The 132,689-nt window shown below is 44.2% G+C and overlaps 1 protein-coding gene and 1 pseudogene across 1 annotated transcript; one reads left to right on the forward strand and one right to left on the reverse strand.

Moving 5' to 3' along the window:
* Positions 1 to 24,061: 24,061 nt before the first annotated feature.
* B4GALT1 (beta-1,4-galactosyltransferase 1) lies at positions 24,062 to 92,939 on the reverse strand. Its single transcript, XM_037797075.1, has 6 exons — positions 92,359 to 92,939; positions 46,800 to 47,035; positions 30,682 to 30,869; positions 28,298 to 28,420; positions 27,299 to 27,403; positions 24,062 to 27,069 (listed from the first exon to the last, which is right to left on the reverse strand). The coding sequence occupies exons 1-6, from the start codon at positions 92,783 to 92,785 to the stop codon at positions 26,937 to 26,939; spliced, it is 1,212 nt and encodes a 403-aa protein (XP_037653003.1). The 5' UTR covers positions 92,786 to 92,939; the 3' UTR covers positions 24,062 to 26,936.
* Positions 70,820 to 71,907, forward strand: LOC119504677 (annotated as a pseudogene).
* Positions 92,940 to 132,689: the final 39,750 nt, after the last annotated feature.

Genomic DNA, 132,689 nt, shown 5'->3' on the forward strand with positions numbered 1-132,689 from the left:
ATATCAACATTTGTGAGAATAGTTAATGGAGTTAAATAAAAAATATAATTAAAAAAAGACTGACGCCAAAGCACAATTTAATCAGTCTAATTATGAAAGGTTTGGGACCCAGTTAAGATTTGCATACCCACTTCTTGGGAAGATCTGAATTACTTATAGCATTTCCAACTAAGTATTTAGTTGAAAAGGGTTTCACTGCCGTTGGTGCCCTTACTGGAAGGGCAATGAAACCAAATGCAAATGTGTAAAGGAAGATTTGAGTCTCCTTTTAACAGATTTAAAATCATACATTATTAAATTAGTAGAGGCAAATGAAATGTAGGGATATCAATGAACCTTCAAGAATTAAATTTTTATTACCATCCTATATAATTTTTGAAAATATTTGCAGCACAAAAAGAAATCTGTTGCAAAAATTACATTTTGTAATTTTTTATTTGGGGATTTCCTGTTGGCTTTCAGTATTATCTGATACTGTCCCCAAAGGTCCGCCACACAATTTCCCTGTAGCCGCTTGTCATGGCCCAAGAGGGCTTTTGTAGCCAAAGGACTAGAGAAAGCACCAGATGCGTTCTGAGACATAAGCTTTTATTATGGGGCTTACCTACAGGGTGAGGAAGTAGAGTCATGTTGCCCTGAAATTAGGAGCCTCTCAATGGATTCAGGAGCTGCTCTGAATGGTGGTGCGTTCAGAGCACAACGTGGAAATAGTCTGCATTTTGGGGGGCTGAATAAGCTGGTTATAAGGGCTCGACATTCCAATGGGTATCAGAGAATAAGGCAGGGATGGGGGGTGGTCGTGCAACACGGGGGCCATGCAACGTAGGGAGGGATTGATTGTAAGCAACCGGAAGAAGGGGAGGATTATAGAGATAAGTATCTCAGGGAGTCTCAGAAAGGAGTAGTTTTGGGTATAGATTACAGTTAGCATCTGATGTTACAAGGAGAATAGGTCAAACCTCAGGTGCCCTAGGTCAAGTAAACTGCTGTGTGCAATTTTCAAGACACTTGGGGGCCAGGGGCTCCCACACCTCTTAAAAACTGCTTTTTTCAAATCATCCTGTTTCCTATCACATCTTGAAGGACATGGTCTCCAAAGTCTCAAAGGTCTTAAAGACTGTTTGCCTTAACATGCGGTGAGATATTGAGATAGGTTATATGATTTCTAAGATTATCCCATCCCATGACATAACATAGGAAATTATTATAATACCTGTCTTAGAAAGAGTGCCCAGCTCATTTTGTGGTAATGGCATGCGCACTCATTTTCTCCACTTGGTGTTTCTCATGTCGTTCTGACTTCAGTTGAGATTACTTCCTTATTGCCCTTTTAACAAGTAAGTCTGCTCTATAATTACTTAACATTAGGTTTTATTCTAGGGTCCACAATACCTCTGCTTTTTCCTTTTTAATGAAATGGCTTCTCTTCTTATAACTCCTTTTAAATCCAAACTTGTTCATTGTACACAGATGTAAAAATCTCATTGTTTTATTATGTCTTTAGTTGTAATGCTCAAGGATTTAAATATTGAAATATATATTACTGTATAACATTAATTTCTTATTTTACCTATATATTAAAAATTATGTGGTTTTTCCCCCCATCATCTGTGTAAGTAGATTATATTACCTATGAATTTCCTTTCAGGATAAAGGGACTGTGTGCTGATTTGAAGCTGTTATATACCCCAGAAAAACATGTTCTTAAAGGCTATTTCCAGTGATGTTCGCCTAACATCATCTGGGTAATAGGATTTAGACTAATTTTATTCTTGTCATTCTTCTTCATCAATCATTTAAATTCTTTATCATGTAAAAATAAAATCTTTTTGTAGACATATATATATATACAGTGGAATATTTTATTCAGTTGTGATGGTTTGAAGCTGTTATGTACCCCAGAAAAGGCCATGTTCTCTTCATCCATTCCCATGGGCACAGACCTTAGATGGGACTATTTGATTAGGTTATTTAAATTGAGGAGTTTCCCTAAATTGGGTCTTAATTCCCTTACTGGAGTCCTCTAAAAGTGATGAAACCCAGAGAATCCTCAGAGAAGCTGAGAGATAAGGACACACCCACAGAAGCAGAGAGAGGAAGCCACTGAAGCCAGAAGCTGAAAGCAACAAAACCTGGGAAAGAAGGACTAGCAGACACCAGCCATGTGCTTTCTCATGTGACAGAGGTGTCCCAGATGCTGGCAGCCTATCTTCAGAGTCCAGATTATCATCCTGTTGATTCCTTGAATTGGACATTTTCATGGCCTGAGAACTGAATTGTAAGTTCTTAAGTCCCCATTGTAAAAGCCAACCCATTTCTGGTATATTGCATTTCAGCAGCTTTACCAATTAAAATTAATGAAGTTCTGATACATGCTACAACAACATGGATGATAAACCTTGAAGACATCATATTGAATGAAATAAGCCAGACACAGAAGGACAAATAGTGTGATTCACTTAAATGAAATACCTCGAATAAGCAAATACATAGAAACAGAAAGTAAATGACAAGTTACCACAGTTTCGAGGGGAGAGGAAATGGGTAGTCATTTCTTAATGGGTACACCACACAAGTTTCTATTTGGGGATGGTGAAAATGTTTTGGTAATGGATGATGGTAAAGGTAGCACAATATTGTACATGTAATTGAAGCTACTGAATTGCACGCAAAATGGCATATTTTATGTTACATATATAAATATATATGTTACCACAATTCGATTCAATACAGTACAATCTTATTTTCAAAATTCAAGATGTTACAATACTTAAAGGTCCAAATGTCAATTATATGAAAACTCAATTTATGTGGAAAAGTTCAATCCCTGATGATACTAATTTCAGAGGGAAAAAAAAAACTGTCTTTGAACTAGAAAACCTTGGTGGTGATGGTGGGGGTGTTATAAAACTCTGTGTTGTTTTGCTACTTGAGAAAATCCCTGGTGGCCAGTGGCCTATTTCAAGTCTGAACTTGTTATTTGCTGCTCTGTCAATCAGAGCATCAGACACCACTCTTGAGAAATGAAACCCTGTTATTACAGTTAGCAGCCGCAGATGTATCCTCATCCTTTGCTTCTTAGATGTACGGGATTTTTAAATCTCTGATTGACAGTCACTGCATGGCAGACCTTTCTCATCCATGTTTTTCTGTAATATGATGATTTTGTGATCATTTGTAATGAAACTGTAGCTTTACGTAAATAACATAATTAGGGATTTACTTTTTCCCCCTTAAACTAACTGCTTATATGAGTCTTCTATAACCCAGTTATATAACCTGTCAATTTCTCTACCCTCTCTGAACTGGCATTCACTCTTGTCACCTTGCTGATAGCAAGTAGATAAATGTTGCCAAGGGCTAAAGATCAGTTTTTCTAGGAAATTTTGTTTTTAGCACTAGACAAATGAGGTCTCTCTTTTACCATCTCTCCGTCTATTTATACGGATAAAGAAATTCAAACAGGCACACACATGGACAATTTCTAACCTTTTCTAAACCAGTCAGTTGTATTCACTTGGAAGCTTCCCACCCCATACTCAGAGAGTGGGTCCCAGTCCAGAGAGACCCCAAGGGAAAACTGGACTTCTGATCATGCCCTCTTTCCAGAAAGCTGGGCCTTCCCAGTCCACGCCTCTACAGTCCTTCTCCTAAGCCAGCAGAGGGCAGAATGGCCACAGAAAAGCCACCTGGTTTTTAAGGAGGCTGGTTATTAAGGAGGAAAGATGTAGGGGAGGGAGATGGGAGAGCCTGAGTTCAGTGGGCAAAGGAAGTGGAAGGCAGAGGCTAGTTTTAAGTGCCAAAATGGAGTGAAAATTTGGCTTTACTTCTTGTTGAACTAAGCCAGTTTCTTCCAGCATGATAATAAGACAGCGTCTAGAGAAAAGTTAGTACACAATTCTGCCTGCTTACAAAAGGAAATGACTTAGAAGTCTTCTAACTCAACCCTCCACTTTTTATTTTTATTTTTATATTTTATTGTGGTAAAATAAAATAAAACTGTCCATTTTAACCATTTTTGTGTGTGATTCAGGTCAGGGGCCTTAGTTACAGTCACAATGTTGTCCAACTGTCACCACTATTTCCCAACTTTTTATCACTCCAACTAGAAACTCTGAACCCATTAAGCAATAATTCTCCATTTTTCCCTCCCCCCAGCCCCTGGTAATTTGCCTATTCTTGATATTTCATAAAAGTGGATTCATATAATATTTATCCTTTTGTATCTGGCTTATTTCATGCAGCATAATGTTTTCAGAGTTCATCCATAATGTTGTAGAATGTATCAGAAATTTTCTTTTTATGGCTGAATAATATTCCATTGTTTGGATATTCTACATATAGTTTATCCATTCATCTGTTGATGGACATTTGGGTTATTTCCACCTTTTGGCTATTTTGAATAATGCTGCTATGAACATTGATTGTGAATATCTGCTTGAGTCTCCGTTTACAATTCTTTTGGGTATATACCCAGGAGTGGATTGGCTGGATCATATAGCAATTCTATGTTTACATTTTTGAGGAACTACCTGGCAGTTTTCCTCAACCTCCTCCTTTTTAATCCACCCCCATTCCCCACCTCTGGGCAGGAATCCCTGAATCATTCCTGACAAAGTGTCTCCATACTTTTTGATACCTACATGAATGAAAGCCACCTGTTCCAACTAGGGACAAAATCTGCTGTTTCCTTCAGAGACTGCCATGTGGTCCTGACTCCAGTGTAAGAAAGGGGATTTTCTCCTTTTGGATTAATTTTTATCAGGAATCAAAATCCTTTCCCAGAAGTCTCTCCCACTTCAGCTGACGCATCGGCCAAAGCAGCGTCATATGTCCATTCTCACGCTGAAACCATCCCAGCAAAGGGAATGAACTTGACATGGTTGGCCTGAGCTAATCAACAGGCACCCCTGGAGGCTGTGAAGGGACTACTATCCTGAGCATGCAAATACAATCACAGGTCATCCAGTAAGGAAGATGAGATGGAGCTGATGGATGGTTGTTGGGGAGACAGCCAACCTTGTCTGCTGTGGTCTGTGAGGTTGGGAGGAGGCACTGAAAAGTTCCGTCACACAGACAAGGCAGTGGAAAGGAGGATCTGAAGGTCCCAGTCCAGACTTCACAGTGAGTCCCAAGCTTATAAAAATCCAGTTCTGCTGACCTCCGTCCCTTCTCTGACCAATGTCCTAATCAATACCTGCAGATGATTTTCTCCTTGGACTGGGCAATTAGGTGGAAGATACCAGGCTTGCAGGGCAGGAGCAAGCAGAGAGGAAAGATGCCTTTCCTGGGGTGGGGTGTGTTGGGGCATGTGGTTAAGGAGTTAAGGAGTTAGGCAAGTGGGGCTGACATGGAGTTACGGAAACTGCCTCACCGACAGCACAGTGTAAAAGGGCTTCCGTAGGTGGCCATATTTCATACCATGTGACTGCAGTCCCCACCCAAAAACCAGCCAATTCATAGACTCACCAGCATCCTAAGACAGGAACTGGCTCAAACAGATGAGTTGAGCCACAGTTTTTCTCTCTGTCTCAGACTTGTGACCTTAAAAACGTGGAGAGATCAAAGCAAGTAGGAGCAGAAGCTGAAGCTGAAAGGTCCTGAGAAGGAGGGAACCCAGAGGCCATAAGACAAGTAAGACAGAAGTGTGAGACAGCTTTAGCTATGAGAGAGGAAAAAAAGGATATTGAGCCAAGGGAAGAAAGCCAGTGAGTCTATAAGACGAGCATGGAGCAAACACTGGAAATATGCACAGTGGTGTTAATGGAGCCACAGTGGAGTGGGGAGCCTCGAATTCCTTGCTGCTGAGAGCACTGGAGCAACCTTTGAGCCCTCGAGACCCTCTGTTTCCTGTCTTATGAAGGCCTGGTTGCACCATGGTGCCTATTTTTAGATTTCTGAGCTTCCACCTCTTTCTTTTAGCCCCGCTTTTATCTCGCAATAATTCCTTCTTTTCTTGAAATGCTTTGTGGGAGGCTTTTCTTGCTTCCAAAAGATCCTAAGCAAGACATACCATTGGGTGGAGAGCAGCAATGCCGAGAGTGGTTAAGAACACAGATTGCCTACGTCGGAATCCCAGCTCTTTCAGTTACTAGCTGTGTGACTGTAGGCTCTGTGCTTTGGTCTCCTCATCTATAAAATAAGGATAATAATAGCCCCTACTTCAAAAGTTCTGAGGATTCAATGAGTTAATATGTATAAAACACTTAGAACAGTGACTTGCATATAGTAACCACTAAATAAGAATTTGCTGCTATTGCTATTATTAATAGGAATTAAAAGTCCTTTTATTTGTGGTTCTTCACACATTAAGAAAATACTGAAAAGTCAAAATAAAGTCTAAAACTGGTCACTTTTGGGGTGAAGGACTCCTCTCCGATTTAGGGTGATGTTGCTCTCACACTTGGGTTTGTACCCTGCTCATGTGCCACCACATGGTGGTTGGCTGGTCATCCTGTAATCCTCGACTTTGTCTTAAGCCCTAGAATCTCTGTCTGTGTCCCGCTGGCCAATTCCACTCCTGTGATACAAAGCCACGGTAGTCTGTGTGACCATCATCTCCTTTATTTACACAGAAAAGGTTCTACCCACAAGGCTGGAGCTTGGATGGGAGCCCCAAGCTGCAGACCCCAGTTCCCCACAGTTTGACTTGTTAGCACTTGTGCTTCCCAGAGGCTCCCCTCAGCACAGCTTTGATGTGGGATCTGTTCAGACAGAATCCTCAGGGCTGGGTCAGGACAGGCCCCAGCAGCTTCCTGTATTTTCCCCACAGGGATTTCCCATTGTTGTCCTTTTTTTTTAAATGGTATCTCTGCTCTCCTTACCCAGACTACTTTCCTACAAACTCCAGGGAACTTAAGGGCATAGAATAAGGTCTGAATGTGCCTGACCTAGAATGTGAAGGTCCCAGCCTCTTTCCCCTTGTTATTCCTACCCATAGAACAGACTGGGATTTCCCATTATCCAGTTGCAACGGACAGTTTTTGGGGTGTCTGGTCAGCTCACAATTCCCCTTTCTCCCAGTGGTACTCTGAACATCCCAAGGGGTGGGCCCATAATAGCTGCATTATACTAAGTATTCCTCTTCCCATCATACTTGAATGACCCAGGGATGAGCACTGACCCAAGCTAGGCAGATTGGATTCTCTCTCCTGGGAATTAAGAATTGGGACCAAAATATTCTAGTTCTGTCTGGGCTAATATGCTGAGGAGTTGGGATGCTCACTTTCTTTTACAGGACTGGGAAACAAAGAAATCCATGCTGCAGGGAAAAGAATGAAACCAGCTATATAGAGAAAAAGAGAGAGGAGAGTCACCAAGAGTGCTATGTGGGTTTCTGATAGCTTTTCTTCCTCACAGAAACTCTATGTGGTAAGTAAGCACTATTAACGTCCCACTTTGCAGATAAGGAAACTGAGAAGCAGGATGGAGACATTGTCTGGGTTGCATCACATCAGTTCCTGGATCTGGTTGTTCCTAAAATGAATACAACTTTGGACATCCTAGTTGTATGAGCCAGTAAAGGAGTCTATTTAGTCTCCATAAGCTTTTTGGTCAAGAATGCTGACACAGGAGAAAGGATCCAGCACCAAGATGGATTCTCTCTGGGTGGATCCAGCCTTAGACTTGAGGAAGGACACCTAGATACAGGAAAGGAGGTGAGACTGGGTGCAGCTGCAGATGTGACTGGAGGTAAAAGGGGGCAGGAAATGGAGGAAGTTACACCCATTCACCTCGGGGGTTTTCTGTGAGGTCGTAAGAGGGTACAGTCTTTGCGTAGAGATCTACTGCAACACTTGAGGTAGGGGAAGAGGGTTCAGCTGGAAAACGAAATAGCTGTTTATGTAAATAGGAAAGGAAAGGCAATTTACATCAGACAGAGGAATACTCAGCTGTGGTTAGAGGGATGGATTTTAGGTGGCCCTATTCACCTGGCTATGTGTGATTCTCCTCCAGCAGGGTTCAACTGCACTGTTGGGGATAAGCTGGGTGGAGCAAAAGTAAGGGGAGGTGGAGTGAAGCACCTGGAGGTCAAGGCTGAAGGGGACAGGAAGTTGGGAAAGGCTGGAGGTCTCAGTGAGGCAGATGGTGGGTGTGGTGAGAATCAGGTGTAAAAGAACTGGAGAGAGAGGAGGAAATCATCAGAGCCTGAATTGTTGGATTTTTGAGACTTGTGAGGTGGCGCTCTTCTCACTGATGGCAAGATTCAGGTCATGACCACGAGAAAGAGTGGCTGAAGTGGAATGGAACTTTGGGGCTAAATTCATGTGAACATATAACAGATAAACCCTGACACTGGACGCAGACATACATACAGACGTTCACAGGCACATGGCATGGGCAAGTACACACTCATTCACAGATATAGGATGCAATGTAGACTCTCCCCTTTTCTCTCAGTATACTCACACTCACAAACATGATATGAATACATATATGAATACATCTAGTCATGTGACAGACACGGAAACTTTGACACATACACCAACCCTGTGACTTAAGGGAGTCGGTTTTTCCCCAGTTTTTGTTTTTGTTTTTGTTTTTTTTCTTGTTGACTCTGGCCACTGTGGTGCCCCTGTGGCAAATCCCCAGTTCTTAGAAAAAGAAACAAGTTAGAAAGAAAGGCCCTGGCACAGCCCAGCCCTGGCTCACCAGTCCAGGATGTCTGCTCTGACTTTTGTCTCCCTGGAACTGGAGTTCTGGTCAGATGCTATCCCAGGGGCTCCCAGCCAAGGGGAAAAGAGCCTCTCCAGGCACAGGGTTACAATAGACAACAGACCCAGGCTGCACTGACAGGCCCTGACATCCAGAGCTCCCACCTTCCCCAACCCAAGCCTCTCTATCTTAGACAGGCCAGCCTCAGCCCACACAGCAGCCTACTGGGAAGAAGATTTGAGGGTGGGAGGGATAAGGCTGAAGGAGCAGGCTTCTTCCAGAGGAAAATGTGGAGCCAGGCTGGACGACTAAGTGGGAGAGGGACATGTGTAGATTTGAACTTTAGAGCTCCTAATGCCTAGAATAGTGCTTTGCACATGATAGGTGCTCAGTAAACATGAATGGCTCCGGTGGCTTACATAGAAGGGGCTGAAAACTGGGACCCTGGTGGCAGACAGCCCAGTCAGGAGCAGCAGATCAAGTAAGAGGGGATGGGGGTTTGGTCTAGAGCCACGGATGATATAGGAGTTGGTAGTGAAAGAAACTGAAGTGATTGTGGATGTGGTAAAAAAGACTGACTGGAGCTGGACCTTAGGCATGGCAGGGCCCATAGGCTCTGAGACAGAGAAAGTCAACTTGTTAATTTATTGTGAGGAACATATGGAATATTATTCAGTCATAAAGAGAAATGAAGTTCTGCTACATGCAACAACCTGGCTGAAACATGTAGACATCATATTGAGTGAAATAAGCCAGACACAAAAGGACAAATATTGTATGATCTCACCAATGTGAAATAATCAGAATGTACAAATTAATAGAGTCAGAATGTAGATTATAGGTTATCAGGGTGTGGGGATGCGGGTGGGGAGTGAGGAGTTAATGCTCAATGGGTGCAGAGTTTCTGTTCAGGGTGATAAAATGTTTTGGTAATGGATGGAGGTGATGGTCACACAACATTTTGAGTGTAATTAACACCACTGAATTGTATATTTGAAAGTGGTTAAAATGGGAAATTTTAGGTCATACATTTGTTACGAGAAAAAATTTTTTTTAAACATAGAACTGTACAACACAAAGTATGAATCCTAATGTAAACTATGGACTATAGTTAATTGTATATAATAATACTGTTTCATCATTTGTAACAAAAGTACCACACTATACAAAATGTTGATATTAGGGAAAACTGCGTATGCAGAGGCAGAATGGGAATTATAACTTTCTGCCTGATTTTTCTGTAAACTTACAACAGCTCTAATTTTAAATAGTGGGAAAAAAAAAAGCTTTGGTAATGGATGGTGGTGACGGTAGCGCAATATTGTGTATTTAATTAAAACTGCTGAATTGAATACTTGAAAGTAGTTAAAATGGGAAAATTTATTCTGTATATATGTTACCACAACAGTTACAAAAACAAAACAAAAACAAATACCTACCCCCCCCCCAAAAAAAAAGGCAAGAAAGGAGAGAAAAAAGAATAAAGGGGATATGTAAAAAATAGAAAGTACTTAACAAAATGATAGTTTTAGACTGACATATATCAATAATTACATTAAACATAACCAGACAAGTCTTCAGTTAAAACACAAAAATTGTTAGACTGATTTTTTAAAAATCTATATGTTGTCTATAAGAGACAAGCTAAAAGATACTGTGCCAGTTTGAATTTATTATTTCCCTCAGAAAAACACCATTATCTTTGATGCAATCTTATGTGGGCAGACATATTAGTGTTGATTAGATTGTAATTCTTTGAGTGAGTGTTTCCATGGAGATGTGACCCACCCAACTGTAGGTGATAACTCTGATTAGATAATTTCCATGGAGATGTGGCCCCCCCATTCAGTGTGGGACTTGATTAGTTCACTGGACCCCTATAAAAGCTCAGACAGAAGGAGCGAGCTTTCTACAGCCAAGAGGGACAATTTGAAGAATGCACAGGAGCTGAGAGAGGAGCTGCAGCTGAGAGACACATTTTGAAGACGGCTGTTGGAAGCTGACACTGACATTTTGGAGAACGCCATTTTGAAATGCAACATGGGAGCAAGGAGATGCCAGCCACGTGCCTTCCCAGCCAACAGAGGTTTTCTGGATGCCAATGGCCTTTCTTCAGTGAAGGTACCCTTTGTTGATGCCTTACCTAGGACATTTTTTGACCTTACAACTGTAATTTTGTAACCAAATAAACCCCCTTTATAAAAGCCAATTCATTTCTGGTATTTTGCATTCCGGCAGCATTAGCAAACTGGAACAGACATAGATAGAGAAAAATTGAAAAAGGATGGAAAAATATAGAATGTGAAGATTCTAACCTAAAGAAAAATGGAATAATTATATTAATATCAGATAAAGTTGACTTTTTTGAGATTTAATTTACATGCCTTTTGAAGCATACCAATTCAGGGTATTTTAATATATTCATAAGACGATGCAAACATTACAACTATCTAATTTCTGGACAAAGTTTATTTTGAGGCAAAAAGCCTTAACCCAGGAAGATTTAACAATTCTAACTGTATATGCCCCTAACAGCATATTCTTAATACATAAAGCTAAGAATTGACAGAACCACAAGAAGAGACATAAGACCTACAATTATAGTGGAAGACTAAAAAAAAATTTTGCCACATTTGCCATATCATTCTATCTTCTAAACATTTGAGAGTATATTGTATTCACAATGCTCCTTGAGCACATGATATTCCTGTATCCAGTTACTAAGATTAAGGATATTCACTTACAACTACCCTAACTACAGTTATCAAGTTCAAAAAAATTAACATTGATATAAAGCTTAAAGTCTATATATAACCCAATTTTTTGTATGTGCCAATAATGTCCTTTTGAGTCTTCTTTCCTTTATTAGTACATCCAATCCAGGATCATGTATTGCATTTAATTGGCATTGTCTCTTTAGTTGCTCTCTTTTTAAAAAATGGTGGATATGTATACACAACATGAACTTTCCCATCTCAACTACTCCCAGCATACCATTAATCACATTCACAATGTTCTCTACCCTTATCACCATACATTAAATGGGCCCTAATTTTAATGTGATACTCAGAAGAAAGTGACCAAGATACTGAATTTGTGTGAAACCATGCAGTGTAGTTGAAGTACAGAGCAAGAGGGGCAGATAAGAGATGGTATGGGAAACAGAGAGGATTGTGACTATCTTCTAATATGAATGTCTATGAAAAGTAAGGTATTAGTTGAAGATAGCTAATAATTTTAACTTTGCAGCAATAAAAAGTTGGAAGTAGCTTGCAAAATCTTCCTGCCTGTATTCAAAATGAAATATTTTTAACAAGCAGAGTATATAAGATTCGATTTAAAAATTTGTGAAAGTTATAGAAGATTTGAACAATGCAATTAGCAAATTTGACCTAATGGACATACACAGAACACTGTTGCTGCATTAGATTCCTAGGGCTACCATAACAAATTACATCAAACTTGGGAGCTTAAAACAATAGAAATTTATCTTCTCAGACTTCTGAAGGCTAGAAGTCCAAAGTCTAGGTAGCAGCAGGGTTGCACTCCCTCAGAAAGCACTAGGGGAGATCCTTCCTTGCCTTTTCCAGCATCTCATGTCTCCAGGCATTCCTTAGCTTGTGGGCACACAACTCCAATCTCTGTCACCATCTTCTCCTGGCCTTCTCCTCTTCTCCATGTGTCTCTCCTCTGTGTGTCTCTGATACATACACTTGTCATTGGTTTTAGGGCCCACTTGGATAACCCAGGATAAACTCATCTCATGATGCTTAACTTTGTTACATCTGCAAAGATCCTTTTTCCAAACAAATTTACATTTGCAGATTTTGGGAGTTAGGATGTGGACATACCTTCTTGGAGGTTGCCATTTAACCCCTACAGTATCCAATAATTCTGACTATACATTCTTTTCATGCATATAAGAACACTTTCAAAAACTAACCAATAGCTAGTGTCAACAAATTGCAAAGGATTGAAATCATACAGAGGATATTTTCTGATTACAATACAATTAAGCTAGAAAGCAAATAACAAGAAGATGATGTAAAAACCCTCATATGATAGGAATTTTTTAAAAAAATACTTCTATATTACCATTTGATCAAAGAAAAAATCATAATTTAAATTAGAAAATATTTCAAACTAAATAATAACAAACATGACACAGGTCCACAGCTAGAGGGGAATTTTGCCCTAGGACAGAACACACCTGTCAAATATTTTGATAAGGTTTTGTACTTACCTATTGTTACTGAAATGATTTAAGTTTTTGTGATATTGTGATGGGATGAATGTATTTTGTATATGGAAAGAATATATCTCTTCGGGGTCTAGGGGGTAGAATATGCCAGTTTATATATATTATATCCCCCAGAAAAAGCCATATTCTTTAATGCAATCTTGTGGGGGCAGATTTATTATTCTTTCTGATTAGGGAGTGACCTCTTGATTCTTTCCATGGGTTGTGACTCACCCAATTATGGGTAATAACTTTGATTAGATTATTTACACAGAGTTGTTATCTGCCCATTCAGTGTGGGTCTTAATTAAATCACTGGAGTCCTATAAGAGCCCACAGACAGAAGGAACTCAGTGTTGCAGCTGAGAGAGACATTTTGGAGATGGTGGTGAAAGCAGACTTTTGCTAGCCCAGAGTTTGCCTAGGAGAAACTAAGAGAACACCCCCAGACACTTAAAGAGAAACGTCCTGGGAGAAAGCCATTTTGAAACCAGAACCCTGAAACAGACACCAGCCACATGACTTCCCAGCTGACAGAGGTTTTCCAGTTGCCATTAGGCCTTTCTTCAGTGAAGGTACTAGTACCTATTGTTGCTGCCTTTGTTTGGACACTTTTATGGCCTTAGGACTGTAACTTTGTAACCAAGTAAACCCCTTTTATAAAAACCAATCCATTTCTGGTATTTTGCATAATGGCAGCAGTAGTAAACTAGAACAAACATATTAGCAAACCAAATCTTGCAATACATAAATAGGTTAATACATAATGACTAAATTGGTTCTATCCTAGGAATGCAGTGTCAGTTTAATATTAGAAAACTGTATTAGTCAGGAGTTCTCCAAGGAAACAGAACCAATATACGTTTGTACATATAAAGAGACTTATTGTAAAAAATTGGATTATGTGACCATAGGGTCTGGCAAGTCCAAATTCCAGAGGGCAGGCCACAAGCTGGAAACTCTGATAAAGATGATTCTGAAGTCTGGCAAGTCCTAAACTCTGTAGGGCAGACTGCAAACTGGAAACTCCAATAAAGGTGATGATGAAGGTGAATGTGAATTCCCCAGGGGAAGCTGGATGACTGGAGTTGAGGCAGAAATTCTTTCTGATTTCTAAAATTCTCCAACTGATTGGATGAGGAAATACCCCACATTGCTAAGAGCAATCTCCTTTGTTGGTTGCAGATGCAGTCAACCATGTAGCAATCAACTGATTATAGGTGCAAATCCATCTACAAAATACCCTCCCAGTAGCAATCAGGCCAGCCCTTCCTTGGCCAAACAACTGGACACCTTAACCTAGCCAACTTGACACATGAAATTAACCACTGCAAAAAAAGGATCCAAATAATTCACCCCATTAAAAGAATAAGGGAGAAAAATCATAATCATTACAATAGGTGTCAAAAAAGCATTTAAAATTTAACATCCATTCATGATTTTAAAAAAAAATCTTAGTAAACAAAGACTAGAAGGACATTTTCTTAATAGGATAAATACATAAAATAACATCAAACATCATTCTTAATGGTGAAATTTTAAAAGTTTTCCTTTAAAGACCTAGATCTAGAATAAGTAAGATCACCCACCTCCACTACTTCTATTCAACATTGTAATAGAGGTCCTGGCAGAACAGTTAAAGCAAGAAATAAAAGCTGTAATGACTGAAAGAGAAAAACAAACTCATTATTTGCTGATGATAGGATGGTATACATAGAAAATCCAAAGGAAACTAGAGAAAATTATTAGTCTTAATTAGCAAGGTTACTGAATATAAGGTCAATTGTATTTCTATTTACCATCAACAAAAAGAAAAATAAATTTTAAAAGGTTATTTGTAATAGCATAAATATATCAAATACCTAGAACAAATGATAAAAATGTGCACGACATATATATAGAAATTAATGAAGATCTAAACCAAAAAAGTATCATATCATGTTTATAGATTGAAAGCTCAATGTTTTTAATGTTTTTAAGATAATTGACTTTCCTCATACCAATTCACAGATTCATCAGCATTTTAATCAAAATCTCAACAAGTGGTGGTGATAGTGGTGGCTGTTTTTTGGTGGAACTAGACAAACTGATTATGAAGCTCATAGAGAAATGTAAGAGCCAGGAATAGCCAAAGCACTCTTGCATAATAAGAACAGGACTAATTAAAAAGGTACACTGATTAAGACAGGGCAGTACTGGCATAAGGATAAATAAATAGAGCAGTGAACCAATTTTGGTTCATCCAGAGACAGAACCCTCACAGGTATGGACACTTGCTTTATGGCAAAAGTGGTACTTCAGAGCAGTGGGGAAAAGAGGACAGCCTTTCCGATAAATGGTGCTGGGATAACTGGATATCTATACGAAAAGAAGTAATGAGTCCATGCCCTTTACAATCTGCCAGTGGCCCTGCCCTCCTCCCAAAGCTGTGGTAACAGGGCCCACAAGTTATAGAAGTGGTGTGTGAACCAGTGCGTCCTGTGAGCACCTGTGGAGAGAGGCTGTGAAGCGATTACTGTCTTCCAAGTAAGCAGAGAGTCCTTGTCCCGTAGCCCAAAAGCCCCCACTGGGTCCCTCTCCTCTCTTGTAAAGTGCAGCTGAGTCCTGAGAGCCAAGTCCCTTTGGAAAGGAGTGGCCTTCTGATGGCTGCAGACTGCAGGGGACCAAGCCGGGCAACGGGGCTTGAGCAGGAGGCTGGGGTTGCATCGGGGCTGGAGCACTCACGGAACACCAGGAGGTCCAGGCTCCACTGGGGTCTGCCCCAGGCAGTGTTTACTGGTAGAGGGCAGCCGCTAGGTCATCAGACACCCAGGGGACAAGTTTTGTCCTTCAGTTTGTAAGCTGAACTTTGTGGTTTTGCACCTTCAGTCCAGGAGGTGGGGCAGACTCAAGGAGGAAAAGGAAGAGGACCTTCCAGGAAGGCTTGCAGAAAAGGGCTAGTTCCCCTTGGAGTCCAGGCTGTGCCCTTGAAGTTCTCTCAGGGCTGCCAGGGCCTGCCCTTACTTCCTCCTTTCCCCTCCCTGGTTTCCTGGATTGACAAAGACCTTTGTTCCTGGCCTTGAGGCTCAGGGGAGGATGGGAGTCCTGTCTAAGGTACCCCCACAGCAATCTCAAACAGGTAGGGGACTGGAGAAATAAAACTCAACAACACCCCAAGGAGTTTTCTTAGAACCCAAGCTGGCAACCCTGAAGGCTCTCACTCCCTCCCCACCCCTCCTTTCTAGATGGGGACCAGAGAGAGATGATCTGGCCTGGGTGACCCAGTGAGTCAACCCCAGTCTCCCTGTCCACAGCTTCCTCTACTGCCTGTTTCCCCCAAAACAAGTTGTCCCCAGCAGTACATCCTCCTCAGGGTTGATTAGGGGCTGGGGAAAGGCCTGGCACACCTTGTTTTCCATGAAGAAAAGCCCTGAAATGGTCTCCTGAGGTTGTGGACAGTGAGTGTGCAAGACAGGGCAGGCCCAAGACAGGGAAAGTATCCATAGGCCCCGGGAACCCAGTAGGAACGAGCTCCGTCAGCCAAACAACCCACAGTTGCTGAACTCAGGGCCTGCGAGAGACAAAGTCGAGCCACAGCATTGGAACCAGACTTGGAGATTCAGGGCTGGTAGGAAAAGCCCAGGCTGGTATCTGAGATACTTTGCCTAACACACAAATAAAATTGGTCATGGTGGGTAGTTCTTATGTCCTCAGTATGCAGTTTTTCTCTCCCCATTCCATGGCTTCATTGTGGCATGCCAGAGTCTATGCAGAGCAATCCACACAAAACACAAATCACTGAGGTCTGGAGTCTGATGAAATTAAACCCAATGGCCTGCTTTTTTAGAGCTCTTGTTCAGCTGGCCTAAAAGTCATGAATCATCAGACCAAACCACAGTCTCTGGCTTTAGTTAGGGAAATGCCTTTGTCTGGGAACACTTGGGAGGGTTAGGAGTTGGTGGGAAGAGGGTCTTCCATGTGGGGAGGAGAGATGCCAAGAAGAGAAAGGGGAAGGGGCAGGGGCTGAGCCGGAGCCCAGGCCTCCACAGAGCTGTCTGCCTCTGCCTGCCCCTCTGGGTCCCCTCAGCCTTGGGGCAGATCTGTCCCAAGCTCTCCCGGACCCCAGGCAGGGGCAGGGTCGAAGAAGTGGGCTGAGGGAGCTGCGCTGTCTGTGAACCAGGGACTGGGTGGTAGCTGCTGAGGGTGATGCTTCCAGAGACAGAAAACAGCCCCACTTCTCCTTCAGGCCCACACGGTCCTCAGCAGCCATGGGACTCCTTGCATCCTCGTGGATGATTACAGCATTAACCTCTCCTGCATATTTCCCAGGAGGAGGCAGCACTGATGTTTCTGGCATTGGGAGCTGCTGCCTCCAAATATTGCAGTGTTCCCCAGCCCTCTAAAACTGCAAAGAGAAAAGAAAATACCCCCTCCTCTCTCCACAAAACCCCAAGCGAGCTCACTGAGAGATGCTCTTGGGTCCAGCCCTGGTCTAGACTGTACTTCTCTTGGCAATGCTGCTGAGACCATGCTGTCAGCGAAGGCCATGCCCTCCTTCGACTGGGAATAGGGTAGCTCTCAGCTCCTTGGCCTCCAGCTCCCATGCTGATTTGGGGAGGGAGGGTTGGTGAGCAGGGATGAGAAGCTGGGTTCTTCTGGTCCAGTGGCCACAGCCTTGGACTAGGACTGGGGAGGCCACTGTCAGACACTAACTTCCATACAGCCTTGGGTAAGTCACGTGACTTCCCTGAGCCATAATGGGGATTATCATCATAATGCTCAACACAGAGAGCAGGAGGAAAAGTGCTGAGCCCACATGAGGGATTACAATTGTGCAGCAGAGTCCAGCCTGCAGCCTCCTGCCCTCACCCCAGGCATGCTGTTGGTGAAGCTGGGGCTAGAGAGCCGAGGCCTTGGAGCTGGTCTGGCTCCAGTGCTGCTGTCATCAGAAGAGACCAAAGTCACGGTGGCCATAGCAGTAGGACAACTTCATAGCTGGGGAGCACTCTGACCACCCCGCAATGGCTCACCCTGTCCAAGCCTTCCAGTGTAGGAAGCTCCAGCTAGCTGAGCCCTGATGGACTTGAATAGAATGGGGCAGGGCTGGGTACACAGCCCTTGGCGTCCCAGCAGAGAGATGCAGGGATCGAGGCTTGCACTTTTGCTGGCTCCCACCCTGCCCCTGGCACAGGCCTCCCAGGCGGGGACCAGGTCCAGGAGCACCTGCTGATGGCCCAGCACTCACATCTGGCCCGGAAATGAGTCTACCACAACCCCAGGCTCTGGTCTGTGTTGCAATCCAGATGTCAGGACCTCCCTCAACAATAGGCTCCTGGATTCTAGGGCCAAAGCTCTGTGGGACAGGAGGCCCTCTCGTTTCCTCCTGAACCCTCACCCTTTACAAGTCCAACTCGGTTAAGGGACAGTTGTGTCCGTGTCCTAACATTGCCATGGTCTAACCTCCTCAGGAAAAGACAACATTTGTTTTAGAAAAAGATAGCGACTGAAAAGCCAAGCTGAATTAACAAACTGAATCCGACAGCACATTAAAAGAATTGTACATCTGTAGCTTTAAAACCTAAATAAGATATTTTATTTGTCTTGATATTAACTCTGTTAACCTTATGCCATCTTTTCTTAGTCTTTGATACACAAATAAAAATGTTTTCTTTGTTGGAAAAAAAAAAAGAATTATATAATATGATCAAGTGGGATTTATCCCAGATATGCAAGGGTGGTTCAACAAAAGAAAATCAATTAAATACACCACATTAATAGAACAAAGAGGAAAAAACACATGATCATTTCAATTAACTCAGAAAAGGCATTTGACAAAATCCAGCACCCCTTCTTGACCAAAACACTCAGAAAACTAGGAATAGAGAGAAACTTCCTCAATATGATGAAGGGCACATATGAAAAGCCCACTGCTAACATGATACTCAAAGCTTTTCCCCTAAAATCTGGAATAAAAAAAGAATGTCCACTGTCACCACTGTTATTCAACATTGTACTGGAAGTTCTAGCCAGAGCAATTAGGAAAGAAAAAGAAATAAAGGCATCCAGATTGGAAGGGAAGAACTAAAACTTTCACCGTTTGCAGATGACATGATCCTACATATAGAAAGTCCCCCCCAAAATCTACAACAAAGCTACTAGAGCTAATAAACAAATTCAGCCAAGTGACAGGGTACAAGGTCAACACACAAAAATCAGTAGTGTTTATACACTAGCAATGAGGAAGCTAAGGAGGAAATCAAGAAAAAAAATTCCATTTCAATAGGAACTAAAAGAATTAAATATCTAGGAATAAATTGAACCAAGGATATAAAGGACTTATCCATGGAAAACTATAAAACATTGCTGAAGGAAATTTAAGAAAACAAATAAATGTAGACATTCTGTGCTCACAGACTGGAAGACTAAATATCATTAAGATGTCAATTCTACTCAAAGCAATTTACAGATTCAACGCAATCTCAATCAAAATTCCAGTAGCCTACTTTGTAGAAATGGAAAAGCCAATCATCAAATTTATTTGGAAATGTAAGGGAACCCAAATAGCCAAAATCATCTTGAAAAAGAAGAAAAACACTGGAGGACTTCCTGATTTTAAAACTCATTACGAAGCTGCAGTCATCAAAGCAGCATGGTATTAGCACAAGGACAGATACGTAAACCAACGGAATCTTCTTGAGAGTTCAGAAATAAACCCTCACATCTATGGCCAATTAATTTTTGACCAAGGGTGTCAAGTCCACTCTGAGGGGAAAAAAGTGTCTTTAATAAATGATGCTGGGAAAACTGGATATCCATATACAAAAGAATGAAGGTGGACCCCAACTTCACACCATATACAAAAATTAAGTCAAAATGTATCAAAGACCTAAATATAAGAACCAAAACTATAAAACACTCACAAGAAAACATAGGGAAGCATCTTCAGGACCTTGTATTAGGCAATGGTTTCCTAGACTTTATGTCAAAAGCATGAGTGACAAAAGAAAAATTAGAAAATCAAACTTCATCAAAATTTAAGACTTGTGCATCAAAGGACTTCATCATGAAAGTAAAAAAAAAAAAAAAAAATTACAGAATGGGAGAAAATATTTGGAAACCACATAGCCAATAAGGGTTTAATGTCCAGAATATATAAACAAATCCTATAACTCAACAACCCAAAAGACAAACAACCCAATTGAAAAAATGGGCAAGACTTGAATAGACATTTCTATGAAGAAAATATACAAATGGCCAAAAAGCACATGAAAAGATACTCAATGTCAATACCCATCAGGGAAATGCAAATCAAAACCACAATGAGAACCCATTTCACCTGCCCTAGAATGGCTACTATTTAAAAAATGGAAAATAACAAGTGTTGAAAACGATGTGGAGAAATAGGAACTTTGATTCATTGTTGGAAGGAATGTAAAATGGTGCAGCCTCTGTGGAAAACATTTTGTCAGCTCCTCAGAAAGTTAAATATAGAATTACCATATGACCCAGCAATTCCATTTCTAGTTATCTACCCCAAAGAATTGAAAGCAGGGATGTAAGCAGATATTTGCTCACTAAGGCCCATAGTGGTGTTATTCACAATTGCCAAAAGATGGAAACAACCCAAGTGTCCATCAACAAATGAATAGATAAGCAAAATGTGGTATACCCATATAAAGAAATATTACTGAGACTTAAAAAGGAATGAAGTTTTGATACATGCTATAACATGGATGAATCTTGAAGACATCACATTGAATGAAAATAAGTCAAACACAAAAGGACAAATACTGTATGACCTCACCAATATGAAATAATTAGAATATGCAAATTCATAGAGTCAGAAACTAGAATATGTTATGAGGGGCCAGTGTGGGGGTAGGGGATGGGGAATTAATTATAGTACAGAGTTTCTGTTTGGGGTGATGTGGAAGTTTTGGTAATGGATGGTGGTGATGGTAGAACAACATTGTGAATGTAATTTACATTACTGAATTGTAATTTGAAAGTGGTTAAAATGGGTAACTTTAGGTTGTATATATGTTACTAGGATAAAAATTTTTAAAAACACAGTGAACCCTGATGTAAACTGTGGATTAAAGTTAATAGTATAACATTGTTTCATCAATTGTAATGAAAGTATCACACTGATACAAACTGTCAATAAGAAAAACTGTGTGCATGGGGGGATATATAGGAACTCTATTTTCTGCATGTTTTTCTGTAAACCTACAAGTCTCTAAGGAAAAAAAAAAAGCAAACCAAGCTGGACTCAGCAACTACACTTAGCACCCATAAGCCGTTGATCCCCAGGTGGCACTTTCGGCCCATCTCGCGCTCAGCATCTCCAGGTGGGTGCTGGGACTGTTCACCCCAGTCTGCCACCTCCAGAGCATGAGGAGGTGGAGACTTGGCCGCAAGGGAACATTCCCCTGGTCAGGAAATCCCGGGCTCCTTTGTCTCAGAGCAGATGTTCTGTTTGAAAGGAACCCGGTTCCCTTCTCCTTAATCCTAACTCCTTCCCGTTCCCAGTCCCAGAGCTGAGCAGAGGCCCAGCCCCTCCCCTCCTGGGCTCCTCCCTCAGGGCTCCTGGGTACTCTGGGGCCTGCCTAGTTTGGTAGGGGGTGATCAGGAGCCCTATGGGGAAGCAGGTGAGAGAGAGAGGAATGGGGACAATGAATGCTTCAGAGGGTCAGCAACCATGACAGGCAGGAAAAGTCTTCCCTGAGCACAGAGGGGAATCAGGCAGAAGAGAGAGAGGGCATCGGCACTGAAATCCTGCCCTCCCTTACCAGACGGAGCTTTAACAGTTTACCTTCATGCAAGGGAGGAACACAGGCAGGAGTGATCCTGCTGTTTGTACAACTGAAGACCCAGATAAAGTGACTTACTTCAAGATCACATGAAGAAAACTCAAGACCAGGGCACTGGGAGACGGGCAGGACTATGGGGAGACCAAGGTGGATTCTGAGACCCAGTCATGAATCAGAAGAGCAAACTGAGGCTCAGAGAGGGGAACCAACTTGCTCAGGGCCACACAGCAAGTGGGAAGGCAGAGCCAGAAGTAATGATCATTGTACGCTTTTTCCAGGCTGTCTTCCCCGGACTCCCTGCCTGGTGACCCGGCACCCACTCTGCCCAACACACCAGACACCCTCGCACACTATCTACTTGATGACCCTCGCACACATCTTGCTGAAGTATGGCTGCCCTTTGAATGCCATGTTCCTCTGGTCTTCAGTCTGTTGACCCTGTCACACCCCATGACAACTGTACCCAGGTCCTGAAGCCCAGACAAAGGCAGCAGCCACGGTCCCTGCCCAGGGACTCTGCCAGAGAAAGAAATAAGGTTTATCTGGCCCGACAGGCTCAGCCAGACAAACCTCATTTCCTTTTTGACAGGGTAAGAAGTTCCAGTTCTAAGAAGAAACTTGTTCCAAGGAATGTCCAAACTTGTCTCTCCTGGAAGAGGTTAAGAGGAGGGGAGCCCAGGAGTGTGATATGGACTTGGCAACATCTACAATATGCTTATCTTCTCACTTCCTCACTCTCTCCCAGACCTCCCCCCTCACAGCTTCCCTCTGTCACGGGCAGCGAACACCCCTTGCCTGGAGAGGCTCCTTCCTGCACTTCCATTGGCACCGACCTACCTGGGCACCACAGCCCACCTCCAGAGGGCACGTGTGAGTCAGTGATTTGGCCACAATCTCCCATGTAAAAGAGGCACCATATGGGGGTCTAGTGTCTACTAAATCCATATGTGATTACTGGGCTCTGCCTGGCTCAGGCTTGGTTCTGGGACATGTGTGAAGGGGGAGATGAGAGAGAGAGAGCACAGTGCCTCGCAGGGGCAGAGCCAAGCCCCCTTCCTCCTGCCCCCTCCCTTCCCAAGGCTGCCGTTCCAAACTCCTTTGCTCAGTGGGGAGAGGGGTGAGGAAACAGCAAGGTCCCAGGTGTCTCTGGAAGAGGGGAGGTCACTTAATCCAAGGCTCACCCCGCAACTGCCATGTAGTAAAGTCCCAGGCTTTAGAAGGGGAAAAAGGAAGGTCCCCAGCTCCTAGGCAGATGGCTAAGTATATCTGTGTAACGCATATATGGCAGCCTGTGAGTACACATCAACACATGTGCCTGTGTATTTATTTACAATTCAACAAACATTTATAACACCTGTATGCTTATTATGAGCAAGGTGTGTTCTACGTACTTTGAAAGTATTAACTCACTTAATCTGCATGACAACCCCATGATGTAAGTTCTGTTATTATCCTCATTGCACTGATGAAGAAACTGAGGCACCAAGAGGTTCAGTCATTTGCCCAACTTCATAGAACTAGGAAAAGGCAGGGACAGGTGTGTGATGCACATTAGTGTGCACACATCTAGGCGGGTAAGTGTGTCTTCGGGGAGGGAAAGGTGAACTTACCTTTCTTTTGCTTCAATTCCATGTAACCCAGACTCTAGAGCCTGCAGAGAAAGCCCTGTAAGGCAGCACCTTTCCCTGAGGACCAGAATCCTCCCGTTTGAATGTCAGAGCCGAGCTCCAGGCCACATCTGCTTGGGCCTGAGGCCACCAGGATCCCACATCAGTCGCATGGACAGACCTTCAGCCCCGTTTCCCAGTCGGCCCCCACGTTCGCAGCTTTACCCTGGCCAGGTGTGCGGCTCCCTCAGCCTCGACGGCAGGGACACTGACCTGTGCTTCTTTGGGCGTGGACACCTCAATCCAACCAGGGTGCGGGAGGCTGCTGGGGGCCCAGGGGCACCAAGAAAGGGTCCGGGGCACTAACTGTCAGAACCATCCCGGCATTCGTTGAAAACTGCAGGATGTGGCCAGTGAACTGCTAGGGAAAGACATGAGGTGTTGAGCACCTGTGAGGTGCCAGGCACTGTTTTAGACACCTCATCTTCGTATGCCTCAAAGCCTCTATCATCCCAATTTTACAGGTAAGAAAAGAAGGCCCAGAAGGGGAAGTGGGTGATTCCAGGGAAGTGTGTGTACTGGTGAGGAGCACAGCCAGGTGAGATACTGCCTCAACCCCTCAACACCTACCCACCCCGCACCCCCATCCTCTCCCCTCCTCACCCCAGCCGCCTCGGCTTTCCTCAGAGGTTCTGCAGCAGCCCTGATCATTGACCCCAGCCCTGAGAAAGCCCAAACCCCTTAAATCAGAAGAGAAACCACTGGCATTTACAAAGATAGGGTCATTTATTCACGTTATATTACTGGATTTTAAAGGCAAAAATACAGTTCTTGTCTGTTTTGAACACCAAGGACAGACACTCACCCCGCCCCCCCATTTACAATGGTAAATACACACATTTGCATACATGGGAAGTCAAAATACACAGCAAAACAGGTCTCTGGGACAAGAATACTGTAGTCCTGGCTGCATGGGGCCCCCCACCCCCGGCCCGGACGCCAGCAGAGACCCTGCCCACACTGAGACCCAGCACCAGCATTTACTTTAGCCTTCCGGGCCACCTATGCCCTCTGATGTTTCCCGAAGGCCATTTCAACAGGGTTGCCAGCAACGGAGGGACAGAAACAGAGAAAGGCACAGCTCATGACAACTTCTTGGTCACAGCTCCCAGGTGATGGGCATGCTTCCCGAACCCCCAGCCCTGAACTCCCTGGTGGAAACAGGACCTGCACCCCTGGGCGAGGCACACATCCAGGCCTAACAGGCATGTGCTTCAGCCCACGCAGGCCCTGCGAGGGCACCGGGAGGTCAGCCAATGGGGGGGCCAGGTGAAGCAGTATTTCCCCTGGTTCTGAGAATGATACCACATGCTTGACTTATTCCAAGGAACATGAAGGAAAATGTAACAGGAAAAAAAGGAAAGAAAAAAGAAAACTCAGAATTTTGTTCAAGAATAAAGTAAATTACAAAGAAGTATCCACCCAGGGCATTTATCTCCTTTCTTTTAAGGCACTTTGGATAAGTCAGGACCTAGGGACAAAAAGGAGGCCTTCGTTCTTTGCATTTCCCAAAACTTCACGGTGTAGTCATTCCTACTTTTAAGACCCTTCTTATTAAAGAGTGGGGAACCGGCAGAAGGAATACTCTGCATAGTCCAGCTGATTCTGCAGTGGGGAAGAATTTTTAACCAACACAAAGGCTTCTCGAAAAAAGAATCAAGTTAGCTTCTGAGATGCTCAAAGCATTAAAGGCACAGGTAAGATCGGCGCCAGGCATCAGCTCAGGCTCCACATGGAGGGCTGGTACCCAGGAGGACAGTGGTGTGGGTCCAGGATGCCCCAAGCCACCAGGGCTCACCCCTGGGGTAGAGCAGCTGAATCTTTTGACTTTTGCCCAGGCGGGGCCCAGCAAGGGCGCTGAGTGGTAAGAACTGCCTCGTGCCATCTCCCCCAGGCAGGAGAAACATCTCCCAGAAGAGGCGGGTTTGGAGAAGGCACTTGCTGGGAGGGAGCACCAGCTAAAAATGGGGAGCGGGAGGCTTTAGGCACCAGAGTCCTTGTGTGGGAGAAGGGGTGTGGGTTCAACTGAACTTCTTTCTAGATCTCTAATTAAAAGGCACATTCACGCTGGAGAACAAATAGTCTGTTTGACCCTGAGTGCCACAGGCAAGTTTTAGGGAACAGGCAAGAGTGAAGGAACAGAAAGGGAGAAGAAGGAAGGAAAAAGGCAGAAGAACGGAAGGGGAGGGGAGGAGAACAGGTAATGCAGGGTGAGCCAAGGGACTAGGGCCAGGGAGCCTGGCCAGGGAGCCTCCGAGGAAGGTGACCCCCAGCCTCTACCTGCTGGGAAGGTTTCCCCAACTCCCCCTGCCTGGGGAGGCACTGGGGGGTAGTAAGCAACCTGATTGCTGTTATTTACAACCACACAGGCTTGGGGCCTGATAGGAGGTCAGAGGAGGTTGTTGGTCCCCCTACCCCTGCCCGCCTGGGGAGGGTTGGGGAGTGGGGAGCTCTGCCCAGCAAGCACAGGCAGTGGTGTGGGCAGAGTCCCTGCCCAAGAGGGTTCAGCAAGATAACGCCGACTCAGAGGCCTTGACGTCATCAACGGATCACAAGGTGAGTTTGCTTTTCACATAGCCTGGCCTGCCAGCAAAATCAGAGGCCAGTCATGGCCACTACAGCATACAGTATTTTTTTTCCCCCTAAAAAAATGCTCAATCCCCTCCCCACATGTAAAACACCACAATAAAAATACATAGGAAATTCAAGTTTACATAGCATGCCCAGAAAAATAAATTGTCATGACTCAGAATACTAAATACCTATATGCAAACTTGGATCAACACAAAAATGAAGAGAGATCATAATTCGAACCCGATTTGTTCTTTCTTTAAAATACCACAAACTGCTATTAAGAAAAAAACAACAACAAACTTTACATTCAGAAATCAGACAATTTGGAGACTGGCCACCGAATGTGAGAACACCCGAGGCTTTTGCTCTGATGGCTAAATTTGCCTTGGAATTCACACTTTAGCAGGGCAAAGGGTCCAAGGCTCAAGTTTTTAAATTATTTTGCTAAAAAAAAGACACACACATAGTGATTGTAATATTTGCATACCACTGAAAGAAGTTGGGGGGAGGAAAATATGAGAATGGTTGAAATTACACTTTTTTTTGTTAAAATATGACAACCAAAAAATATCACAGCAGTCTAATTTCAGCAGCACTATCCAATCGTTCACGAAATAATAATACCACAATTTAAAGCAAAATGCTTACCTATTTCACAACAATTTTAGCAGTGTTACTGCTGGGAATGAGTCCCACAGTCACCAAATTTTTGGCCATGTACAGCTCTGACTCTTTGGGGCGACACCAGGAACATGCCAAGAACCCCCAAATGCTGACAGTTTCTACACTTACAAATACCACGAAGAGCTAAGAAGTCACATGCGAGCCAAGCTGGGGCCCAAATATCCCACTCGTCCTGGTCATCTGGAAAGGCATCTGAATGACAAGTGAGGGAGACCTATCACTCTGACTGGTAAAAATGAGAGAGGGACCGGCCCAGCAGATTGGCAAAGAGACGCAGCAGAGGTCTCTGGCCATTTTCAGGTCTCTTATGAGTGTACCAAAGTGCTAGCTTGGTGTCCCAACGTCCACTGTGATTTTGGTATACAACGGATATCTCTCGATGTCCAGCACCTGGTAGGTGAGTGTGTTCAAACCGTCAGAGAGCATTGTCTCCTTCGTGTGTGCAATTCGGTCAAACCTGCCAACAAGGAAAAAAAGGGCAAGGGATGATGTCAGAACAGGAGTCTTTGAAAGAAACCATTAAACATCTGCACTTCTCCACCCCTCTCCTCGCTCTTCCTTTACCCCACCCCAAGGACTGACCCCCTCCATCTCCCTCCAGGCACGGAGCCCTCTCCTGAGCCTCAAGCCTGCAGTCAGCCCCCTCCTCTAAGGGGAAGAAGGAATACAACCGACACCGAACGCACCTCTGAGGATTCGGTTCATTTTTTTTGTCTCTTGAGTGGCGAATCATCCGGCACTTCCCAACTATCGCACTTGGGCGAGATATAGACATGCCTCTAAAAACTAACCTGCAGAGAGTGAAGGGACAAGTCATCACCACAGAGCTGCCATAAGGCTTGGATCTGACAGCCCCAGCTGTAAGACCACACCGAAGCTGGTGGGCCCAGGCTGTGGCCCCACCTGCCATCCTGCCCACTGTTCTCACCCGGCCCACCCCCCAGCCATCATGCCAGCCCTGGCCCAGTGTGGCAGAGTTGGAACTCACACTCCTTCCCCATGTCCATTTACCTCTGGTTCTGCAGTGTGAGAGAAGGGGAAGGTGGGGTCAGGGGCACAGAGGAGGTGCTAAGTCTTGAGGATAAAGAGGTGCCTGCAGAGCATTCTGGGTTGTCAGAAAAGCACATGCAGGGGCACGGAGGTGAGAGCAAGCATGGTGACACCAGGGAGTAGCAAGGCCCTAGGAGCTGATGAAAGGGTCTTATGTAGGGAGTGGCAGGAAATGGGTCTGGAAAGAAAGGCAAAGGCTAATCACAGAGAACTCTGAATGCTACGCTAAGGACTTTGAACTACACCCTGTAGGGGAAGGTCAGTATTTCCTACATGTATCTGGAAAAAAAAAAAAAAAAAAGAGTCCTAGAGTAAGACAAATTCAAGAAACATTGGATTTTTTAAAATGTTTCTTTGATGCAGGCCTTCTCAGAGCCTTTAGCATCCCAATGAATGAGCCAGTTTCTGGTATAGTGAAAGTAAACTCACCCCTTCACTTGGTTCATATTTTACACCTTCCCAGGCTAATCCAAAAATCTCAGAAGGTAATTTTCCTAAAAACTCTCTCAGCATCTATAGGAAGAAGACATCTGCATCCTTCCTGAGGGTCAGTCCTCACAGAATAACCAAGCGTTGTTTCAAAACTTAGAAGTGAAGGGAGACGGGGGGAAAGAGAGCTGAGCTGTAACCATTACCTGTTAAAAATGTCATCATCTTCACCTCCCCAGCCCCAATAATTATTAGGAAATCCATTGATGGTGAGAAACTGTTGTTTACTTAGAGCAGAGACACCTCCAAAATACTGAACATAAGGTAGCCTGGGGAAAAAACACATACATACACATAAGATTGGTGGTTAATAAGTTTTAACATTCCCAACATAAAGTTTGCTGAAAATCTAAACACTTTTTAAAGTTATTCTTTATTCTCTGGAACTTTTTGATAGGAGATTTATGGGGGTTTTATTTTGTTTTGGTATCAGGACTCAGATTATCTTAGAGAAGACATAGACATCAGCGTGGAATCATCATCTTTCCAAGAATACAGTGCCATTTCTGGTTTTATAGAAAATCAGTCACTGACAAGCACAGGAGTAAGTGCCTTTCTTCCTCGCTGACTCAGGAATCTGCTTCCCATGCATCCTGCTCCTATAAAGGAAGTCCTCATCCAGAAGGTCCTGGCATCTGAGGCTGTTTTAGAGTCTCTGAAAATCCCTTGTGCCCCTCTCTCTGCCCCCATCCCATCCACTCACAGAGCTTTAATTCTTTTAAAGATGCTCTGGCTCCAAGACCAATCCTGAGTCTAGGTAACATTTCTGAAAGTTTGCTAAAAATAAATTTTGCTCGGAAACTTCTATTTTTCCTAACTTAGCAAAATGCATATTGGTGAACCAATTTTTACATATTTCCAAACATTTTCTATTTCAGTATGTCATGGGTATGGATTGTGGCCTCCCGAGTGATGCAGAGTAAGCCCTGATGAGAAATGTTAAGATTCAGGATGTGCCCCAGAGGTCACGCATGGGTCTTTCTTTGGGTCCTCGAAGGCCTGAGGTTTGATGACTACCCTGGTTGCAGCTCCAAACCACATTCAGGCTCTTCCTGGAATCCAAGGAAACCAAACCCCATCAACAAATGAAGAAAAACTCTAACTCAGACTCTGAGGGGGAAGTTAACCAAACTATATACAACAGATGGAAAAAAGATGCAATTATTATTTTCAAATACATTCAGGAATTTTGACTGCAAGTATTCACAAGCAAAGATCCTTGGGGGCCCCTTTAATGAATCTAAGGTAATCTGTTTGTAATTAGGTGTCCTCTCTTAGATGTTAAGCCAATCACCTTCTGGCGTATCTCAGACTAACGTTTGCATTTTTAATGCAAGGGTTTGAACCAAGGTAGCCAAGTTAATGGGGTTGGGTTTTTTTTTTTGTTGTTTTTTTTTTTTTGGTAACCAGTGTTTTACAGAAATGGATTCTTGACTTAGCTGCTTCAAGGGAGAGTACATGGTAAATTTGACAAGATTTGCATTTGCTGGCTCTGCTGCTTTCTCTTCTCCACCTGCCCCTTCCCCCCCAAGCCTGATTGGTTCTCTGTAAAACAAAGATGGTGCCATGGTGTAGAATGAGGGCATCACCTGGGCCCCAGCCTTTTTCACCGCTACACTACAAGGAAGGGATTAAAAGGAGTCAGGGTATGAACCTGTACATGTCAAAGAGAAGATGCTATACCAACAGAGAGGGAGGAAAGAGAGGAGGGCACGGTGTGATGTCTAAGGAGTCTAGAAGTGAAATTTACATTCAAGTATTTTTTCCCCTTAAAGACAGCATGTTTGGGGCCTGAATACATTGGATCTGGGGGAAGGACTTCATAGCATCCTTAGATTCATCTCACAGCCTCCATGTCCCCCAGCAAGGGGAAGTAGGAAGAACTGGCGAGAATAAGGAGTCTGAAAGATAGCAGTTGTTGATGCGCTGTATCTAAACAAAAAGAGCATGGTGTGAGGACCACACTGTGGTACTCAGCCTAAGCCAGGGGTGCCCAAGCACACAGGGTACACCTGCGGCTCAGCTTCCTGACGCTTCAAGTTTATTTAGAACAGGGAGGGAAAGGTCAGGTTTTTCAACTGATAGCTGATTTAAATCAACTTTATGTTAACACAAACACATATAAATTATGGAACAGAATGTAAACTTTATATTTTTACAAGATAAAACAGTATCCAAGCCGAGGAATTCACTAGGGGAAAAATGACTCTGAATTTGCTTCCCAAGCTGTGTGGAGACAGGGAGAGAACAAAGTGAGGAAATACCACATCTGTTTAGAAACCAAACACAAGAGCCACTCCAAACATTATAAATTCTTCTCATCTGGAGGCGCAGAGATGACAACCATTCCTGGGCTTCTCTTACCTCTTCTAATAGTAATGGACTTTGAGCTTAAAAAGGCATCCATTTCTCAGAGGAAACATTCTTCCCCAGAGCCTAAAGATGCACCCCTGGGCTAGAGGAATTGCATGTCTCACTCGCCATATAAGAAAAAAATCTTTTCTGCCGATTCTGGTTGAATATCTCTTACCTAAAGCCAAACTTATCCATTGCTACAGAGATGTGCCGTGGCTGTGAAAAACACCTGTAGGCGTTATGGTCATCCATTGGAATGAGGTCCACGTCACTGAACACAAAGCAGTTGTAGTCATAGTCCTTCAAGGCCTCTTGAAACCCAATGTTGAGGAGCTTAGCACGGTTGAACATGGAATCTCCAGCCTGGTGCAGAAACAAAAGGAAAGTGCGTCAGGCACCTTAAGGCAAAGTGTGTTTGAGCAGAGCACCCACAGGGACTGGTGACTTGTCCATTAGATGTGATCATTCATCCACTCTTGGGCCTCATTTTACAAATCAATACTGAGTGTCATACCTTGATGCTGCAGGAAAGCATCCTGCAGAAGGCTTGCATGTGTATGAATGACATATGAATGTTATTCACTATGGGGTGTTCATCATAGCAAGATTACAAACAATGATATAAGCCTCACTAGAAAACTGTTTAAAATAACCATGGTACAGCCATACAATGAAATAGAGCTGTTTTGAAAAAAAGAATAAGGAAGCTCTAAAAAGGAAATGATCATGAAGAGCTATTAAGTGAAAGAGGCATTTAAATACACGTGTCATTTATTTACATACATAGATTAACTCCCGGGAAGAAGCCCAGGGAACTGATGAGACTAGCTGGGTATATCTGGGGTTCTTTCCACTTCTACTCCCCTTATACGGTTGACTAGGGTCTGATGATAATGTTGTGTGCCTTCCATGTGACTGTCAGGCACAAAACCAGGCACTAGAGAAATACAATGAACACACAATCCCGATCCTCACAGGGCTCAGTGCAGGGGGAGGTAGTGTGATACAAGCGATGGCACAAACAGGTGTTTGAGAGAGAAGAGGGACACCTGCTGCAGGTGCCAACCACCTGCCAGTACAGATATTTCACTTCTCTTGTTTATTTTCAGTCTCCCTCACTAGAATGTAAGCTTAATGAAGGCTGAGATTTTTAATTTTTATTCACTGATATATATACCCAGTGCCTTGAACACTGCCTGACACGTACTAAAAAAAAAAAAAAAACCTCAATTAGTAATTGCTGGATCAATGAATGAATGAATCAATGAGTACACTGATGGATGGGTTTCAACAAACAATGGCAGATGGCAACTCCAACCAGAGGGGTCCCTCAGGGGTCACCCCTGTGCGTCTCTGCACTTACCACCTCTTATGGCCCCAGATCAGTAGGGAGAGTAACAGCACGGACACTGCCACCCCTTACACGTAGCAGTTCACAAGGCCCCTCCACACACCCTGACCAGAATCCTCTCAACAACACCACAAAGAGCCCAAGGCCTCCTAGGGACACAGCTGGGACTGCAGCCCAACACTTTGGAATCCTGACCAAGTGCTCCTGACTCACTTTTCTGGGGATCACCAGCCTCAGGGACCTCTCCTTTGGGTGAAAAAGTGCCCATGAGGACCTGCAATGGACACATAATCTCAAAAGTGGGGTGCCCCAATCCTCCCTCCCTGCCCCTGAGAGAGGACGTGGGGACTGGCGCTCCCCAACGCTGCCCATGAGTGTGGACGGCGTGGACCAGAGCCACGGCCGCCCATCTCAGGTGAGCCACCCAGGGCAGCCAAGCACGTGGAGAAGCACAGGTACCAGGAAGTCAGGAAAAGCAGCCAAGAGAAGGGCAAATGAATCAAGGAAACATCTTAAATAAGAGCCTCTTTCTTCAGCCCATGACAAAGCTTTCCAACTGGGCACAGTGAAAGGAGAAGTGTGCACTATGGGCACACCATGTTCTTTGGTTGCCCCATCAGTTAACAAATCAATTTTAAATTCTGCCTTCAGCTAATTCTGTGAAAGTCATAAGGAAAAAAAAAATCAAAATTGAGAAATTGCATATGGAACCTATGAAAACTATGAAGTGGTTGTAATTACTATGACAATGACACATGTTGCTAATATCCATAAACCAGGCCCAGGTTAAGTGTCTGATGTGCACGGCATACCATTCGACCCTCTCAGCAACCCTGAAACCATCTTCCCTCTATCCCAGGCTTACTTCATTCCCCTCAAACCCTTCTACATTCTGGGGATGGAAAGAGGCCTGTACTGGGTGCTATCCATCCTGCTCCCCCAGACCCATTAAGACCCTAAAAGAGTGGCTTTCCCTAAACATTTTCAAACATAACTCAGCCTCACTGAGTACTCTCCCAACAGGTCAGGGGAAGGTATCCCAACAAAGCCTTTTTATATCTGTGCAGTAGACACACTGAGGGTGGCTGCCCAGTTCATGGCAATTCTCCCTTCTCTTGGTGCCCTCCCCCAAAATAGGGGCAGGGGGTGTTTGTTGGCATGTCTGTATCAGAGGACCCACCTCCTGGCCATGGCTATTTGCCGTAATGACACCTGACTCAGCTGAAGTATGTTCCCTCTCCCAAGAAATGGAAATTTGGAACTACGAATGGACACATCTGGAGCCAAGCCCCACACGAATGGCAGCAGCCAGGAGGAAAAGCCCACAGAGCAGACCTGTTCCACCCCTTTCCCCATGAGTGATGCAACAGTCCCTTTGACTTACTAAGGCGCCCCAGTGCCCAGCCCTAACTTAAAACTGGACAGTTTCTGCTGCCATAACCAAAATAACCTGAGTTATACATCATTCCTCTCTTCCCTCCTCCCAGCCCTCCCTCACTTATGAAATCCGGGGAAAGTGGAAGGGCAGACGATACTTCAGCAGGAGTTATTATCTGCTGGGCCCCTAGGAACATCAGCCGAGAGACATGACAGAGGAGCAGTCTTCTTCTTCCTCCCCTGGGATTAAAGAGAAGTCAAGTCTCTTTAGTGAGTTTTCTAAGCTTTTTCTGGTGAAACCCTGTGACACCTCAGGTACTCACCTGTCTTGGATAAGAGGGACAGGGGCTGGCATGCCCTGAAGTCCCCCCAATGCCAGGTGGTGTTCATTCCTCTCCAGGGAGTGGGAAGACACAGAGCCCTCTTTCCTGCCCCTCTTCATTGAGCACGTTCATCCAGGGCTCCTGCCACTTCATTCACTCAAACGTTTATCAAGCACCTACTGTCAGACCAAGCCAAATGCACCACCGTCAAAGACACGTGCATTTTTATCCCAGGAGTGCCAGCTTCCCCACTTAGCAATGTGACTTTGACACATGACACCGCTAGGCCTTGGTTTCCTCATCTGTGTCAAGGTGATGACAGGAGGTGAATTGTGAGGATTAAACAAGACAGTGCACAAAGAGGCCTCAACATAGAGGCTGGCACATGATAATGGGGCAAAAGTGTTGGCTACTATCATTTTGGCAGGAATATGTTTTCCCATCCACCTCGAACAATCAGACCTTTCAGAAAGTCTCTTGGAATTCCGACTGTAGAAACTTCTTATGGAGGATCTGGCTGCCAACAAAGGTCACCCCACAGGATGGAAAACAGGCCCTAAGAGACGAGGCAAAAGGATATGCAGTGCTCTGAGGCAGACGGTCTCATCAGGGAAAGCATCCCGGTTGAGATCCACAATGCAGGTGCCCACTGTTGGAAGCCCAGCCCCACAGGCGGCTTCCCAAGCCAGCTGCAGCCCTCCTTCAGCAGCTACTCATGAGAGTAGAATCAGTTGCTATGAGGGGAGGAAAAAAGCCTCCACTTTCCAGCAAGAGTAGGCCCAGGCTTGGACAGCCACCACAAGAGTGACCCAGTGGAGGAGGAGGGGGACCTGAACCAACCCTGACGTCTTCACTCAGGGATCCAACCAGGAGACTTTGCATTCTCTGGTGTTTGTGTGTGTCCCCCCAGTGAGCTTCGAGATTCCTCCCAAATCCTGCTTCTCCGATGGAGGGGGATTTTCTAAAGAGGATTAAGGCTCAAGAGAGTTGGCCTGTGGCTCACATGCTCAGAGTCTCTACAGCAGCAGAACAAAGTCAGAGAGACCTTCGGAGACCTGTGAGATAAGTGCATATGGAAGGCCCAGCTCAGAGAAGAGGGGCCGGCTTACTGGCAGCAGGTACCCCTCTGAAAACCTAGCTTTTTAAGCGTAGGCTTCATCTTATGTTGGCAGGTATGCTGGATCGAATCTATTATGTACCCCCAGAAAAGCCATGTTTTTTTAACCCACTCTTGTGGGTGCAGACTTAGTGTGGGCAGGACCTTTTGATTAGGTTATTTCCATGGAGATGTGACTTGACTATTCAAGGTGGGTCTTAATTAGTTTACTGGTGTCCTCTATGAGAGGATAAAAGGCAGAGACATTTTGAAGAGAGCCAACTCAGACCAAGACGCTTAGAGACGCTTGGAGATGCAGATAGAAAGATATTTGGAGACTCTAAGCTAGGTGATGAAGCCTAGAGTCTGCCCCGGAGAAGCTAAGTGAGAACCCACAGATGCTTAAAGAGAAGGCCACTGGAATCAGAAGCTGAAAGCAACACAACCCGGGAGCAAAGGACCAGCAGGCGCCAGCCATGTGCCTTCCCAGCTAACAGATGTGTTTCAGATGCCATTGGCCTTTCTTCAGTGACAGTATCTTCTTGTTGATGCCTTAATTTGGACATTTTTATGGCCTTAGAACTGTAAATTTGTAACCTAATAAATCGCCTTTAAAAAAGCCAATCCATTTCTGGTATTTTGCATAACAGCAGCATTAGCAAACTAGAAGAGTAGATAAGAGTTAGATCTATCCGTTCCTTCTAGGGCAACTGTCTCCTCATCACAGAGGGAGAGGACAAGGAACAAAAAAGGCCCCAAAATATATAAAATCTCCAAATAACTGAGCAGAGGCAGTTGCAGGAGGGGTTCCAAGAAAGCAGGCAGAAGGCAAGCATCAGACTCAACACAGACCCTGGGGGTGGTGGTGGGAGAGAAAAGGGTGCCTGGGAACGGAGAAGGCAGTACACGCTGTGAGGAGGTCTCCTCCAGGAGCCTGGAATCTAGAAGAGGCCTCATGCAGCCCTCAGCACTGGCCGAGCTGGCACGTGACTGCTTGGCCCAACCAGAGGCCTGGCATTCCCACAGCCAGACAGCGCAGCCATCCCATGGACCAGATCTCATAGCAAAGGCTGTAAACCTTATATGACTGGGCATTCGCTCCTCACAGTGGGTGCAAAAGTCAGTCAAGCAGAGCCAGCAACGGCCAGTGCAGCAAGGACAGGAGTTCAGGCCAGCTCAGGCATGCCGGCTGGGGCAGAGTGAGGAAGATGAGGGAGGAGGCCTGGCACGGATGGGCCTGCAGGCCCAGCTCCTTTGAGGAGAGAAAAGAAGAAAGAAGCACCCCTGAGACACTTTGTGTTGCATATCTAGTGCCCATCTAGCAGACCTAGGCAGCAGGGAGGGACACCTTAAGAGTCATCAGATGGCACGTTGGGGTTGTTAAAACCTTTTTGTAGAGCCCTCATTTACAATAAAGATAAGGGAGAGCAAACAGTATGTCTGCAGAAAACAGATGACACTTCTGCAAACAAGGAAAAGGAAACATACTTCAAAAGCCAGCTCCATGGCCATCAGGGAACTGCAAATCAAAACCACAGTGAAACGTAATTCACACCACCCAAAGGATGGCTATAATGAAAAAGACATATAATAACAAGTGCTGGTGAGGATGTGGAGAAACTGGAAGCCTCCTATACTGCTAGTGGGAATGTAAAATGGTGCAGCCACTTATGAAAACAGCCTGGCAGTTCCTCAAATGGCAAAACAAGGAGTTTCCACATGATCCAGAAATTCCACTCCTAGGTATATACCCAAGAGAAACGAAAAGCTATGTTTGCATGAAAACTTGTACACAGATGTTCATGGCAACATTATTCAAAATAGCCAAAAAGTGGAAACAATCCAAATGCCCATCAACTGGTGAACAAATAAACAAAATTGGTATATACATACAAGAGATTATTCAGCACTAAAAAGAAATTAAATACTGATACATGCTACAGCATGGATGAACTTTGAAATCATTAGGCTCAGTGAAAGAAGGACCACTTATTATATAATGCCAATTACATGAAGTGTCCAGAACAGGCAAATCCACAGAAACAGAAAGTAGATTAGTGGTTGCCTAGGACTGGGGAGATTGCGGGGGAGGGGGGGCAGCTAAGGGGTACAGAGTTTCTTTTTGGGGTGATGAAAATGTTCTAAAACAGTAGTGGATACACAACTTCGAATATATTAAAAGCCACCGAAGTGTACACTTCAAATGCTCAGAGGGCAACGTTTCTCCCCCCCTCACATATTTACTCTTGCCAACATTTATTTCTACTTCACACTTAGCAGCAGGGATACAGAGAAGAAAAACAAAACAAAACAAAAACACAGGCCCTGCTTTTGAGAAGTTCCTAGTTAAATGGGCAATTACAATGGGGAAATGAGCACCTTATGGTGGACAGTTGTGGGGTGAGGGCACCTGCAGAGAGAAGTGGGTATGGAAAGGGGGGGGGGGGGCCGAGGGTTGGGACACTACCCTAGTCCTAGGGGATTTGAGAAGGCTTCTGAGAAGTTAGCCAAGTGAAGCAGGGAGCATGAGAAGAGAATTCCTAGGAGAGAGGCAGCATTTGTAAAGGCTGTGAGGAAAAGGAAACATTAGAGGAACTACAAGAAATTCAGAATGGGTGAAAACAGAATGAGACAATGTGCTGGTTTGAAACTGTTAAGGACCCCAGAAGAGCCATGATATTTTAATTCAATCTTTTTGGGTGGAACCTTCTGATTAAGTGTTTCCATGGAGATGTGACCCACCCAACCTTAGGTGAGACCTTTTGATTAGATCATTTTCATGGAGGTGTGACTCCACCCATCCAGTGATTAGTTCACTGGAGTCCTTTAAGAAAGCTCACAGAAAAGACAAGCTGAGACAGACATTTTGGCGAGAAGCTAAAATATGTAATCCAGAGTTTGCCCCCAGGAGAAGCTAAGAGCCAACAAAGACCCAGATGCTTGGAGATGCTGGGAGATGCAGACAAAAAGACGTTTGGAGATGCTGAGCTAAGAGATGAAGCCCAGAGTTTGCCCTGGAGAAGCTAAGAGAGGACTCCCAGATGCTTAGAGAGAAATGCCCCAGGAGATTCAAGCAGATTGCTGAGAGAAGCTAAGAGAGACAGAAGCCCAGAGACATTTTGGAGAAAGTCATTTTGAAATGCAACCTGGGAGCAAAGGACCAGCAGATGCCAGCCACGTATCTCCCCAGCTGACAGAGGCATTCTGGATGCCACTGGCCTTCCTTCAGTGAAGTATCCTCTTGTTGATGCCTTAGTTTGCACACTTTTATGGCCTTAGAACTGTAAATCTGTAACTCATTAATACTCCCTTTATAAAAGCCAATCCATTTCTGGTATTTTGCATAACAGCAGCTCTGCAAACCAGAACAGACATGAAGGTAGAGGTCGGCTGGAGCAGGGGAGCCGGGTGCCCTGCCAATGCACAGGCTTTGTCTTTCATTTAGGCCATGGGGAGCCCCTGGAGGTCTTAAATAAGTACTGGGTTTTGCACGTCAAGGAGGAATTTGCCCACCCCACCCCCACCCTCACCCAAAGGCAGGGAGACCAGTTAGGAGGCTCTAGCATGATTCATTTGAGAGCTGGAAATCAGAAAACAATGGCAGGCAAGTAGAGAATGCCTCTCCAAGGATTAAGATGAGCATCGCCCTTCAAGAGTCTTCATGGGGGTTTTCAGGACAGGTGCCGGGGTCTGGTTTGATTTCCAGCTAAATGCTCACTGTGGTTAAGGCAACAATAACCTTCCCCTCATCGCAACAGGGAACCAACTACAGAAGCCACACCCCCCTTGCCCAACTCCTAAGAGTCTCTAGAAGATCTGCTCCATCAAACCACTCTGCTTTCCCTGGATGCCAGGCTATGTGGGTACACCAGCAGACACAGACCCAGAACACAGCGGCTTGGGGACTGACCACAACTGGCCTCTCCACCACCAAAAGACACAGTAGCAACAAAGTTGAGAACATCAACCCAAAGCCAAGAATTAGAAAGAATCAGAATTTCCATGTGACCAGAGAGACACTGTCGCTCTCACATATGTGCCCTGGACCATTTCAAAGCCACCTCTCCCAATGCCTGCAGTTACCCCCAGGCTCCCAGCTCCACAGATCCAGAGGCTGGACTGCAGAGAGGGGGAATGTTTGCTGAAATGCCCACTGAGTCTTTTCTGTGCCTGCTCAGACACAAGAGGAAGGGCCTATGTCAAATGGGCTGTAGGTGGGTGGTAAGAGGTCAGGGCAGAGGAATCTCTGGTGGGGAAGGACTGGCCCCCCGTCCTAAACGTGGGCTGTGGGGTGGGAGACGGAGTGGGAGGTGATCCCCAGAGAATTACTGGCACAGGCCTGGGTTTATTAAAATGCTGAGTCTGTGGAGGCTATTATCCACTCACTCATGAGGTAACAGCCATTGGGCCTGTGGTTTTTAACCGTAATAATAGGGTGGCTCTGAGCTTGGCCAGGGCCGTGAACAAAACATGGATCTGAGACTATAGTTCTTTACCCAGTAAGCAAAAGAAATGAGCCCTTCAGGGTCAGGGACCAAGCCAAGGGGGTGGTTCTCTGTCTGCCAAAGTAATCACCAGAAGAATGAGTGTACATCCTTGACTGCTGCTGGACGAAAACAGAGGTCAGAACAGAAGTCAGAGGCCATGAACTTGCCTTCAGTGAGAACTGAACTAACAGACTATCCCAGCAGGGATTCCGGGTGAGGAAAGCACAGAGGAGAGTCTTCAAACTCCAGCTCCACAGAAGCCTTAGCAGGACGCCAGCCTCTCTCCAGGGCTCAGTAACCTTCCTGAGCACTGAGATGTGGCTGTCTGCAGTTTGTTAAGAGTGTGGCACTAAGCATTTACAGGATGTTTAAGACCCAAGTTGGAGAAAAACACCTTAGAAAACAAAGGTTTCTCTTTCAGAAAGCTATGTGGCCACTTGTATTAAGAACCATAAAAATATTTACACCACTTCTGGACCCATAATCCCGAATCTGTAAATCCAACCTGGGGAAATGATCCTACGGGTGAAACAAGCAAACACAAAGAAGTTCATTGCAGCATTATTTACACCAGTGAAAAAGTGGCAGTGATCCAAATGTCTTCTATTGGAGGAACGGTTCATTAATGATGGTAGAACTATATGGTCAACCACTACGAAGGCATGAAAAGTAATGATTATGAAGACTATGAAATAACATGGGAAGATGCTAATGATATAGAATTTAGGAAAAAAGCAAGATACAAAAGTACACACACACACACACACACATACATATATATATACAGTATGAGGTCAACTGTGGTTTAATTTTAAGAAGGCAAAGTCTCCCAGACCTCTTCACAACTTCACGCCACTGGTGTTTTGGCGTGAGCACACGGAGGCCCTGCCCTTGCCTGGGAGACCCCAGGGCCCGAGGATGGCACGCCGTGAGATTACTTGCACAGCGGCCCCTGACCAGCGGGGCCTCGGCTCTGGGTCTGGTGTGGGGCGGGTGGACATTACCAGGGCAGCAGCGGTGGCGGTGGCGGCGGTGGCGGCAGCAGTTAGGTCAGCACTCCTCTCTCTCTTTCTTTATAGGAGGCGGAGGGTGCAGAAGAGAAGGTAGGTGGAGAGTAAGAAGCAGATCACAGAGAGCAACTCCTCCTTCAGCTTGCTTTGCTACTAACAGGATTAACAAGTAAAGGCAAAAGGCCCCCACTAGAAGGAAAAAAACAAAAAAAAAAAAAAAAGAGAGAAGGATGGATGCAAGGGAGAAGGGTCAGGAAAAAAGAGGCAAACGTCAAGACTGCAAAGGAGAAGGGGCCCCTTCCGACCACCCTTGTTCCAGGGCAGAGGCACACTCCTAATAAGCTGTCACTCCCTGCTACTGAGTCAAGGGTGGGCTGAGAAAATGGCCTTTCCCAGAATAATTTCCAGGAAGGCAGTTCATGGGCTCTGTGAGTACCAGTAACAGTTTCAACACATCCCCCAGGAGAAGGGAGAGAAACTGACAGAGAGGGGGGAAACACAGCAAAGGAAACACCCAATTGCTAGGGCAGCTCTCCAACAGTCTTGGGACACAGGCATTGCCCCAGCCTCCCCCACATCCACCCCCAGGAGGGACCCATCCCTCCCCTCCAGAGCTCAAGCCTCCCTCCCCACACACTGACAGCTCAGGGGAGAAATGGAAAGCAGAGAAGGGGGCCAGAAAACAGAGATGATCAAGATCAGAGCCAACCCAGAGGGCCACAGGCCCAGGCAGCTGCCCTCCGTGACGAGTGACCCACGAGGGGGCGTCACGCCAACTGGTCTTGGCCTCGTGCAGGAACCACCTGCCTGGCCGGAGGACACAGAAAAGCTGCAGGGTTGTGGTGACAGGCCCCCTCCCTCATGGAGGGCCCAAGGGCCTGTTCCCAAGCCTGCCAATGCCCAGGTCTCAGGGCAAACAGCCTGGCACCACCTTGCAACGGTCCCCCTAAAACAGTGCACAGATGAAAAGGAAGAGGGCGGAAAATTTAAAGCCAGACGGTCCTCCCTCTGCTTTCCCCTCAGCCTCTCCCACCAGGGTTTACCTGTTAGCATGTTAATCAGGGGAGTTCCCCAGAGGGTTCTGAGGCTGTCACTCAAAAGCTACTATTTCCTCACGTGGGACTTGCAGCATTAGCATGTGCATGTACAGCCCAAGTATTCAGGGAGTGAACACGGCAAAGCCAGGCATCCATCAGGCCTCGGCTGACCCATCTGAAACCCAGGCCTGCCGCACCTGAACAAGGAGAAGGCCCATTTGCCTCCCTGGGAAGGTGGTGAGGGTCTGAGTGGTGAGTCCATTCAAGCTGTTGAGTCCACAGGACCATCAGGGAGCTTTATGCCATTAACAGCCACAGGGCTAAGGCAGGCTTTCTGCATATTTCCTGAAAGGGAGGTCACCCGGAGGACTGTGTCATCGGCAGCCCGTGACCCGGTCAGCAACCTGCAGGAAGCTCTGTGGGGGGGCCCAGGGCCAGGTCCTGACCTATCCTGACTGGGAAAGGAGGTTTCACTTCCAAGATGCAGGGACTTGGACAGAGAACCAGGAGTAAGGGGTCCCGAGGGTGGGTATAAAACGCAGCTGTCACAGGGACGCGCTTCACACCCTGACAGAGAACATACTGACTGTGGCTGGAGCTGCCTGGTCAGGGAGGCAGATCCGAGGGACTAGGGGCTGGGGGGCAGGGGCCTAGCCAGAGGGAGGCACCTGATCATCATCCCTTATCCTAGAAAGGGCTAGGTGGCCTGGAGGCAAGGGAAGGGTCCTATTCACCCCAGGAGGCTGCACAGAGCTAAAGAAGGGTGGGGGGAGGGCAGTGCATAAATGATGGCCAAAAAGAGAGCACAAGTAGAGGAGAGAAAGGAAGGCACGCCAGGTAGAGGGGACAGAAAAGCAAAGGCACAGGGAAGGGAGGACAGACGCGAGTCTGGGTGATGGTGGACAGTGCGGCTATGGCTGAGGAGGACGTGGCTGGAGGCAGGTCAGGCACGGACTGCAGAGGCTCAGATGCCAAGCTCAGAGCTTCGGACCACTCAGACCCTCGGCTGTGGGCAGTGGGGATACACTGGAGGGTTTAAAGAGTGGGGGTGCTAAGGTCAGACACAGAACTGAGGAGACAGTCGAAGCCAGAGGATACACAAGTGGAACTGAGCAAACCAGCCCTGGGTGCCTGTTGGGGCAAAGGTCTCTGTAGTTATTGCAAACCCACCCGACCAGCTGGGCCTGCATTCCTCACCCTTCTAGTGCTTTTTATGATGGTTAATCCCACAAACATCCTACATCTCTTTATTTAAGGCCAGTGCTGCCAGGTGGCAGGCAACCTGCCTTCCTCCTCACCTTGGGTGGGTTTACAGTTTCCTTTCCCAGTATAAGGAAGTGCAGGGTGTATCCTTCTATTTGCTATGACATATCGCAGGGCACCCTGGGCTCCCAGAGGCTGAATGTGCAGGAATGCCAGGATCCTGGGGAGCTGGGGCAGGAAGAAGGATGGAGGAGACCACCCCCCCCGCCCACACACAGGTTTCCACCTTCTTGGTGAGATGCCGTCAGGGTGATTGGAGGGACCTAAACCAATAGGGGATGGTTAATAGCATAATGTGAACCACAGAAACTTGTGAAAGCTCAGCCCTGCGTGTGGAGCAGGAGACACAGCCCCCTGTGAAGAAGCTGCCAGCATGACAGGGTCTAAGTCCTCTGAGATTCTGTCACCTGACAGGTCCCAGGCTTTACGCCATTGTCCTCTGACCACAACAAATGGGGATGAGGGCCCTGATGTTGGGACTGAGTGGGGGGAAAGCAGGAAGTGGGGAGAGCAGTAAGGAGTTTATCGTCCAGCACAGGGCAGAGAAAACAGGCAGGAAGAGTGAGGTGTAGAGAGGAAGGAATTAAATCACAACCGGCAGAGCTAACATTTGCTGAGGGCTCTCTATGTGCAAGGCACTTCATAGCCCTTGAGGTCGGTTCTAAAACCATCCCCATCCCAGCCATGAGCGAACGACGGCCTGAAGAGACTGAGGAGCCTACCTAGGGTCACTGAGCTGAGAAGGGGCTGAGGTGGGAGGGAACCCAGGCGGTATGAGCCTGGAGCTCATGCCCAGTCCTGGGCACACGGCTTTGAGGTGCACTTTGAGAAAGGGCTAATGGCCTTGAGGAGAGTCACTGTGCTGCAGGGAGAGGGCACTAAATGTGGGAGTCAGGGGCTGGGGTTTGGGTCACGGCCCTGCAGTTACTTGTCTGACTTTCCACCCATCACTTTCCCTCACTAAGCCTCAGTTTCCTCATCTGTGAAAGGAAGTAGAGGTTTTCAAAATTCCAGCAAATACTGAAGGGGAAGCTAAGGAGGTGGTGCAGAGGACAGGGCCCCCATTTCAAGTAGAACTGCGATGCTGTTATCCACTGCAGACGGATGGAGAGGGGGGTCATGTAGCTCTTCATGGGGCAGGAGGAGGGTCTGCTCTTAAAATCCTGTTTGGGAACCACTGAACTAGATTGTCTCAGGAGCTCCTTTCATTCATTCTCTCTAATCTTAAATGGGGGGTGGGTGGAAGGACAGAATAAAGAGTCAAATGGCAGCAGAGTTTCTGCCCTTGGGACAGGGAAAGTAAGGGGTGGGGGTAGATGCCTAACAGCTCATAATGTTTATTTGCCCAACAAACAAGGCACAAAAGTCAAAGCCAGATGCTATGAAATCCCTTTCTTCCTCTTCTAGAATATAACCATGAAACAGAGAATACAGGAAGTTTCTAATTTGCAGAATGGGAGTTATCTAAATGTTTCTCCTTCCTCCTCTTTCTTTTCAAGGTTTGGGTCTCCTATTACCACTTCATTAAGTGCTCTTTAGCAATATCATGAAGATAATATTCTTTACCAGAAAGAGGTGGGGCAGACTTCCAGTTTCCTGTTGACTTGGTTATCTGGAAACTCAGACCATATTTTATATTTTCCCAAAGAAATAATCAGGGTGGAGTTGGAACAGAAGAGTTAAAACGGATTGGGAGAGAAGGAGATAGAAGGAAAATAAAGTAAATAGCTAACCTTTGGAAGAGACAAAAAAAAAAAAAAAAGACACTGACAAGACTTTTAAAAAAAAATCTATGTTCGAAAGACTAAAAATTAAATATTTCTGGTGCTGTGTTAGCTAAGCTGCAAAGGAGAAAGGGGAGCAAGGGGAGTTCCTGGTATCCCAGGGAATGGAAAATAAGGAAGGGGTGGGGAGGAGGTGCTAATTTAGGCCTGCTCTCCCCAAAGTGCGATTTACATAACATTCATCACTTGACATGATTCTTGGAAAGCACCTCTCCGGTCAGACACTCTCAGGACTGTGAGCTGAATACCTCTCCTGAAGGTCACCACGTGCAGCAGGGTACTGAAGGTTCTGCAAGTATTAGTCCTGCTTCACGCTGTTTAACCAGCACCCTCCATGTGGCCTCAGGGTTCTGTTTTGCAGCGTGCACTCTGGGAGGCCGACACACACAGTGTCCAGTGTTGCCCACCACAGTGGTGCCCCTGGTCCAGGCCACCTCGCTGGGCTGTTCTTCCAGCTCGGAGCGTGGAGCTGGTATGGGACATTTGGAAATTTGTACTTGTTTGAAGCCTGGGGACTACCTATGTAAATTGTGTCATAGGAATCAAATTTTACTGGTCTGGTACTTGTTTTGACTTTATAATTAAAGAGGGAAATCTCACATGTACCTAAAATACAATATATATCTACAAATTAGTATTCTCCCCTCCAGTTTTCCTCAATCATAGTCACCAGAATTCATAAACTCAGCATCATCAGACTCTCTTTTACACTCTTTGCCCAAACATATGTGTTAATCTAACCATATGCCACCCAGACACATTGTTGTCCATCTTCTGCTCAGGCAGATTTGTGGGAGACCATTAAATGGCTTGTCGAGTAAGATCTGACGACATTATGCCTACGGTGTCTCACTCACCTACTGTTACACTGACTGTTAAAGAAGAGGTGCAGCTGGCCTGGCTTGTTCTTGGTTATCACTGCTGGCTCCTGCTGACAGTGGCTTCCTCCTGCAGGTGCTCACTGCCATTGCTTTACTAACAGCCTCCTGAATCTTGCAATGATCAACATATGTTCACAGGCATTGGACAAGTGTTTCTTGATGACAGGGTCTGTCTTAAACAAGTACTTGTTGGCTTGAAGTGGCCTGCATTTTGTAGGCTCAAAATCAGTCCTGAGGGGTTCTGCCTTCCATCTGCTCTACTGCCTTGAGCTTCAGACCCCTTGTAACAGGGCTCGTTCTACTCTTCCCCACCTGACAGGCTCAACTCCAGCCCCTGCTCCCATAGCCTCTGCTGCTTTCCTACTCCAGTGGTCACTTTGTTCCCTAGGAATACGCAAGGTTCCTTTCTGCCTTCAAGTCCCTGTCCACGGACCCCAGTTTTTAGAATCTAGTTTAGATCCTGGCTCTTCGAGGTCAATTGCTCTCTCCCTCTGAGCCTCCAAAACATTTGGAAGCCACCATCCAATTGCATGCTACCCTGGATTTTATCGATTTCTTCCCAGGGAAAGTCCTACTTGCCATATGTGGCACTGGAAGCTCAGGACAGGCAGGAATGGGCCTTTACACCAGTTCTTTAGAATCTCCCTGCAACAACTTGTGCAGCACAGTCCTCAGAAATGCTGAAGGACAGAACTGCTATTCCAGCTTCCCTCTGGTCCAAGGGAAGGCACACAAAGTCCCTCATCTTTGATGGGAGTTTTAAACTGCCAACAACGCTCGCTACCTCAAGCAGATCCAGAGTTTATCTTGAAATGAAATGGACAGCAGACCTTTTAGAAATGGGTATACTCTGTCTCTTCAAATGGATTTCAATGGCATTTGGGACATAGAGAAATGTGTGATTGTACCTAGGAGGTTACAGTTTACACAAATTAGCAGCAAAAATGTGAATTTAGACATTTGGGATAAACATAAAATACCAAAGTTAAACTCAGAGAAATAAAATGTTCCTCAAACAAACTAGAAATAAGCAAAGTTATTTCAATAAAAATGCCTCTTAGGTCATGGTGATAAAGGCTGACACAGCTTCAGCTTTAGCTTCCTAAACAGGGTTAAAGCCCGAGACACACAGAGACCAGGGAGAAGCTCTTGTTTCTCAGACCTGGCCCAGCCCACGAATCAGACTTCCCCGGACATCTCGCTGGGGGCTGGCATGCGGGCATGTGGCCTGAACCAAGGACGCCATCTCTTCCGCATGCCCCAGAGAATGTGGAGTTAGACTGGATAAACTTTCAACTTATCCATCAAAATGGCTGTTTAAAAAAGACAGAAAGAAAGAAGATACACAGCTATCCAAGACAGGAAACACAATCAGTGCTTTACTTTAGAAGAATTAGGGTTGACTTTTTTCTCTTAACTTTTCTGAAAGCCTTTATCCCCTCCTTCCCCCCTCAAAAATACCCAGCAATTTCCCTTGGCTAACAGAGTTAAGAGCAACAAGCACATTGTATGACGTTTAGCTCATAGACACTGTTAAAATAAAGATGGGGGTGGGGAGGGCTCCTCGCCGTAAAATGCCGGTGCTCATGAAACTGCTCCCTGTGTCCCGCTCCCGTGACTCACCCACCTGCACGCATGCACACGTACGCTCAAGCCCTCCTCTCCCCATCTTCCCAGACCTCACCTGGTTAATGACATAGATGCCGTAGTCCAGCTGCTGGCGCTGCAGGATCGGGTGTAAGTAATACAGCCAGTACTTGAGGTGCTCCTGCCGGTTGCGGAACGGGATGATGATGGCCACCTTGTGAGGAGAGACACAGTCCTTGGGGGAGTAGCGGCCACCGACCTTCACCTCCTGGTTATGCTTCGCCACAAGCTCCAGGTCCACGGGCACGTTGAACTCAATCTGCATGGGGCCCACTAGAGAGGTGGAGGGAAGGAGAAGTTAGCAGGTTACAGGACGCACTGCTCCACATGCCGTGTCAGCTGGATAGGCTGCAGCTGCAGGGGAGACAGCTTCTCCCCCTGGGAGGCAGTGTGACCGTGGGCATAACCTCTTCCATCACCAGAGAGACCAACTGTCCCAGGAAAACCTCAGCACCGAAGGTCCTGCTTCCCAAGAAACCCCTGAGTCCTGGGCAAACCAGAGGGCAGTGGTGACCCTATCCATCACACATCTGCCCAGGACCCACCACCTCTCATGCTCTGTGTTTCTCACCTGTAAAATGGACACAAGGATAATAATTCCTGCTCAGATTCCCTGACAGAGTTGTTGTAAGGATCAGAGGTCATGGATGAGAAAGCACTTCCTCCCAAGTCCTAAGGCTGAGACCTGCCTCTGCCACCTTCAACCCTGTGGCCTTGGACACAACCTGTGGCCTTGTCTGAATCTAGCCTAAGTTGGGAATGATGTGTGTGTGTGCACACGTGCGTGTATTTGGGGGAAATGGGGGTCAGGAATGCCAAGGTGAGGAACTCAGCCTCAAATCGGAAACTTGCAGGGAGAGAGGTGTGTGTAAACCATGTTTCAGGAAGGGATTTGATGCACGGGTAAAGCAAACTCGACAAGGAGGGGCTGGAGGCAACAAGACCCCAGAGGAGACTGAGGAGAAAGAGAGAGAAGACACAGCCAGAAAGAACATCAAAGATTGCTTAGTCACAGTACAGACAAAGGGGGTGAAGAAGGGAGGGTCCCCACAGTTTCTGGGCCTGGTAGAGTGGAGATCCAAATAAGAGAAATATGTTAGTAACAGGGTACTTGGCTTAGATGAAAACTGATGAGATCTGGACAGTGGGTTTTGAGATAGTAGCAGGTTAGAAGTCTGGGGACAGGAAAGGTCAAGATCCAGATCACCCAAGGCTCTTGGTAAAAATGCAGAATTTCATGCCTCTCCCCTGGACAGTCAATAGATCTTGGGAAGGATCTAGGTGGATAAGTTAACAAGGAGCCCAGGTGATACTTACTAGGCTCAGTAAGGGCACAGGGAGCTGGACATTCCATCTTCACAAGCCTTGGGGCTTTCAGGCAAGGAGTGCCCTCAGGGACTCCCACAACTTATACTTTCATGATTATAGCTCTTCTCCATAAGGTCCACAAGGGAACACCCCAACTCTGGGCAAAGTCCTCTTGGAGGCCCTGCTGCAGTGAACTTGTGAAAAATGTGAAAGAAAGATGCATCACTGGGCACTTCTCACTTCAACAACATCTGCAACACACCCCTACCTTTGGTTCTGAAGATGCTAAATATAACTCCATTTTCAGGAACCCAAGAAGCACCTGGACTGTCTCTACTACCTGCTCACAACTTCTGAAACCAACTTAGAATACAGGAATTCACATTTGGCCTGCCCAGCCTCCCCAGAGCAGACACCCATGGGTTGGAAATTGTCCTGGTTTTGCCCCTTCGTGGGTTCCACTAATGTGATCTTCGGGAAAGAGTCCTGGACTGGAGACAGGATGGCAGGCCCCGGTCCAGCTCCACCAGGGACTTGCTGGGTAAACCTCTGGGCACGTACCATCCACTCTCAGGACACTGTTTTTCCCATTTGACAATTACAAGGATTAGACTGTCTGATATCTCTAAGGTCCCAGAAAGCCCTGACATGCCCAGAGGTATTTGTTAAACCGGAAGGGGAGCTGGGACCCAAACCAAGATCTTTTTAGAAATCCTTGCTCCCACCCTTCCTGCCCCCAGAGTGCAGAGATGACCAAGCAGGCAGGAAGAAATGAGTCACCTAGACGGGAGAGGTAGAAGCCTTGACCACCAAAGACACTGCTCACCTAGGTGTCCTCTTACCTCTCCACCACGCTCTCTCAGCCTTTTTCCTTGATGTTCACCTCTGCTCTCCTATCTTCTCACTCTCCCTGGACAATCTCACCCAGGCCTTGGTTTCAGCACATGGCAGCACCCAAACCTCCGTCTCCATCCCACATCTCTCTCCTGACCCCACTCCCTGGGACATATCCACAGGCAACTCAACCTGCCCCAGCCGAACCCTCTCTAACACCCCCTGCCCCCTGCCCATGGCCAAACCCGCTTCTTCTTCAGCAACTGACACCAATGTCTACCCAACTGTGGGCACCAACACCTGGGTGATCCATCTTCTATTCCCTGCTCTCCTTCTTTTACCCCTCCATGATCCATGAAATCCTTAGATTCACTCTCCATAATCTCTTTCAACCCTTCTCTTCTAGCTATTCCCACAGCTTGTATGGGTCATTTACAACTACCTCCTGCCCCATGATGTACCCTATGCCAAGCTATCCTCTACAGCCCTAAGTGATCATCCTCAAATTAAAATCTAACCACACTTAACTGTACAAATATAAGAAAGTTCTTACATGAACTAGAACAAATGTATATCACTATTACATGCTGTTAATAATAGGATAGTATATGGGAAAAATACAATTAATGCAAACTAAGGACTATAGTTAACAGTAACATTGCAATATTTTTTCATTAATTATAACAATGTTACTATACCAAAGCTAAGTGTCAACAGGGGGATATAAAGGGTATGGGTTTTGTTTTGTTTCGTTTTGTTTCAGAGCAATGAAAATGTTCTCAAATTGATTGTGGTGGTGAATGCATAACTCTGTGATTATACCAAGAGCTACTCATTGTACCTTTGGATACATGAGTATCCATGTACAATGAGTACATGGTGTATGAATAAAACTATTAAAAAACCCACAAAACTATACAAGTCATACCTTAAATCTAGTAATCACAACTGTGGGAATCTATCTTAAAGAAATTTCTACTAGATGTAGAAAAGATAAATGCATAAAGGTAGTGCATATTAGAGCTTTAAAAAAGAGGGAGAATTGGAAAATAAACATCCATGCCCTTCACTGGAAAATAGGTAAATAATGATAGTACATTTAGAAGAGGGACTATTATGCAGCTATTAGTTTTGAATATTATGTGACAACTTGGAAACGTTTGTTGATATAATGCTAACTGAAAAAGGAGCAGATGTGTGAGTTTGATTACAACTTTACTGTTAAAATCATACACATAACAAAAGGCTTCAAGAATTGGTCCCAAAATGGTAACAAAAGTTGGGTTAGAATGAAGGAAGTTTGGGGAAACATTTTCCCTTCTTTTCTCTAATTTCAAATTTTCCATTATATAGTTGTTTTATTCATTTATAACTTGTAAGTGGTTTCAATCTATGCATTTTACTCTCTACAATGTGAGTGTGAATTGTTTCCAGAAGAAAGCAAGTCTTCTATCTTCTAGTTTTGTTTTTTTCTCCCTTCTCATTACTTCACAGGTGCCCAAGTTTGAGCACATAGTGGGTGTCTTACTCAGTATACACAGCAGCTGACAAAATGGAGCAAACTTCCATAAACTCTGCCTTCCTAGGGCCTTGAGACCATTAGGAGAAACAACAACACTTGACAGTTAATACAGCTTTAATATTTTCTAGATGCTGTTCTAAGCACTTCACAGATATTAATTCATTAAATACAGCAATCCCATGAGGTAGATATTATTATTAATTTTTTTTACAGCTAAGCAAATTGAAACACATAAGGCTAGGCAGTAACCCAAGGTTGTGCAGCTAGTCAGTGACGAGCTAAGATTTGAACCCAGAGAGTACTGCTCAAGGGTCTCAACTCAATCACTCAAAATAGGAAACTCTGAAACAGCCAACCAGCTAGAGTCAGGCAGGCAGGCATGAAAACCCTACACAAATAACCAGGTGGTGGGGGGAGGCGCTGGAGTCACAGGGTGGGAGGATAGAGCCAGAGTTCAAGGATTTCTAATGTAAACCCCTTCCCAAATGGAAGCCTCAATCTCTGGCAGCGATTTCTTTCTTTCTGAGCAAAAGGATGGCAGACACAGAATGGCTTGTAAAATATGAGTAATTGCCTCTGAAGTAGTTGTTAGGCTCAGAGTTGAAGAGGGATTAGAGGTAGCATGCAGCCAAAGATGCAAGGCTTGAGGGAGTTATGAGTTTCCCTAAATAGGGTCTTGATATTTTCTTTACCTATTATTTCTACAGCAGACATAATGATTATTTCTCCTCTGGTGAGTTTATGTAGATTTCAAAGTTCAGTCTTTACCTAGAATTTTAGACAACCCAGTGCTAGAAAGGGCCTTTCATGGCCATTAAATCTAGACCCTGCCCATCTCTTCACCCCTAACACACACATGCACACCTTCTTATAAACAGACCAGGAGAGAAATGAATTAGAAATAATGGCTGGGGCACCTGGTGTACAGAGGCATTGGTGCCCAAATCACCCTGCCCCCACCCACTGGCATTAAAAGGGCATAACCGAAACAGCCAGGAGTCATTACACAAACAAAACACAAAGATAGGTCCAAGGATATTAAATATTGAATTAAATATTCAGTGATTCTCTTGCTGGATCTGATTGATGTTTCTTCATGATCTCTAAATTAAGTAAAGCTTTGGCTTCTTGGTCTATGATACAATATGCTTTTAATTCATTAGTTCCAAGTCATGGAAAGAGGCTTCTCAAACATTCACCCCAACTGAAGATCAGGCTTATTCACAAGAGTTTGAAGGCAGCTGACCTAAGTTGGGGCAGAGCCTGTAATGGAAAACTCACCATTTCCAAACCACATCTGAAATGATCATGTTCTATCAGTCTATACTGACATGCACTTCTGCCTTCAGCCTTATCCAGGAACAACCAAGGGCTCTGTACCGGGAAACCTTCTCACTCCCTACACAAAGCAGCCCCAATTGTTTCTGGAGAACTGACATCTTATCCAGCCCCACCTGATCAGTGTAGGAGATTCTCCTCTTTCTCCATGTCAAAGATGTATATACGTGTGGTAGACTGAATCATGTACCCCAACAAAAGGCATGTTCTTAATCTTAATCCGTGTTACTGTGAGTTTGAATCCATTCAGAAACACAGTCTTTAGGAGATGTTATTATTAGTAAGGGTGTGGCAACTCAATAGGGTGGGTCTTAACCTGTTTCTCTGGAGGCCTTATAAAGAGGGGCAGAAGCCAGAAGTTGGTGGAAACCAGAAGAATAGACACAAGGAGAGAGAGATCACCATGTGACGGCAGGCAGAGATGCAAGCCAAGAACCCCAAGGATTGCAATAAGCCAGCACCAGAAAATGACACACTTTGGGGTGAAAGCATGGTCTTACTGACACCTTGATTTTGGACTTCTAGCCTCTGAAACCATGAGACAATAATCCCTTCTCGTTTAAGCAAAAACAAACAAACAAACAAATAAAAACTAACCACCCAAGATCCTGTGATGACCTCCACTTGAATGAAATCTCAACGCCTTTGAGGTGGGCCATGATCTGGCCCCGCTGACCTCATTTCCCTCTGTTCCCCTGCACATACCCCCTATTCCAGTCCTACTGAACCACCCATAACTCTCCCTAAGGGCCTTGCCCGGATACCTGGAAGCCTGGGAGAGCATGCTGCTCCCTCTGCCTAGAATCGCCTCCTCCCGCCACAACGATCCTTCTGTCAAATTCCTAGTCATCCCTCAAGACCAAATAAAAGCATCTGCTCCTCTGTGAAGACTTCCCCAATCCATCCAGGGAGAACCAGCCCATCTGACAGCACAGCTCACACCGTGCTCCCATCACCTGCCCCTCCTCCTACCTGGGACTGCCAGCTGTGTCTTATTTGTCTCGTGGCCCCAGTGCCTAAGACGGGGCAAGGCACCTAGGTGGGTGCTCAACAAATGGTTGTTGAACGCATAAGCAGCCAAAGTAGGAGACAGGGGAGTGGACTGGAAAGAGTCCCAGGTCTGTGTTCCGGTTCTGCCATTCACAAGCGACTTGACTTTACCAAGTCATTTCACTTCTGAGACTTGACACAAAAAATGGGGATTCTGAATCTCCTTGATGGTCAGTGTGATGATTAAAACAGCTACCACCTCCTCTACAGCGGCACAAACACTCACGCACTCATGCACATTCACAAACAGAAGGTATTAAAAGCTGACAATCCATAGGCACCTCATGCAAGGACCAAACTGGAGTCTCTACTGAGGTGTTTGTTTAAGGCAGACTCTCCCTGTGATTTGTGCCAAAGCCACTTTTTGATTTGTGTCAATCAATACTTTCTGGACACCTACTGTGTGCCAACTTGTGTGCCAGCCTTGGCTGGGAAAGAGGTGGACAAGACCGTTCCCTGCTGAGTAAGAGGCAGAACTAAAGTGAAAACTGCCCTCATCTGAGGCTGGCCAAGTACCTGGCTCCTTGGATGGCTCCATGGAAAGCTTTAGCACTGAGCAGCCTCTCCTGCTCCCACTTTGCCCCTCTCACAACCCCCACCAGGCTTCCAGGATGCTGAGAACAGGCTAACTCCCCAATCCTGCCCTCCTTGCCCTATCTGGCATTCTTTCTCCACTGCTCTGAGAACCCTGTGGCTCACACTTCTGAGACTGGACAGCCCTGGAGCCAAATGCCTTCCTGGGCCCGGTGCGAGCAGGGCGAGGGGCCTCCTAGAGTGCCCTGCCCACCTCCACTGCATGCCTGGCTCAGACTCCAGGAGAGTAGTGACCAGCTCTGCCCATGACCCCAAAAACCTGCTGTCAGGGCTCAAAGCCACATCCCAAGGTCAGAGAGGCCGCAGGAAGAGGCAGAGAGAAGACTGAGGACTCCATGACAGTCTGCAGGCCAGGCTGGGGCTCCCTTGCTGAGCAGCACATGGCTTGTGCTACCACCGGCCCTCAGCCCCGCTGGGCTGGCTTTGTGTGTTTTCTTGGCTCTGGGAGCTGGGGAGCAGGGTTACATAAGCAGATGAGCAGATGTGAGCCTGTCCTCGGCTCCCCTGGCTCAAGCCTGCCACGTGGCATCTCAGCTGGGAGTCCAGGTCACGGCCTTGCGTGTAAGTCGCTCAATAATTTCAATGTGTGAGCTCGGCTCAGACAAATTCCACTGCTCCCTTGCCTGGCACGCAAACCCAAACACACACATGCCCCTCCATCAAAAGCCCTGCTAATCCAGAGCCAACCCCAGCACAGAATCCCTGCCTCGCTTTCATGCCGGCTAAACCATCTGTTCAGTCCTCCAGCCTCAGCTTCAGAGGGTAGTTCTGCAGAACAGGCTGGAACATCTACCCACTGCTTCCCAATGGATTGGCCAGTGGTTCATGACACAATTCTTAGCTGCCTGATGCTGGCTTGTGATGATGGTTTTGCCAGCCTGGGACAAAATGATAAAGTTAACAACAAGCAAGTGGTTTTTCATCAAGCTAAATGTAATCCATATATAGGAATGCCCTAATCCTTCTATGATTAAGTACTTCCTTTTCTTTCAATGTTAAAATGTCTTTTCTCTTATAAAATGATTTTGGCACTGGATTGATTTTTTTTAATTAATTTATTTTTTAATCTTTATTTGGCAACCTTGGGCAGGCCCCTAAGTTTCTTTAGAAATTTTCCTGAGCAATGAACTGTGGGATAATGCAGTGCCCAGACAGCTTTGTAGTACTAAAACTTGGAATGTTGGAATGTCTTCCTCACAGGGTCTCACACTTGACATTCCATGGCAAAGCCCCTTTTCAGACCATCTCCCCCACTAAAGTCTTTTTCATGGGCTGAATGTGGGTGGGAGCTTTTTCTCTGAATACATGTTCCTAAGGCCAAATATGCAATGGAAGCTAAGGCAGGTGCTACCACACTTCCAGTCTTGGGAAAGACTGTCATTTGCTGTGGTCCCTGTGAACGCACGATGCCCCCTGTTGACCCTTAAGGCTGAAAATAAGAAAAGCACCATCTACTGCACAGGGCTCACCCCAAACCTTCTCTCCAGTCCTTTGGGGAGGATGACAAGTTCTCTAGAAGTCTCCAAGGACTTCTGTATCACCAAATCCAACAGCTACTTGTACTCGGCTTAAACATCACGCCCCCTAAGTTCTCTCAGGTGACTCCAGGTAGGTTCTTACTATTCCTCCATGTCCCTGAAGTACTCACAGCAGTACATCCATTCAAACACGCACCCAGTGAATACATACCACATGCCAAGCAGTGCCAGGCATGCAGAGGGGAGCTGGGGTTGAAAGAGACCTTTGCCCTCAGGGGATTTTACACTTGGGGAGTGGGAGAAGGGGGCCAGCAAAGGGAACGCTGGTGGTGAGTGTGACAATGGTGAGGAAAAGGAGAACCAGCACAAAGGAAGGGGGCTGCAGAAGAGGGTGAAGGGAGGTTTTGCAGAGAAGCAGTGCCTCAACTGGGTCTTCGATGCCTCTCAGGGAGGGCACGCAGAGTGGTTAGTATGCACCCGACGCACTTCCTTGGCTGCCATGGACAAATCTTAGCTGCGTGGACGGCACACAGCTATTCTCTCTTATTCTCTGCCACTGACACAAGCAACACAGAGTTTTGATAAACCTCTGAGAAAACCCATTGGAAAAGTATGGGACAGAGGACCACTTCTCATTGAGTTTTAAACTAACCTCCAAAGGCTTCAAAGGTACTGGAAATGAGTAATGTCTTAAATCAGATGTTTATGATACTTTAAAAACTGCACAATAAATATTTTAAAATAAAACCCATGGACGGAAAGGGTGATCCTTCCTTATGTCCCTTTCCCAATAAGAAAATGTCTTCCGAAATAAAGATTTTAAAATACAACTCAGTGACCAGAAAATAGGAATAGTTTGTTCCTAATGCTTGACTTGATACATCTTGGGCACATACAGAACACAACTTCAACACCCCAACACCCACCTTTCTTTCTGTCAACTCACAATTCAAGCCACTATTGGACCCCAGGGAAAGAAACACCTTTCAACAAGAAGCAGAACAATTCTGTAGTCTTAGAACCCTGCATTTGGGAGCATAGAGAAAAACAAACTCCTTGCTCAAAAGATAAAGGACAACGAAAGCATGAGCAACAAAAGAAAAAATAAATTGGACTTCATCAAAATTAAAAATTTTCATGCATCTAATGATGTTTTCAAGAAAGTGAAAAGACAACCAACAGAACAAGAGAAAATATTTGGAAATCATGTATCTGGTAGTTTAATGTCCAGAATATATAAAGAACTACTACAACTCAACAACAACAACAAACACCAATTAAAAAATGGGCAAAGGACTTGAATAGACATTTCTCCAAAGAAGATACACAAATCGCCAACAAATAGATGCAACATGCTCAAAAACATTAGCCATTAGGGAAATGGAAATCAAAACCACAATGAGATACCACTTCACACCCACTAGAATGGCTATTATTTAAAAAAAAAGGAAAATAACCAGCGCAGGTGAAGATGTGGAGAAATAGGAACCCTCCTACATTTTGGTGGGAATATAAAATGGTGCAGACACTGTGGAAAATAGTTTGGGAGTTCCTCAAAAAGTTTAATATAGAACTACCATAAGACCCAGCAAACTCACTACTAGGTATATACCCCAAAGAACTGAAACCAAGGACTTGGACGGATACTTGTACACCAATGTTCACAGCATTAATCACAACAGCCCAAAGGAAGAAGCGATCCAAGTATCCATCAGCTGATGAACAGATAAACAAAAAAGTGTTACATACCTACAATGGAACATTATTCAGCCATTAAAAGAATGAAATCCTGATTCATGCCATTACATGGATGAACTCGAGGGCATCATATTGAGTGAAATAAGTCAATATTTCAAATACAAATATTGTATGACTCTACTTATATGAAATAGCTAGACTGTGCAAACTCGTAGAGACAACGAAGTAGAGTACAGGCTACCTGGGGTGGTAAGGAGGGGGAATGGGGAGTTACTGCATAATGAGTACAGGGTTTCTGTTGGGGGAAAGGGAAAAGCTCTAGTAATGGAAGGTGGTGAGGACACTGCAACACTGTGACTGTGACTAATCCCACTGAATGGTATGCTTGGGATGGGCTGATGGGAAACCTCAGGTTGTATAAATGTCTCTGCAACTAAAAAAAAAAGAGCAACTAAAGAGACAATGACAATTAAGTGCAACACATGATCCTGGATGGGATCTAATAATGGAGGAGAAAATGCCTAAAAGGACATTGTTGGGACATATTGTAATGTGGACTTTATGCTTCACATCAATGTTAAATTTCTTGATAACTGTACTTAAGATGTTTATAAAAGTGATATCCTTGTTCTTAGGAAATGTACATGGTAGTATTATGTGTTCAAGGAGCAAGATAGAGAGAGAGACAGGCAGATATATAGCGAGTGATAGGACAAATGTGGCAATATGTTAAAATTGGCGGATCTGGGTATCTGGGGTAGGTAGGGTTTTGGATTCTTTTTGCAACTGTCCTACAAATTTGAAATCATTTCAAAATAATTTTAGAAAAACAAAACAAAACAAAAAACCTTTGTGAGAAAGGTAAGGCAGCAATCCTTGAAATTCAAACCAAATTGCCATCCTCTCTCAAAGCTTTTCCCAAGCTCCTGGGGTCAATCAGTCCTTTCTCCATAAGCCCACACACCCTTTAGGAAACCTGCATTACAATCTTTACAATCCTAAGTTAGCGCTGTTGGTGTGAGAGGTCTGTTGGCCTGCCTGCCAGTTTGTCCTAGACTGATTAGCCCAATTAGACCATCATCTCCTTGAGGGCAGGGTTGTGTTCCACTCCTTTCTGTGCTTGTAACATTTCCTGGCACCCAGCAGGATCAGCAAACGTGTGTTGGTTGACCTACACAACACTTGTTCAAGCAAGGGTTAAGCAGCCAACCACCTTGCCTTTGATGCTTCAGAATCCAGATTTTTGTCCTAATTGCACATCTACAACCAAGGAAGGGGGAAAAAACAGTTATTTCTGGGCTCTCAAGATGCCTTTTGTTTCCAGGTACAGTAGCACATCCCCCACCTTCAATTTTACAGGTAAGTTTCCTCCAGGCTCTATGCCTATAATTTAAGACTTTTTGGCAATGGATGGCCTGACCTCCTAAAGAAAAGGTTGCATTTCCTCTTCTGAACCTCACATTGTCATCTCAAACAGGCTCCTTACCAAATACCACTTGTTCATTGAGAGAATAACCCCCAAACTCATAGTCTGACGTGGGTAGTGAGGTCACCAGAATAGACTCCAGGGGCTCACTGAATCCAAGAAGCTGTCACCAGAGGTACCGAGGCCTAAGCCTAAGAGAGCAAAGCCATGGTCAGATTCCATCACCTTGAAGGGACAGAATCCACCTTGAACCAGCATCCTGAAATATCCTGGCAGATCAGGGGCAGTGGGACTTTGAGAACTATGTTTCAACCCCAGGTTACAAATGAGAGAACCCCAAGGCCAGAGAGATTGACAGACTTCCTCAAGGATGCTCTGGAGACGGCAAAAACACCATTCTTGCCTTTCCCTTAATAATCATTTAAGGTTCTGATGTTCATGGATGTATCTACAAGGTGGATAGCGCACGGCAGCACATGTGTCTCCACTCTCCCAACGCTGCTCCCGTGAGGATACTACCTCAGAATCCTTCTCAACCTTAGGTTCTAGGGCGTCCCCACCAACTGACCCAGGATGGCATCAAATGAAAATCTCACTGGACATAACTGTTCTAACCTCTTACTAAGTATATGTCTATATCATATGTGGTCATAGCTCCTGAATTCGGGGGGGGGGGGGGCGGTGGAGCAAGGAGAGGGCCCTGGGAAACCTCTGGGGGACCCCAGAACTAGAGCATGACAGTACACTTCTGACCTGGACTGACCTAAGGAGAAAGTTTCCAACAGTGGTGTAACCACAGAGATGCATGACCCTGAGGTCAAGATAACAGAGCCCAGGCAAAAGGACAAATATTGCATGTTTCCACTTATGTAAAATAACTAGAATATGCAAATTTGGAGACAGAAGATAGAGTATAGGAGAGACCAGGGCCAGAGGGGACAGGATAGGAATGTGGAGTTAGTGCATTAAGGATGGTGCAGGGTTTCTATTTGGGGTGACAGAAAAATTGTGGTAATAGAGGGTGATGAGGGTAGTGTAACATAGTGAACATGATTAATGTCACTGAATGTACGCTTGGGAGTGGTTGAGATGGGCAAGTTTATGTTACATGTTTCCACAAATTCAAACAAGGGAGACTAAAGAGACAATGACAATTAAATATATTACATGATCCTGGACTAGACCTAATAATGGAGGTGAAAATTCTCAAAAGGACATTATTAGGACAATTGAAAAAATAGGAATATGACTGTAAACTTTATATTAATGTTAAATTTCTTGAACTTGATAGCTTCTTGAACTTAAGATGGTTACATAAATGCATGTCCTTGTTCTCACGAAATGTGCATGGAATTGTTAAGTGTCAGAGGAGCATGATGTGTGCAACCTACTCTCAGATATTTAGAAAATGATAGATAGACGATAAACAATTAGACAGAATAATATAAAAATGTGGCAAAATGTTAATCATTGATAAATGTGGGTATGAGGGGGTGAATATGTTGGTGTTCTCTATTGTTTCTGTATTATTTTTGCACCTTTCCTGTAAGTTTGAAATTATTTCAAAGTAGAAAGTTAAAAAAGAAAGAAAGAAAAAAGAAAGAGAGCACAGGGCTTTTAAATCTCAATGAGATTCTGGGAAATGGCGGCATAGAAAGAAGTGGAAGACTTAGTCTCCCCCAGAACAATTCATAAATGAACAAAAAAAACAGTAAATAACCTGGAATGGTAGCAGGGAGACAAATGTGACTGTACACTCAACACCCACCAACATGAATTGGGAGGAATGCCCGAGATCACACCATAAAATCTGTAAGTAAAATTGCGGACCCGCGCTGAGAGCCGAGAACCTAGAGCCGGGAGCCCCTCCCTCACGGAAGCCGTGCCGTGTACTTTCTCAGCCCAGCTCCAAGTGAGGTTTTAATAGTAACTGCTCAATACAGACAGCGAATCCTCAACAAGCAGACAGAGGCTTTTGGTGACAACTGACCTTGGGAGAATCGAGGGAAATATTCTGTCTCTCGCTCTCTCTCTGTGGAGAAAACCTCAGCTGCTCTCAGCCCACAAGGCGTTGCAGTAAAGACAGCCTTACACATTCTGCATTCTGAAACGAGCTGAGAGCCCCATGGCATAGCCAAACGGCCCAGGGCTTCCCTAGAGGGACGGCGCACACTGATGACATAGCACGGCATCCCTCTTGGCTGAGGGAGGATCGTGGCTGGGAGGGGGGATCCAGCTCGGAGAACCCAGGGGCGCTACACCAAGTCCGGTGGTTTAGAGGATACGGAGAGAGAGCTGCCCTTCCTCCCTGGCCACCCATGCGCATGCCCCACATTCAGGGCGGGCAACTCCAGCGGCGTGCCCAGACTGAGCTCTCCAACTGAACACACAAGAATCATTTCCCCTCACTACGTAAGAACTGACTGCTGGGATATAGGTGGCTCACAGACGCCGTCTGCTGGTTACTTAGAGAAAGTGTATGTCACCAAACTGTATCTCTGAAAAATTAGATCAATATCCCTTTTTTTTTGATACAACTTGAAAGAACCCTATCAAGCAAAACAAATGCCAAGAGGCCAAAAACAACAGAAAATCTTAATGCATATGATAAAACCAGATGATATGGAGAATCCAGCTCCAAACACACAAATCAAGATTTCGGAAGAAACGTTATTCCTCGCAAATTTAATTAAAGAACTACAATCAAAGAACGAAAACATGGCAAAGCATTTAAAGGACATCAAGAGGACCATGGCCCAGGATATAAGCACCATAAAAAAGACACTAGAAGAGCATAAAGAAGACATTGCAAGAGTAAATAAAAAATAGAAGATCTTATGGAAATAAAAGAAACTGTTGGCCAGATTAAAAAGACTCTGGATATTCACAATACAAGACTAGAGGAAGGGAAACAACATCTCAGTGTCCTAGAAATCCACAGAACAGAAAATGAAAGAACAAAAGAAAGAATGGAGAGAAAAATTGAAAAAATCGCAATGGATCTCAGGGATACGATAGATAAAATAAAAGTCCAAACTTAAGACTCATTGGTGTCCCAGAAGGGGAAGAGAAGGGTAAAGGTCTAGAAAGAGTATTCAGAGAAATTGTTGGGGAAAACTTCCCCAACCTTCTACACAATATAAACACACAAAGCATAAATGCCCAGCGAACTCCAAATAGAATAAATCCAAATAAACCCACCCAAGACATATTCTGATCAGACTGTCAAATACTGAAGAGAAGGAGCAAGTTCTGAAAGCAGCTAGAGAAAAGCAATTCACCACATACAAAGGAAACAACATAAGACTAAGTAGTGACTACTCAGAGGCCACCATGGAGGCGAGAAGGCAGTGGCATAACATATTTAAAATTCTGAGAGAGAAAAATTTCCAGCCAAGAATACTTTATCCAGCAAAACTCTCCTTCAAATCTGAGGGAGAGCTTAAATTTTCCACAAACAAATGCTGAGGGACTTTGCCAATAAAAGACCTGCCCTACTTCAGATTCTAAAGGAAGCCCTACCAACAGAGAGACAAAGAAAGGAGAAAGAGATATAGAGAATTTTAACAGACATATATAGTACCTTACATCCCAAATCACCAGGACACTCATTTTTCTCTAGTGATTACAGATCTTTCTCCAGAAGGGACCATAAGCTGGGACATAAAACAAGCCTCAAGAAATTAAAAAAAAAAAAAAAAAAATTGAATATACTCAAAGAACATTCTCCAAACACAATGGAATACAAATAGAAGTCAATAATTTTTGAACTCTAACTCCACTATTTACTTCCTACATGATAAAAAAAATAAACAAACTCTAAGGACAAATCAGTGGTTTTGAACTCAATGTAAAGTATGTAATTTTAGACAACTATATAAAGGTGAGGGAATGAAGGAGTACAGGAACATAGTTTATGTGCCCTATAGAAGTGGAGGAGGTATCAAAGAAAAAAAGATTGATAGGGATTTAAGAGGTTAATTTTAAGCCCCACAGTAAGCACAAAGAAATCATTAGAGAATATAACCATAGAGATGAAAAGTAGAGTTTGGGTTAAGAGAAATGGGGGAAGGGGCAATGGGAAGTTAAGAAAGGAGTGTAAGGTTGCTGTTTGAGGTGAAGGGAAATTTCTAGCAATGGATGGTGGGAAAGAGCATAACATCATTCTAAATGTGATTAATCCCACTAGTGGAAGGCTAGGGAGGGGGTGGAATGGGAAGATTTAGGCTGTATATATGTTTCCACAATTGAAAAAAGGAAAAAAAAAAAAAAACAGTCTAACTAGATGACAATTGAATGCTAAGGGTGAACTTGGATGGGATTGGAGGGTGAAGGACAGGTGGCTCGAAGAGACACAGTTGAGACATAAGGAAAAGGAAGTATAGAATGTAAGCATTGTATCATTGTTGAATCTCTTATACTTCTTAGCTGTGCTTAATGGAATTACATAAAACAATGTTCCTGTTCATGGGAAGTACAAAGGTGAATTATAGTGTATGTTCAAGGATGTGTGCAGCTAACTCTCATATGTTCAGAAGACAAAGAAATATAGGATGGATGATAGATAGGGAGGGAGGGAGGGAAAGAAATAGTGATGTGATAGCATGTTAAAGTTGGTGGATTGAGTTATCGGGGGAGGGGGGTCAGGGTATGATGAAATTCTGTGTATGGGGCTAGTATTGTTTTTGCAACTATTCATGTAACTTTGAATTTATTTAAAAAAAAAGAAAAAAAAAAAAAAAAAAAAAAAGAAGCCCAATGAACAGGCTTCCCATGGTTTGTTCTCTGGAGAAAAATATCCTGGGAGGAATTTCTGCTTTATTTGGTCCTGACCCAAAGGCAGATGTCCTCCTCACCCAGCTGGCCTCACTCCCTCTGCTGAGATTTGTGGAAACTTTACACACCCAGTTATAACTACCAGGAAAGGTTCAGGAGGTCAACTTGCCTGGAAACCCCATGTTAGATCCAGGAAGATCTTGCTACATCTCTCTCCTCCTAGAACTAAAGCACTTCCTGAAGGGATGATTTGACATTCTCAGAAATGATTAGAATAATACAGGGTTTTATTATAATAAAGGGTTTTATTTTAAGACCTGCCCCTCCAGGCTGAGGCAGTGCCCCTGCCTCCTCAGGGTCCTCCCCTCGCAGCCTGGAGGGGGTCACTGGCAGGCAGCCCAGGGGCTACACTTTCAGACCCAGACATCTCCACAAGGCCCACCTCACTACCAAGGCCAGATGCCAGGGAGGGCACTTCATTTTGCACCTTGCTAAGTCACTTGTTAGAAGAGATGTAGAAATGTGGCATACAGGCTCTACCAGAACTGAATACATCTTCCAAAGGAAGCAGCATGGTAGGAAGAGTTCACAGACCAGAGTCCAAATTCCTGCTCCACCTCTGAAAAGCCACAAGCAAGTTTTGTAATTTCTCTGAAAGTTGTTGATGATAGCACAATACCTAACACATAGTGGGCCTGCTGAGTAAATACACAAATTGTACTTGTGTGCAGGGTTCACATGCTAACAGCGAAACAAAGTCATTCCTAACACAATAGCGGCTAAGGTATCATGAGGAGACACTGTTTGCTGAGCTCAATCAGCAGAGTTCAGCAATTAGCTGCACCAGCATGCCTAAAATGTGGAGGAATAAAGGGTATTCACACAGTTCCTAAAAAATAAGAGTGCTGTGACAAAATGGCACAAAACAAGGGGAAAAAAAGTCTTATGCTCAAAAAAGAATACTGGGGCAAAGTTAACAGAGATGACAGCTTCGGAGAAGATATCTGCAATGTCTGTGACCCACAAAGGATTGATACCCAAGATGTAAAAGGAACTTCTGCCTATCATAAAGAAAAACATAAGAACACCAGCAGAAAAACAGGCAAAGAATTATTTTGTATAGGCAATTAACCAAAGAGGAATTCCAAAGTCCATCAAGCCTAAGAAGAGATGCTCAAGCACATTAGTAATCAGAGAAGAGCAAGTTAAAACAAAAATAAAATATTACAGCACATGTATTAGCTTGGCAAAAATAAGAGGAAGCTGGTTGCTGTCAAGTGTGGAACCAGAGGGACTCTCATGCTCTGCTGCTGGAAATGTAAACTGGGACAGGCATTTGGGAGAGCTCTCTGGCACTCCCATATCAATGTAAATGCACACACATGCAGGTCCACAAGGACCCTGTATAAGGAGGTTCTTCACAATGATGTTCATGGAGGCAGAGCTGGAGACAGCCCGAGAGTCCATCATCAAGTTAGAGAGAAATAAAACTGGGATGAGCAAACACCATGGAGTATTGTGTGGAAGTGAGAAGTGACACACTAGATGTACACATGGCAACATGGATGGCCCCTAGAAGCAGTGCTGAGCACCTGGTGCATAGTTCTTATTTTCTAAATCCCATTTTCTACTAAAAAGTACTAGGGCTCCTTGGAAAAGTGGCTGATTCCAGGGCTGAGGCAGGGAAAGAGCAAGAGGAGCCTGGAACATGTTCTTGCTGTGCCTAAAAGTAAGGAAGAGAGGAGGAAGGGGCAAGAAGGTGGCAAAGGGAGGTGTGGAATTTTGCTCATCCTCTAGGGCAGCGAGTAAATAGCCAGGAACTGTCTGGAACAACTGTTTGGGAGACTTCTGTGACCAGACACACATCATATACCAGTCTGAAATGGGTGGAAAGGCTGAGATAACAGCACAGAACAGTAAGTAAAGTCTCCCAATCTGTGGAGGCTGGTGCCCCTCCCACACAAGCACAGCAGACTGGTCTAGAATCACTTCCCCTTGGAAAAAAGAAGCAGTCTATACAAGGAGCAAGGGAAGGTAGCTCAACTAGGCTCCAACTGCAGATTTAATTAACAAACTCAAGCCACTGAATTCAAGCTCCGAGCACAGAGAAACCTGGAGAAAGCACAAAAGGAACCCAGAGCTCCCTCAGCAGCAGAGAGGAGATGGGGCTGCATGCTACCTAGATTCTATATTCTAGATTACTAGAAAAGGACTGTGCCCCAAGAAAAGGGGCACATAGAACTGGGTACCCACTCTTGCTCTTGACTGGCAAACTGGGGTGCTGGGGACAGCCTCTCAAAAGGATTTTATTTTTATTTTTACTTTTTAGCATAAAGAAAGCAGCAGGCTTTTTCAATTGTCAGCACTGCCCCAGGAAACGGCAAAGTTAAGGAATATCTGAGAGACAAAGCAACTAGTCAGGGGAAGGAGATAATTCCTTGAAGGGCTTATCTTCCCCAAGGAAGAGGGGGAGCAGGGCCCAGCACAAGTGGGGGCCCTCATTTAGAGACTTCAGGAACTAGAAAACAAAAACAGTTTAATCCCACCCTCTGCCTCAGCCTCTGTCTCAAACATGGCAGAAACAGGGTCTGCTGAGAGTTAAAAACACTGCACCACTTTACATTGGTGGGGCAGGATAGGAAAAGCACAGAATCAAGAGGCTTCACAGGAAAGACTGATATCCTGCAGGGTCTCCTCCCCAGGGAACCCTGATACTGATTACATCCTCTTCCCGAGTCCTGGGCCTGTCTTGTCTGGAAAAAATCTGATTGGGGTTAATCCTATCTGGGGAGAACCTCCTCAAACAAACAAACAAAAAAAACGAACCTTCCCTACAGGCAGGGTAAGACCCAGAGAAACAAGAGCTGAAAAATTCTGATCAGTTAAACAGAGCTATGCTAGAGGTTGAACTGAATGTCAAAGAACAGATAGAGAACAAAGTCAGTCAATAAGAAAACCCTAGGTAAAAGAGAGGAAACAACTTCCAGAATGAACAAATCAAGAAAATCAGATGCCAAGACACCAGCAAAAAATCACAAGTCATACCAGGAAGCCCAAAGATATGGCTCAGTCAAAGGCATAAACTAACACTCTAAATAAGATGCAAGAGTTGAAAAAACTAATTAAAGATGTTCAAACAAATTTTCTAAATCAAATCAGTGAGTTAAAGGAAAATGTGGCAAAAGAGATGAAGGATATAAAGAAGACATTGAGTGACCATATGGTAGAATTTGAAAGCTTGAAAAAACAAATGGCAGAACTTACGGGAATGAAAGGCACAATACAAGAGACAAAAAAAACACAATGGAGACATACAACAGCAGATTTGAAGAGGCAGAAGAAAGGATTAGTGAACAAGAGGATACGTCATCTGAAATCCTAGACACAAAAGAACAGATAAGGAAAAGAATGGAAAAATATGAGCAAGGTCTCAGGGAACTGAATGACACCATGAAGTGCACAAATATACATGGGATAGGTGCCAGAAGGAGAAGAAAAAGAAAAAGGGGCAGAGAAAATAATGGAGGAAATAATCACTGAAAATTTCCCAACTCTTATGAAAGACACAAAGTTACAGATCCAAGAAGTGACACAAACCCCAAACAGAAGTAGATTCAAATAGACCTATTCCAAGACAGTTACAGATCAGTTGTCAAATGTCAAAAATAAAGAGAGAATTCTGAAAGCAGCAAGAGAAAAGCAATCCATCACATATAAGGGAAGCTCAATAAGACTATTGTGTGGATTTTTCAGCAGAAACCATGGAGACAAGGGGGCAGCGGTAGGATGTATTTAAGATATTCTAAGAGAAAAACTGCCAACCAAGAATTCTATATCTGGCAAAACTGTCCTTCAAAATTGAGGGAGAGTTTAAAATATTTTCAGACAAACAGACACTCAGAGAGTTTGTGAACAAGAGACCGGCTCTACAAGAAATTCTAAAGGGAGAGCTACAGGCAGAAAGGAAAAGACAGGAGACAGAGGTTTGGAGAAGAGGGCAGAAATAAAGATTATCAGTAAGGGAAAAAAAATAAGATAAGACATATAAAATCCAAAAGACAAAATGGTTAAAGAAAGTACTGCCTTTAGAGTAATCACATTAAATATTAATGGATTAAACTCCCCAATCAAAAGACATAACTGACAGAATGGATTAAAACAGAACATATCTATATGCTGTCTACAAGAGACACAATTTAAACCCAAGGACAAAAACAGATTGAAAGTGAAAGGCTAGAAAAAGATATTTCACCCAAACAACAACTAGAAAAGAGTGGGGGCAGTTATACTAGTATCAGACAAATTTGACTTCAAATGTAAAGCAAACAAAAGAGACAAAGAAGGACACTAGATATTAATAAAAGGGACAATTCATCAAGAAGACATAAAAGTAAGGAAGAGCTCAAAGAATAATGGGATACATCCAAAGGACACAGGATCCAGCTGAAGCTAATCACATTGGCCAAATCTGGCACCATTTGAGTGTCGAAAGATTATAACCTATTGAATAAAGTAAGAATCTATGAGTCTACACTGATATATGAAGTAATTAATAGGGGAGAAGGGAAAGTTCTTCCTTATGGGAGGAGGCCAACTAGTAAATATTGAAGGAACATTGTGAACATAGTTAACCACATGGACATATATTTGAATGTGGTTAAAAGGGAAGCTTCAGGTTGTATATATGTTACTAGAATAATTTTTTTAAAAAAAGGACTGTACAACACAAACAGGGAACTTTAATGTCAACCATGGACTATAATTAACAGTACAATTATAATAATACCATTCATTAATTGTAACAAATGTGCCACACTAATGCAAGGAGCTAACAACAGGGGGTATATGGAAACTCTGTATTTTCTGCATGATTCTTCTGTAAACTGACAACTTCTCTAATTAAAAAAAAGAAAAACAAAAAGAAAAAAGAAAAGAAAGAAAATCCCCCGCCATTAAAATACTAGTTGATTCAGACAAAAATCCTCAATCAATAGATGCTAAAAACTAGTGGACATGTATACTTGAAAGTGGTTAAAATGGGAAGTTTTATGTTGTATATAATTTACCACAATAAAAATAAAACAAACCAACCAATATAGAACTGTACAACACAAACAGCGAACTCTAATGTCAACTACAGACTTCAGGTCATAATATAATTATAGTATATTGGTATATCAATTTTAACTAATGTACCACAAGAATACAAAATGTTAATATATGGGAAAACTGTGTGTGAGTATATGGGTACTCTGTACTTTCCGAGAGATTTTTCTGTAAATCTACAACCGTTCTAAAAAATAAAGTCTATCAAAAAAAAAAAAACCTAATGGATGAAAGTTTGAAAAATAACAGCATATTTACATAGCCTCAAAGTACAGGCCCATTAGATAGTTTTTAATTTAAATTTAAATTTAAATTGTAACTTTGTAATAGAGAAATGAGGCAGACACCACCATAATGAAAGGATCAAAGCTCACCTTGCAAGTAAGAGACTAATTGATGGCATCAGCTTCCTGGTTTGACACTCAGCAAACACATCACTTCTGTGGTATACCCGGCAAAAGTGCATGACCTGAATCTAACTGTGAGGAAACATCAGATAAACCCACATTGAAGAACATTCTACAGAATAACCAGCCTGTACTCTCCAATGATGTCAACATCATGAAATACAAAGACAGACTCAGGAATTGAGCCAGATGAAAACACACTAAAGAGACATGATGACGGAGTACAACACATGGTCTTTTACTACAAAGTACATTATTGGGAAACTGACAAAATCTTAATCAGGTTTGTAGATGGGAATAGAAGTATTTCAATGCTGATTTCCTAATTTTGATGATAATACCATGGCTATGTAAAAAAAAAAAAAAAACAAATCTTGTTTTAATACATACCTAAGTATTTAGGGGTAAATGGGCTGAATAATTCAGGGAAAATAAGTGTGTGTGTGTTTGTGTGTGTGTGTGTGTGTGTGTGTGTGTGTGTGTATGTATGTATATATATGGAGAGAGAAAGAAAAGGAAAAAGGTAATAAAATGTTAACATTTGGAGACTCCAGGGGAATCCACAGGCTATCCAGAAATTCTTTGAGCTATTCTTGCAGCTGTAAGTCTAAAATTATGTCAAACTTTTATAAATCTAAAACAAAACAAAACAAAAACAGTGCTGGGTGAAAAAAAACTGAAGTCAGAATGAGCTGTAACATAATACCATTTACACAAGTTAAAGAGACAAAACAACAGTAAAGGAGAACAGAACAGTGATTGCCAGTAGTTAAGGGTGGGGAGAATGTGACTACAAAAGCAATTTTTTTAGGGGTGATAGAACTGTACTCTGATTGTGGTGGTGGTTACATAAATATACACACGCATTAAAATTCAAAGTACTAGTACTGTACTAATACAAACTGTTAATAATCAGGAAAACTGGGGGAGGTGGGGGTACATAGGAACTCTTATTCTGCATGAATTCTGTAAACCTACGACTTCTCTAATAAAAAATATTAACTTAAAAAAATACATACCAAAAAAAAAAGAGAAGAAAAAAATCCATAGAACTATATACCAAAAAAAGACAATTTCCCTGTATGTTAATCTAAAATTAAAAATTTCAAATTAAATATACATAAAGCAGCTTCTGTTCTGATACACACTAAGCACATCAGAATGAGTGCCTATGGTGGGGTTGGGACACGGAAGTTGGAATGAGGAAAAAACAGAACAAACAGGTAAGACAAGAGAGTCCAGGAGTGGATCAATGATGATAATAAGCAATGAAATGAGGGGTTTGAGGTTTGGACGAAAAGGAAGGAAATAAATCAGGGAGTGGTGGGGGGTGAAGCTGGATGTGTCCCTCTAGGGCAGGACAGGGAAGGAGGAGCCCCTGACCTTGAGACCAGACCTAGGTCCTGGAGACAGGTCTGTCCCCAGTGTGGGGATGGATGCATTAGCTATGCAAGTCTGACACCACTGACACTAGAGTACAGCTCATTTCCCTGCTCTGACTCCAACTCACCAGCTGCCTGATTACCCCATGGCTTCCCATGTAAGTGCTACCTGCAGGCAGAGAATTCTCAGCCACCGAATGCTCTAATGTTCCCTACAAACCAGCAACTTACCATTCTGGCCAGTAATTAAGTCTCTTGTGAATTTTATTACTGAGTCAGCTGCCCGTCTGATCAGTTTAGGAACACTGAGTTCCCAGACCTATAATGCTGGTTCCAGGTACATCCTTCTCTCTCCAGCTAGAACCAGACCTTGGACTTGGTGAGCCTGCTGCCCCTATGGGCCTCCTTGGCAGTCAGCCAGCCATGCACTCTTGGCAGCACCTCTCTGTTATTAGGACCACTTTAAAGTGCAGCCAGCTCCAATTTCCTCCTCTAAGGAGTGGTGATAACAATGTCTTCCTTTCAGGTGGTAAATGAGATAACATAAATACATTCATTCCACAGTGCATGGCAGTAATAGATGGTGAATAAATGTACCTGCCTTCCCCCCCTCCGCCTCCTTAGAACTTCCAAACTTACAGATTATTACAGCTCTATAAACACAAGTGGCTCAAATTTCACATTTCTACTCTGATTCACCAGCACCAGTGACAGATTTGGAAGAATCTTGAGCCTCCAAGGATGCCTGGGATGTTATATAAGGCTTCTTGCAACACAAGAGGGCTGAACGATAAGTTTGTTCATCTTTTACTTTCAGAGACTGGACAAAAATGTTAAAGAACCAGCTCAGAAGAAAAAACAGAAAAAAATTTTATAATCTTGGAGTGAAGACCTTTCTAAGTAAGAATCAACTTGAAGTCATAAAGGAAAAGGCAGATTTAAATACGTAAATATTTAAAGCTTCTATATGGCCAAAGATGCCAGAGATAAAGTTAAAAGATGGAGAGACCATCTTAGCAAACAACACATGATGAAGGAGCGATATCCATAGTATTAAAAACTCCTATAAACATAAAAAACCAATAGAGCCTTGCTGGCTCGCCAACCTGCGGACAGGCAGCTACCGGAATGGGTCGGGATGCTGAGGAGATGGGAAATACAGTTACCACAATTGTCTCCAGAAGAGAGAACTTAGAAGACATTAACAATAGATGAAACTGGGAAAGATCCCAAAAGCTACAGGACCAGATGGTGTTACAGATTAAATAAAATCCTTCATGAAGAAGAAAGTTCTTAAGCAACATGATGGATTCAGAAGCCCATGAAAAGAGGCCTCCGATCATAACATCTTCAAAAGAAGATATATCACCTCATATTACAAATGTTTGTGAAATGAAGCATTACTTGTGTGGCTGCTGTGCAGCTTTCAACAATATAGCAATCACTTTTCCTATTCAGAAGGTCCTCTTTCGGCAACAGCTATATGGAATCAAAACCTCGGATGCAATACTTCAGTTGAGGAGGGATGGATTCCGAAACCTGTATCGCGGAATCCTTCCTCCATTAATGCAGGGAATATTATGAACGACTGTATACCATAAGGGCCAACTACACTGGCCCTTATGTTTGGGCTGTATGAGGAGTTTACTTGCCTTCTCCGTAAACATGTCAGCACCCCCAAGTTTGTAACTTGTAGCGTGGAGGCAGTACTTGCAGGGACAACAGAAGCAATTTTCACTCCATTTGAAAGAGTTCAAACACTGCTTCAAGACCACAAGCATCATGACAAATTTACAAACACTTATCAGGCTTTCAGGGCACTGAAATCCCATGGAGTTGGAGAATATTATCAAGGCTTGGTGCCCATTCTTTTCCGTAACGGATTCAGCAATGTCCTTTTTTTTGGCCTTCGGGGTCCCATTAAGGAGTACTTGCCTACTGCAACGACTCACAGTGCTCATTTGGTCAATGATTTTATCTGTGGAGGGCTGTTGGGTGCTATGTTGGGATTCTTGTTTTTTCCACTTAATGTTGTAAAGACTCGCATGCAGTCTCAGATTGGTGGGGAAATTTCAATCTTTCCCCAAGGTTTTCCAAAAAATCTGGCTAGAACAGGATAGGAAGCTAACACACCTTTTCAGAGGTGCCCATCTGAATTACCATCGGTCCCTCATATCTTGGGGCATAATCAATGCGACTTACGAGTTTATGTTAAAGGTTATATGAAACAATCATTAGTTAAGTGCCATTTATCAACCAAATAGACCTAAGAGGAATGCAGTCTGGCCTGGTTCCTAACTGGTCCCAAACAAGTTGGTATCATAAGTCCAGGGTACAGAGAATTATGGGCAAAACCGTTTTCTTTGAGTACCAATGACAAAGAAAAAAAAACTAATAGAAAAATGGGTAAAGAATATGGACAGGTAATTCACAGAAGAAATACAAATGGACAACAATCACATTGAAAATGTGTTCAACAACATCAGTAATCAGAAAAACAAAGTTAAACAAGATACCACTTTTGATTTTTTGATCAGCAAAAATTAAACAGAATGATACCATCCAGGGTTGGCATGGGTGTGGGAAACAGACACTCTCATATACTGTTGATGGGCATAAACTAGAGGGCAATTTGACACTCTATCACACTGTTAAAAATGCATGATCAACTGATTGTACACTTCGAAGGATTGTATCTATGTGACTATCTCTCAACAAAATTGCACTAAAAAAAGTGCATGACCTTTAGATCTCAAATCAATAACCTAACCGCCCATTTTGAGACACTGGAAAAACAGCAAACCAAACCTAGCAAGCAGAAGGAAATAAAGATTAGAGCAGAAATTAATGAAATAGAGAACAGAAAAACAGAGAAAACCAATTAACCTAAAGCTCATTTTTTGAAAAGGTCAATAAAATTGACAACTTTTGCCTAGATTAACCAAGGAAAAGGGGAGAAGACTCCTATTACTAAAATCAGTAATGAATAACCAATTACTGCTGACCTTACAGAAATAAAAAGGATCATAAGGGAATATTATGAATGACTGTATACCAACAAATTAGATAACTTAGATGATATGGACAAATTCCTAGAAAGACACAAACTACCAAGAATAAAGAACCTCAACAGACCAATAACAAGTAAAGAACTTAAATTAGTAATAAAAAACAATTCCCACAAAGAAAAGCCAAGGCCCAGACGGCATCACTGGTGAATTCTACCAGATATTTACAGAATTAATACCAATCTTTCACAAACTCTTCCAAAAAAACAGAAGAGGAGGGAACACTTCCCAGTTCATTCTATGAGACCAGTATTACCCTGATACCAAGACCAGTCAAACACATAACAAAAAAAGAAAACTCAAGACCAATATCTCTTATGAATAAAAATCCTCAGTAAAATACTAGCAAACTGAATCCAGCAACATATAAAAAAGATTATGCACCAAGGCCAAGTGGGATTTATCAATGCAAGATTGATTTAACATCCAAAAATCAATGTAATACACCACATTGATAGAATAAAGGACAAAAAGCACATGATTATCTCAATAGATGCAGAAAAGCATTTGCAAAATCTAATGCCCTTTCACGATAAAAAACTAGGAATAGAAGGGAACTTCCTAAAACTGATAAAGTCCACAGCCAACATCATACTTAATGGTGAAGAACTGAATGCTTTCCCTCTGAGATTAAGAACAAGCCAAGGATGTCTGCTTTCACCATATCTATTCAACATTGTTCCAGCCAGGGCAATCGGGTGAGAGAATGAACTGCTGTGAGAGTTAAACAAAAATAATACATGTGAATTATTTTCCCCACACTTGGCAACAGTGAGAGCTCAATAAGCATCATCTGTTGTGAAGGTGGTCAACATGGTTGTTGCTGGAGCCCAGGACCCTGGATTCACAGCTCTACCCAATGACTGACTTACCCACCCATCCCTAATTTTTGAGCTCCTGCTTAGAGACTGGAATTGTTGAAAGGGTCTGAAATTCAGGTGGACGTGGATTTCTCCATTAAGACTTCAATCCTGGTTTTCAAGGTCCATTGACAGCCACCCCAGCTCTACCTGGCTGGCCTAGCAAGCCATTTAGCAATAGTGAGCAGGAGAGCCCAGCTACACCCAGAATTCCCAGGCCAGAAGAGACCCCAGTGCATAGCCAAGCCAACTCCTCATTCTATTTTAATAGATGGGCAAACTGAGGCCCAGAGAGAGATGTGACTTCAGATTATTCAGGAGGTTGACATCAGAGCTGGACTGAAGATGGCTTCCAACACCAATGCCTGGGGAGGGTAAAGACAGGCTATCCACAGGCCTGTGCCTCAATTTTTCCACCAACACCCCAGGCAGAGGCCTCAGGCAACCCAGACTGAGCCCACTTACGTCCAGCCCGTTTCTTCACCACACCCCTCTCACCTCCTGAGATTCCACCAAACATCCGATGCACCCTCTAGCTCTACTTCCTGACCACTCGGCTGTTTGTGATCTGTGATGGCCTCTCCCCAGAACACTGACAGCCAATGTCCACCTGACAACCAGCATCCACTTGGACAAGGGAAGATGGGGCTGCCACAGAATCCTGAGCACACATGACAGTACACAGTCCGAATACTTAGTGTTCTTGGTCCAGCATGACGGAGGCCTTCTCCTGTGGCCTGGGTGTCTGCCCATACAGGCCAGGCTACAGTCCCCACTAGACTCTGGCTCTAGACTAAATCCTGTCCCTAAGCTGTGTCACAGCCTCACACCTCTCCCATCTTTTCCTCTTCCTCTTGACTCTGTCGCAGAGCAATGGATAAACTGCATTTGGAAGCTTTACTATACAGCCTATGATGCTGAATGTACACCTTCTACAGGCAAGAGGATAGGGTTGGCATAGATTGAAAGACATCCAGATTACTGGATATTATCACATACCTCATCTCATGCAATCCTCATACCACACAAGAAGAAAGTGGCTGTGTCTTTGCCCAGGTGACAGGTAGGAAATGGCTGGTCCTAGATTGGAATCTGGTTTTTCTGGCTCCTTCTCCCACATTATCTGCCTTTAGAGATCAACCTATGGGTGTGAGCTTCGGGTGGGGCCATCAAAGGAGCCTGGGTCTTTGGAGGAGCCCGGGGCAGCCTCTGATACCATCCAATGACAAAGACCCTCAGGAGTCTGCAGGGAGAGACCCAGACGGGAGAAGTGGGAGCAGGCAGGCTCCCTAGAAATCACTGGTCACCGAGAGGCCTCAGCCACCCACTGCTCTCTGGCCCCACCCACTGCTCTCTGGCCTTTCCTGAGTAAAGCTGTGACTCACTGGGTAAGAACGTGATTTTAAGGGGGTTTCAGACATATTACTGAACTCTACCAACATAAAAGGTCTTATCAGGAACCCTCACACCAACTAGCCTAGTGGTTCAGATGTTCAGAGATAAGTAACCCTTCCAGGGCCTCTCAGGAAGGGTGGGGCAGAAGGCAAGTTGTCTTATTTCAGCCCAAGTATGCCAGACCCACTGCTCAGGCTTTCTGGGCGACAACCTCCTGAAACAGAAATGTAAGTCACCAAGAAGGCAATGCCTGAGGCTGGAGTGCAGTCTCACCAACCTCAGGGCTGCTCCAGGAGGGGCCTCTCAGGGTCTCACCCCACCCCCCAAACCCACCGAGCACCCCTGCTCTCAGCTTTTCTCCTTCTTGGACCTTTCAGTCCCACCATCCACAGCCTCCTGGAGGGACAGACCCTCCCCACTGTTTCTCTTCCCACTTTCAGAAGCCCGATGCCCCTTGCCAAGGCCTGACCACACAGAAACTTGTAATAGGTACTGAAACCACTTTGAATGTGGGCAACAGTGGTCTAGTACCAGGCCCCAATCACCAAATTTAAAAAAGCAAAGTCACTCCTCAAAAACTTAAACAGAACTACCATATTTGACCTGGTAATCCCACGTGTAGGTATATAGTCAGAAGAATTGAAAGCAGGGACTCAAACAGATATTTGTACACTAATGGCCCCAATCACCAAATTTAAAAAAGCAAAGTCACTCCTCAAAAACTTAAACAGAACTACCATATTTGACCTGGTAATCCCACGTGTAGGTATATAGTCAGAAGAATTGAAAGCAGGGACTCAAACAGATATTTGTACACTAATGGCCCCAATCACCAAATTTAAAAAAGCAAAGTCACTCCTCAAAAACTTAAACAGAACTACCATATTTGACCTGGTAATCCCACGTGTAGGTATATAGTCAGAAGAATTGAAAGCAGGGACTCAAACAGATATTTGTACACTAATGTTCATAGCACTATTCACATTAGCCAAAAGTTGGAAGCAACCCATCTATCAGCAGATGAATGGATAAACAAAATGTGGTATATATATATGATGGAATATTATTCAGCCATAAAAAGGAATGTTCTGATAAAAGCTACAACATGGATGAACCCTGAAGACAAGCGGAGTGAAATAAGCTCCAAAGGACAGACATGATTCTACTTTATGAAACAACTAGAATATACAAATTCATAGAGAGAGAAAAGGAGAATATAGGTTATGGAGAGGGGGGCAGTTAATAATAATGCGTGCAGGGTTTTTGCCTGGGGTCATGGGAAAGTTCTGGAAATGGACGGTGATGATGGCAGCACCACATCATGAATGTGATAAATGCCAGTGAATGGTATGCTTGGGAGTGGTCGAGATGGGGAATTTTATGTTGCATATGTTACCTCAATTTTAAAAAGAGAGAGACTGGAGAGACAACGACAATTAAATGCTGTACATGGTCCTGGACTGGTTCTAAAGATGGAGAAGAAAATGTCAAAAGGACATTATTGGGACAATTGAAAAAGTTGGAATATAGGCTGTAAGCTTTATATCAATGTTAAATTTCTTGCACTTGTAACTACATTTAAGGAGATTACATAAGTGAAAATTCTTGTTCTTAGGAAATTATACATGAAAGTATTAAGTGTTAAAGGAGCATGATACATGCAACCTACACTCAAATGGTTAGAAGATTAGATAGATGATAGATAGACTCATATAACAAATGTGGCAAAATGTTAAAAGGTGGTAAATCTGGGTACAGGATATATTGGAGTTCTCTGTATGGTTTTTGTATCATTGCTGCAACTTTCTTATAAGTTTGAAATAATTCCAAAACAAAAAGTTTTAAAAAAAGTCACTTCAAAGACGGGCAGATCCCCGAGTTAAATCAACAGCTACCAGGCCTGTGATGTTTGTCCCGAACACAGGTACTAGGTCCGAACACAGGTACTAGAAAAAAAGGTGAACCATTTAAGCAGATTGTGAGAGAAGACGGCTATTTTAAAGCTCATCGGTTTTTAAAAAAACATAACAAAGATATATATATATATAACACTTTATATTCTCTTAGGGAATATAATTCTCTTAGGGAAGCACACACATACACAAACACCTTTCTCTAATTCTTTGCTGCAGTCCCTCTAGCAACCACTGGTATTTGAATATTTGTGTATTTCTCTGCCAGTTGGTCACCTAGGAACCTCCACTCAGTCAACTCAACCACTGAATCACCTGCTCAAAATATGCTGTCCCAAACTGGCACTCTCATACACTGTCAGTGGGATTATAAATGGGTAAACCCCTGTGGAGAGCATTTTGGCAATATCTAGTGATATCAAAAATGCATATCCCCTTTGACCCAGCAATCCCACTTCTGGGGGTGCATTCTGTGGGATACATTTCTATATGTAAAATGTTTAAGATTATTCATTGCAGCATTGTTTGTAACAGCAAGAGTGAGGAAACATTCAAATGGCTGTCAATGGAAGCTGCTCAAATAAATGACATCTGTACAATGGAATACTATGCCTCTGTGAAAAGAAAAAATTGAGTTCTACTACTGATTTAGAAAGCTTTCCAGGGTTCATTATCTAAGAGGGATAAAAAAGCAAGTTATAAAATGGTGTATATTACCCTTTGGAGTTAGGAAAAAAAAAAAAGGAATTGCATAGTATATATTCATATTTGCTTTCTTTACATAAAAAACTAAAAGGATACACAAAAAACTAATAAAAGTGCAGGGAGAATAGCGATTGGGTGAATGGGAACAATGAATAACTTTTTATATTTAAACATTTTTGAACCATGTGAACATATTACTTATTTCAACAAGTTTTAAAAATGAGGTTCACTGCAATACACAATACTGGATATGATCTAAGAATGGAGGAGAAAAGGCTTTAAAAGGACATTATGAGGTAGAAAAAACTGGAATATAGAATACAAGCTTTATATCAGCGTTAAGTTTCTTGAACTTGATAACAGCACTTAAGACAATTACATAAATGAATATCCTTGTTCTCAGGAAATGTACATGGAAGTATTATGTGTTCCAGGAGTATAATGTGAACAACTAGCTCTCAAATGTTCAGAAGATAGGTAAAGAGAAAGAGGAGGAGGAGGAAGAGGAGGAGAAAAAGAAAAAAAAGGAAGGAAGGCAGGGAGGGAGGGACGGAGGGAGACTGCAAAGGAGGCAAGATGCTAAAATTGGTGGATGTGGGTATCTGGGGGGATATGCTGGAGTTCTCTGTATGGGGTTTGTATAGTTTTTGCAGCTGTCTAGTGGGTTTGAGATTGTTTCAAAACAAAAAAATTTTAAAAAGTGGTTCACTGGAAAAAGTTTGTGAAAACCTCTTCCAAGAAATGGCCACTGGGGGCTTTAAGAGGGGACTCTTGAGTGTCCTGTCTTGTCATGCACCTGACCTATGTTTCTTCTGAAGAAGGGTGTCTTTTCTAGACTGGATTCCAGATATAGGAACTGCAGAACACCCACTGCTCGGGAAATAGGAGCCCTCTACTTCAACAAAGAAGGAAGCACCAAGATCAACATCCTTTGCTAAGAGAGCTAAAACCCTAGTGGGCCTAGATCTAGGTAGTGGGACACTGGCATGCTAGCTGAGGCCTGTGTATAAACTAAATTCACTCCAAGTCCTTATGAGGCTTGGTCTCATGGTCTCTGAGCAGGACAGATGTGCACCAAGGATCAAAAGCCAACCTTCAGCAGGAAGTAACAACTACAAAGAAGCTAGCTGAATCTTCCTAGGCTGAGCCCGGCCAGATAGGGGATGCTATTTCAGACCTAATGACCAGACTCTGAGGACTACTCTAAGTCAGGAGCTCTCTATCCTTCTGAGAATTCTGAAGTGAGCTGTGAAGTAGGAACGATATGCAGTCACCAGGCACACACAAGCTCCCTCTCTGGTTCAACGACACAGCTCTACCTGCACTGGGAAAAGACCAGTCCATCCATGGAGGCTGAGTATCCCCTGGACTGTCAGGTCATGCCTGGGGAGGGGCAGGAGGGAAAGTGTCTGTTCCTCAGGCCAGAAACCAGAGCTGGACGCAGAACCACTCCAGAGAGAGACCAAGTAGGAAACTCCTGGCTTGCACTGGGAAGGGGTCCAGAAGTGTCAGAGGCAGCAAACCAAGAACGGGGAGCAGGAGTCCTCAGCCAGTGCCAGCAAGACACCTGTGGACATGGGCATGATCCCCTTTGAACATTAGAAAAAGAATGCCCCAGCCCTGTACTTGTAAGCAGGAGAGCATCTGTATTTCTTTTTTGCTCTGCCTTTATTGTTTTACCTATGTTCTCTTTTTACTTCAGGAGTCCTTTGAAAGTCATCACCTGTCTTGGTTGTGCAAAGAGGAAGCAAAGGAACTCTGTTCTGTCCCTCTCTGAAGCAGAACATGTATGGGGGGGATGGGAAAGTGAAGGAGGAGGTGGTGACAGCCATACCCTGAGCAGAAAACCCAGTGGGACTGGGGAGTGGTGGTGGGGGGAGTGGAGGAGAAACTCTAGGAACCGAGTGGACGCTGTTTCATTTGGTCCAGCCTCTGCAACCTGACTGCAAAGCATTTTTCTGATAATGTGCCTCAGAGGTTTGGGGACTTGTTTTATAAAAGGGAGCAAGTTCTATTGCAGTCATCAATGCCCTGCAAAACAGGGGCCTTTGGTTAATTTCCAGGCTTTTCATCACCACACCGTCACTCAGGATCTGACAGCAGGATCCAGACATCTCCACTGAACCATAACTGGAGGATGCTGTGAAACCCTGGGCCTCCCTCTGGCTCAGTCAGCAATTGCTGACACACACCCCACTCAGAGGTCTGACGTGAGCGGAGCAGGAACCTGGGGAGACCCCGACCAGGAGCCAGCCGTGGGACGCTCAGGTCAGAGGTCCAGACCCTCAGTCCTCCATCCCAAAGAAGTTCACCCTCAGGAGCCCCAGTCCTCTTCACAAGAACTGACAGGGTCCAAACTGCAGTTAACCACTAACTCCTAAAGAAGCACTCCCTTGTTAAGCTCCCCCCAACAAATGACTTCCGCTAGGACCCGGCTTCTGTGCTTCCTTCATCCAGTGGAACTTCACCGGGCAGGGACAATGTGCCAGGCACGGCGAGAGACACCGGGGACGCGAAGGTGGACAAGATTGCCCTGGTCCTGCTCTCCTGACGCTTATGGGGGAGACAGAGATCACAATTTGGATGAGCACTTGGAAAATATGGAGTGATACGAAACCTAAAGAAACATGGATCTTTTTTTAACCCTCATTGGATTTCTGTTCAAAAAAGCTTTGACTCTATAAAAAGGGAAAATCCTTCCCTATTTTAAAAATCTTGCTCTGGGTCCCCAGGAACAATAGGCTGTACAGCAGCTCTGGCCTGTTTCTAGACGGACTCAGAAGACAGCCAGTTAGGTCACACCTGACTGTCGTGGAAGGCAGCGGAAGACAGGACCTGTAGAGGGGCTGGGAGATGGGGGGAGTGGCTGCCACAAGCTGACCGCTGTCCCTCCTGTTGGATCTGTCAACTTTGGGTCACTGGAATCACTAGCTCTAAAATCATTCTGCCATGTATATAATTCAGCAGGCTCCTGTGGACCTAAAGGGAGTGTGTGCATTGGAAGGTTGGGAGAGACACAGGGACAGAACTGGCAATTCAGTTTGCAGGCTTTAGGCAACTTATTTTTTTTATCATTTTTTTAAATTGTGGAATATAACATATGTACATAGAAGTGATAACTTTCCAAGTGCAATTTAACAAGTAGTTAGAGAACAAATTTCGAAGAATGTTATGAGTTCCAGTTCCACAGTTTCAGTTATTTCCTTATTGTAAAATGTAACATATATGCAAAAACATAATGTCTTTCAAAGTATGATTTAACAAGTAGTTATATAGGAAATTTCCAAAAATGCTATGAGTTACAGTATCATAGTTTCAGTTATTTCCTTATTGTGAGATATAACATATAAACAAAAAAGTGATAATTTTCAAACTAGAATTTAACAAATTGCTATAGAACAAATTTCAAAGGATGCTATGGGTTATAGTTCCACCATTTCAGTTCTTTCCTTCTAGCTATTTTAATACCCTAGCAACTAAGAAGAAGAAAATTATATAGAGATTCAGTATTCATAATCCTTTGTTAAATTCCATCTTGTCTGTAGCTACCCCTTTCTCTAGTTTAATCACCTTCCCAATCTTCAGGGATATCTAGGCAGTGACCATACTAACTTGTTCATGTTGAAAAGGGGTGTCGACATTATGGGAAAAGGTGACTCATCTGGTTAGGCAACTTATTTTTTTTTAACTTTTTATTTTGAAATAATTTCGACCTAAAATAAACAAATAGCAAAAATAACACAGAAACAATGCAGAAAACTCCAATATACCTCCTATCCAGATGCCCAGATTTACCAGCTTTTAACATTTTGCCACATTTGTAATATCATTCTATCACTCTGTCATCTATTTTCTAAACATTTGAGAGTCGGTGATTTACAGTATGCTCCTTTAACACATTACCTTACTTTAACATAAGGATGTTCACTTATGTAACCACATTAAGCATAGTTATCAAGTTCAAGAAAGTTAACACTGATATAAGGCATATGGTCTAAATTCCAATTTTTTCAATTCTCCCAGTAATGTCCTTTTGGCCATTTTCTCCTCGATCAACTTATTTTTACCCATATAATTTAAATGCGTTTCTTCATTTGGGTCTTGTTTCCAGATCCCATCCGCCAAGACCGTGATGGGTTACATGGTCAGGTGCCCAGGCTAGTCTATCAGAACCCAACATGGTTCCTATGGATGACTGCACAGTATTTCCAGCATCCAACCCACAATCAAAATTTTAGATCAACGCCATCCTATCAATGTGGCTCTGCACATAAAGGAAAAATGCAAGAAAATTCTTACCTTGTGTAAAAAAATTTTTTGGCAAAGGTGCATGACGTGTTAAAAGAGCCACCAGTGAGGCTCTTTTTGTGGACATTGAGTGACCTCAGCAGGAACTGCCTAGAAATAATTGCTTACAGGAAAAGCCTCGTGTCCAGAGCAGCTGCTATGCACTACACAGGGAACTTCACACGTCATACACTTGCACACAGACACAAAGACACACACACACACACACACACACACACACAGGCTGGGAGTTTTAAGAGTGAGGCTCCATTTAGATTCTTAAAAAGCCAGTATCCCAGGGATTTACAACTTAAGGCCTATGAGTTTTTCCAACCCTTCTGGAAAACAGTGTGACAATGTATAACCGTTGTCCTAAAGATAACCATACCACAAGGAAATAACTCAGCTAAAGCAAAAGAGCTATACACAGCAAAAATATTTATCTCAGGATTTTCTATGATGATGAATTCTAGAATGTTGAATGCTGGGGGAATATCCCTGAGTATATTAGCCACAACAAAAGATAATTAGGTATAGCTTTGTGGGTGAAGAGTTTCTGTTTGAGTTGATGCAAAAGTAGGGGTAATGGATATTGGCAATGGTAGCACAATATTGTGAATGTAACTGATACACTTGGGTGTAGTTAAAATGGGAAATTGAGTCATATATTTATTACATTAAAAGTTTTAAAAATGGAAAAAAAAAGATAATCTGGAAGCAACATAAAGCTTATAGGATAATATTGAACAAAAACTGCAGAATGCAAAATAGTTTCACACTGATTGCAACACAGTATAGGTCTTTGGAAAGTAATATGCAAATTTGTTACAGTGGTATGAAGTACGTTATTTTTTTTTAATGTTTAATGTGGCGACATTGTATTTTCAACCAAAAAGAAAAAAAGAAATCCGACAAAGCAGAAGACAAAATCTTCACACATAGAAGTTACTACTACTACCAATAATAAATAACATATATTCAGGGCTTACTCTGTGTCAGGCACTGTTTTCGGCGCTTTCATGCCTACTATCTAAACTTCATAGTACCTATAAGGCAGATTTTATGATTACCCCCATTTTACAAGGGAGAATCCTGAAGCACAGAAAGGTAAGTAACAACTTTCCCAAGATCTTTTTTCTTTTTTCAGTGCATATATATATATTTAACTTTTTATTGTGGTAACATATATTCAACTCAAATTTCCTAGTTCAGCCACTATCAGATGTGCAATCAGTGGTATTAATTACCTTCACAAAGCTGTGCTACCACCACCTCCATCCATTACCAAAACTATCTCATCACCCCAGACAGAAACTCTGTACCCATTAAGTATTAACTCTTCATTCCTCACCTCTACCCCCCACCTTGGGAACCTCTCATCCACTTTCTGATTCCATGAATTTGCTTATTCTAAATATTTCATATAAGTGGAATCATACAATATCTAACCTTTTGTGTCTGGCTTATTTCACCTGACATGCTGTCTTCAAGGTTCATCCATGTTGTTGAATGTATTGGAACTTCATTCATTTTTTTACAGCTGTATAATATTCCATTATACAGATAAACCACATTTTGTCTATCCATTCATCTGCTGATGGACACTTGGGCTGCTGTCTGTTTTATCATCGTCTGCTCACTCTGCTTCCCCTTCCTTTCCTCTCCTGCCCTGCTGGTAATTGTATATAGCAGCTGGGACTTCAGCTATGGCTTTCCCCTCATGTGACAGCAGCTAGAGGAAATCACAGGTCACTTTCAGCAGCAGACGCCTGCTCTTCATAACAAGGGGGGCTGTGCAAATATGCCAAGAGGCAGGGATGCTAAAATCAGTGTCTGGAAGAGAGGCCCTTCATTTGCACTCTGGCCCTGGCCCAGACAGTCCACCTAGCTTCCTGCACCTCCTCCGTGTCCTGGGAGAACCCAGGCTTCCTCTCTCTAACCATACTGGGTTGCCAGAGTCTGCTGGCTGCCTTAGGGGCTCCCCGAGAGTGGGGACCAGCCCTTGTTCACATCTACCACTGTAGTTACCAATATAAGTTTGCTGAATGGGCAAATGAATCCCTGTTTATCCTCCTTCTTGTGGCCTTTATTGATTCTTAGGGGAAGATCCGAGTCTACCTGTTCTCAGCCAAGCAGGAGCCAGCCCGGGCTGTCTGCAGTGCTCATCTAAATGACAGGAGCTGCCCCAACGCCGAGTCCCTGTGCTCCTATAACACATACACAGCTGCCCTAGGTCCGTCCTTAACTGGTCGTCCTTTCCTGTTTTTTCAAGCTGGCTGTGTCCTGCCATACTAACAAGCTCTGCAGTTTCAGGATGTCAAAGGCAAAAGGGCATTATGCAAAACAGGAAGAAACGTTTAACATAATTTGTAGAGGCATTTCTAGAATGCCCTCTCTCATGCGGCCAGGCAAATACTGAATGCCCTGCCAGGATCCCTCTCTCCCCCCCCCCCCCACCCTCGTGACCTCTGGGTCCATGTGGTGGAGCAGGAAGGAACCTGACCTCACCCTGACCCGCCCCACAGAGCAGCCCCCTCCCCCCACCATGATCCCCAGGACCTCTGCCAAATGATCCTGGCAGGTTCCAAAACCCAAACCTCAGAAGAGAATTTATATTCATAGAAGACACTGAAAATGGAGTAACTTCAAAATAGACTCCTTGGGAAGAGCCTGGCACATCAACCCGAGGTTTTACTGATCTAACCCACCCCACCAAGCCCCAACTGTACGCCAGGCTCTGCTGGTCTGAGGCTTCTCCCTAAAGGAATTCCTAGAAACCTGAAAGTTCTCATTCGTGTCACCCTCATGGCATTGGCCCCTCCCCGGGCCTCAGGACCACCTGAGCTGTTCTGTATGTGTCAAAGTCTGATTTGCTAGCTTGTTCCCACACCTCCTGAGGAAACAGTCACATCTCAGTCATGTCAAAAGCTTTGCGTTGGCTGGCTGGTGTTCTCCCAGAACCACTGGCCCAGCTCCCCTGTCCTCTAAGCCTAGCCCAGGGACTTGGCTGCTAAGGAAAGCTAACTCCGGGGGCATCACCCCCACTGATTCCACTCACAGATTTCTGCTCAGAAATCTGCTCCTCTGCTCCCGCCCCAGGATGTAGTTTCCTTTTTAATCAGAATTCTAGACAGTTCCTTTATTCAGCAATATACAATATTCATCTGCCGGCACTAAGCAAACCTGTACTTTTCGATGGGTCTATCCCTCAGTAAGGCTGGTTTAAACACCAAGCCCTTATCAAACTACATTCACCTCTTTTTTCCTTCTTAGAAAACACTCCTATGGAAGCAATCCAAAAAGTGCATAAAGTTTTATGCACATGTCTCACTGCACCTCTAAGGATAATGAAAACTATATATACCGAATACAACATAGGTGTTCAACACCAGCTGAATGATAAAGAAGGTTATGGCATATATATGATACAGGCTTTATGTTTTTAAAGGTCTAAGACCAATCCTATGATGGAATCTTAAGTATACCAGGCTATCTATATTTATCCATATCAATCTAACTATCCATCTATAAATATATCAGCTATCTTAAACATGGACAGAAAAACACCTAGTAGGAAATATGCCAACACATTTCCTTTAGATGACAGGAATACTGGTGCACTTTTTCCACCTCCTGTGACTTTTCCAAATTTTCAGTGGGCCTACATTACTTTTTATAAAGGGGGAAGGGACTCCCCCTCCCCCCCTAAAAAAAGAGGGAAACGCAAAGACCCACAGCTCTAGCTCCCAGCATCCTTAAGAAAACTCATTCTCCTTTCTCTGGGCTTTGTGAACGGCTTTAGGGAGGTGGCAGTAGGGATAGAGAGACAGCTACAGAACACACCCAGCCCAGACATTAAAATCACTGCCAACAAATTCAGCAACAGCCAATGATACAGTCCCTGTCCTTCGTTTGGGGAGGGAAGGGGAGGGCTGAGGCCAGGCTGAAGAGTGGAACCCGAAACACTGAATGTATGACTCACCCCTTCGGTCTTCTAGGGACTAATCCCTTTAGGCCACGTTTACCCAGAGACAGCTCCCAGCCAAACCCTGGTCCCCCACCCCCAAGCCACCCCAGCCTTCCAAACTCGATGTCTCTGACTCTTAAAACAGGATCCAGAGATCGATCCCCAAGCTGGTGACTGCCTCATCTCACCTCACCTCACCTGGGCCCCAAGAAACACAGAGGCCCCCAAAACTGAGGTCTTCACAGTCACAGCCACAATCAGACTCCCAGGAGCCGTCACCAAGTTTAGGGCCAGGAGGGGCCCCATTGAGGTCACCGAGTCCAATCCCACACCTCATTAAGTCCCTCAGGAGCCAGAGTCTGTCCGTCTGGCCTTTACCATGCCCCCACCACCCAGAGACCACACTGGTCTGTGCTACAGCCAATGTAAAACTCCCACAGGGCCAGGCCCACGAGGGATTTAAACTAAAGGGACAGACCATTTGTCTAAGGCAGCTGGTCTGCCACTCAACTGGGAAAGGAAAACTGGAATTTCCAGGAGGACTTGGATTCAAGCAGAATTCCAGCCTCTGCTTCTTGTCAGGAAAAGGCAGGGAACCCTGGGTTTGGAATGAGGCACAGGAGGCACCAGGCAGTGGAGAACTCACCAGGTTTGAGTAGAGGATGGCCAGGGCCCCTTTCCCAGACACCTGTGGCCCTGCTGAGCCCTAGGGGACGAGCCTGCTGGTCCTGACCCCGGAGTGTGCACAGTCTTCAGGGGGGAATCCCCAGAAGAGCTGGGACTTCTGTGGCATTAACTGCCCTGACATTCCCAATGCATAAATTAGCCCAGTCCCAGCCTGGAAATCCCTACCCTGCTGCTGCCTAAAGCCTGTAATACCCAGGCATGTGGCCACTGATGGCTCATTATAATCATTACAGAGCCACAAGTTAAAGATTACCTGGCAGAGCTAATTCATGGCTGCAGAAATTAGAGGAAAATTTTCACATACTCGAATAAACCAGGACTGGAGAATGTTGGTATCAACCTTTGAATTTTTTAAAAAGAAAGGAAGGACTTCTTACTTCCTACAGGATCTACAAGGCAAATGCATAAAACAAAATGTTTGGACTCAGTGTATAAATGTGTAACTTGTGACAAGAGCTACATAAATGTGGGAAGGGGGAGAGGTAGAGGAACATAATGTGTGTTATGTTGGTATCAAAATACACAAGGTTGTTATAGATTTAGGGTGCTAAATTTAAGCCCCATGGTAACTTCAAAGAAAATATCAGAGAATATGCAAACTCACAGGGTCAGAAAGTAGAGCAGTTTACCAGGTGTGGGGGCAGGGTCAAAGGGGAGTTAATACAAAATGATTGTAGGGTTTCTGTTCGGGGTGAAGGGAAAGTGATAGTAATGGATGGTGGAGAGGGTATTAAAACATTGTGAATGTGATTAATCCCACAGAACGGTATGCCTGGGAGGGTCTGCGATAGGGAATTTGTGTTGCATATTTATATTTTTACAATTAGAAAGAAAGAAAGGAAGGGAGGAAGGGAGGAAGGAAGGAGAGAAAGAAAAAGAAAGAAAGAAAGAAAGAAAGAAAGAGAGAGAGAGAAAGAGAAAAGAAAAGAAAGACTAAAAAGATAATGACAATTAAATGTAACACATGATACTAGATGGGATCTAACAATGGAGTAGAAAAGGCATTCCTGAGACAGAAAATTGGAATGTAGAATATAAGCTTGAGATCAATGTCAAATTTCTTGAACTTGATAGCTGCACTTAGAGTGATTATATAAGTGAATATCATTGTTCATAGGAAATGTACATGGAATTATTACGTGTTCAAGGAGTATAATGTGTGCAACGTCCTTTTAGATGTTCAGAAGATAGATAGATGATAGATATATAGATAGACAGACAGAAAGAGAGAGAGAATGAATCATATGGCAAAGGTGGCAAAATGTTAAAATTGATAGATCTGGATATTTGGGAGAGTGGGGGTATGTTGGAGTTCTTCAGAATGAGGTTTGTATTAGTTTTGCAACTATTCTGCAGTTTGAAATTATTTCAAAATAAAAAGTTAAAAATAGGGAGGAAGGAAGGAAGGACATACACACACACACACTTTGGTTTCACTAAATGATATTAGCAGTTTAATTATGTCTCCCTTGCCTAATTGTGATTTCTTAAAGTGGAGGTATTTTGTCTTCTTCCTCTTTATAGCTCTAGAGCACGGCACAGAGCAGTGCAGGCACATTACAGGAACTGAATGAATGAAGTTACCAGATGCCTTAGCCAAAGATGCCCAAGTCAGGATACAAGTCCTTTCAAAGGGACCTACAGACACACCTTCATGGATCTTCCCAAACTCGAGGCCATATCAGGCTGTCTCTGGGCCTCTGCACTCAGTGTCTACTCAGCAATAACCTCAAAGAGGAGCCCTGGACTGGGAAGTAGGATAACTGGGTTCCAGCCCCAGCCTGCTACTCTGTAGCTGTGTGGCCTGAGACAAGACCCCTCCCCTCACTAGCACAATGAGGGATGGGGGCTGGGAGACTGGATAGTCCTGGGTGTCATCCTGGAATGCTAAAGTTTCCCAGAAGCTGCAGTTTGACTCCAATCCCACATTTGGCTCTTGCTCCCCTGTACACACCAACTAATTTTCCATGTCCCAGGGCACTGCCCCCTTGTTCACCTGAGGCCCTAATGCAGAAGGGGAGGCTCCCCCACTTGCTCAGAATCGGAGGTGAGTCACAACGGGCAGAATTACTTCTGCCACCATCATGCCAGGTGGGACAAAGTTTCTCCATGAGAACAAGCCTGTTGGTCAGAAAGGGTATTTCTCAATCCCAGATTGTTGGATAAGAAAGCATGTGGTGTACATCAATAAAACTTTTTCCCCAGAAAAAGCAAAAGGACAAAACTGGTTTAAAGAATGAGTTACCTAGCCTCCCAAAGTTTCATGATCTGAACACAGGTAAGGCTGCCTGTGCCCCTCATCCCCAGGATAAGTCCCCACTCTAAGCACAGAAGGTAAGGAGACTGTCAAGGACCCATCCCCAAAGGGACAACGAGCCCTTTCCTGAGCCAAGGCTAGGACAGATGTTCTCAAAAGATACTTTGTCCTGGCAGTCTGCTAGGGTCCACATGTACACATATTGCTGGAAAGAGTGGGGTGGGAAGGGACACGACAGTGAACTGATAGAGAAACACCTAGCTCTGGAGCCAGCAAAGACCTAGCAAGTGCTTCATCAGGGAGACTGGCTTCCTGGGCAAGTGGTCTCCCAGGGCCCTGGCTGCCTGCAGCCTGCTATTTGCTTGGCCCAGGTGCCCAAGACCTCCCCAATAACCCACCTCTAGATCAGAGTCTTCCCTTTTGAACAAATGAAGTGGACCTGCCTCAAAGCATAGCTTGGCGAGAGGGGCCTCTGGGATTTATGAAGTCCTGTAGTCCCTCCCCCATGTACCCTGAGAGACCATCCATAACAGGCTCCAGCAAAGCCCCCAAGTCAGCTCTGCCTCCCCTAACCAGTCCAGCCTGATGTGCTGCCCACCCTCTACCCCATCCCTCTCTGGGCTGGCAGTGTCATGGCCAGTCAAGTCACCTTGAGCTGCCACAAATTCTAAGCAACGGTAAGCATTCCCGGAAAAGAAACGCAGGGCAGGGCCGTTGCTCCTCCCAGGCTGACTGCATCTCAAGCAAACACTGAAGCAGCCAGATAAAAAGAGAACCTCGCTATCAGGGTCAGTGGAGTGCATGCTGCATGGCCCCCTAGCGGGGGCTGAGGCAGAACTGGGAAAGGGGCAGCACCTGTAGGCCTGGGCTGCGTGGGAGAACTCCCTGGAGAAAGTGGTAGGTATCCTCAGAAAGGGCCCCCTGCCCCCTGTAGCACTCACCCCTCGAGAACTCACACTGTCCATGGGGGTGCCTAGGACACAGCCTACTATGGCTTCAAACACTGTGACCTCTCCTATGTTACAAAGCTAGTATAGACAGAGGCAGGATTCAAACCCGAGCCTATCTGAGGTTCTACTCCAAGGCTGTGACAGAGAGTCATGTACAACCAACCCAGAGCCAAATCAAACAGTTGACATGTCAGCAGCTCAGTCTGGTGCCAGTCTCCTCCAGGGAAGGGCATGCTCATCACCTACCAACTACCAGTCAGAAAGAGTCGCAGCATCTGGCCCAGGCCCCTGGACACTAGAAAGTAGAGCCAAGTCAGGGAAAGGAAATGCAAGTAGTGAAAAGGCCACAATTCTAAACCTCACGGATGCTTTCTCCCACCAACCTCAAAACCACCTTGCAAGGGCTTTGTCTGACACCTGCCCAGTTGAACAGATGGGCTTGACTCCCCCCACCCACACACCCCCAGGAAGACGTTCAGCCCTCTCGGGGCCCCCTCCTAGCCAGGAACCTCCACTCTGAGAGCAGCACCCAACCATTAAACCTTAAGAGAGCAATTCAAATGGAGAAAAGCCTTCCGCCTTCACTTTCTGGGGTTGCCTCAGCAGCAGCTTCATGGTCCCATGCATGTCACAGGAAGGGACCAAGCTAGAGAAGGCTCAGAACCTCTCTCCTAGTCCTCCAAAACACTCTCTCAGGAAGGCCTTTAGAGCTCTCAGGGCACCAATTCAGAGTCGATTCAGAAACAGCAGTCACTGGTAACACCACCCCAAAACAAAACAAAGCAAAGAAAAGCAAAGCAAACTGGCTCTCATACTTCTGAGATGACCTTACACCTCAAACACCAGTCTAATGAGCTTGGAGATACTTTTCTTTTTGCTAATTCATTTATCTTTCTTTTGGCATAGTGTCCAGGCAACGATTAAAAGCAAACTGAAGCACAAAACCTGGTCTCTATGTGGTTTGAGGGTCTCTCTCTCTTCCCCTTTTCTCTACTGTTCAGAGCCAGCTCCATGGGAGTCTGAGAAAATGAACTTCAGGGTCCTAAGCAAATATTAGCATTACATTATTATTAACCACCATGTACTAAGCACTTATATGTGGCATATTTAATGTGCACACTCTCATTTGGTCCTAAAAAAGACCCTGTAAAGTAAGCACCAACGACCCCATATTACACATGAGCAAGACCATCTGAGAAACTGTAACACACCTGAGGTCAGACTGCAGCAGAGCAAAGATTCCACTTCATTTTCTAGGACCAATCTGTTTTCCAGACTGACAATCAAGTCTGAAAGAATTCAATTTTCTGCTTTAAAAAAAGTCACCTTCATTACCACAGTTCACATTGACCAATTCCAAAGGACTCCTCCCAAACTTGATATGAAAATATTGTAGCAATTATTGGAGAAATTAGCAAGACCAAGTAGAAGGCCTGCTCCATCAGGGCTCTGTGGAGAAAGGACAGAGCTCCCGTGGGCAAGGTGCCTTTCCGCCTGCCAGGGCCCCTCGGAACAACATTCTCTAAAACGTGGAGGTAGAAATGAGCTGCCACCTGTCTGATAACCCTCGGAACAACCTGTGGCTGCCTTGTCCCTAAAAGCCTGTGGATTACAGGGCAAAGGAGAGGTTCAGAGGTGGTCTCACCCGCCTCCAAACATAAGGAATGCAAACCAACCCACCCCAGCTCCCTGCCCACGCTGAAACAGGCTGGGGCCAGAGTTCAGATCAGCTGGGCAAGAGAAGGGAGACAACCGGTGGTAACTGGTTATATTTTAGCTCTCTGGCTCCCAGATACCCACAATATACACATCCAGAAGGCCTCTCTGCTCCTGGGAACACTCTGCTTGCTTCTCTTTTGGGAACCTACATCGCAGGAAGCTGGGAAAGAGGGCCCCGAAGCAGCGATCTACCCAGAGGAGGAACTGAACGCAGAGTGACAATGTATTGAGCGCTTACCCTGCTAAGCAGCTTGTTTACGTTGTTCTGTTTAATCTTTCCAAACAACCCCTTGAACTAGATAGCGTTTAATTACCTTCATTTCACAGATGAGAAACCAGAGATTGAGAGAGGTAAGTCACTTGCCCAAATGCTCAGGAAAAAGTTACTTACACTCAGGAAAGAGCTGCTCCCTGGGAAGAAAGGAGATGTAAACTGGGAGGCCAGCTTCCTTCCCCACTGGGGGCCCTCAACCTCAGCCCCCAGACGTGGAGGGATTACTTTGAGTTGCCTCGAGGTCCCTACCAGGGTTAACAGGGCGCAGGCTGCTCCAAACCCTAAGCGACCCAAACTCCAAAACTTCCTGAGGCTTGCGCCAGCGCTGGGACGTCTCCAAGGCCTTCTCCGGTTCTGGAGTCACAGGGGCCTGCCGGCTTCCCTCTACCGCCCCCGTCCCAACCTCCAACATAAGTCCCCAAAGACCCACTTCCCGTTCTCTCTCTTCCATCCAGCCCAGAGCCTCTGTTTGGATTGGGGATTCTGATCCGGAACAGACAGGCTGGCTGTAGTGGAAAAGGGCAGTCCGGGGAACCCTGCCGGGAAAATCCGAAGGAGTCCCAGTCCCCAAACTGGCCCCGACCCCAGTCCTTACCGAGTAGCGGGGACTCCTCAGGGCAAGCGGGCAATGGCTGCGCCGTGATGAGGGGCAATGAGGCCAAAGTCAGGTTGTTCGCGCGGCTAGGGCCGGGGCCCGGGCTGGTGCGAGAGTCTGCTTTGGAACTGGAGTCGCGATCCGGGCGCGGTTCAGAGGCGATGCCTAAAGGCGGCGGCGGCGGGGCCCCTCGGAGCCCGAGATTTCCGGAGGGCTGCCTGGCGGCGGCGGCGTCCGAACCACCCTGCATAGGCGTGGTAACTCCGATCAGCTGGGGCAGGCGGCGCAGGTCGCGGCCGGACAGGTAGTAGACGAGGGTGACGCCGAGGTGCAGCGCGCACACGGCCACGAGCAGGCGGCAGGCCCGCTGCAAGGACGCGCCCGGCATCGCGGCGCTGCCGCCGAGAAGCGGCTCCCGAAACCTCATCTTCCCGCCGCCGCTTTAAGAGGGGGGTGGGCTACAAGTGGGGTGGGCGGCCCGCCCGCGGGCCGCCGGCCAGAAGCGGCCAGACCACGGCGAGCGGGGGAGGGGCCGGGGGGAGGCCAGCGAGCGCGGCGCCGGCGGGCGGGCGGCTGAGCGCGGAGACTGGCCGGCGGCCGCCGAGCGAGAAGGGCGCCCCAGGAGAGGGCGGGCCGGGGGCGGGGCCGGGAGCGGTGCTTTCCGGAGGGCCGGGGGGCGGCGCCGAGCTGCGCGGCAGGCGGGGCGGCCTTAGGGGGCCGGGCCGCCCGGCGTCGGTGCGGGGAGCGCCAGGGAGCCCCGAGGAGCGGCTCTGGGAAGTCCCGCCCGCCGGTGGTGCTGTCCCCCAGGCTCCGGCTCGGACTCTGCGGCCCAGCCGCGCTCTGCCTCCTGCTCCCGAGCCTTCGCCGCGGGGCTTCCGACTCGACCACGCCGCGTCTGCCCCTCAGAGCTGCCCTCGGGAGGCGCCGCCACTTCCTGGGGTGCGCCCGGGAGCCGCGTGGGCCGAAGCGCCGGCTGGCTTTCTGCCTCCTGGTCGGCGCAGGCCTGGCCCTGCCGCGCGGCCGCAGAGAAAAGGGCGGAGAAGAGGGCAGACGGGTCGCTGTCTTGAGGGTTGGGGGTCGTGGCTGCTTTCCAGCCCGTCCAGCGGGAGCCTCTGTAGTCCTTTGGGAGGAGGAAACAGGGGCGGAGAAAGGTTGCCTAGGAACGGGCTTCGATGGCCGGCGGGGGTTGGACAGCCACCGAGGGATTCTATGGGATGTTCGGAACCCCTTCCCTCTGCTCGCCTAGTTCCTTCTACCTACGTGCAAGAAAGTGGCTCACCAGGCTCCTTGAAGCAGAGAAAGTGGAGGAGACTCTAGCTCCTCGGCTTGCTGTTGTGTGGCCCGGGCAGGCGGATCTCAGCGGCCGGCCGAACTCAGTTCCAGGTGAAGGGTGTTCGTTCGCTTCCATTGCATCACGCTCCGCCAGGGTACATGCTTTGGTTGGGAGTGTGGCAAAAAGCTGCAGTAACTCCCACGCCGGCGTGCAAGAGGAGAGCAGCCGGGTTTATTTACAATCTGCACGGCCTAGGCTTCAAATATATTATCTCTAACCCTATGAATAATCCCATGAAATATGTCTGGATCAGAGGCTGGAATTGTCTCCATTTTACAGAGTTCACCAGAGAGATTAAGAAACTTGCCTAAGATCTCACAGCGGGGAGAAGGAGGCACAGAATTCTGTCTCCAAAATCCTTATTTACATCACGTTTTCTCCTTGTTTATTTCCAAGTAAGGGCTGGAGGCTGTGTCGGTGAGAGATTTGGGCACTGAAATGCTAGACCCAGAGGCCACTCCTCACACCCACCTGGTGCCTGAGTGAGCAGAGACTCCTCACCAGTGAGAAGGAATCCTGAGGGTGCTGTCATTTATGTGGACTGACAAGCTGAGGGCCCCTGCAGCCAACTCAGAAGTGGGGGGGATGATAACTAAGAGCTACCATATATTGAGAGTTTACTGTATGCCAGTCAAGCAATGCCTAATTACTTTACATGCCTCATCTCATTTAATTCTAACAACGGAATGAAGTAGGCAACTGGTACTGTCTCCATTGTCACGAATGAGAAAACAGAGGCTCAGAAACTCGCACTTGGTTGTGAATCTACTTTATTCACTTGGCTTCTTGGACATTAAGCCCCCCTGATTTTGACTCACTGGCCCTTCCTCTGTCATTTTTGTGGGCTTCTCAGTTGTTGAAGGCCCAAGGCCTCCATGATGTTCTTTTCAGCCTTCACTCACTCCCTAAAAGTAATTTATAATATCACTTTATATTTATAATATCACTCCAAAGTTTCTGTCTCTAGCCCAGACCTTTCTCTGACCTCCAGAGTCATCTGTTCAACTGCCCATCTTACCACCAGCATCTAAACCCGTCCAGCCCCCAACAGCCTATTCTCTTGCCCCCACCCCAGAGAATGGCACCATTGTTCATCCATTTCCCCAACCCCAACCTAAAAGGGAATCTTTATTCTCTTATTCTAAATGCCGCTGACAATCCCTCAGCAAGTTTTGTCAGCACTACCTTCAAAACATCAGAATCCAACCACTCGCCAGCCCTGTGGGGGCCATCCTGGACCAAGCCACCATCATCTTGGCCTGGGTTATGTGGTGGCCTCCTAACTGGCCCCCACCCTGCTTCTCCCTCCACCATATCCTCTACCCCCTTTCCTGTTTCTTCTCCACACAGCATCCAAGGAGATCTTTGCAAGCATAAATCAAATAAGCAGAACAAAACCCAAGTTTCTTAGAAGCCCTATCTGATCTGGCTGCCCATCTATCCCTCCACCCTCATCTCCTACCACTCTCCACCCTGCTCTACCCTGGCTGCACTGGCCTAATCGATATTCCCTGAACTTCCCATGCTTCTTCCCATCTCAAGGCCTTTGTACTTGCTTTTCACTTAGCTTGAAACACTATTCCCTTATATTTCACTCAGTTTTCTCAAACATCACCTTATGGGAGAGGTCTTCTCAGACTACCCTACCCAAATGAGCTTTATCTGCTTGCTTTTTTTTCAGAGCAGATATCACTACCTGACATTATACATTTATTTAATGGTGTCTGTCTCCTTCATAGAAGATCAGGGCCAAAACTTTTTCTCTTGTTCGCTACTGTATCCTCAGCATCTAGAATTGAGCATGGCACATAGTTGGCATTGAATAAGTATTTGTTAAAATACCTGTTAAATAAATACTTAAGATCATCTTGATGTTGGGAGGAGAGAAGGAAGGAATATTGCTAAGTTATTTTAAAACAGAAAAATCTAGAGTCTTTCACTAGGGAGTTGGTGATGGTGAAACTGAGCTTAACAGATGTTCCTAGAGGAAATTTCTGCTTGGTGTGGGTGGGTCAGATTAACCCCCCATCTGTAAAATGATGTTGGGTGGGTGGGTATGGAGATGTGCTTTCCATATGTTCAGATGATGGCCAGGAGACAAGACTGAGGTTAGGGGCCACAGACCTGACACTACCGTCTCTGTTGCCCAGGCATTGAGGGAAAGGAACAATACTTGCTAACCTTCTACCCCTTGGGAATGTGCAGAGTCCACTGAAGTATGAGCACCAACCTCTCCAGCCCCTGATCCAGACATATCTAAAATCAGTACATTTCTTACTTTGGAAAGGGCCAGAGCATTCAGAAATCTTCAGGACAATACTTTCCAGATATCCAAACATAAACAAGTGGACTTAGAAGGCATCTTAGTCCTCACTGTCCCCAGCTCTTCCCACTCTCAACATTATCAGGTGAAGAATGAATCCCATCAGGTGAGACACCCAGAGGAGAAAGTTGAAGTGCTGACTGGCTCAAAGCTGGGATCTGGGTTTGGCGGCTTGCCAATTTAATGCCCATCTTCCCAGAATTATCCAGCTCTCTGCCTCTCCCTGCAGGTGTCTCCAGACTGGTTAGTGGCCTTTCTACAGCCCTCTCATAGCTTCCTCATCTGCACCTGACAGTTTGCATTTCTCTTTCACTCCAATAAATCAAAAGGGCAAGGGATAGTGCCTGCTTGCATGATTGGCAGTTATTTCAGTAATCCATTGCTGCATGACACACCACCCCAAAACTTACTGTCTTAAAACAACAACAATTTATTTCTCACAATTGGGTGGGTTGACTGGGCAGCTCTGCCCCACGTGGTGTCGGTTGGGACACTGGCCCAGTTGGTAGTTCCAAAGTGGCCTCATTTGCATGACTGGCAGTTGGTGCTGGCTGGAGACTGGGAGCTCGGAATGGCCTCTCCACATGGCTGTGTGGGTTTCCTCACAATCTAGAAAGTGGTTTCCAAAAAGGAGCATTCCAAGCATAAGGCTAGAAGATGCAGATCCATTAGGGTCTAGCCTTAAGCATCACCTCTGGGACTTTCCATTAAGTTACAAGCCAGCCTAGATTCAAGGGGGTGGAAATAGACTACACTCCTTGATGGGAGAAAGGTCAAAGAACTGGCAGCCATTTTTAATCCCTCATACTTTGCCCAGTGGCCACAAATTATTAATATTCCTCAGACATTGGAAATACATTTGTGCCGGTTTGGATGTATTATGTCACCCAAAACACCATGTTCTTTAATGCAATCTTGTGGGTGTCGAAGTATTAGTGTTGATTATGTTGAAACCTTTTGATTGAGTGTTTTATGGAAATATGACTAGTAACACCTTTGATCAGGTTGTGACCTGTTAATGGGATTATTTCCGTAGAAATGTGGCCCTGCCCATTCAGGGTGGGTCTTAATTAAATCACTGGAGTACTTTAAAAAGAGCCATGCAGCTCCAGATGCTTGCAGCAGCTGAGAGACATTTGAAGATGGCCATTGAAAGCTGATATTTTGGAGAACACCATTTTGAAACGCAACCTGGGAGCAAGCAGACACCAGCCATGTGCCTTCTCAGCTAACAGAGGTTTTCTGGATGCCAATGGCCTTTCTCCAGTGAAGGTACCCTATTGCTGATGCCTTATCTTGGACACTTTATGACCTTAAGACTGTAACTTTGTAACCAAATAAACTCCCTTTATAAAAGCCAATCCATTTCTGGTGTTTTGCAAAACTGCAGCATTAGCAAACCAGAACAACATTTATCCCCTCCCCAGATCTTCCAAAGGCTCATTCAATTACAAAATCAGACTGAAGCTCCAGGTCCAGAATCTCATCATCTAAATCACATCCAGGTATAGTTCCTCAGGTTCAAGGACCTATGAACTATAAAAGCAAATTATCTTCTTCCACTTCCTCTTCTTCTTTCTCTTCCTGAGCAATTCAGTCCAAAGACCATTTGATAGGGTTGATCAAGGTAAGACTCCAAACAGCCTAGAGCAGGGTGTCAGGGCACAAACAGGATGAGGAGGTTGTCCACGTAGGTGGGATTAAGAGGTTGGGAGGATGGCAGCCCTTCAAAGATTGTCCAAGCCCAAGCAGGGCAAAGAGGGCATCCATGGGGTGTCAGGATCTGAGTAGGGTAGGAGGGCTTCTCTGCAGCAGGGCAGCTCAACCTGAATGATGGAGGCCAAATGGCATGAAAAGATTGTTATATATAGGGGGATTGAATAAATAGGTAACTATATAAAAACATAATGAGAGTTGCTCAAGTTTCTGATAATCAGAGAAGGAAATTCTGCATATGCACAGGGAGAAAACAAAAATGAATCCTGTGGTACTATATTGGAATTGGAGAGATCTGTGTGAGTTCATGGTTTCATAATGAAATAAAGTGTGTATGTGTGCATGTGTGCACATGCTGAGAATGGATGTCTGGGAGAAGGCCTAGGAGTAGCACTGAGAGAAGGCCTGGGACATACACTTCCCAAAAGCGATGAGCACAGCCAGCACCCAACACTTAGTTTCTAAATACTATTCTCTGATGAAAGGAACCAGGGATTCTTAGAGAAAGGACTGATGCCAGGAATGGGCCAGAGAAAGTACAAGATGAGCCTGGAAAATCTGTGCCAAAGAAGAGCTCAAAGAAAGATAAAGATATGTAAAAGGATACAGAAACCAGGTTGAAGGTGCTTCCATTAGCCAAATCTGGGGCAATTTGTGCATGAAAATAAATATTGATACTAACAGATTATAAGCAACTGAATAAAATAGGGAACCATGTCCATACTACAATTATTAAATGAAAATTTAATAAATAACAGGATATTTACAGAACTTCAAAGAGTCTTCCCACCAAATACTAATAATTTCAGTGAACAAAAGAATAATTTTACAGTGGAGAAACCTGGCAAACACCGCTTTAATCAAGTGATCAAAAGGAATATCAATAATGGGGCAAATGTAAATTGTGTACCACCTGAAAGAATGCAATATGAAGAATACAGATACAGTCCTATCAAAAAATGTATAAGCTGAACCTAATCATGAGGAAATAGCAAAAGCTAAATCATGGAACATTCTACAAAATAAACATCCTAAAATATTAAAAGTATGTCAAGGTCACAGGTGCCTAAGAAAAACTGAGAAACTGCCCCAGTTTGAAGGAGATTAAAATGAAACAACTAAGCACAACACATGATTTTGAAATATATCATTTTGTTACAAAGGGATCTTATTGGGACAACTGGTGACTAAGGATTTGATGATAGTAATGTATTAATGTTAAATTCCTGATTTTGATGGACAAGCCCCTCCTACTTTGAGCTAGAAGCCAGGGTCTTATGGGACAAACCCCTAAGATTCTGAGAGGTACTTTTGACTAGCTGAGTGATCCAGGAAGCACTGCTTTAAATCTTTCTGAGGTCTTAAAGAGTCTTACAGCCACATCCTTGACCCAGAGGCCATATTTTTCTGAGATTGTCCTGAAATTAATCCTTTCCTCTGGGTTTTAATTTACTTTGAGAATCTTTTGCTGGCTGGGGAGACTGTCCTGGGCCCTCTATAGTTCCACTGTAGTTCTGCTTGCAAACAAAATAGTTCCTTCTTCCTGTACCTTTTCATAGGCAGCTAAAGAGAGCTGGTTAGAACTTTCAACATTGCCTGGAAAACTCTATAGAAAACCGCAAGTTCATTTGATACATTTTTGTCTCATCCATGTTACTGTATGTTGCCAATATGTAACTTAAGTCCCCAATAATCTCTAGTAACGATTTCCTTACTGCGCTTCCAGACTCCTCACCGCCCTTCAGGATACTGAAAGCTTCCTAGTCCCAAAGTGAATGCCATATGTTTTAAGTTTTTGTTATGAAAGCAACCCACTTCCAGGTACCGCTTTCTATTTCAATTAGCTGTTGCAGGAGCCAGTAAATCATATACCTGGGCTAAATCTGGCCTGCCATCTGTTTTTGTAAATAAAATTTTATTAAGAACACAATCATGCTCTTATGTTTACAAATTGTTGGTGGCTGCTTTTGCCCTACAATGTAGAGTTGAGTAGTTACAACAGGACCATGTGGTCTACAAAGCCTAAAATATTCCCTATCTGATCCTTCACAGAAAAAGTCTGCCAACCTTTGATCTATGGCTAGGCAAAAAACTGCCTCAAAAAATAGTTTCTTGAAACAACAATTTATTATTTCTTATAATTTTGTGCACTAATCAGTTGGTTTTGCTGCTTTGTATAGTGTTGGCTGAGGTGATAGAATATCTGGGATGGCCTCGCTCACATGGCTGAAAATTGGTGCTGAGAACCCAACTGGAGCTGTTTATCAGGGGTCTCCATTCTCCTTCATGTGGGCCTCTCCACATGGCTGCTTAGGCTTCCTTCCAGCGTGGCAGTTGGGTTGTAAGATGGAGTGTTCCATGTACACAGGAGTGAGCTGAAGAGCTCTTCAGACCTGGTCTTGGAACTTATATAATGTCACACCTACCACATTCTATTGATCATAACAAGGCACAGGCCAGCCCAGCTCAAAGGGAAGTAGAAATAGACCTCCACCTCTTTATGAGAGGTGTAGCAAAGAATCTGTGGCCATCTTTACTTCATCGCAACACAAATAAATGGTCTGTCAGTATGCTATCCCCATTCACACTTTATTCTGAGTGCTCACCTGGACTTTTTTCCAGCACTTGAAGTAGAGTCTGCTTCCTCTCCTCACCCCTTTCCCTACCCTGACAGAGCACCTCTAGCCCTGGGTCTAGGTCCTACCCAGTGACTTTGGCCGTCCATTCCCAGCAACATCTATATCCAGGACAGGATTTGCCCACAATCTATTCAGCCTGAAGTGATGCTTTCCCAGATCCTAGAAAGGCCAGTAGAAGCTTAGGTACTGCCTTTGATGCTGTGTCTGAAAGCCTGTTGGAATATTCTATTTGTCTTAGTTATTACCAAAATATTGCTGCATAACAAATAACCACCAAATCTAAGCACCATACAATACTAAAACATTTATTTCCTACTCACATATCCATGGGCTGGTTAGTGTAGCTCTGCAAAAGGCTGTAGATGTGTAGTCTGGCTACTCTAATCAGAGATTACCAAGGGCATGTTTTTCATGTGGTGATGGCAGAAGCACAAGACGGTAAGCAAAAAAGCTTGATGCTTATGCTTCAAATGGTCACTTCTACCCACGTTCTGTGAGCCAAAGCAAGTCACATGGCCAAACCAACATCTGTGGGGCAGGAAAATATATTCTGTCTCTAGTGGGAGGAATTGCAAAACCAAAAGGCAAAGGGATTGGATACAGGAAACTGGGGAAAAATTGGGAATAATGCAATCTTCCATACACTTCAATTCTGGAGCTAGGGTGGAGGCTAGGAATTGAGCTCCAGAACAGCTCACAATTTACAACATCTCTGGTCTCCCTTCCTCCCGTTTCCATCTAGTCCTTCCAAACTTGCCCTGTGTGGTTGATGAGATTTCAGAATCTAGAAGGTTGCCAACCACACTTCATCCACCCTCCACACATATAACATACCCTCTGAGAGCTCATCCAGCTTTGTGTGCACACGTCCAGAGATGGGGAACTTCTTATATTCTGAGGCAGCCTGCTCCGCTGTGGATATCACTAACCTGACTATTAAACTCTTCTTAGATGAAGCTCAACCAACCCTATAGCTTCCACCAGTGATGCCAGGAGTCACCGAGAATAAATTGAACTCCTTTTCTACCTGATGGTCTTTCAGTTAGAAAAGAGATCAGCCATGTGCCTTCTCTCTACATGAGGGCACTCCTTTAGGCTGACAATACCTATCATTTCTACTGGTTTTCATGTTTCATAAGTGAGTTCCTTCCCTGCCCAAGGCATTTTTTTTTTTTTTTTTTTTGAGCAAGCTCCAGTCTGTCTATTTCTACCATAAAAGAGTAATTTCCAGGACCGATTCCAGCACTCCTGCTAGAGTCTGACCAACAGAACAGTACAGGACCATCACCTCCATAGTTCCACATATCATATTTTCATCAATGCCTGCCTCCTAACATGATATGCACTTTTTGATGTTCATGTAGAATTAAAAGACAGAATTGACAGTAATCAGAAACCTCCAAACAAAGAAAAGCTCAGGACCAGATGGTTTCACTGGTAGATTTTACCAAATCCTGCTCAAACTCTTCCAAAAAGTTAAGGAGAAAGGAACCCTCCCTAACTCATTCTATGAGGTTAACATCACTTTAATACCAAAGTCAGGAAAGGATGACACAAGAAAAGAAAATTACAGACTGATATCCCTTGTGAATATAGATGCAAAACTCTTCAACAAAATCCTAGCAAACTTAATCCAATAGCACATTAACTAATTATACACAATGATCAAGTGAGATTTATCTCAGGTATGCAAGGGTGATTCAACGTAAGAAAAACAATATGATACACCACTTTAATAGAACGACAAAGAATATGATCATCTCAACTGACACAGAAAAGGCTTTCGACAAAATCCAGCACTGCTTCTTGATAAAAACACTTGGGAAAATAGGAATAGAAGGAAACTTACTCAATGTGATAAAGGGAATATATGAAAAATCCACCACTGTGGTGGTTTGAAGCTGTGTGTACTCCAGGAAGACATGTTCTTAAATTTAATCCATTCCTGTCGGTGTGGACCCATTGTAAGTAGTACCTTTTGAGGAGGCTATTTCAGTTAAGGTGTGACCTACCTCATTCAGGGTAGGTATTAATCCTCTTACTGGAATCCTTTTAAGGACTTGTACACAGACAACTGTAAAATATTGCAAAAAGACAAATCAAAGAAGACCTAAACAAATGGAAGGAAATTTCATGTTCATAGATTGAAAGATTAACATTGTTAAGATGTCAATTCTACCCAAAATGATTTGCAGATTCAATGCAATCCCAATCAAAATTCCAACAGCCTACTTTGCATAAACTGAGAAGCCAATTATCAAATCTATTTGGAAGGGTAAGGGGCCCTGAATAGCCAAGCCATCTTGAAAAAGAACAATGAAGTTGGAGGACTCACACTTCCTGATTTTAAAACTTACTACAAAGCTACAGTGGTCAAAACAGTGTGGTACTGGCACAAGGATAGATATGTTGACCAATGAAGTCGAATTGAGACTTCAGAAATACACCCTCACACCTATGGCAAATTGAATTTTTTTATTAAATTTTATTGAGATATATTCACATACCATACAATCATCCAAAGTATACAATCAATTGTTCACAGTACCATCATCTAGTTGTGCATTAATCACCACAATCAACTTTTGAACATTTTCATTACTCCAAAAATAAAAAATAAGAAGAAGAAGAATAAAAATAAAACAAAACACCCAAAACATCTCATCCCTCCATCCCCCTATTATTCATTTAATTTTTGTCCCTATTTTTCTACTCATCTGTCCATACACTGGACAAAGGGAGTGTCAGACACAAGGTTTTCACAATCACGCAGTCACACCATGTAAGCTGTAGAGTTATACAATTGTATTCAAAAATCAAGGACACTGGATTGAAGTTCAAAAGTTTCAGGTATTTCCTTCTAGCTATTCCAATATACTAAAAACTAAAAAGGGATATCTATATAACACATAAGAATAACCTCCATGGCCAATATACATGGAGTATATTGGAATGAATGAAATTATTTCAGGATATTTGCTTTTCCCATTGCTTTGTTATATTTTGTTTGGAAATATTTTTTTTATTTGATAAAGTAATTTAAAAAAAAAAAAAAGAAGAAGAACCTCTAGAATGACTTCTCAACTCCATTTGAAATCTCTCAGCCACTGAAACTATTTTGTTTCATTTCTATTCCCCCTTTTGGTCCAGAAGGCTTTTTCAATCCCACAATGCCAGGTCCAGGCTCATCCTGGTAGTCATGTCCCATGTTGCCAGGGAGTTTTACACCCCTGGGAGTTATGTCCCTTATAGTGGGGAGGGCAGTGAGTTTACCTGCAGAGTTGGGTTAGAGAGAAAGGCCACATCAAAGCAACAAAAGAAGTTCTCAGGGGGTGACAATTAGGCACAATTATAAGTATGGCCAATTGAATTTTGACAAGGGTTCACAAGTACACTAAATAGGGGGAAGAACAGTCTCTTCAATCTAATGTATTAGGTCTTCATGCCTTTGACAGTCTTTCTGGAATAAGTTTGCAAAAGAAACTTCAGCATGTGCAGCAACACAACCTCACCTTGATCAAAATATTGTTACAATCACATTTAAAGTGCCAGGAAATGCAAAGGAAGAAAGTTTAAATGTATTTATTTAGAATCTCCTGTGGGAAAAGAATGTTAGAAACAACAATGATCACTACAGGGAGGTCATACTAAAGGGGCTGGTGTCAAGCAAAGACAAACCACAAGTGATTGACCAAGGCGTCCATGAGCTTTACGATCTGGAGGAGACTCCAGTGAGCTGGAAAGATGACACTGAGAGGGCAAATAGATTAGTCTTTATTGGAAGGAATTTAGGTAAAGATACTCTTACACACCTATTTATTGCTACTGTGGCAGAAACAAAAGCAATGGACAACACATTTCAAAGAAGATCAAGTTTGTCCGTAACAGTAGAAGCATTGCTTATCTAATGGACTGAATGATTTAAAAAAAAAAATAAGTTTCCTAGTGGGTGTAGTCCAAGCATCTATTCTTTTGGATTATTTCTGTTATGAATGACCATGTCTTATTTTAGGTATTTATTTTTATAGAATACATAAAATACAGTAAATCAGTACTATAAAACATTTGACATTTATACAGTGAACTATAACATCCTCTGAATATATTTCTTTTTGGAGACAGGTGTTTCATAAAAATTATTTTCTGGAATTGGTTTTGGAGTACATATATGCTGGATTTCTTACCTAGCGAAGTTATTTATAATAATGATGATAAAACTTATTTCAGCATTGTCCTTTTTCTTTAGAACTTCAGCTGATTGCATAAATATAATGGCTATATTGTTATTAAAAAATTTTTAAAACAGACAAACAAACAAAAATGTGGACAGAAGACTTGAATTTTCTGCAAAGAAAATACACAAATGGCCAAAAAGTACATGAAAAGATGCTCATTGTCTCTAGCTCTTAGGGAGATGCAAATCAAAACCCCAATGAGATACCTTTTCATGCCCATCAAAATGGCTACTACTAAAAACACAGAAAATTACAAGTGTTGGAAAGGATATAGAGATATAGGAACTCTCGTTGATTGTTCATGGGAATGTAAAATGGCACAGCCACTGTGGAAAGTAGTTTGGCAGTTCCTCAGAAAGTTAAGTACAGAAATACCATAATGACCCAGCAATCCCACTTCTAGGTATCTACTCCCAAAAATGGAAAGTAGGGTTCAGGACAGCACACCAATATTCACAGAGGCCTTATTCACAATTGCCAAAAGGTGGAAGCAACCCATGTTCCATCAACAGATGAATGGGTAAACAAAATGTGGTATATGCATACAATGAAATATTATTCAGTCACAAAAAGTAATGGAGTTCTGATACATGTCACAACATGGATCACCTTGAAGACATGGTGTTGAGTGAAATAAGTCAAACACAAAAAGGTAAATATTGTATGATTTCACTGATAAGAAACAATTTGAATAAGCAAATTCATAGAGTCAAAAACTAGAATACAGGTTACCAGGGACTGAGGTGTTCATGCTTAATTGGTACAAAGTTTCTTTTTGGGGTGATGAAAAAATTTTGGTGATAGACGGTGGTGATGGTAGCACAACATTGTGAATGTAATCAACACCACAGAATTCTATGTTTAAATGTGGTTGAAAGGGGAAATTTTAGGGTATATATAGTTACTAGAATAAAAATTTAAAAAAAAACAGGGCTCTACAACACAAAGAGTGAACTCTAAAGTAAACTACAGACTATAATTAATAGTATAATTATAATAATATTGTTTCATCAAGTGTAACCAAGGTACACACTACTGCAAAGTGCTAGTAATATTGCATGTGAGGGGGGTTTACGGAAACTCTGTATTTTCTGCATGATTTTTCTGTAAACCTACAATTTCTCTAATAAAAAAAAAATACGGGGGAAAAAGACAAGATTGAAGACACAGTCCTGAACAGTGGTTGATTTGGATCCTTTAAATACAGTCATTGTACCCTTCAGGGTTTTTGACTTAGAAACAATTATGACACCACTCTGCTGCTTCCACCACTGCCAGTTAACACTCAACACCACCACTTCTGGACCTTTGATGCTGCTGCTGCTCCTGCCATAAATAGCTGCCACACCCTCCCTGCATCACAGCATTGTCCCCTAAGAATTCAAAGTCCTCAGTGGAAATGACTGAGCCCAATTCACATGCTTAAGTCCCAGCTGCCAGGAGTCAGGAAAAGCAAGAATCTTCCCTTCTGCTTTCACAGTGGGAGTCAGGGCACTGCAGCTCTCCAAGACTATATACACCGGAAAATTCTCCCAAAATAAGCTGGGGGCGGGGAGGGCGGGGTGTATGCTGAACGGATAAATATAATAACGAAGGATTGCTCCTCATTTAGCAGGTTTACTTTCCTCTTATTTGTTCTATCATCCAACACATATTTTCCATTTTATCCACAATATCATGCCAGAGATGGTTAAAAGTCTTGCTGAAGACCCAACTCACTAACAAACAGACTATCCAGTGCAGCTATGTGATCTGTCAGTTCAGGACCTGTCAAAAAAAGGAAATTTGATTGTCCTTGTCCCGACTTGCTCTGAGAAATCTCTACTTCCTTTATATCTCTAAAAGTCTATTCCTGAATGAGAGTGTAGTTTACAGAATCAACCTTTTCTCCTGGTAAAGGATACCTGCTGTTTTTGTCTGCCCTGAATTCACCACACCTTCAGGTAAGAGACTCCCGCGCCTCCCCAGGGGGTCGAAATAGGATAACGGCACCATGGGTGGGGGTGAGGGTGAGAGGTGTGCCTCACGGGCACGTGACATATCTGGCCAATGAGAGCATTGCATCTCTCTGGCCTCAGTGATTGGCTCAGGGATCCACATATGGCCCCAAGAGTGCCAACGAGCAACAGACCCTTTTTGCCTTAGGACTTCTGTTACAAGTGAACAAGTGAAGTGCTTCCTTTCCTCTGGGAAAGTTTTGGCAGCTTTGGATTGCTGACGCATGTATCATGTGGAAAAAAGCCTGCCAGAAAATTAAGTCAACAAGGAAGCAGAACATAAAGATGTACCCTGGTGTGGCCATATCTGACTGCTCATGGACTGGCCAGTTAGGTGGCCTTTTTTCTTCTTGAGTTGGTTTGCAGCAACAGAAAGAAACTACTACCCTTCCTTTTGTGAAAAAGTCAACCACAAATGACCAATGTTCCAAAATTTCTCTCTACTGCATTCCTCCTCCAAAAGTCTCTGGCAGGGATTGAGCAATTTCTTTTCGAAGTTCTCTTAGTGCCCTTGGATTTCTTCACTTGGCCAGGGAACAAATTTCCTTTGAGCAACTACATGATCTCTTACAGTGTCTTCAACCATTATTATTTACTTTAAATTTTTATTATGGAAAATTTCAAAAATACAGAAAAGTAGAATAGTAACATGAACCGCCATGTTTCCATCATCCTGCTTTAAAAAAATAGCAACTTACAGCCACATTTGTTTCATATTTACCTCCAATTTCCCTTCATGTCCTGCAGGATTATTTTAAAGTAAATCTCAGATATCATAAAATTAATTTATCCTCTTCATTAAGTATTTATGAATGTAATATCTGCATTTGATAGTTCTGCCCCTTGCAGAATACAGCAAGTATTTTGCACATAAAAAGTGTGCGGTTAAGGTTTGCTTAACAATTATAGTCTCTGCCCTCAGACCTTTTACTCTAGAAGATAAGAACAATCCCCCTCCAGTGCTTCCCAAATTTAAGTATACTTTGAATCACCTGGGATCTGTTAAAATGCAGATGCCACTTCAGAAGATGGGGGAGAGGATTCTGCAGTTTTAGTTTAAAAAGCTCTCAGGACCCCCCTACATGGGATCAGACACCCAGGGGAGTGAATCTCCCTGGCAATGTGGAATATGACTCCCAGGGAGGAATGTAGACCCGACATCGTGGGATGGAGAACATCTTCTTGACCAAAAGGGGGATGTGAAATGAAATGAAATAAGCTTCAGTGGCAGAGAGATTCCAAAAGGAGCCAAGAGGTCACACTGGTGGGCACTCTTATGCACAGTATAGACAACCCTTTTTAGGTTCTAATGAATTGGGGTAGCTGGTGGTGGATACCTGAAACTATCAAACTACAACCCAGAACACATGAATCTTGTAGACAATTGTATAAAAATGTGGCTTATGAGAGGGGACAGTGGGATTGGGGGGGCCGTAGGGATCACACTCCCGTTTGTCTAGTTTGTGGATGGATGAGTGGAAAGGTGGGGGAAGGAAACAAACAAACAGACAAGGGCGCCCAGTGTTCTTTTTTACTTTAGTTGCTCTTTTTCACTTCAATTATTATTCTGGTTATTTCTGTGTGTGTGGTAATGAGGGTGTCAGGGATTGATTTTGGTAATGAATGTACAACTATGTAATGGTACTGTGAACAATCAAATGTATGATTTGTTTTGTATGACTGCATGGTGTGTGAATATATCTCAATTAAAAAAAAAGAAAAGCTCTCAGGAGATACCAATGCTACTGGTCTTTGGGTCACACTTTGAGTAGCAAGGCCCTACAACATAATGCAAAGGAAAAAGTGATGGGTGCTGCAGAAGGAGGTAGAAGCGATAGGCCACAGGGTGTAAGAACTGGCTTGTTGAATAACTTACCACAGTTACCTAAATCAGAATATTCCAGAGTGAGACTAACAATGAGTCAGACTCTGAGGGAACCACAGAAGAAATTTTACAAGCTCTGAGAAGAGAAGTCACAGTTATTTGTCAGTTCCAGGAAATATATATGATAGTTACAGAATGGAGGTGCCCAGCCAGATCAAGCTGACTCCTTTCTCTAAGAACTTGCCTCCCCTGGTTTGGTCCTTGGTAGCCATTTTTGTAAGACTTGACCCAACCCACCGGCCACAGCCGACTGGACCATGGCTGGACATCAGAATCAAACTGGGACAATCAGATGATCCCTCCTAAGACTTTGGATTTAAGATTTAGGACAGTGGGACGGTGCCTGGGTGTGGCTGGAATTGAGATGATGTAAACATTCTACTTTCTGCCAATGCACAGAGAATCAAAAAGAGCTAAGAGAATGAAACAGACCTCAGAGAGAAGGGGAGGTAGAAACGAAAGGAGGGGACTGCCTGGGTTTCCCAGGCTTTCTTGCCCTGGTCTCATCTTTCCTGAGGCCTGATGGGATTTCTGCCCATGGATTCTGTGCCTCAGAAACCAATCTTCTTTTGGTAAAATCTTTAAAATCTGTTAAAATATTTTCACAAGTGAACTTTGTTCTTCACAACCAAAGAGACTGACAGAATAGACACAGTCATACAAGTCGGAAGAACGTCAGAAAAGAAGAGGTGTGAGGGTTTCTAGGGCCTAGGAATGCAGGTCATTGTGGGTCTCCCAGGGAGGGGAGGGCGGGTGGCCAGGGGAGAGACTATTCTAGGGAGGAATGAAGTTTCAGGAACCAGAAAAGAACCAGCAAAGCAGATTGGGCCCTGTGCAGAGCTTCCTTTGAGACCTCCAGGTTCGTGCTGACTGCCTGCCTCACCATCCTCACCTGGGATTCCCCTCAGCCTTCCTGACTCAGGACTGGCCACACCAGAGGCACCTCTTTCCCAGCAGCCTCTGGGGGCCACAGCATTCCTGCTTTATGGCCAGCATTTCCCTCACAAGCGGCTGGGAAGAGTTTTTTCCCCAGCTGGTTGTTCGTCTGCCCATCTTCCTAATTGGAATGCCCCTCTTGAGTGCCCAGCCTGGGGGGTTTTGCAGCTTGGCTGAACCCCAGATGGGTTCTGAAGTCTATGGCAACAGTCTGTGCCCATCCCTTTGGGTTACAGATGGGATGAACAACTAGTCCCAGTTTGGCAGGGATTGTCCCAGTTTTGAAACAAATAGTCCCACATCCCAGAAACTTCTATGCCCATGAAAACTGGGAAGGTTAGTCATCCTAGTTATCGAGCTCCCAGGTCCTCAATGGAAACCTGCTGGAGAATTGTGCCCTGAAAGCATCATCCCAAGGCTGGGGAATTTCCAACTTACTGTGTGACTTTGGCCAAGTTATCTAACCTCTCGGTGTCTCATTTGAAAAATGGCATCAATAATAGTCCACCTACTCATTGTGTTGTTGTGAGAATAACGCCAGACTATGGAAAAATGGCAGGTATTTTCATACCCTTACCCTAATCCAGTCATTGTCTCCTCCAACCAATGGAGCCCTCCCCTGGGTCACATCAAAGTCCCAGGGGCATGGCACAGGGACCCAGGCTGTCTGCAAAGGGTTCATTTCATCCTCCCTCTTCCTGGGCTCAGGAGGTTGGGTGTCAGACCAGGGCCTGGTTTCTCTCAGTTCTGGGCTGAGTCCCTGGTGGAGAAATTTCCTGCAGCATCAGAGGGTATAGCAGGAAAGGGCTGACAAAGGATGTCAGTGGCTTGACCACCCTCTGGTGTGGGCAGAGGACCCCCATGACTTTGGTCTCCTGCCATGTGGTCAGCCTGGTCCCTTGGCCTGCTTTCCCAGCAGCCATGCCCACACAGCCAGAAGTGAGAAGATCCAGGTCAGAAGGGACTGTCCCCTGAGAATGCTGTAAACAAATACAGAAGAGGCATGAAGACATCCTGCAGGGTGGTGGGGCAGCTTACAAAGTCCTTGTAGCCAGCTACCCCTGTCACCCAGAGGCAAAGTCTGTCTGTCCTCAGTGGCAGCCTGGCCACAAGCTCTGTTGTTGTTCGCCAGGGGACGGGTATACAGCAATGCAGGCTTTGTCTGTCACAATGACAGCAAATCCCAAAGCCTCGGTGCTGGGTTTCAGGTCTTCTAAAGGAAAACCCCAGGAGAGCATGGAGGTCTCACCACCTCCCCTGGGGCCAGCCCCACCAGGCCAACTCTCAAAAGCCTCTTGTGACTGTGCTTTCTTTCATCTTTCCCCACTTTGATAAACGTCCTGGGATTAGCCCTTCTGTGTTTATTGGATGAGCAATTTGTGTCTGTCTGAAAAGCTACATCTGAATAACACTTGGCACGAGTGAAGGAAATGTGATCTGCTGCATTCCTCTCCAGCCAGCTCTCTGGAGCCTGCCTGTCTCCTGCCGTCGGGGCTGCCCAGCTCTGCATCAGGTCTAGCAGCCTCAACGTGTTTGCAGGGTGGGGGGCAGGGAGGAGCTGCCTGGGATGGGACCTGAAACCCAGAGGGACAGAGGGGCAGAGCAGTCTGAGGGAACCTGCCAGTAGTTCTGGACCCTATAAAAATTTAGGATATCACAGATGGCTGCTGTGGTCAAACAGACCTGAGGACAGGAAAACCAGGGCCCACATGTAACTCAGGAGTCTGAGTGGTTTCCTGGGCCCAGAGTCCCAGCTGTGAACTGCAGCAAAGAAGATTCAAGGGAGTCCAGTGGGTGGCATCAGGATGCCAGGTCTAGGAAGGGTAATGGGCGCTGAGCTCTGGAGGTTTGTGCGTCTTTGTGGGGTCAGGTGTGGGTGAGGGGGGTGAGATGTACTGAGGCTGTTTAAATGTTTCTGGCTCCATCTGCACAGCCCCATTATGAGGTACTGAGGAGCGAAGAGGAAGAGGGAACCTGGTGGGAGTGGGTGTGTCACCCCCCTCCACCTCCACTGCCGGGGGGGGGGGGGCTCCTGCTGTTCTCCCTTGCGTTCCCTCAAGGGAGCTCTCAGGACCCATATCGCTTCTCCTTTTACCTATTACTCATGATTATGTTTTTCCTCCACCTCTTCCCCACCCAACTTAATAATCACCTTGAAGAAAGCGCACCATCTCTTTGTCCCTAACACTGTGCCTGGCACTGGCTATGCAGGAGGCATCAGTAATGGTTTGCTGAGTAGAGGAATAAGCAAGAGAGGCTGAGAGCTCAGACTTCAGTAGCCACAGGTAGCTGGCAAATGACAGGTCTGACAGAGGGAACAGAGCAGGAGATAGGTTCAGGAGCGAGACCACGGCCAAGACGTCACCCTCCTCAGAGTCGGCTCTGGGCAGAGGTCTGTCAGCCAGCCCAGCTCATCGGGACAGGAACCTTGAGGCACTGCAGCTGCTGTCCACCCAGCCTATGGAACGGCAAACATGCTCGGTGAGGTTCCATCTGCTCGTTGAATCCCTACTTTTTACCATACTCCACAGAACACCATCCAGCCTCTCAAATAGGAAAAAAAAAAAACAAAAAAAACAGATGCATCAGTAAAAATGTTAAAGCAACCTGTCTTCTAAAGGAGGTGTAGAGAGAGGATTACGAAAGTTCAAAAAAGATAAATTTCACTTGGAGGTACAAGGATGGCTTCATGGAGGTGGGGATGACTTTAGACCTGGATCTTGAAAAAGGTCTGCTAATGTGTCCCAACTGTGCTGCCACCCCCTTCCCCTACAACACATACCCAATTTCATGTCCATGGCAGATTTTGCTAACTCATCCCTTTACTCTTCCACGGAGCCCCCAGGTATGTCCACAGAATCCTTCCCAACACAGCACCCTAGCCAGATGATCAGAGCCAGCACACCAGAGATGAAACCCATTTGCCATCCTACCTACACCTTGGAAGGTGTGTATAATTGAGACATGCAGGATGGGAGGCAGAAGGAACAGGGTGAGGAGAAACAAGATGGTGGGAAGATGCTGAATGTGTATAATGAAGGCAAGTTGGCTGGTTTGACACATGGCTAAGGTTTGTGAATGGGGAACAGTGGACAACATGGCTGAGAAGGTAGGGTGAAACCATATCTGGATTGGAATTTCCAGGCTAAGGAATGCGGGCTCAGGCCTATGTGGGGGTGGGGCAGGGGGAGGCACTCATACAGCTGTGTTCAGGGAGCCATTCTGGCAGCACAGTGCAGGGCGGACTGGGGTGGAGAGAAGCCAGAGGTGGGTAGACCAGCTAGACAACTGGCCCTGACGAAACCTCCTCTGAGCTCCTGCAGCACTTGGCAAAAACATCTGTTCAACACTCATCCCATTGTCTGTCTTGGAGCTGTCTTTCGTCAGCCTGATGGTCCCTCAAGTCTGTAGGTTCCTTGACAGCACGGACTGTTTGCTGCCTCTGTGGGGCCCCAGGCCTGACAGGTGGTTCTTTGGCAGGTGCTCTTTATACATATGCAAAATTACTGAATAGGGCAGTGAAAAAGGACAAGGGGCTTACGGAGGAGGGCACAGATTTCTGGAATAACATCCTATTTAGCATGTGCAGTTCCTTAGGTCTGGGCATTGATGCAACTGCCTTTGGGTGGAAAGTAAAGGCAAGTGCAGGCAGAGCAGGCAGGAAGGAACCACTGCTCGCTCCGAGAAGCTAGGAATCGACATGACTCTGTGTGTGTGTGTTAGGGAGGTGCTTGGAAGAGCTTCAGCCTTTCAGAGAGGCTTCACAATCTGTAGTGTCCTAAGGTGCCTTAGGAGGTGTATTAAAACTCCTTTTTGGTTGCAAGTGACAGAAACTCAATTCAAGGGAGCTTAGAGAAAATGGGATATGTATTGGCTCCTAAGATGCATTTGGGGACAGCTGGAACCAGGGATTCCAACAATGCCAGGCTGTCTCCATCCATCCCTAAAGTCTGCTTCTCTATCTACACGTCAGCCTCATTCTCGCAACCTGGCTTCCTCCACCTGGCTGGAAACAGGGCTGCCAGTAGCCTTGTCTCACATCTCAGAGCTTCCCCACCAGAGAGAGACTAAAGGTTTCCTTTCAAATGTCCTGGTTTCAAAGATCCTAGGAAGAGACACTGATTGGTTCTGCTTGTGTCAGAAGCCTGTCCCCAGCCTAGCTTAAATGCAGTGGCTAAGGAAGGGGACTTGTGTAAGAAGGAAACACTTCCACCACAACTTAATAGCTGGAGTGGGTCTGAGTCCTTTGCAGATGTTAACTCTTCCACACAACAACCCAAGAGGTATTACTATTTTAATCATTATTGCTCTTGGGAATTATTACCTCCAGAAACTGAGGCACAGAGAGGGTAATAGATCATATAGCTGGTAAATTGCAAAGAAGGAGCTGGGATTTGAAGGCATTTAATCTAGCTTCAGATTTTATTTTTTCCTATTATATTTCCTATTGAATACAAGAGGGGAGACAGATAATTTTCCTGGGAAAATCCAAGGGCTGCACTTAAGGCTATGGGGATTTGAAGCTGTATGTACCCCAGAAAGACATGTTTTTAAATTTAATCCATTCCTGTGGGTGTGGACCCATTGCAAGAAGGATGTTTTGACAAGTTTACTTCAATTAGGTGTGACCCACCTCATTCAGGATGGGTCTTAATCCTCTTATTGGAGTCCTTTATAAATGGAAGGAATACAGAAATACGGAGAGAAAGCCACAGAAGCAAGATACTGAAAGTAAGAAACCCAGAAGAGAAGGGAGAGACCAGCAGACGCCACCTTGTGCCTTGCCATGTGGCAGACAAGTCAAGAATCGCTGGCAGCCAGTCTTTGGGAAGAAGGCAATGCCTTGATTATTTCTCGAATTGGACATTTTTTTCAGCCTCAAAACTGTATGCTAATAAATTTCCATTGTTAAAAGCCCACTCTTTTCATGCTATCTGCTTTCAGCAACCTAAGAAAGTAAAACAGGAGCCTATGTGAAACTGATCTAGTGTTACCATGTGAATCAGGAATGAGGAACCCTATCACCCATCTTAACTTCACTGGAGGTATTTGAAAAGAAACATTTCATTCTGACTTCTTTCTCCCATCTTAACTATAAGGCAAAGTGGTGAAAAGGCAAATAGAATTTGATGAAGCCAAGAAAAGCAAATGAAAGAACGATGAGGTCCCATCTTCACCTATTAAAAATTTAAGCAGTTGTGTAACAGCAGTGCTGGCAAAGTGGTGGAGAGATGGTTTGCTTATAAATGGGGTGGGGTGGGGTGGGGTGGGGTGGGGGTGGCAGGATAAAGTGGTCCAACCTGCAAAAAACAATTTATTTGAGGGTTAAGAGCTGTAAAAACTTTTATTACTTTTGATCTGGTAATCTCACTCTTTAGAAGTAGCTCATGGAGTCACAAAATAAAACCCAACTAGTAAGGGTTTTGCCTCAACTAGTAAGAGGCAAGAACACCCCTGGACCAACCAAAGCCCATGTGCCACTGCATCCCCGCAGCCATCGCCTACGTCCCTATGTCCCACTGCCATTGCTACCATGCCCAAGAGAAAGGCTGAAGGGGATGCTAAAGGAGATAACACCAAGGTAAAAGACGGACCACAGAGAAGATCTGCAAGGTCATCTGCTAAACCTGCTTCTCCAAAGCCAGAACCCAAGCCTAAAAAAGCCCCTGCAAAGACGGGAGAGAAGGTACTCAAAGGGGAGAGGGGGAACGCTGATACTGGCAAGGATGGGAATAAACCTGCAGAACATGGAGAGCCAAAACAGACCAGACACAGAAAGCTGGAGGTGCTGGAGATGCCAAGTGAAGTGTGTGCATTTTTGGTAACTGTGTACTTCTGGTGACTGTACAGTTTGAAATACTATTTTTTATCAAGTTTTATAAAGATGCAGAATTTTGTTTTACTTTTTTTAGCTATGTTGTTAGCACACAGCACACTTCACTGTTGTTTTTGGGGGAAGGAGCAAATGTCAATAATAGAATGTCTCTGAAGTTGGGTTGATATGGGAGAAGACACCTTTCCATGCTAGTTTTCAGAGACTTCCTCTTTACTCCCAGGAGATGGGATTCCTAACATTGACAGACATTAGCCATGCTGGCACACATGCCTTGTGGTGTGGAAAAACTAAAATTTGTTTTCATATCCTCATGTCCTCTTCTCCCTCTTAGCCTTCAGCACAGACTTGACTCCTTAAACCTTGTGGGGCCTGACCCCAAAAAATCGGTTATCAGGATATCAGGCAATCTGGACCTTCCAGTGATGCCCCCAAGATGGCATCCTGCAAAAGAGCAGCAAGTCCTTGTTTAGGTTGTGGATCTTCAAACTGATAATTCTGTCCTTCTCGTTTCATTTCCTGAAAGTCAGGGTTGGCTCATGAAAAGTTGTCAAAAAGCAGGCTAAATGTGAAATGTCAACCCTCACTCTAAACTTCCCCTGTTCAGAGTATCAGATGAAGACTTCCTTGGGTTTTATAGTGGCTTTCTGATTTTGGTAGTCCATTGAAGAAGGGAGTTTGAAAGTTGTTGCATACTGCTACAGATTGTCTACCCATGTCCTGCCTGAAATACCATGATTGTTTATGAAAAGTATCTTTAATAAAGCTGGATACAGTTTGGCTTGGGGAAAAAAAAAAAAAAAACAAAAAAAAACCAACTAGTGCTATGTGTGAGAGATGCACCTAATACAGTGTGCTTCAGAAAAATTGAAAGTAAAAGGTTGGGATAAACTAGAAAATAAAAATAAATTCCATACATGCAAATACAAGCAACACGAAAATAGGGATTACAATATTAGTATCAGACACAATTGAATTCACAGAAATCAGTAAACAAACACAGAGAGCACGTTATAATGATAAAGGCTGAGAGCTACAATAATGATCTGTCATAAATATTTATGCACCTACTCATTTTCAAGATAAATCATGAACAGCTGTCAACCTGTGATGGTACCTACATTGAAGTCAGTCTTTAGAAAATCTTCATAGGAATAGAGGTGGTCAGAGTCTTACACAAGCATGGGCTTTATCCTCCTGATAATCTAAAACCCCTCCAGAATTGTTACATTGGAGTCAAGGGCAGTGAGGCCAGAGAACAGCAGAACCAACCTTGTACAGAATGGTGGGCCCCCCAAAGATGAAGGATGACTATGTCTACCTCTCTGCCTTCCCCAGCCAACCATTTATCAGAAAGCGGTTTGCCACAGGCCACAAGGGGCAAGCCAGAACATGAGAATAATGACCCCAAAACCCATCCCCATTAGCAGAAAAGATTATCAAGCAACAGCTATTTGAGTGTCCATGTTTGCATGCCAAATGAGTGTCTGCTGCTACATCTTTGCAATCAAGGGGGTAGCCCACATGCATTGTTCTTAGTCAACTGTTTACAGCTGTTAACAATTGTAACACTTCAGTTTTAGTGGTTAAGTTTAATCTTGATTCTGAAAGATGTAACCAAATGATCATTCACTAAATATTCTATTGGGATTGAAGTGACCAAGAGACATGCCCAGCACACACCTGTGAATGGATGCTGTCCATTGGGAACAGAAACAGGCATTACAAAAATAAATCCATTCTTTGAATACAGAATCTGCTTCTGTTTCATAGTTCGTTTGTTTCAAGGGAGAATCAACAGACCATAATCAGTGTCTTGAATAAATTGTTGTATTTTGATATTTTAAAAAAATGAGTGTCTAAAATATTCACAGCTAAACGGAAACTAAGAGCATTCATTAACAAGTGATCCACTGTACCAAAAGTGCTAAAGGGAGTTCTGCAGGCAAAAAGGAAAATACAGAAGAAAGAGGCAAGGAGGAGAGTGTAGAAATGAAGATTATCAGTAAGGGTAACTAAAGGGGTAAAAAAATAGACAAAAATGAGATATGACATATCAGTGGTTGTTTGGAGTTTTGGTGGACTCCAGAAAATATTATGTCCCTAAAGCATTATTTTTGTTGATTTCTAGTGATGGTACATGTTTTCATATATTTATTGCCTTAATTGGCTTAATTTCTTTCCTATAACTGCATTTCAAATCTTGTTTCTTTTTTCATCTTTAACAGCTCTGAAATTGCATTTTATGATGTATCTTAGAGTTGATAGCATGTGTTAATTTAGTTAGCCATATATTTTCTTTGGCAGTAGTGAATAAAATAATGATGCATCTGGCAACCCCTGGCTCCTACATTGGATCAGAAGCAGCAATAGAATATTATTACTCTATTTTATTGAATGTTGGATGTTCATATTTTGACTGATTTGTAAGAGCAATTTATTAAGAGTGTGAAATCTGAATCTCATGATTTTAAAATATATTTTCTGTTATTTGTTTTAACTTTGTGTATACATGTTTTTGAAATTGGATTTTTAAATACTTCATAGTAAAATTTACTACTTTATATCCTTTATTGTTTCTACTTTTTTTTCAGGCTATCTCAAATTATGTATTATGTAAAATCCTTTATTTACATTTTAATTGATGTTTTACTTTTCAAATACTGAATTCATGTAACATTTATTTATTGTAATGTGTGAAATAAAGATCTAATCTTATTTTCTGAACACCGTTTGCTGAACACTCCATATTATCCCCACTGTTTGAAATGAAATTGTAACTTATTCCCAATTTTTATGTATATTTGGATGCTTCTGTCCTTTTCTGAAGTCAGCACCAAGCTTTCCAATTGTTTATAATAATTTGCCTTTCCAAAAAATTCCTGGCTCTTCTAAGGGCTTATATATTTCCTGAGGAAGTTAGAAATCATCCTGTCAAGTTAAAAAACAAATCTCCAAACCAAGCTCTCCAACAAAGAATTTTATTAAGGTTTTGATTGAAATTATGTTATATTTTTTAGGGTTCTTGGTAAGGGGAAATGCAAATCTGAAACCACATAGAATTTTCTCTGATGCTAAAAGGGAACATACTTTCTTCCACATCCCTTTTCTTAGAGCATTTCCTTGAGAAAACTTGTAATTGCAAATCCTTTCCCTGTCCCTTTGAGAGATATATAAATCTTTTTTTGTGCCAGTTTGTATATATTATGTCCCCCAGAAAAAGCCATATTCTTTAATGCAATCTTGTGTGGGCAGATGTGTTAGTGCTGATTAGATTGGAATCCTTTGATTGTTTCCATGGAGATGTGACTCAATCAACTGAGAGTGAAAAGTTTGGATGATTTCCATGGAGGTGTTACCCCACCCATTCAGGGTGTGTGTTAATTGGATCACTGGAGTTGTATAAAGGAATTCAGATAGAAGGACCTCAGAGCAACTGACAGTGACACTTTGAAGAGTACCTGCAGCTTACAGAGACATTTTGGAGATGGCCTTTGAAAGCAGGCTTTTGTTCCAAAGAAGTTAGGAGAGGACAAACACTCCAAGAGCAACATTTTGAACAAGGTACAGGAGTTGAGAGAAGACCTGGAACACAATGCAGGAGCAGCAGACACCAGCCATGTGGCTTCCCAGCTAATGGAGGGTTTTGGATGCCATCAACCATCCCTCAGTGAAGGTGCCCTATTGTTAGACACTTTATGGCCATAAGACTCTAACTGTGTTACCAAATAAACCCCTTTATAGAAAAAAAATATATATATATATTTATGCACCTAATAATATAGCATCAGAATTCATAAGCAAAAAAAAAAAAAAAAAAAAAAACCCACATAGGAAATACATGGAGAAGTTGACAGAAACTTATAATTAGTAGGAAATTTTAACTCACCAGTCTTAACTTGTGACTGATCAATAATGAGCCATACAATAAGTAAGGATACAGAGGACCTGATTCTTAATTAGTAAGCCAAGTTGAATTAAAATGCATCAAACTCTCTGCCTTGAAAACCTAGAATATACTCTCTTTGTAAGCATCCATGGATCGTTTACATATGACCACAAATAAGGTCACAAGAAAAAAAGAAAAAACCTTAATACATTTGAAAAAAGTAGAATGAGTACAGATAACATTATCTGATCACAATGCACTAGTACTAGAAAGTAATAGCAAAAATAGAAAGTAAAATGTAGTTAAAAAGTTGAAAATTAAATGAAAAAAATATATCACCTGTAAATTAAGACAATCTCAATTAATTGTCAAAGTGCAAAATATCTTTTGAAAAGAAAATGATGACTACTAAGGAAAACAGTGCAAAAGACAAGTCAAAGGAATGGGCAGTTTTATGGTTCTTGGACACATCAAACATAATCTCTGGGTGAGGTTTCTGGTGGATAAATCCTGAACAGTGCAAGCTCTGAGACTGACGCAGTGTCTGTGCTCAAAAATGTTGGATTTTTTCCTGCTTATTTAATAAGCACGTGTGGCAGGCCCTGTGCTAGGCCCAGGAGATATGGAAAAGGGTGAAGTTTGTCTCTCTCATCAGGGAGCCCACAGCCTGGTGGGGAGGGCAGGCCCTTTAAGGTGATACTTATACCTGAGTGTGAACCATGGGGCTAGGCCAGACCCTTGTCCAAAAGGCTTTGGGATCCCTGGGGGGGGGGAGGAGAAAGGGCAGAGCCCCACCAGAACAGGACATTGGAACTGTCCCTAAAGGAAAGCTAAGGTTTCACCAGAGGAGAAGTGTTGGGAAGGGCATTCCAGCAGAAGAAACTGTGTGCAATCCCAGCAAGCAGCGCCGAGTGGAAGGGGAGTGGAAAGGTGGGCAGAATGGCCAAAGGTTGGATATCTCTCCTCTTTGAAGTTATCCCCTTCTTTCACCTCAGCCTCTGGTGGTGGCTTCCTCTTCATGACCTTAGGTAAACTGTTTCACCCCTCTGAGAGTCAGTTTTCCTCATCTGCAAAATGACCGATAATACCACCAGGTTTGGGTGAGGATCAAATGAGATGAAGTGTGTTAAGAGCTTAGAGCTCCTCACATATTCAACAGGTGGGAAATGTCAGTTCGATGCAGTTGTCCTTATTTTATTCCAATTCAGCTACATTCCCTGTTCTCTTTGAAGATTTCAATGTGCCTGACTCTTCCTATACACCATGTTGTCAGCTCCCTGAGGAAAGACACAAAGTTGACTCTTCCTGGTATCTCTGGAACCTAATACTTAGCCAAAAGAAGAAAAACGCCTTAGCTCCAAGCAGCCTAATCAAATTTGCAGCCACTGCATGGTGCCAACCACTGTTCGGTGAATACCTGGGGCCTCAACAAATGTCACGGATAAATGTATCTATAGGGGTAGCAGCAATTGCATATCTTTGTTTCATTTCTTTATTTTTCCTGTACCTGGCATATAGCATACTTCATACCTAGTGACTTAACTTATTTATTAACTAATTTATTCATCCATGACAGACATGTCAACAATTGCACTAGAGATACATGCAAAATGCAGTGAGGACCCAGGAGAAGGAGCACCTAAGCCTCCTTGGGCATATCAGGGAAGGCTTCGCAGAGAAGCAGCATGAGCTGGGCTTTGAGTGATCAGTAGTAGGGTGAGGACATGGGGGGTTGGAGAAGGGAAATGACGTTAAGGAGTGGAAGATGGGGTCCCTGGCTGAGCAACTGTTTCCCATGAGGCCATGCCCAGTGACAGGGAAGCAGCAGCTGCTACCTCCTCTAGAGGGTTCTCTTCCTTGGCCCTGCCAGCCATAAATCATTGCTTGGAGCTTTTTCCCGACGTAGAACTGAGCATTGCCAGAGTCCCAGAGTGAGCAGTAATACAGGAGAGATTAGGAGCTGGCTGAATTATAGTCCTAGCTTTTCTATTCTTAACTCCTAGGGCTTTATGGAGTTCTGGGGGTTGAGATGCATTTTAAAAATGTTAAAAGCCCACATATGGAAAGCATGGTGCACACAACTGGCTCACTATTAGGAAAAACTGAAAGTTAGAGCCCCAAGTTGTGGCTGACATTAGAATAAATTCCAGATGGCTTAAAGATTTGAATGCAAAACATGAAATCATAAAATAGTAAAAGAAGAAAATGGGTAATTCTTTATAATTTTGGAAGGGAAGGGAGGGGGAGTGGGGAAGACCATTCTAAACTTAACACAAAAGGCAGATAATACAGATAAGATTAACCCTAGGGAGAAAAAATCATGACTAGGAGATGGAGGCAAAGATAGAAATGCTAAAGAAAAACTCCAATTTCAGACTTGAAGGATACCAGGAGAAGTGGACCCTGGGCCACTCCTTGGAGTGGGTAATTGATAAACTGCAGGTGGAGTACCTGAGACAATCTCCGAGTCTTTCTCCTGACACTTGTACTAATCAGCCAGCTGCAGTGGAGCTTTTCCCCAGGCCAACCCTCTGAGCCTGACTTCTGGGACCAGAGAAAAGGCTGTGTTCCAGGCAACAACCAATCCCCAGGAGAAGAGAATTTCCACACCCAGAAGACAAGGTAGGTCCTCCTCTTCCTGACATACACCCCCTACATATATATGTCCCACTCCACAAAATCACTACAGGCAGGAACGGTACACAGAACAAACAAAAACAAGAATTCACAATTTAAAAATGAACAGATGTCTAGAATCACTAAACATTTGAGTAAAGTCGTCATTAGCAGACGGGACCATCAAAATTCACAACTGAGAAAATTGACACTCAAAAAACAGGAGGACTAACAGAACAAGACTTTAGATTTAGTGTAATTAATACCTTTGCAAGAAGCATGAAAGGATATTTCATCTATTTAAAAATATCAGTTAGAAATTTTAGAAATTTAGAACTTGGTTTTCAAAATAAAAATTAAAAGACTGAATAACAAAATAGGACTCAAGAGTGAATAATGGAGTTGAAACACCAAGCTGAGAGTCTCCCAAATGGAGTTCAAAACCGAGTTGGGAAGGGTACATTAATGAATTAGGCCTCCTGGGGTGGGGAGGGCAACCTCTAAATCGTTGGAGTTTCCTGTGATAGAAGTATCTTTTGTTATTCATGGTGGGCCCAGGACCACTCTGGTAGTTCTTGGCTAAGGAAATGGGGATGGGGGCAGCCACACCCATGGTGTTAAGGGGGGTGGGGGTGGGGCTGGCCATACCAGAAAGACCAAACAGGGGACTGTGAGCCAGGTCATACCAACCCCATCTCCTGATCTCTGGGAGGGGAAGAGGACTGGAGATTGAGTTCAGTCACATCAGCACTGATATCATCAGTCCCACCCACATGATGAAACTCATATAACCTCAGACACTCATGAGCTCATGAGCTAACATGTTGATAATGACGTCACCGTGCCAGGAAGATGATACCTTCTGACTCCATGTGAAGACGACTAGAAGCTTGTGTGCCAGACCCTCCCAGGCCTTGCCCTATGTGTCTCTTCTCACTATAATAAAACTATAATCCCAAATATAGCGTTTTCAGTGAGTTCTATGAGTCATTCCAGCAAATCATCAAACCAGAGTGGATGTTGGGAGCCCCCAGATTTGTAGCCAGTTGGTCAGAAGTGCAGGTGGTCTGGGTCCCCAAACTTGTGACTGGTGCCTGAAGGATGATCTTGGGGAAGATTGCCCTTAACCCGAGAAGCCCGGTCTGAATTGAATTGAATTGAATTGCAGCTGCTAAACGAATTTTTTCCGGTATAAAAGAAAAAGTTAGGAAGCATGGAGGCTGGATGCAGAAGTTCCACAGTTCCATTTAATAGGAATCCAGAATAAGAGAACATAGGAAATGGAAGGAAAACTGTTAAATAAATAATACAGTATTTCCTTGAGGTGAAGAAAGACATAAGCTTTCGCATTGAAATTGTCCACTGAGCACCAAGAAGAATAAACAACAAAAACAACAAAAAAAAACTAAGGATTTAGTTATGATTATGATGAAATTTCAGAATACCAAGCAATTTTGTTCTATCCCCTTACTTTTTTAAGTGAATATTTTTTGGGAGAGGACCCAGAACAACTATCCAATTCTTACAAGAGCAACCAAAAAGGATGTCTAAGAACCACTGCCCTCTATGAAGTCAACGTCTCCCAACATGGGATTGCAGAGGGACCTCAGCCCCTAAGTGAGGCCCTCCCCCACCAAGGTTGTTCCAAAACATCTGGTCCCATTCATTGCTTTTTCTTGCACATTCAGAGAAGGATATTTTGGCCAAGCTCAAGCATAGACTGCCCTTCGCTCAGGTGACACACTCTTATACTTTTTTCTCTCTGGGAGAAACATCTGCAAAAGTTTTCCCTCAGGAATGTGCCTGTAAAAGTCTCTAAGACTCAAAAATGCTAACCTGTGTTACTCTGGAAATCTAAACAGAGAAAAGTGAGGCCGGGGAGGGTAGTACCTTCAGGAGAGGACTCATGAAAGCCCACTGCAGCATTTTGGTGTTGGGGATGTGGAGACGGAGGCCTCCTCAGGACACAGGCCAGGGCGGGAGGTTGGAGACTTGCTTGGAGCCCCGGCCCCGTGTCTAGACAGATTACCTTTTCTTTCTGAGTCTCTGTTATCTGATCAATGAAAAGAGAACACCTTGCCTCTCAAGGTAGTTCTGAGACAGCAAATTCTATACTAAGGGTCACTAATGCAGAAGCCTTCAGGAACCGTACAGGTAATGCAAACGTGGGAAATGGGAGTGATGGTGACCTGGCCTGGGAGCCACATTTGGCCCTGGGTCACCAGCTTGTGACTTCTGCTCTAAACAAAAATAAGGGTAATCAGAGCAAAGCAGCAATCAAAACTGATGTAAAATAATACTCCGGTTTTCTCCCCTAAATAGAACTTTATTTTATGTCAGGTATGAATTTTTGATCTCCAGCATGAGTTGATGGGAGATTTCCAGCTGAAGCCCTGGCAGGTCCAGGACTAGGGTGAGGCAAGCAAAATACCCAGACCCCAAAATTTAAGGAGGCATTCACTCTCAGTTTCCTGCAAGTGCCAACCCTGAGAGTGAGTGCCTCCTTAACAGGGAGGACTAAAACTAAAATAAATACTATACAATGGATTGGCTTAAATGAGGAATTTCTTGGCTTCCGGTTTCGTGGCTAGGAGAAGTCTAAAATAAGGTGATGCTTTCTCGCTGAAGACTGGCATTCTGGGGCTGGCTGCCTACTTTTTCTTGGCTGATCTGTCACATGGAAATGCACATGACCATGTCTTCTCCTTTCTTTTCTGGGGGTTCTTTTCACTTCCAGCTTCTTCTCCTCCCTGGTGGCTTTCTCCCTGTGGCCTTCTCTATAAAGCCTCCAGTAATAAAATTAAAACCTATCTTGATTCAGTTGGTCACACCTTTACTAAAAATAACATCTTCAGAGGCTCCTATTTGCAATAGGTTCACAAGCACAGAAAAGGATTAAGATTAAGAGCATGATTTTAATTTTTTCTGGGGTTGTTTTTTTTTTAAACCATTTTTTTATTGTGAAATATAACATATATACAGAAAAGTGATAAATTTCAAAATACAGTTTAACAGATACTTATAGAGCAAATTTCAAAGTATAGTATGGGTTATAGTTCCACAATTTCAGATATTTCCTTCTGGCTGCTCTAATACACTAGAAACTAAAAAATATATGTCTATATAATGATTCAGTAGTCACAATCATTTGTTAAATCCTAACTTCTCTGTTACAACTCCTCCCTCTCATTTGATCATTTTCTCAATCTTCAGGGATATATGGGCAATGACTGTTCTAACTTTTTCATATTGGAGAGGGGTATCGACATTATGGAGTAGGAGGATGCAATTGGTTGATGTTCTGGGAGAGACTGGTACCTCTAAGTTTCAGGGATTCTCTGGTATAGGAACAATTTGGAGGTTTTAAGTTTCTCAACTTTTTTTGGGGGGGTGGGGATGGGGGAGTGGGTTATACACAAATGTTCATAGTGGCATTATTCACAAAAGCCAAAAGGTAGAAGCAACCCAAGTGTCCATCAGCAGCAGAGGAATGGATAAAAAAAATGTGGTCTGTTCACAAAAAGAAGTGAAGTTCTGATTCATACTACAAAATGGATGAAAATGCAAGACATTATATTGAGTGAACTAAGCCAGACAAAAAAAAAAAAAGACAAATATTGTAAGATCTCACCTGTATGAAATAAATAAAATATGCAATTCACAGAGACAAAAAGTAGAATCCATGTTATCAGGGGCAGGGGTGGGGTACGGAATGGGGAGTTGTTGCTTACTGGATGCTCAGTTTCTGTTTGGGGTGATGGAAAAATTTTGGTAATGGATGGTGGTGATGGTAACACAACATTGTGAATGCAATTAATGGCTATGAATTGTGTACTTGAAAGTGGCTAAAATGAGAAAATTTATGTTCTATGTATGTTAGCAGAATAATGATAAAGAATGAATAATTCTTGACTAGTCAGATGGGAAGGAGGAAGGAGAGGTGACAAGTTGGATGAAAGAGGAAAGCAGGGTGGAGTCAAGAATGACACCCGGGTGGTTTGGGTGATGAGCAAATGTGGTGCCAGTCACTAAGACAGGGAAGACCAGATAGGAACGAATGTAAAGGAAAAAGGATTGATTCGATCTTGGACATGCTGAGTCTGAGGTGTCTGTGTAGACAGACAGAGAAAGCTGATCAACACAGCATTTCCGAAGTGTGTTCTAGGAAACTTAGTTCCAGGAGATAGTAATATTCCAGGAAAAAAAGGGCGGAGGTGTGCTGTCTATTGAAAGTTGTTCTGGTCCAGGTTCCCCAGAGAACAGAGCCGGAGGCAGAGGTTGTGTGCTAATGCTTTTGATGGAGTGTAAACCCGGAGCCTCAAGAATGATGGAAAAGGGAAGCGAGGCAGGGAGGGCCAGCAGCCACGTGAGATGCCTGGAGGAGCCAGCAGCTCCTGGCAGCAGCTGGCTGACCACAAAACTCCACAGTTGGCTGCCACAGCAGAGTGCAACAGAAGCAAAAGCCAGGGGTCTGGTTCATGTGCAGAGCTGAGAGAATCTGAGGAAACACATAGAATGTGTCCAATATAGAGTTCAAATAATTTGAAGAAATACTGGGCACTAATGCCCCCTCTTGGAAAGGTGCAGTGCATATTAGTATATTAATAGTTCTAAAGGTACTTCAGCAAAGAAACCAATTTAATGTTGTTTAACCCAGCATTTCCCAGACTTATTTGACTATAGAAACTTTTCTTCATGCACCACCTTTCTAGAACTGAGTTCTGGCCGGCCGTGGCTATTGGAATCTGGAGCTTAGAAGAAAGGATTGGTTGGAGATAGGGATTATGTAGTAACTGAAGCCAGGAGAATGGAGAAAATTATCTGAGAGGAGATTGTAGTGACCCTAAGTCTGAGACCTGGGGTACACCATTATTTAAGGGACAAAATACTCGAGCAAGTTTCCATGAGAGTGAGAAGGGAGAAACCGTCACAGAATTAGGAGAATCAGAAATCATCAGCAGGTAGTTAAAGCAGATAGGGACTTATGAGTAGGCATGTTTGAGCAGAGGACCCTGTAGTAGCTCAAAAACAGCTCCCATCCTTCAGCATCAGTTAGCAGCTACTTAGAAATGCTGCACCTTAGGCCTCATTCCAGACCTACTGAATCAGATTCTGCATTTTAGCTGGATTCCCAGGCCATTCATATGAGCATTAAAGTTAAGCTCTGGCTGGAAGAGAAAACTTAAAATGGACCTTCTAGGAATAACTGCAAGCCCTCAGAATCACCTTGTCTTTGCTTCTATGACCACCACTGCCACAGGAAACTGCTAAACCAGGAAGCTGGTGACCACAAAATCGGTCCGCCACAATCTATACAAGCAAAAAAGATGCCTCACCTGCTACCTCTCTTCCTACTGAACTTAGTTTTATGTTCAAGTGTCATGCAAGTTCATTTATTTGGCAACTCCCAAATCATATTTGTAACAGCCACTGCAAGGGAGATTAGGAAATGTGGCTTCCTGGCTCTGATGCACTGAAAGGAATTCTGGAAGAAGATGGAAAGGATGTTGTAGGAACCAGTCCACAGTATCCACCACTGGTGGTGTCAAGGAAGATCTGACAGATGCTGCTAGTTTTCCCCCCAATATCTGTTCTCCCCTTCATCCTAGGAAATAGAATTTTTAGCTGAGCATATGGTTGCCCAGAATAAAACTACATTTCCCATCCTTTCTGCAGATAAATGTGACCATATGCCTAAGTTTGGGCCAATAACATAAAACTAGAAATGTCACATAGCTGCTCTGGGGAATCTTTGAGCAACACACTCTTCTTTGTTCCACCCTCCATCGTGCTGCTTAGAGCATGAGATGCCACCTTCTTAGACTATGAGGTTGAGGGTTACACTGTAGGGTTGGCACAGCATTGAGTTAGAAAGAGCCAGAGTCCCAAAAGACTTCACAGGGAAGAGCCACCATTCCTGCTCTGGTGGTTTACCTCTGGACTTCATATACATGAAAGTATACACAGTATCTTGGGTAGTCACCTCCCCCAGCTGAACCTAATCTTAGCCAATACAGATTTCAAGGGCATAGGTTCTTAACATTTTGGCACGTCAGTGATACTTTTGAGAAACCAATGAATGCTGTGAACCATTCACCCTAGAAAAATACATGAATATACAATACTTTGTATGACAATTTCAGGGATTGCGTATTGTTTCTTCCTGACACCATCCAGGGCTCACTATCATGGTTAAGAACCCTTAGAGTAGAGATTTTTAAAGAAGGAGTAGAGTCAACAGGCAATGGCACAGAGAAAATGGGTAAGTGCTCCCTGGATTTGGCCACAGACTGTTGGTGACTGTCTTAGTTTGCCAGGCTGCTACAACAAATACCACACAGTGAGTTGGCTTAAACAACATGAATTTATCGTTTCACAGTTTCAGAGGCTAGAAGACATCTGGTGCTGGCTTGCCTGTGCCTTACATCATGGCTACATCCTTTCCTTTCTCTTCCAGGTTCCTGCTGACTTCCTGCTTCTGGCTCCTCCCTGTGGCTTTCTCTTACTCTGACTTCCAGTTTCTTTCTTTTATGAGGTCTCCAGTGACCAGGATTAAGACCCACCCTCATTCAGCTGGGTGACACCTTAATTTAAAATAACATCTTCAAATAACGTCTTATTTAAAATAACATCTTCAAGCGATCCTATCTGCATTGGGTTCACACTCACAGGAACATGGATTAAGACTAGGAATATAATTCAATCTACCACAGTGATCTTGGCAGATCTTCTTTCAGTGGGGTGGGATGGGACACAAACTGGACTACAGAGTGCTGGAAGAATAGGAATCAAAGAAGTAGAGGCAACAGGTATTGTCAACCATTTTGAGCAATGCAGCCCTGAAGAAGATCATAGTGGCTTGGAGACAGAGAGGGCAATAGGCTCCAGGGAGGGTTTCCCTAGTTTCCCCACTTCTAGGACCAGAGCAGCAGGAGTGAGGGTGGTCAGGACTGTCCAACACCATTCAGGGCTGCAGCCCATCTGATGGCATTGGCCTTCATTATCCTGGAATGGTGCTGTCTCAGAAACAAGGGGAGACTGGAGGCATCTCTGAAGGAATGGAAGCTGGAGGATGATTTAGGATCAGCCAGAGTAGATGCTGCTAAGTCCTTCCCCTTCAGATGCTCCTGGCTAGGGTGCCTCCCAGCATCCTTCAGTGAGGATGTTCCCTCCACTACCCTTCTTCCCCACCCCAATCTGGTGCTGCTGTAGCTGGATCCCACGTCTGAAAACCAATGCATCAAACCTCAGCTCATCTCTGCAGCTAGTTTCAGTGCACACCACAGTGAGTCCACTGGACAAGGGAGGGGACCATAGCATGTACCCTGGTTTCTCCTCCAACCTGGAAGCTCCTATGCCCTTTTCTGATTCCCTGATGTGCCTCCCTGATTCTCTCTCTGCAATCTCAAGCTTATCCCTTTATTTTCTGACTTTCCTGATGTGCCTCCCTGATTCTCTCTCTGTGATCTCAGGCTTATCCCTTTATTTTCTGACTTTCCTGATGCACATCCCTGATTCTCTCTCTGTGATCTCAGGCTTATCCCTTTCTTGTCACCCTGGCCTCAGTGGGGGATCCTTCCTTCCTTTTCACATCATTTACATCATTCCCTGGACACATTAGCCATTTACCGCCTCCTCTCTTTCTTTACCACCACCCTTTCCAGTGATAAAACCACGTTCCCAATCAAATATTTGTTGTGCAGTGAATCCTCCCCAGCTCCCCACTAACGTGTAATTAGACAAAACCTAGTCACAATGTAGGAAACTGGAGAAAGCAATGGCCCAGATTTACAACAAAGCCCCAGGGAGCAGTGTGAGGGTATCACACAGGATCTTCCCTGACTGGCCAGCCCTTTGTGGGGACACAGAGTGCCCATTTGTCTCTATCTTGGGAGGAAGCAAGGGGTCCTCACTGGAGCCTGGCACTGCCAGTTTGCCAATTTCTGGGCCAAACTGTCAGGTTTCATTAGCCCCGCAAAGCCTCAGGCATCAGGAAGGAAGCAAGTGTCCCAGGGCAGAGCCTGAGCAGGGCTCCCTCGCACCTCTGCAGTTCTCAATTCCCAGAATGCAGTCTGCTGCTCTGGTCTTATTTTCCTTACCACTAAAGCAAATACCACACAAAGGGCTGGCTTAACAACAGGAATTTATTGGCACACAGTTTCAGAGGATGGAAAGCTTGCTTCCTCCTGGGTCGGTATAACTCTGGCTGGTCAGCAATCCTTGGGATTCCTCTGCTTTTCCATCACATGGCAATGTCCTGTCCTTTCTCTCCCCAGATCCCTTGACTTCTGGCTTCATGTTCTTGCAAGCGGCTTTCTCTTCAAAAAGCCTCCAGTAACAGTTTAGTTAAGGCCCAACCTCATTCAGTTGGACCACACCTTAACTAAAAATAACATCTTCAGAAGGTCCTATTACAATGGGTTGGATTAAGATTAAGAACATGTTTTGCTTGTTTGCTTTTTTGTGGAGTACATAATTCAACCTATCCAGGCAGTCTCTAGAGAGGAGACTGGATTTACAAAGTGGAATGTGTCCAACGAAACTTGTAAACATCCCACCACCACTCCTCCCACCAGCTCTCCCCACCCTTACTCCTGGGCCCCATCAAAACCCAGCTCCCAAAGCTTGAAAACAAAGCTGAGATGAAATAATGTATGCACAGTTCCTGGGTTTTATTGACTAAGTTACCAACCTGCTTGGAGACAGAGCCCCTAAATAACTTCTTGTTTCCCATGTTCAGAAATTCTCTCCTTTCTCAGTTTACCTTTCTCCTCTCACATTGTTTCCTTCCCCCAGCATCTGGAAGAGTCTCCTAGGTCCCTGCTGTTCAAAGTATGGTACAGGGGGAGAAGCACCACCTGGAAGCTGGTTGGAAATGCAGAATATGAGGCCCCATCCCAGACCTTCTCAATCTGAATCTGCAAAAAAAAAAGAGCCCATTTTGTTTTACTGTGCATATTAAAGTTTGAAAAGCACTTGCCTTGGGTCACCCTGCCTTTTTAAAATTCTGCAACATCAAATAGAACTGGGTTTCAATAATTCACACTATTAACAGTAATTCACACCACCCTCCAGCAAATTACATACTAAATACCAAAACTCCTCAATTGTGAGGCTTGAGTAAAACAAATCATAATTTTAATAAAAACAGTGCTAACACAATCTAATAAGTGTTTAATGCTTTGGTATTTACAACACCCTTCCATGCATACATAATCTCATCTGGTTCTAGAATATGGGTTAGTTATCATTGGTTAGAGAGTATTTGAATAAGTGAATGAATGAATGAATGAATGAATGACTTGTGGCCTATTTGGTGAAGAAAAACTGAGTTGTGAAAGGACTTTTGGAGGTATATCCATGAGGAATTTTGTTCAGATGCTAGTAAAAGAGACCCTAAATAATAGAGGCCTAAGCAAGATAGGAGTTTATTTTCCTCCCACACAATAAACTGCAGGCAGGCCAGGCTGATATGGGGCTCCATGTGGTCTCTGGGATCTGGAATCTTCTGTCTTCTGCTCCACCATCCCTAACACAGGACTTCAATCCTAAGATCACTCAAGGGTGAAAGTTGACTCCACTCATCAAGTTCATGTCTCAGGGAGGAAGAAGGAAGACTGGGGGAAAAGGGAAAAGGGAAAAGGGGTGCTTGCCAGTTGGGTTAGTCCCCTTTAAAGAACTTTCTCAAAACCCCACCCAATCAATTCCCATACTTCTCATTAGTCATCCCCATTTGCAAAGGGGGCTGGGAAATGTAGTTTTAGTAGGCAGGCACATTGCTACCCGCAAGGTAGGTATAAGAAAGGTGGAGATAATAGCTATTAGGAAGGAAGCTGGCATTCTCTGCCAAAAGGGCATGGATGAAATGGGAGAGATTGATATAAAAATCATGTGCAGTGTGCCAAGGCCTTCTTGGAAGTGTGTTGAGATTCTCCCCATATAATCCCTCAACAATATAGAACAGCCTGGGCAGGAGGGAGTGGTCCCTGCTGGGCTGCTTCTGAGGTCCCAAAGTGGGATGAGTGTTGCTTTCTCTCTAGAGGATGCTGGCTTCATGATGGAGTTATCATCACTCGTGGTCTCCTTCCTTGGGACGCTCTCCTTGCTCACCATATACCCCAATTCTCACCTCCTTGCACCCAGCTCCTGCTCAGTCCTTCAGGTCTTAGCTTATATGTTCTCATAACCTTGTTATATGTTCTCGTAAGCCTGGGCGTTACCTGTCTAGCACTTGTTCCAGGTCTCTTCATGCCCTGGTCTCTTATTCATCTTCACACATAAATTCCCTGAGGGTAGATACCATGTTTATCCTATTCATCATTGAATTTCCTGCCCCTTGTACAGTACCTGGAAACGATAAGTGCTCCACAGACATTTGTTGAGTGAATAAGTGCATCTTATAAGGAAGTTCACACTATTCTGCAGCATTCCTTGGGTTGCAAATAACAAAAATCTACCTAAACTAGCTTAAGCAAGAAGGGGAACTTATTATCAAAACACCGAGACATCTCACAGAGACACGGGAAAGGATTACAGCCTGGCCTCAATAATGCAGTAGAACAGTAGCCCATAACATTCCTTGAAATTTGCTCTATAACACTACTTGTTAAATCGTACTTTGAAAAGTCTCACTTTTCTGTATATATGTTATATTTCACAATAAAAAATGTTAAAAAAAAAAAAAAAGAATGGAGTAGAACCAGAAACTCAAATTTCACTGGAAGTCTCTTCATCTTTCATTCACTCTCATCAGACCAGCTTCTGCTCATTCCTTCTAAACATTGAAGATAATATGGCTGCCAGGAGCACCTAAGAGCCACACGTAATTGGACCAATCAGCTGGAGAGAAGTTAAGACAGCTCTCTCTCTCCCTTCTCTACCTCTTCAAAATTCCCAAGAAGAAAAATTATTTCTCCAGCATGGGTCAGG

This window comes from Choloepus didactylus, chromosome 10 (assembly GCF_015220235.1).
Source record: "Choloepus didactylus isolate mChoDid1 chromosome 10, mChoDid1.pri, whole genome shotgun sequence".
In the NCBI taxonomy this organism is placed as follows: domain Eukaryota; kingdom Metazoa; phylum Chordata; class Mammalia; order Pilosa; family Megalonychidae; genus Choloepus; species Choloepus didactylus.

Excerpts from the sequence above, each read along its gene's own strand:
- B4GALT1 (XM_037797075.1), bottom strand. The coding sequence starts at position 92,785 with ATGAGGTTTCGGGAGCCGCTTCTCGGCGGCAGCGCCGCGATGCCGGGC. Across the intron at positions 30,870-46,799 it reads GCATCTATGTCATTAACCAG|GCTGGAGATTCCATGTTCAA; the intron begins GTGAGGTCTGGG and ends TTTCTGCACCAG. Across the intron at positions 27,070-27,298 it reads AATGAACCGAATCCTCAGAG|GTTTGACCGAATTGCACACA; the intron begins GTGCGTTCGGTG and ends CCTTGTTGGCAG.